This window comes from Oncorhynchus keta, chromosome 11 (assembly GCF_023373465.1).
Source record: "Oncorhynchus keta strain PuntledgeMale-10-30-2019 chromosome 11, Oket_V2, whole genome shotgun sequence".
NCBI lineage: Eukaryota > Metazoa > Chordata > Actinopteri > Salmoniformes > Salmonidae > Oncorhynchus > Oncorhynchus keta.
Genome location: NC_068431.1, coordinates 21,238,488 through 21,382,666, shown reverse-complemented (window position 1 = coordinate 21,382,666; position 144,179 = coordinate 21,238,488). Strand labels below are relative to the sequence as shown.

At 43.1% G+C, this 144,179-nt stretch overlaps 4 protein-coding genes and 1 long non-coding RNA gene across 13 annotated transcripts; 1 reads left to right on the top strand and 4 right to left on the bottom strand.

The window, feature by feature from the left end:
• Positions 1 to 28,643: 28,643 nt before the first annotated feature.
• LOC118389902 (alpha-tectorin) lies at positions 28,644 to 76,347 on the bottom strand. Of its 3 annotated transcripts, XM_035779864.2 has the most exons (25): positions 75,691 to 76,347; positions 69,192 to 69,256; positions 68,749 to 68,888; positions 68,302 to 68,589; positions 67,753 to 67,890; positions 67,301 to 67,466; positions 66,787 to 67,199; positions 66,063 to 66,633; positions 65,151 to 65,761; positions 62,709 to 63,279; positions 61,847 to 62,517; positions 48,031 to 48,715; positions 47,432 to 47,631; positions 42,494 to 42,874; positions 42,088 to 42,249; positions 41,827 to 41,951; positions 41,261 to 41,541; positions 38,156 to 38,266; positions 36,880 to 37,082; positions 34,788 to 34,951; positions 33,630 to 33,878; positions 33,300 to 33,462; positions 32,911 to 32,995; positions 32,664 to 32,783; positions 28,644 to 31,029 (listed from the first exon to the last, which is right to left on the bottom strand). In XM_035779864.2, the coding sequence occupies exons 2-25, from the start codon at positions 69,253 to 69,255 to the stop codon at positions 30,926 to 30,928; spliced, it is 6,666 nt and encodes a 2,221-aa protein (XP_035635757.1). In that variant the 5' UTR covers position 69,256; positions 75,691 to 76,347; the 3' UTR covers positions 28,644 to 30,925. The 3 variants fall into 3 exon arrangements, 2 of the variants coding, with proteins under 2 accessions (XP_035635757.1, XP_052385653.1); XM_052529693.1 differs by lacking the exon at positions 75,691 to 76,347 and having other exon boundaries at positions 69,192 to 69,397; XR_004826878.2 differs by lacking the exons at positions 28,644 to 31,029; positions 32,664 to 32,783; positions 32,911 to 32,995; ... (2 more) ...; positions 34,788 to 34,951; positions 75,691 to 76,347 and having other exon boundaries at positions 37,066 to 37,082; positions 38,156 to 38,263; positions 69,192 to 69,400.
• Positions 76,348 to 81,550: 5,203 nt separating this feature from the next.
• On the bottom strand, positions 81,551 to 117,342 carry LOC118389903 (tubulin-specific chaperone cofactor E-like protein). 6 transcript variants are annotated; one of them, XM_035779865.2, is made up of 9 exons: positions 117,114 to 117,342; positions 105,509 to 105,627; positions 105,025 to 105,174; positions 104,205 to 104,344; positions 100,521 to 100,702; positions 99,491 to 99,753; positions 93,255 to 93,381; positions 92,800 to 92,916; positions 81,551 to 83,668 (listed from the first exon to the last, which is right to left on the bottom strand). In XM_035779865.2, the coding sequence occupies exons 1-9, from the start codon at positions 117,161 to 117,163 to the stop codon at positions 83,311 to 83,313; spliced, it is 1,506 nt and encodes a 501-aa protein (XP_035635758.1). In that variant the 5' UTR covers positions 117,164 to 117,342; the 3' UTR covers positions 81,551 to 83,310. The 6 variants fall into 6 exon arrangements, with proteins under 6 accessions (XP_035635758.1, XP_035635759.1, XP_035635761.1 ...); XM_035779866.2 differs by lacking the exon at positions 117,114 to 117,342 and adding an exon at positions 108,092 to 108,362 and having other exon boundaries at positions 105,025 to 105,178; XM_035779868.2 differs by lacking the exon at positions 117,114 to 117,342 and adding an exon at positions 108,092 to 108,362.
• Positions 117,343 to 117,684: 342 nt separating this feature from the next.
• Positions 117,685 to 119,938, top strand: LOC118389905 (uncharacterized). Its single transcript, XR_004826879.2, has 2 exons — positions 117,685 to 119,353; positions 119,534 to 119,938. It is a non-coding gene; the product is annotated as an uncharacterized LOC118389905 (long non-coding RNA).
• Positions 119,939 to 124,443: 4,505 nt separating this feature from the next.
• On the bottom strand, positions 124,444 to 139,874 carry riox2 (ribosomal oxygenase 2). The gene is made up of 10 exons (XM_035779861.2): positions 139,713 to 139,874; positions 139,001 to 139,429; positions 138,332 to 138,451; positions 135,503 to 135,631; positions 130,293 to 130,396; positions 129,853 to 129,958; positions 129,339 to 129,510; positions 125,726 to 125,814; positions 125,497 to 125,646; positions 124,444 to 124,676 (listed from the first exon to the last, which is right to left on the bottom strand). Exons 2-10 carry the CDS (start codon positions 139,421 to 139,423, stop codon positions 124,518 to 124,520), a joined length of 1,452 nt encoding a protein of 483 aa, XP_035635754.1. The 5' UTR covers positions 139,424 to 139,429; positions 139,713 to 139,874; the 3' UTR covers positions 124,444 to 124,517.
• Positions 139,875 to 139,939: 65 nt separating this feature from the next.
• Positions 139,940 to 143,971, bottom strand: LOC118389901 (TIP41-like protein). Of its 2 annotated transcripts, none has more exons than XM_035779863.2 (8): positions 143,807 to 143,971; positions 143,062 to 143,189; positions 142,517 to 142,696; positions 142,241 to 142,340; positions 141,629 to 141,760; positions 141,264 to 141,359; positions 141,014 to 141,076; positions 139,940 to 140,772 (listed from the first exon to the last, which is right to left on the bottom strand). In XM_035779863.2, the coding sequence occupies exons 2-8, from the start codon at positions 143,184 to 143,186 to the stop codon at positions 140,641 to 140,643; spliced, it is 828 nt and encodes a 275-aa protein (XP_035635756.1). In that variant the 5' UTR covers positions 143,187 to 143,189; positions 143,807 to 143,971; the 3' UTR covers positions 139,940 to 140,640. The 2 variants fall into 2 exon arrangements, 1 of the variants encoding a protein (XP_035635756.1); XR_004826877.2 differs by having other exon boundaries at positions 140,689 to 140,772; positions 141,220 to 141,359.
• Positions 143,972 to 144,179: the final 208 nt, after the last annotated feature.

The window sequence follows — 144,179 nt, the reverse complement described above, 5'->3', positions numbered from 1 at the left end:
CTCTACTAAAATTCTGACATTTCACATTCTTAAAATGAAGTGGTGATCCTAACTGACCTAAGGCAGGGAATTTTTACTAGGCTTAAATGTGAGGGATTGTGAAAAACTGAGTTTAAATGTATTTGGCTAGGGCGTATGTAAACTTCAGACTTCAACTGTATGTATAAGCTGGAAGTAGAAGCCTTGTTGTTCACTAGTTTACTCCAATTAGGGGAGGGGTGGTAGGGTTAGAAAGTAATAAAATAAAATATTTTTTCAAAGACATATATATATATATATATATATGTGTGTGTATTTATATATATGTATTTATATGTGTATGTATATGTAACCAATGTGAAATGGCTAGCTAGTTAGCGGGGTGCGTGCTAATAGCGTTGCAAGCGGTGACGTCACTCGCTCTGAGACCTTGAAATAGTTGTTCCCCTTGCTCTGCAAGGACCGTGGGTTTTGTGGAGCGATGGGTAACGATGCTTCGAGGGTGGCTGTTGTCGATGTGTGCAGAGGGTCCCTGGTTCGAGCCCAGGTAGGGGCGAGGAGAGGGACGGAAGCTATACTGTTACTTATCAAATCAAATCAAATTTTATTTGTCACATACACATGGTTAGCAGATGTTAATGCGAGTGTAGCGAAATGCTTGTGCTTCTAGTTCCGACAATGCAGTAATAACCAACAAGTAATCTAACTAACAATTCCTAAACTACTGTCTTATACACAGTGTAAGGGGATAAAGAATATGTAAATAAGGATATATGAATGAGTGATGGTACAGAGCAGCATAGGAAAGATACAGTAGATGGTATCGAGTACAGTCTATACATATAAGATGAGTATGTAAACAAAGTGGCATAGTTAAAGTGGCTAGTGATACATGTATTACATAAGGATGCAGTCGATGATATAGAGTACAGTATATACGTATGCATATGAGATGAATAATGTAGGGTAAGTAACATTATATAAGGTAGCATTGTTTAAAGTGGCTAGTGATATATTTACATCATTCCCATCAATTCCCATTATTAAAGTGGCTGGAGTTGAGTCAGTGTCAGTGTGTTGGCAGCGGCCACTCAATGTTAGTGGCTGTTTAACAGTCTGATGGCCTTGAGATAGAAGCTGTGTTTCAGTCTCTCGGTCCCAGCTTTGATGCACCTGTACTGACCTCGCCTTCTGGATGATAGCGGGGTGAACAGGCAGTGGCTCGGGTGGTTGATGTCCTTGATGATCTTTATGGCCTTCCTGTAACATCGGGTGGTGTAGGTGTCCTGGAGGGCAGGTAGTTTGCCTCCGGTGATGCGTTGTGCAGACCTCACTACCCTCTGGAGAGCCTTACGGTTGAGGGCGGAGCAGTTGCCGTACCAGGCGGTGATACAGCCCGCCAGGATGCTCTCGATTGTGCATCTGTAGAAGTTTGTGAGTGCTTTTGGTGACAAGCCAAATTTCTTCAGCCTCCTGAGGTTGAAGAGGCGCTGCTGCGCCTTCTTCACGATGCTGTCTGTGTGAGTGGACCAATTCAGTTTGTCTGTGATGTGTATGCCGAGGAACTTAAAACTTGCTACCCTCTCCACTACTGTTCCATCGATCTGGATAGGGGGGGGTGTTCCCTCTGCTGTTTCCTGAAGTCCACAATCATCTCCTTAGTTTTGTTGACGTTGAGTGTGAGGTTATTTTCCTGACACCACACTCCGAGGGCCCTCACCTCCTCCCTGTAGGCCGTCTCATCGTTGTTGGTAATCAAGCCTACCACTGTTGTGTCGTCCGCAAACTTGATGATTGAGTTGGAGGCGTGCGTGGCCACGCAGTCGTGGGTGAACAGGGAGTACAGGAGAAGGCTCAGAACACACCCTTGTGGGGTCCTAGTGTTGAGGATCAGAGGGGAGGAGATGTTGTTACCTACCCTCACCACCTGGGGGCGGCCCGTCAGGAAGTCCAGTACCCAGTTGCACAGGGCGGGGTCGAGACCCAGGGTCTCGAGCTTGATGACGAGCTTGGAGGGTACTATGGTGTTGAATGCCGAGCTGTAGTCGATGAACAGCATTCTCACATAGGTATTCCTCTTGTCCAGATGGGTTAGGGCAGTGTGCAGTGTGGTTGAGATTGCATCGTCTGTGGACCTATTTGGGCGGTAAGCAAATTGGAGTGGGTCTAGGGTGTCAGGTAGGGTGGAGGTGATATGGTCCTTGACTAGTCTCGCAAAGCACTTCATGATGACGGAAGTGAGTGCTACGGGGCGGTAGTCGTTTAGCTCAGTTACCTTAGCTTTCTTGGGAACAGGAACAATGGTGGCCCTCTTGAAGCATGTGGGAACATCAGACTGGTATAGGGATTGATTGAATATGTCCGTAAACACACAGGCCAGCTGGTCTGCGCATGCTCTGAGGGCGCGGCTGGGGATGCCGTCTGGGCCTACAGCCTTGCGAGGGTTAACGCGTTTAAATGTCTTACTCACCTCGGCTGCAGTGAAGGAGAGACCGCATGTTTTATATGTACAGTACCAGTCAAAAGTTTGGACACACCTACTCATTCCTGGGTTTTTCTTTATTTTTACTATTTTCTACATTGTAGAATAATAGTGAAGACATCAAAACTATGAAATAACACATATGGAATCATGTAGTAACCAAAAAAAGTGTCAAACAAATCAAAATATATCCAAAAGTTCTTCCCGACTGTATGTAATAACACAAAAACAATTCTGGGCTAATAATGTAAGAAATAACACACTCAACAACAACAACAAATACCGCAAAATCTCCTAAGAGATAGAAGCACGGCAGCCCTATCTGTCGGCGCCATTTATTTTTGTCTTCTTATTGGTGACCTTTAGTAGTGGTTTCTTGGTAGCAATTCGACCATGAAGGCCTGATTCACGCAGTCTCATCTGAACAGTTGATTTTCAGATGTGTCTGTTACTTGAACTCCGTAAAAAAAAATATTTGGGCTGCAATTTCTGCAGCAGACGAAACTCTGGGTCTTCCTTTCCTGTGGTGGTCTTCATGAGAGCCAGTTTCATCATTGCGCTTGATGGTTTTTGCGATTATATAGACTCTGTATTTTACCAAATAGGGCTATCTTATGTATACCAGCCCTACCTTGTCACAACACAACTGATTGGTTCAAACGCATTAAGGAAAGAAATTCCACAAATTCACTTTCAACAAGGCACACCTGTTAATTGAAATGCATTTCAGATGACTACCTCATGAAGCTGGTTGAGAGAATGCTAAGAGTGTGCAAAGCTGTCATCAAGGCAAAGGGTGGCTACTTTGAAGAATCTCAAATATAAAATATATTTTGATTTGTTTAAAACTTTCATGATCCATATGTGTTATTTCATATTTTTGATGTCTTCAACATAATTTGACAATGTAAAAAATAGTAAAAATAAAGAAAAACCCTGGATTGAGTAGGTGTGTCCAAACTTTTGACTGGTACTGTACATTATCAAGCATTTCACGCATATTATCCAGATACTGACTGTTAGCACTTGGTGGTCTATAGCAGCTTCCTACAAGAATGGGCTTTAGGTGAGGCAAATGAACCTGTAGCCATATTGCTTCAACAGTATTTAACATCAGACCCACCTACCCCAGCCATCCTCAAGTACTGTGCCCTCTCTGATTTTTGGGGTGCTTGTAGCCCTTGTTAAAATGCATAATTTAGGTACATGTTTATAAACGGTTGTAAAGATCACAGAGTGGGCCTTTAACAGGTAGCTGTTCTGGTGGTACTGGTGTATATGCTACTAAATATGGTAGGGGGCCGAAGTATACCTTTGACTCAGAGAGGAAATATGAAGGGATTCTGGCCTCAATTACACCAGTAAAAGTCTTGTCAGCTGCTGCTGGCAAGCTATTAATAGTTACATAACATGAAAGGGGTTTAAAGTGCAGCGCACACACACACACACACACACACACACACACACACACACACACACACACACACACACACACACACACACACACACACACACACACACACACACACACACACACACACACGTGGTGTTAGAGCATTAAGCTCTTAACAAATGCTAATAGGGGGAAACAGTCATGGAGGCATGTGACCCATTGTGCTGGATGGACTCCACATCTGGACTGTTGCCGAGAGAGGTGGATGGACAGAGAGGGAGAGAGAGCGAGCTAGAGGGGGCGAATAAAGTAGGGAGGAAATGAATGAAAGGGAAAAGAGATGAATGAGAGTGTGGAGTGGGTGGAGAGCGACAGAGAGAGAGCAAGAGAGCGAGAGAGAGATTTAAGAGCAGTGTTTCTCAGACTGCCATGGAATAGACCCGTGTGTCCACAACAAACTCTAGGAACAAACTCGATGTCACTGGTTGCGTGCCTGCATCACTGTGTGTGTGTGTGTGTGTGTGTGTCTTTGTCCTCATAGTGCTTGTTCACCTACTAACAAGAAATGTGTGTGTGTGTGTGTGTGTGTGTGTGTGTGTGTGTGTGTGTGTGTGTGTGTGTGTGTGTGTGTGTGTGTGTGTGTGTGTGTGTGTGTGTGTGTGTGTGTGTGTGTATACACATCCAAGTGTGTTTTCGTCTCAACAATTCCATAATAAAAGTGTTTCCTGATTTCTATGAAATATGACTTTTAACTACAATATGATCGAAATAGCCAAGCAATTCTAAGAACCATATTTGTATTAGAGCATGGAGTGAGGGTGGTTGTCCTATGGTTATTTAGCATACAACCTTCCCACAATTTTCTGGGAATGCTGCAGGACAGTTGCTTGGCTTTGGAACATTTAAGGAACATTTAAGGAACTTCACAAAAAAAACTTTAACAGAACGTTTCCTAAAAGTTGAAACATGTACAAGACATGTACAAAACATTCTCCAACTTGTTTCACATTCCAACTTGTTTCACATTGGAAAAGTTCTCAAATAGTTCAGAGAACGTTTAGAAACATATCAAATAAAAATGTATTTGTCACATGCGCCAAATACAACAGGTCAAATCAAATCAAATGTATTTATATAGCCCTTCGTACATCAGCTGATATCTCAAAGTGCTGTACAGAAACCCAGCCTAAAACCCCAAACAGCAAGCAATGCAGGTAGATCTTACTGTGAAATGCTTAATTACAAGCCCTTAACCGAAAATGCAGTTTTAAGAAAAATAAGAGTTAAGGAAATATTTACTAAATAAACAAAAGTAAAAAAGAAATGAGCAAAAATAAAATAACGAGGCTATATACAGGGGGTACCGGTACCGAGTCAAACAATGTTCTTCTGTGGGAATTTCAGTAACTCAGCATGTTTCATTGTGGTTCCATTTAAAGTCATTCTGAAATTGTTCCAAGAACGTTAAGAAACAGCCTTCTTCTGTGTGAATTTCAGTACTTCCACAGAACATTCCACACAAGTTCCCATGTAGTTATATTTAATGTCATATTTTTACTACATTCTGGGAACCTTCTCAAAAATTGTGTGACTTAAGCAATGTTCTCAAAACGTTCAGAGAATGTAAGGTTTTCTTATATCAGATCTTGGCAATATTCTGGGAATGTAAAAAAACATGTAATTGTATGCATTAACATCAATAAGCTCTAAATTCCATTCTCAGAACAAGCAGAGAAATGTCCATAAAAAACAAAAGAAAACTTTAGTAATGTTCAGAAAACACTCCACCCTCTATCTTGTAAAGTGTGTTGAGGTGTGTTGGCCACACCCATTAATTGGCCACAGCTGATCTTAACGAGCGCTTGTTTCCTTTGAAATGGGGCCTGTTTGAATTAGGGGGGAACGACTACCCCCTCTCATTGAAACCACGGAAGTTCAAGGCTGACCGTGGTAATGCAGGCATTGTTAGCAGAAAACAGGATTCCCCATTATAGTGAATGGAAAAATTACGTGGGCAATGTTAGTGGAAAAAACAAAACAATTTGAAGACAATCATGGTACCAATAATTGCCTCTAATAGACCAGATGTATGTCCTTGAACCGATTCTTTTAAAATCACACACAGAAGAAGTTATAATGATAATTTACAATAGTTGCTAAAGGTAACCTGCAATGCCCCTGTTGGCCTTCAACTTGAGTTACCAGTCCTAAAAAAATGTCATACAAGTAGACCGTTGATTGGCCAGCTCAACCAATGAGCCAAAATGACATTTATTAAACAGTCTGTTTGAGGTGGGTTTTTTGAAGTCTTCCGGTCAGTTTGGGGCTAAAGTTGGGATATTATCCAAGAGTGTTTGGTAATACGATAAAATGTGACTTGCTCCATGTCGTGTTGATGCCAAGCAGTGTGTGTAAAAATAAATATATACAAAATTCTGGGGGAAAACGACCTCAATGACCAAAACCAAATTTAAACAGTGTAGACATGATGATGGACCTCCACTTGAGTCTCTTCACTCTGTCCAGCTTGCTATCAATTACAGAGAAAAAAATCGAGACAGTCAGGGTGCATTGGAAATTCCAAAAACAATGGATAGATTACTATGTTTTGCAAATTTGGACTGTGAGGAAATATAACACATTTTCAGTATGGCCCTCTGGATCTTGACACCCTTGTACTACTAGACAATTGCAAATCAATGGCTGACTAAGTAAAGTGTGGTATATATTTTTCAAGGACCTTGTGTGTGGTGTGTGCATGAAAATCAAATGTGCATTCCTACTAAGCAAACCTGTCAAATCTTAATAATAATAATATATAATATAATAATATATGCCATTTAGCAGACGCTTTTATCCAAAGCGACTTACAGTCATGTGTGCATACATTCTACGTATGGGTGGTCCCGGGAATCGAACCCACTACCCTGGCGTTACAAGCGCCATGCTCTACCAACTGTGCTACAGAAGGACCACACATCTTTGTGCTGGACAAGAAAACACACATTGCAGTTATGTGTATCACTGGCATAAAAGTTACTATGGGAGAGACAACTCAGCAAAGTGTCACCTTAACACCTCTGTTCTCTCTTGCCATTTCTTTCAAGACATCTGACTGTCTGACTGTGTAATTCCTGTGCCTTAAACTAGGACAAGTCTGGTTTTCATCTTGTAGACACACACACACACATACAGTATAAACACCACTTCCACCAAACAAACTGATCTTAAACATCAAACACAAATGCCCTGGCGAGACCTTGAAGAGATATCTTTTCAACTCCTCTTCATAAAAAGAGACATTAGCTGCAGGCATATTTTTAATTTTAATGTATTTTTTATTTCACCTTTATTTAACCAGGTAGGCTAGTTGAGAACAAGTTCTCATTTGCAATTGCGACCTGGCTAAGAATAAAGCAAAGCAGTTTGACACATACATCAACACAGATTTACACATGGAATAAACAAACATACAATCAATAATACAGTAGAAAAATCTATATACAGTGTGTGCAAATGAGGTAGGATTAGGGAGGTAAGGCAATAAATAGGCCATGGTGGTGAAGCAATTACAATATAGCAATTAAACACTGGAATGGTAGAATGTGTGGATCGGCGTGTAAAAGATCTGCCCTGCTGCTTGTACTCTGTGCTATTCCTGTGCATTTCAACAGTAACCCAGAGTCTGGCCTGTGCTGAACTGTGAAGAATACATTTGATAATAATAACAGACTACGTCCCAAATGACACCCTATTCCGTATTTAGTGCACTACTTTTGACCAGATCTCTATGGGCCCTGGTCAGAAGTAGAGCACCATCTAGGGAAGAGGTTGCCAATTGAGAAGCAGCACCACAGTTCCTCATCACAAGGTCTCTAGTCTTCTGACATCATCCCCACCACCCACACTCTACTCTCTGCTCCCAGCCTGCTGTCAATTACCCCTATTGCTACAAAGTCATCTCCCACAATACCACACTTTAAGGTGGATCATCAGCTGGTTGTGGTCCTGGGGTTCTGATTGGTTGATGAGTGTCAGGGCCTTTACTACCAACCAATAGGGTGGCTTTTGGACACCTCATGCATTTAAACTATTAAATTTGACTTTATGATATAATGTGCAACTTACAGAACGTGGCAATACATAGTCTCTGATGATCTTTCTGCTTGCATTTCTTTATGGAGAGAGCGAGTGAAAGAGAGCGAGTGAAAGAGAGAGGAGAGAAAGAGGGAAAGACAGAGAGAGAGGCGAGAGAGAGGAGAGAGAGGAGAGAAAGAGGGGAAGACAGAGAGAGAGGCGGGAGAGAGAGGCGAGAAAGAGGGGAAAGAAAGAGAGAGAAAGGCGAGAGAGAGAGGAGAGAAAGAGGGGAAGAAAGAGAGAGAGGCGAGAGAGAGAGGTGAGAAAGAGGGGAAAGACAGAGAGAGGGAGGCGAGAGAGAAAGGTGAGAGAGAGAGGAGAGAGAGAGAGGAGAGAGAGGAGAGAGAGGCGATAGAGAGAGGAGAGAGAGAGAGGAGAGAAAGAGGGGAAAGACAGAGAGAGGGAGGTGAGAGAGAGAGGTGTGAGAGAGAGAGGAGAGAAAGAGGGGAAAGACAGAGAGAGGGAGGCGAGAGAGAGAGGTGAGAGAGAGAGGAGAGAAAGAGGGGAAAGACAGAGAGAGAAGCGAGAGAGAGGAGAGAGAGGAGAGAGAAAGAGGAGAAATACAGAGAGAGAGGCGAGAGAGAGGTGAGAAAGAGGGGAAAGACAGAGAGAGGTGACAGAGAGAGGAGAGAAAGAGGGGAAAGACAGAGAGAGAGGCGAGAGAGAGAGGAGAGAGAGAGGAGAGAAAGAGGAGAAAGACAGAGAGAGAGGCGAGAGAGAGGAGAGAAAGAGGGGAAAACAGAGAGAGAGGAGAGAGAGAGGAGAGAAAGAGGGGAAAGATAGAGAGAGAGGCGAGAGAGAAAGGAGAGAAAGAGAGAGAGAGAGGTGAGAGAGAGAGGAGAGAGAGAGGAGAGAGAAAGAGGAGAAAGACAGAGAAAGAGGCGAGAGAGAGGTGAGAAAGAGGGGAAAGACAGAGAGAGGCAACAGAGAGAAGAGAGAAAGAGGGGAAAGACAGAGAGAGAGGCGAGAGAGAGGAGACAGAGAGAGGAGAGAAAGAGGAGAAAGACAGAGAGAGAGGCGAGAGAGAGGAGAGAAAGAGGGGAAAGACAGAGAGAGAGGAGAGAGAGAGGAGAGAAAGAGGGGAAAGATAGAGAGAGAGGCGAGAGAGAAAGGAGAGAAAGAGGGGAAATCACAGAGAGAGGCGAGAGAGAGAGGAGAGAAAGAGGGGAAAGAGAGAGTAGAGAAAGAGAGGAGAGAAAGAGGGGAAAGACAGAGAGAGGAGAGAGAGAGAGGAGAGAAAGAGGGAAAAGACAGAGAGAGAAGAGAGAGGGAAAAGAGGGGAAAGACAGAGAGGCGAGAGAGAGAGGAGAGAAAGAGGGGAAAGAGAGAGTAGAGAAAGAGAGGAGAGAAAGAGGGGAAAGACAGAGAGAGGTGAGAGAGAGAGGAGAGAAAGAGGGAAAAGACAGAGAGAGATGAGAGAGAGAGGAGAGAAAGAGGGGAAAGACAGAGAGAGGTGAGGGAGAGAGGAGAGAAAGAGGGGAAAGACAGAGAGAGGTGAGAGAGAGGGGAGAGAAAGGGGAAAGACAGAGAGGGGAAAGAGAGAGGAGAGAAAGAGAGGAGAGAAAGAGGGGAAAGACAGGGAGAGGTGAGAGAGCGAGGAGAGAAAGAGGGGAAAGACAGAGAGAGGTGAGAGAGAGGAGAGAAAGAGGGGAAAGACAGAGAGAGGTGAGAGAGAGAGGAGAGACAGGGGGAAAGACAGAGAGAGGAGAGAGAGAGAGGAGAGAAAGAGGGGAAAGACAGAGAGAGGAGAGAGAGAGAGGAGAGAAAGAGGGGAAAGAGAGAGGAGAGAAAGAGAGGAGAGAAAGAGGGGAAAGACAGAGAGAGGTGAGAGAGCGAGGAGAGAAAGAGGGGAAAGACAGAGAGAGGTGGGAGAGAGGAGAGAAAGAGGTGAAAGACAGAGAGAGGCAAGAGAGAGAGGAGAGAAAGAGGGGAAAGACAGAGTGAGAGGCGAGAGAGAGGAGAGAAAGAGGGGAAAGACAGAGAGAGAGGAGTGAGAGAGGAGAGAAAGAGGGGAAGACAGAGACAGAGGCGAGAGAGAAAGGAGAGAAAGAGAGGAAAGACAGAGAGAGGCGAGAGAGAGAGGAGAGAAAGAGGGGAAAGAGAGAGTAGAGAAAGAGAGGAGAGAAAGAGGGGAAAGACAGAGAGAGGTGAGAGAGAGAGGAGAGAAAGAGGGGAAAGACAGAGAGAGGAGAGAAAGAGGGGAATGACAGAGAGAGGCGAGCGAGATAGAGGAGAGAAAGAGGGGAAAAACAGAGAGGAAGGGGAGAGAGGATAAGACAGAGATAAAGAAAAGACGATATAGAAAGTGAGAGAATCAATTTCTTTCTGGTGCTTATTGAGAAAACTACCTGAAACCAAGTGGTTTATTTCATACTTGTTTCACTGAATCCCACAATATTCGAAAGGAATTCATGCAGGTAATCATGAGGTAATAAAGCTGTTACCAAATAATTTCCAAGTAAACACCAGATAAAAACAAACTGTTCCTTGTAAGAAGGAAATACATGAAAAATAAAAAGGAAAATGCTGCAAACTGCTGCTCATGCTCCCAGCTGATTTTATTATAACACTGCTGAGACCCTTAGCTTTTCATCAGGCATCCGTACCGATATAGAGGGTCGAAACCTAGGAGCATGAGTAGCAGTGTGCTGCATTTTAATTTTAATTTTTCATGAATTCACCTATAACTCCAGCACCTGCAAAAAGTACCTGGATGTGTGTATGTCCTTCAGCTTTTGTACAAGAAGGTAAGTTCATTGCATACATGCTAGATTCCATATGGACTTCACCAGTCTCTGGTCTCTCTGGGTTCTGTCAGAGGTGGACATTTACATTAAGAGCAGGTTAACGGTCACACGCATGTGTGCACACGCACACACAGGAACCATGAATGAGCCCTGCTAGTTAGACTAGAAGCAGTCATCCTAGGAGAACCCATTGGCCTTGACATCTATCTATATAGCTAGGTTTACCACAGAAAAGTGCAGAGGACAGCAGCAATTGTCCTTGATTTGTCCTTGTAAACTTAACAGCTCTATACAGACCTCCATTGAGACAGCTACAGTTTACAGCTTATAGCTGGGTGGCCTGGTCATTAAGTGTGCGCTGGGCAGAGTCCAATGCCATAGCCACGTATCTTGTAGTTTGTTGATGAAACAGGTAGGATTGGATGGATATGTGTCGTAAGTGAGAGGTCCTTGATCTCACACACACACACACACACACACACACACACACACACACACACACACACACACACACACACACACACACACACACACACACACACACACACACACACACACACACACACACACACACACACACACACACAGTACAAAACATTACACACGTGCACGTCTATGCAAACACACACACACAGTTGCACCCCTTAAAAACATTTGTCATAAGAAACTAGCTCCCTGGTATGCAGAAAATACCCGAGCTCTGAAGTAAGCTTCCAGAAAATTGGAACGGAAATGGCGCCACATCAAACTGGAAGTCTTCCGACTAGCTTGGAAAGACAGTACCGTGCAGTATCGAAGAGCCCTCACTGCTGCTCGATCGTCCTATTTTTCCAACTTAATTGAGGAAAATAAGAACAATACACAATTTATTTTGGATACTGTCGCAAAGCTAACTAAAAAGCAGCATTCCTCAAGAGAGGATGTCTTTCACTTCAGCAGTAATAAATTCATGAACTTCTTTGAGGAAAAGATCATGATCATTAGAAAGCAAATTACGGACTCCTCTTTAAATCTGCGTATTCGTCCAAAGCTCAGTTGTCTTGAGTCTGCACAACTCACTCAAGTGTTTTAGTACTATATCTCTTGACACAATGATGAAAATAATCATGGCCTCTAAACCTTCAAGCTGTATACTGGACCCTCTTCCAACTAAACAACTGAAAGAGCTGCTTCCTGTGCCGGGCCCTCCTATGTTGAACATAATAAACGTCTCTCTATCCACCGGATGTGTACCAAACTCACTAAAAGTGGCAGTAATAAAGCCTCTCTTGAAAAAGTCAAACCTTGACCCAGAAAATATAAAAAACAATCAGCCTATATCGAATCTTCCAGTCCTCTCAAAAATGTTAGAAAAAGCTGTTGTGCAGCAACTCACTGCCTTCCTGAAGACAAACAATGTATACGAAATGCTTCAGTCTGGTTTTAGACCCCATCATAGGACTGAGACTGCACTTGTGAAGGTGGTAAATTACCTTTTAGTGGCGTCAGACCGAGGCTCTGCATCTGTCCTCGTGCTCCTTGACCTTAGCGCTGCTTTTGATACCATCGATCACCACATTCTTTTGGAGAGATTGGAAACTCAAATTGTTCTAAATGGACAAGTTCTGGCCTGGTTTAGATCTTATCTGTCGGAAAGATATCAGTTTGTCTCTGTGAATGGTTTGTCCTCTGACAAATCAACTATACATTTTGGTATTCCTCAAGGTTCCGTTTTAGGACCACTATTGTTTTCATTATATATTTTACCTCTTGGGGATGTCATTCGAAAACATAATGTTAACTTTCACTGCTATGTGGATGGGACATAGCTGTACATTTCAATGAAACATGGTGGAAGCTCCAAAATTGCCCTCGCTAGAAGCCTGTGTTTCAGACATAAGGAAGTGGATGGCTGCAAACTTTCAACTTTTAAACTCGGACAAAACAGAGATGCTTGTTCTAGGTCCCAAAAAACAAAGAGATCTTCTGTTGAATCTGACAATTAATCTTGATGGTTGTACAGTCGTCTCAAATTAAACTGTGAAGGTCCTCGGCGTTACTCTGGTCCCTGATCTCTCTTTTGACGAACATATTAAGACTGTTTCAATGACAGCTTTTTCCATCTATGTAAACATTGCAAAAATCTGAAACTTTCTGTTCAAAAATGATGCAGAAAAATTAATCCATGCTTTTGTTACTTCTAGGCAATGCTCTACTTTCCGGCTACCCGGATAAAGCACTAAATACACTTCAGTTAGTGCTAAATACGGCTGCTAGAATCCTGACTAGAACCAAAAACTGTGATCATATTACTCCAGTGCTAACATCCCTACACTGGCTTCCTGTTAAGACAAGGGCTGATTTCAATGTTTTACTGCTAACCTACAAAACAGTACATGGGCTTGCTCCTACCTATCTTTCCGATTTGGTCCTGCCGTACATACCTACACGTACGCTACGGTCACAAGATGCAAGCCTCCTAATTGTCCCTATAATTTCTAAGTAAACAGCTGGAGGCAGGGCTTTCTCCTATAGAGCTCCATTTTTGTGAAATGGTCTGCCTACCCATGTGAGAGACGCAGAATCGGTCTCAACCTTTAAGTCTTTACTGAAGACTCATCTCTTCAGTGAGTCATATGATTGAGTCAAGTCTAGCCCAGGAGTGTGAAAGTGAATGGAAAGGCTCTGGAGCAACGAACAGCCCTTGCTGTCTCTGCCTGGCCAGTTCCCCTCTCTCCACTGGGATTCTCTGCCTCTAACCCTATTACAGGGGCTGAGTCACTAGCTTACTGGTGCTCTTCCATACCGTCCCTAGGAGGGGTGCGTCACTTGAGTGGGTTGAGTCACTGACGTGATCTTCCTGTCTGGGTTGGCGCCCCCCCTTGGGTTGTGTCGTGGCGGAGATCTTTGTGGGCTATACCTCGTCCTCGGGATGGTAAGTTGGTGGTTGAAGATATCCCTCTAGTGTTGTGGGGGCTGTGCTTTTGGCCCTGTCCGGAGGTATCATCGGATGGGGCCACAGTGTCTCCTGACCCCTCCTGTCTCACCCTCCAGTATTTATGCTGCAGTAGTTTGTGTTGGGTGGCTAGGGTCAGTCTGTTATATCTGGAGTATTTCTCCTGTCTTATCCGGTGTCCTGTGTGAATTTAAGTATGCTCTCTAATTCTCTCTTTCTCTCTTTCTTTCTCTCTCTCTCTTGGAGGACCTGAGCCCCAGGACCATGCCTCAGGACTACCTGGCATGATGACTCCTTGCTGTCCCCAGTCCACCTGGCCATGCTGCTGCTCCAGTTTCAACTGTTCTGCCAGCGGCTATGGAACCCTAACCTGTTCACCGCACGTGCTACCTGTCCCAGAACTGCTGTTTTCAACTCTCTAGAGACAGCAGGAGCGGTAGAGATACTCTTAATGATCGGCTATGAAAAGCCAACTGACATTTACTCCTGAGGTGCTGACTTGCTGCACCCTCGACAACTACTGTGATTTTTATTATTTGACCATGCTGGTCATTTACGAACATTTGAACATCTTGGCCATGTTCTGTTATAATCTCCACCCGGCACAGTCAGAAGAGGACTGGCCACCCCTCATAGCCTGGTTCCTCTCTAGGTTTCTTCGTACGTTTTGGCCTTTTTAGAGAGTTTTTCCTTGCCACCGTGCTTCTACACCTGCATTGCTTGCTGTTTGGGGTTTTAGGCTGGGTTTCTGTACAGCACTTTGAGATATCAGCTGATGTAAGAAGGGCTATATAAATACATTTGATTTGATTTAATTCCTCCACCAAACTTTGCAGTTGGCACAATGCATTGGGGCAGTAGTGTTCTCCTGGCATCTGCCAAACCCAGCTTTGTCAGTCAGACTGCCAGATGATGAAGTGTGATACATCACTCCAAAGAATGCGTTTCCATTGCTCCAGAGTCCAATGGCGGCAAGCTATACACCACTCCAGCCAACGCTTGGCATTGGGCATTGGGATTTTAGGCTGCTCGACCATGGAAAACCATTTCATGAAGCTCCAGACGAACAGTTCTTGTGCTGACTTTGCTTCCAGTGGCAGTTTGGAACTCGGTAGTGAGTGTTGCAATTGAGGACAGACAATTTTGAATGCGTTACACGCTTCAGAACTTGGCGGTCCTTTCTGTGAGCTTGTATGGCCAACCACTTTGCGGCTGAGCCATTGTTGCTCGTAGACGTTTCCACTTCACAATAACAGCACTTACAGTTGACCGGTGCAGCTCTAGCAGGGCAGAAATTTTAAGAACTGACTTGTTGGAAAGGTGGCATCATATGACGGTGTCACATTGAAAGTCACTGAGCTCTTCAGTAAGGTCATTCTACTGCCAATGTTTATCTATGGAGCTTGCATGGCTGTGTGCTCGATTTTATACACCTGTCAGCTACAGGTGTGGCTGAAATAGTCAAACCCACTCATTTGAAGGGGTGTCCACATACTTTATATACATAGTGTATTTCTGTAAAAAATAATGGAAACATTATTCATTTTGGTGACAATTCCATTACCTACAAAATCCTGGGTCGTATTCATGCAACGGAGAAAGAAAATGTAACGCCAATGAAAATAAGCATTTCTCATAGTCCAAGTAGTGCTCACACTTTGTTGGTTTCTTCCATTTGGTGCCTAATGAACATGACAATACTCTCAGTCCTTCTCTGTGAAGGAAAGGGAAGAGGTGCGTTGTCTTTCTGGAAATACTGGAACCTAAAGTAAAGACAGAATGTGCCTCATTGATGATAAGGTCTCTAAGAATCGTTGTAAAATCAGAAACATTACAAAAATGCAGTAAAAATCTTAATTGACAACACACGTAAGCAATAAGACTGTAATGCAAACTTGGCAATATGCATATGAGGGCATGGCTGCATGCACACACAAACACACAGAAGCACACACAGACGCACACACACAGACACACACTGTAACGGCTATTGGAAGGAGAGGACCAAGGTGCAGCATGGGATGTGTCCATATTTATTTAATTAACACTGAAATCACAAAAATAACAACGCAAACGACCGAAACAGTTCTGGCTGGTGCAGACACACAACAGAAAACAACTACCCACAACTCAAGGGCGAAACCAGGCTGCCTAAGTATGTTCTCAATCAGAGACAACGATTGACAGCTGCCTCTGATTGGGAACCATACCAGGCCAAACACATAGAAATACAAACATAGAACAAAAACATAGAATACCCACCCACATCACACCCTGACCAAACTAAAAATAGAAACATACAAAGCAATCTACGGTCAGGGCGTGACACACACACACACACACACACACACACACACACACACACACACACACACACACACACACACACACACACACACACACACACACACACACACACACACACACACACACACACACACACACACACACACACACACACACACACACACACACACACACACACACACACACACACACACACACACACACACACACACACACACACACACACACACACACACACACACACACACACACACACACACACACACACACACACACACACACACACACACACACACACACACACACACACACACACACACACACACACACACACACACACACACACACACACACACACACACACACACACACACACACACACACACACACACACACACACACACACACACACACACACACACACACACACACACACACACACACACACACACACACACACACACACACACACACACACACACACACACACACACACACACACACACACACACACACACACACACACACACACACACACACACACACACACACACACACACACACACACACACACACACACACACACACACACACACACACACACACACACACACACACACACACACACACACACACACACACACACACACACACACACACACACACACACACACACACACACACACACACACACACACACACACACACACACACACACACACACACACACACACACACACACACACACACACACACACACACACACACACACACACACACACACACACACACACACACACACACACACACACACACACACACACACACACACACACACACACACACACACACACACACACACACACACACACACACACACACACACACACACACACACACACACACACACACAATAATAGTGATGTACACACAAGCACATCTTAGTATACATTACAAGACATTCACATAATTCCAGGGAAGCCTCTGTGGGAAAAGCCCTACCTGGGAATCCTGTTGTACTTCTACTAGGTAAGGTATCATCACCCCGGAAACCAAACAAGACAGCACAACATTAGATCAGGCTAGATGACTCACATTGGCCACTAGGAAGATATGGATTAATAGTCATACATATGCTCATCTGGAATGATTACAAACAACAAACACCCAATAACAATTGATGTAGAGGGGGTAGACACACCTTATTTTGTGAATAGGGTTCTTTATAGAGTTTTTATACATTTAGGGTTTACCCACCTATTGACCCACAGTGCTCAGGGTTTATCCACCTATATTTTACGACTACATCCCCCCATATCCAAACAACCATTAATTAACTTCTCCATCAAGATAAACTCATACATTAAATTCAGCTCATAGTAGCTCAATGTCACTTGATGAAAATACAACCAGGTGGAATAGGCTAACATGTTGTTGTGAATGTCACTGTGAATGAGGCTAGTCTTCCCTTACAATAAAAAAAATGCTTTGAAACCAAGTAAACTTACCTACTTGGGACATAAAGGACACAGTGAACTCCCTCCACTTAACCCATGAAAAGGCTGTATAAAACCCTGTATAAATACAATCTACCATGACTATGGCAGAGGCTGAATGTCTACAGTCTATATTTCTCAGTCATGTTGTCATTCTGAAGTAGTGGCCCCTCCCCAGGTCACACACGCTTATGTAAGGCAAAGCCAGGCCAGAATATTCAAAACAGTGGTATATCAACAGTCAACACAAATCACTTCATATCTGAGAGAGAGAGAGAGAGAGGGTTGGGGTGAAAGAGCACACCCTGTCTCACCTAGAATGTTACATTTAAATAACATCTATCAAAGGTGATTTGAATGCAGTTCTTTAATACAGTGAGGGTTTTCTAAGTCCTCTGTATAGTAGGTAATAATGTGAATAATAATGTGGTCAGAACATTTTGTGATCAGAAATGTAATGGCAGCTTTGCATTCTGTTTTGCATATCATTCCAGTCTTTCATGGACATTTACAATTGAGGTCAGTGAGGTGAATAAAAATGTAATTTCCTCACAGTTGACTAACTATTTTCGGGAGATTCAAAATGTGGGGCCGAACAGTCATTAAAACCTGCCTAGATCCTTACAATACAGGGTTGAATCCTAACTTGAGAGACATGCGCAATTGCACATAACTCAAAGTTTGGTGGATATCATACATTGGTGTCAATGGACGTTTTGTGTGAAGGGTTGAAGTTGTTCAGCGCCCTTTAGTCTCTACTACTTTGGTACGACTCAGGGTTCTCCCCAAAGAATGTAAGATGGGAGCTGCGCCACTTTGTGGACTGGCTGCACCACTATGTAAACTATGAAATTGTACTTTATTTGTTATTATTCAAGGCCAGAAACCACACCTAATAGAGTTTTTTTTTGCTCTAGATTGCAGGAAATGGCATTTACAGGTGTTCAAAAATGCCATACTCAGCAGCACCATCTTGTTCAAATATCCTGAGGAGAACCTGCCACTGTATAAAATAATAATTTGCTGCCCTCTGCTGTACATAGGGAAGGTTGCTATCTCGTGGTGTACAGTGAGAATTGCATAAATACCTAATTATTTCAACTCAGTGTCCTTGTGTTTGCTTTCACCACCAGCCCTGTCTTGAGGGCCAAGAGGCATGGCAAGCATAGCTAACACCCTATGCCACCACGGAACATCCAAGTCGTATTGCTATCATTACCTTTATCTGTTGTGCCACTTTAAAGGCACTATGAATCAACTACAGATTGGCTCTCAGAGTATGATGTATTTACAATGCCTTCGGAAAGTATTCAGAAAAACTTTTTCCATATTTTGTTACGTATTCTGAAATGTATTAAATAAATGTTTTTCCTCATCAATCTACACACAAGACCCCATAATGACAAAGATTTTTTTTTTAAATGTTTGTAAATGTATGACTCGAAATTGAGCTCAGGTGTATCCCGTTACCATTGATCATCCTTGAGATCTACAACCTGGACTCCACTTGTGGTAAATTCAATTGATTGGACATGATTTGGAAAGGCATAAACCTATCTATATAAGTTCCCACAGTTGACAGTGCATGTCGGAGCAATGACCAAGCCATGAGGTCAAAGGAATTGTCCGTAGAGCTCCGAGACAGGAGTGTCGAGGCACAGATCTGGGGAAGGGTACCAAAAAATGTACAGTGCCTTGCGAAAGTATTCGGCCCCCTTGAACTTTGCGACCTTTTGCCACATTTCAGGCTTCAAACAAAGATATAAAACTGTATTTTTTTGTGAAGAATCAACTACAAGTGGGACACAATCATGAAGTGGAACGACATTTATTGGATATTTCAAACTTTTTTAACAAATCAAAAACTGAAAAATTGGGCGTGCAAAATTATTCAGCCCCCTTAAGTTAATACTTTGTAGCGCCACCTTTTGCTGCGATTACAGCTGTAAGTCGCTTGGAGTATGTCTCTATCAGTTTTGCACATCGAGAGACTGAATTTTTCTTTTATCAACAAAAGAAATGTACGCTCACCATGCTGCACCTTGGTCCGGTCATTTCCACGATGACAGCGATCGTGACAGAACTACCCACCACAAACAGACCAAGCGGCGTGGCCGGGAGGAGCAGACAAAATGGACATGGGAAGACAGGCTGGAAGGAAAGGGATCCTAGACATGGGAGGAGATCCTGGCTGGAAAGGATCGCCTGCCGTGGAAGCAGCGAGGAAGGCGGAGGCAGCTGGTAAAGGGGCCCAGCGTTACACAGGGTCACGGCTAGCACGGAAGCCCTAAACCAAAAAAGGTTTGGGGGGAGGGGGTGGCACACGGGGAGATTGGCGGAGTCAGGGTTTAGACCTGAGCCAACTCCCCGTGCTTACTGTGGGGAGCATGGTACTGGTCAGGCACTGTGTTATGCCACAAAGATAGATGCCCACCCGGACCCTCCCCTATAGTGTCAGGTTTGCGTCCGGGGTCCGCACCTTTGGGGGGAGGTACTTTGCCTGCTCCACACACCAGGCTTCCAGTGCATCTCCCCAGTCCGGTGAGACCTGTTCCGATTCCACGTACCAGGCCTCCAGTATGTCTCCCCAGCCTGGTAAGCCCTGTGGCAGCTCCACACACCAGGCTTCCAGTACGTCTCCTCAGTCCAGTGAGACCTGTTCCGGCTCCACGTAGGAAGCCTCCAGTGACGATCCATGGCCCGAAGCCTCCAGCGTCGATCCGCAGTCCGGAGCCTCCAGCGACGGTCCCCGGTCCGGAGCCTCCAGTGACAGTCCCAGGTTCGGAGCCTCCAGTGACGGTCTCCAGTCCGGGGACTCCAGCGACGGTCCACAGTCCGGAGCCTCCAGCGACGGTCTCCAGTCCGGGGCCTGCGGTGAGGGTCCCCAGTCCGGGGCCTCCAGCGACAGTTCCCAGTCCGAGGCCTGCGACGAGGGTCCCCAGTCCGGGGCCTGCGGCGAGGGTCCCCAGTCCGAAGCCTGCGGCGAGGGTCCCCAGTCCGGGGCCTGCGGCAAGCGTCCCCAGTCAGGGGCCTGCTGAGAGGGTCCCCATTCCGGAGTAGACAACGAGGGTCCCCGCACCAGAGGCGCCACCAAAGTGGGGGGAGCCAGAGGTGGAGCGGGGTAGGCGTCCCGCACCGGAGCCGCCACCAAGATAGATGCCCACTCGGACCCTCCCCTATAGTGTCAGGTTTGCGTCCAGAGTCCGCACCTTTTGGGGGGGGGGGGTACTGTCCAAATTAGAGCATGACAGACGTAGGTTTACCATGTTGAGAAATAAGGTGATGAAAGAAATCAGACAGGCCAAGGCAAACCTTTTTATTAACATAATTGGTTAAAAAGCAAAGGGAAATTCTAAACTGATCTGGGAGAATCTAAAAAAGTTAACAGGGAAAGACCATAGTAACACTGCAAAAAGACTAGAAATCATGTTGAATAACAATCTAACACAGGATGCAGTCGAAATAGCAATAGCCTTCAATTCCTACTTTATTGACTCTGTCAGGGTACTGACACAGAACCCCTCCACTGGTTTCTTGGGCTCAGTGCTAGTAAATTATGCTCAACCTGTCTTCATCATAGGGGAGGTTTCTGAGTCAAATGTGAACAAGGTGATAAGCTCACCAAAGAACTCTAAATCCAAAGATGTGTTTGGGCTGGACTCTACCTTTCTTAAAAACTACAAAGAGTCACTCATTGGCCCCATTACTAAGGTCACCAACACATCTATTGGTCTCGGGGTGTTTCCAAGGGTATGGAAGTCGGCCATAATAACGGCCATCTTTAAATCAGGCCGACTCTGCTGATGTGAGTAACTACAGGCTCATTAGCATACTACCTGTGGTGTCAAAGGTTGTTGAAAAGTGTGTAGCTGAACAACTGATTGCCCACCTCAACAACAGCACCTTCACATTACACTCCATGCAGTTTGGCTTCAGAGCGAAACACTCCACAGATACGGCCAACTGCTTTCTTCTGGAAAATGTGAAGTCCAAGATGGACAAAGGGGGCATTGTTGAGGCTGTGTTTCTGGACCTAAGGAAGGCTTTTGATACTGTTAACCATGAGATTCTCATCACAAAATTGTCCAAGTTCAACTTTTCCCCTGATGTCTTGAGATGGATGAAATCATACCTTGAAGGCAGAACTCAGTGTGTCAGAGTGACCAATGAGCTGTCGCCCACTCTTAGCTATGATGTGGGTGTGCCCCAAGGGTCAATACTGGGGCCCCTCCTGTTCAGCCTGTACATTAATGATCTGCCTTCTGTCTGTACTGGGTCTGAAGTTAAAATGTATGCAGATGATACAGTGATATATGTGCACGCAAAGAGCAAACAACAAGCTGCACAAGACCTCACTACTGTAATGGTCCAGGTTACAAAGTGACTCAGTGACTCGTGTTTGCATCTCAATGTGAAAAAAACTGTTTGCATGTTCTTCACAAAGAGGGCAACAGATGCTACTGAGCCAGATGTCTATGTGTCAGGGGACAAGCTCCAGGTGGTATCTGATTTTAAGTACCTTGGCATCATACTTGATTCCAACCTCTCTTTTAAAAAGCATGTGAAAAAGGTCATTCAAATAACCAAATTCAACCTAGCTAATTTCCGATTTATTCGAAATTGTTTGACTACAGAGGTAGCAAAACTGTATTTCAAATCTATGATACTCCCTCACTTAACATACTGCTTGACTAGTTGGGCCCACGCTTGCTGTACAACATTAAAACCTATTCAGTCTCTCTACAAACAGGCTCTCAAAGTGCTAGATAGGAAGTCCAATAGCCATCATCACTGTTACATCCTCAGAAAGCATGAGCTCCTGAGTTGGGAAAATCTTGTGCAATACACCGAAGCATGTATTGTATTCAAGATCCTAAATGGACTGGCTCCCCCTCCAGTCAATATTTTTGTTCAACAGAAAATCCAAACATATGGCAGCAGATCCACAAGGTCTGCCATGAGAAGTGACTGTATAGTTCCCTTAAGGAAAAGCACCTTTAGTAAATCCGTTTTCTCTGTGAGAGCTTCCCATGTCTGGAATACACTGCCATCAGACACACATAACTGCACCGCATATCACACTTTCACAAAATGCTTGAAGACATGGCTAAAGGTCAATCAGATTTGTGAACATAATCCCTAGCTGTGTGTTGGCGCTTTCCATGTTATCTGTTGTAGCTTGTGAGGTGTGGTATCATTTTAATCATTTTAGTCAATAAGATTCTTGCTACGTAAGCTTAACTTTCTGAACATTCGAGACGTGTAGTCCACTTGTCATTCCAATCTCCTTGCATTAGCGTAGCCTCTTCTGTAGCCTGTCAACTATGTGTCTGTCTATCCCTGTTCTCTCCTCTCTGCACAGACCATACAAACGCTCCACACCGCGTAGCCGCGGCCACCCTAATCTGGTGGTCCCAGCGCGCACGACCCACGTGGAGTTCCAGGTCTCCGGTGGCCTCTGGAACTGCCGATCTGCGGCCAACAAGGCAGAGTTCATCTCAGCCTATGCCTCCCTCCAGTCCCTCGACTTCTTGGCACTGACGGAAACATGGATCACCACAGATAACACTGCTACTCCTACTGCTCTCTCTTCGTCCGCCCACGTGTTCTCGCACACCCCGAGAGCTTCTGGTCAGCGGGGTGGTGGCACCGGGATCCTCATCTCTCCCAAGTGGTCATTCTCTCTTTCTCCCCTTACCCATCTGTCTATCGCCTCCTTTGAATTCCATGCTGTCACAGTTACCAGCCCTTTCAAGCTTAACATCCTTATCATTTATCGCCCTCCAGGTCCCCTCAGAGAGTTCATCAATGAGCTTGATGCCTTGATAAGCTCCTTTCCTGAGGACGGCTCACCTCTCACAGTTCTGGGCGACTTTAACCTCCCCACGTCTACCTTTGACTCATTCCTCTCTGCCTCCTTCTTTCCACTCCTCTCCTCTTTTGACCTCACCCTTTCACCTCCCCCCTACTCACAAGGCAGGCAATACGCTCAACCTCATCTTTACTAGATGCTGTTCTTCCACTAACCTCATTGCAACTCCCCTCCAAGTCTCCGACCACTACCTTGTATCCTTTGCCCTCTCGCTCTCATCCAACACTTCCCACACTGCCCCTACTCGGATGGTATCGCGCTGTCCCAACCTTCGCTCTCTCTCTCCCGCTACTCTCTCCTCTTCCATCCTATCATCTCTTCCCTCTGCTCAAACCTTCTCCAACCTATCTCCTGATTCTGCCTCCTCAACCCTCCTCTCCTCCCTTTCTGCATCCTTTTGACTCTCTATGTCCCCTATCCTCCAGGCCGGCTCGGTCCTCCCCTCCCGCTCCGTGGCTCGACGACTCATTGCGAGCTCACAGAACAGGGTTCCGGGCAGCCGAGCGGAAATGGAGGAAAACTCGCCTCCCTGCGGACCTGGCATCCTTTCACTCCCTCCTCTCTACATTTTCCTCCTCTGTCTCTGCTGCTAAAGCCACTTTCTACCACTCTAAATTCCAAGCATCTGCCTCTAACCCTAGGAAGCTCTTTGCCACCTTCTCCTCCCTCCTGAATCCTCCTCCCCCTCCCCCCCCTCCTCCCTCTCTGCATATGACTTCGTCAACCATTTTGAAAAGAAGGTCGACGACATCCGATCCTCGTTTGCTAAGTCAAACGACACCGCTGGTTCTGCTCACACTGCCCTACCCTGTGCTCTGACCTCTTTCTCCCCTCTCTCTCCAGATGAAATCTCACATCTTGTGACGGCCGGCCGCCCAACAACCTGCCCGCTTGACCCTATCCCCTCCTCTCTTCTCCAGACCATTTCCGGAGACCTTCTCCCTTACCTCACCTCGCTCATCAACTCATCCCTGACCGCTGGCTACGTCCCTTCCGTCTTCAAGAGAGCGAGAGTTGCACCCCTTCTGAAAAAACCTACACTCGATCCCTCCGATGTCAACAACTACAGACCAGTATCCCTTCTTTCTTTTCTCTCCAAAACTCTTGAGCGTGCCGTCCTTGGCCAGCTCTACCGCTATCTCTCTCAGAATGACCTTCTTGATCCAAATCAGCCTGTGCCATTAAACCCCTACAACTCATCCAGAACGCCGCAGCCCGTCTGGTGTTCAACCTTCCCAAGTTCTCTCACGTCACCCCGCTCCTCCGCTCTCTCCACTGGCTTCCAGTTGAAGCTCGCATCCGCTACAAGACCATGGTGCTTGCCTACGGAGCTGTGAGGGGAACGGCACCTCAGTACCTCCAGGCTCTGATCAGGCCCTACACCCAAACAAGGGCACTGCGTTCATCCACCTCTGGCCTGCTCGCCTCCCTACCACTGAGGAAGTACAGTTCCCGCTCAGCCCAGTCAAAACTGTTCGCTGCTCTGGCACCCCAATGGTGGAACAAACTCCCTCACGACGCCAGGACATCGGAGTCAATCACCACCTTCCGGAGACACCTGAAACCCCACCTCTTTAAGGAATACCTAGGATAGGATAAATTAATCCTTCTCACCCCCCCCCCCCTTAAAAGATTTAGATGCACTATTGTAAAGTGGCTGTTCCACTGGATGTCATAAGGTGAATGCACCAATTTGTAAGTCGCTCTGGATAAGAGCGTCTGCTAAATGACTTAAATGTAAATGTAAATTACTTACATGTAAATGTATGTGTGGAAACACTTTGTTGCTTTTATGAATTTTGTCTTTCTGCTTTTTGTTCTGTGTTGCTATGTCTGTATGCTACATCTTGCTTGTCCTATGTTGCTCTGTCTGTATGCTACATCTTGCTTGTCCTATGTTGCTCTGTCTGTATGCTACATCTTGTGTGTGCTATGTTGCTCTGCCTGTATGCTACGTCTTGCTTGTCCTATGTTGCTCTGTCTGTATGCTACATCTTGCTTGTCCTATGTTGCTCTGTCTGTATGCTATGTCTTGCTTGTCCTATGTTGCTCTGTCTGTATGCTATGTCTTGCTTGTCCTATGTTGCTATTGTCTATTTTGTCATTGTTTTTAATAACCTGCCCAGGGACTGCGGTTGAAAATTAGCCGGCTGGCTAAAACCGTCACTTTTACTGAAACGTTGATTACTGTGCACTGTCCCTGTAAAAATAAAATAAACTCAAACTCAAACTATCGATCCCTAAAGAATAAGAGCAAATCTTAGATACTAATTACTAGACTTCAGCTAGAAATTATGTAAACAAAGGAAAACCACCAAAACATCTACTCTAAGATCAATGAACGCCTGACATATTCTTTACAACAGACACTATCGGGAGCCGCCGACAGAGCTACCACCTTGAGTAACCAGAGAATCTCTGATGAACTGACTCTCCAGCAAACGGACCACAATTCCAATAGCGACAATAGGGGCGTAAATATATTGATTGCAATTATTCCCAAATGAGCGAGCGTTCATGTGCAAAGGATTAGCATTTCAATGAATATAATTATCCACTGCGTGTAGTGATCCATTTTGTCTGTCTTTCTCGCTCCACAACCCCTTTTCTTTGTATAGCAGGTCGTCATATCGGTTTAGCCCAGTAGGGGATCTCCCCTATCATTGTTAGTAACCAATATCTACTGTTTGTTATGTATTTCTGTGATTATTTAGTTAGTAAATAAATGTTTAAGGCAATTGGTGTATGGATGATTCATAGTCTAGACTGGGTTCGTACAGATAACCAACAATTTATGACGTTTGGAATGAGACTGAGGTAAAGAAGAATTCATTAATAGAAGACTGTGTGTATAAAAGAACGGATGTGTACCAAACTCACTAAAAGTGGCAGTAATAAAGCCTCTCTTGAAAAAGCCAAACGTTGACCCAGAAAATATAAAAAACTGTCGGCCTATATCGAATCTTCCATTCCTCTCAAACATTTTCGAAAAAGCTGTTGCGCAGTCTGGTTTTAGACCCCATCATAGCACTGAGACGGCATTTGTGAAGGTGGTAAATAACCTTTTAATGGCGTCAGACCGAGGCTCTGCATCTGTCCTCGTGCACCTAGACCTTAGTGCTGCTTTTGATACCATCGATCACCACATTCTTTTGGCCTGGTTTAGATCTTATCTGTCAGAAAGATATCAGTTTGTCTCTGTGAATGGTTCGTCCTCTGACAAATCAACTGTAAATTTCGGTGATACTCAAGGTTCCGTTTTAGGACCACTATTGTTTTCACTATATATTTTACCTCTTGGGGATGTCATTCGAAAACATAATGTTAACTTTCACTGCTATGTGGATGGGACATAGCTGTACATTTCAATGAAACATGGTGAAGCTCCAAAATTGCCCTCGCTAGAAGCCTGTGTTTCATACATAAGGAAGTGGATGGCTGCAAACTTTCAACTTTTAAACTCGGACAAAACAGAGATGCTTGTTCTAGGTCCCAAAAAACAAAGAGATCTTCTGTTGAATCTGACAATTCATCTTGATGGCTGTACAGTTGTCTCAAATAAAACTGTGAAGGTCCTCGGCGTTACTCTGGACCCTGATCTGTATTTTGACAAACATATCAAGGCTGTTTCAAGGACGTTTTTTTCCATCTATGTAACATTGCAAAAATCAGAAACTTTCTGTCCAAAAATGATGCAGAAAAATCAATCTATGCTTTTGTTACTTCAAGGTTAGACTACTGCAATGCTCTACTTTCCGGCTACCCGGATAAAGCACTAAATAAACTTCAGTTAGTGCTAAATACGGCTGCTAGAATCTTGACTTGAACCAAAAAATGTGATCATATTACTCCAGTGCTAGCCTCCCTACACCTGCTTCCTGTTAAGGCAAGGACTGCTTTTTTTTTAACCTACAAAGCATTACATGGGCTTGCTCCTACCTATCTTTCCGATTTGGTCCTGCCGTACATACCTACACGTACGCTATGGTCACAAGACGCAGGCCCCCTAATTGTCCCTTTTTGTTAATGCATAAATCAAAATCAACTCAAACAAACCCCTGTTGCTGTAGTTATGTAGTTGCTATAAACATAGTCTGCAGGTTGGGAAGACCGCTGGCCTAGTAGGTGCAATACATTAGAGGGGGTTAAAAAGTATTGTAATGAAACAGCAGGGAGCAGGTCTCGAAACCTCGACCTTCTGAACCCGAGGTCCGGCGCGCTATCGACTGGACCGCAAAAGCACTACTCCCTCCTTTCAAAGAGCGCAAACCCAGGGTCGTTATACTTCTCCCTCCGTTCAAAGAGCGCGTCCTCGCGCTAGCTTGCGGCTGTACGTCTTACAGGAACGCGCTCACCGGCCAAGCACACGCACTGTCGTGGATGCGAGGTCCGATCACTTCTGACACCATGCTCGTGCGCAAACACTTCTCCCTCCTTTCAAAGAGCGCAAACCCAGGGTCGTTACAGTATCTTAGCATCAGTAGTCTTGTCCACCCATGCTCTTTTACATGGAACCGGGCTTAAAGACAGTCGGTAACCAACGTTAGATTTACGCTTAGCCAGTTACATCATTGCAATGAGCTATTAGTGTACAGTAGACTACATAAAGTAGGTTCTCTCGCACCTTCGAAGTCTTCACTTTTCTGCAGTGTCCAAAAAGCAACTGTAGCTTCTGCGTCGATGTCAAACCAATATTTATTTTGCCCTTATCTATATCTGCACATTATATATAACATATTCCACCTTCCATCAAGATAGCTTTAAAGTTGCCGTATCCTTAAGCTGTGTATATTGCATGCATGTACAGTAGCTAGGTCTACTTTCGTTTTTAAAGTATTTTAGACCCGGTATCACGCGGTCGCCTTGGTGACGGGATACCCATGCAAACGCTCGTCTATAGTCCAAATTCGCGCCTATTTATTGCACAACTATACAACCCCAAATTAACAGTAAGCATGTTAACATTTGTAGCTCTTTCACATAGCCTACGTTTAGCATATTAATTAAGTGTATGGTTTTATAAAATCATTAAGGCATGAATGCATGTAGGCTTTATGTGGAACTTTTGAAGAGACAAAACAGACACAATGCTCAATTATGAGAGCTGTTCAGTTTATTCTTGAAATGTTATTATAGCTTTTCTAAAATGGGATAATTGCCTCCTCTTGCTGCCTTTTTGGTCAATTAATTGTGCAAACTCAATATTGAAATGCCAATTGAAATTCATACAATATCACAACAAAAAAGCCTGTACCAACAATATGTATACTAAACAAAAATATAAATGCAACACGAAACAATTAAAAATATTTTATTGAGTTACAGTTCATATAAGCAAATTAGTAAATTATAATAAAATCATTAGGCTTAATCTATGGATTTCGCGTGACTGGGAATACAGCTATGCAGCTGTTTGTCACAAATACCTTAATAAATAAATAAAGTAGGTGCGAGGATCAGAAAAACAGTCAGTATCTGGTGTGACCACCATTTGCCTCATGCAGCGTGAGTTGATCAGGCTGTTGATTGTGGCCTGTGGAATGGTGTCCCACTCCTCTTCAATGGCTGTGCGAAGTAGCTGGACATTGGCGTGAACTGGAACACACTGTCTTATACGTTGATCCAGAGCATCTCAAACAAGCTCAATGGGTGAAAGGTCTGGTGAGTATGCAGGCCATGGAAGAACTGGGACACTTTCAGCTTCCAGAAATTGTGTACAGATCCTTGCAACATTATCATGTTGAAACATGAGGTGATGGCAACGGATGAATGGCACAACAATGGGCCTCAGGATCTCATCACGGTATCGATCGCTGTGCATTCCAATTGCCGTTGATAAAATGTAAATTTTGTTCGTTGTCCATAGCTTATACCTGCCCATACCCTAACCCCACCATGGGGCACTCTGTTCATAACATTGACATCAGCAAACTGCTCGATCACACAACGCCATAGACGTGGTCTGCGGTTGTGAGGCCGGTTGGATGTACTGCCAAATTCTCTAAAACGACATTGGAGGCAGCTTATGGTAGAGAAATGAACATTAAATTCACTGGCAACACCTCTGTTGGACATCTACTGTACGCAGTCAGCGTGCCAATCACATGCTCCCTCAAAACTTGAGACATCTGTGACATTGTGTTGTATGAAAAAAATGCACATTTTAGAGTGGCCTTTTATTGTCCACATGTGTAATGATGTTTAATCAGCTTCTTGATATGCAACACCTGTCAGGTGGATGGATTATCTTGGCAAAGGAGGAAAGATCAGTAACAGGAATGTAAACATATTTGTGAACAACATTGGAAAGAAATAAGCTTTTTGTGCGTATGGAACATTTCTGGGATATTTTATTTCAGCTCATGAAACATGGGACCAACACTTTACAGGTTACATTTATATTTTTGTTCAGTATACATTTGTACATAATGAAAATGTTATGAGATACTCCAATATTTTCTAACATAAATGGTTATTGCTAGCTATATGGAGTGGGATGAGCTTCTTTCTGTGTCATTGTACAAAAACATTGCTTATTTCACATGCTGATAACAGTAGCCTAGGTGGGTGTATTTTGACACAGGTCACATTGCTTTTTTGGAGAACTGGTCTGGAGAACTGGACCTGCATTGGTTTTTACAAAATGTATGTTGTGCACAAAAAAAAAACATTTTGAGAAGTAATTTAACTTTCACAATATTCATTATTTTTCAATCAAATGTTTCTAGGAGTATCATTTTGAACATACAAATTATTTTAGAACTGTTTCTGATTGAGGCTGGCACATGAGTAGGCACATAGAATGGCAGTGTGACATGACCAAACCCTTTGGTAGTCAAGGCACATCTACCAGCACATTGTATGTTATTGAGACTCATTCAATATTTTCAGAGTTGGGGATAAGGGGTTGAGTGGGGAAAAATTAATCAATTCACATACACAGCCTTAGACTTTACACATAAATAATGATAATGATGATAATAATAAAATATATTTTTTAATCATTTTGGAAACCAAGCTTTGCCATCAAAGATAAATGTAGGGCAAACTATGCCCTCACCTTTCATAAAAATACGCTTTATCTAATACTAACTCACTAAGCTGTTTTTTAAATGAAATATACTGACTTTCTTGTGTCTAGCTAAAGTTTATGTGAGTAAAAATATTCTTTAGGGGGGCTTTTTTCATTGTGATCCAGGGCCTTGTGAGTTGTTGTTAATGTGATCCCGGGCCTTGTGAGTTGTTGTTGTTGTTGTGATCCAGGGCCTTGTGAGTTGTTGTTGTGATCCAGGGCCTTGTGGTTGTTGTTTTTGTGATCCAAGGCCTTGCGAGTTGTTGTTGTTGTGATCCAGGGCCTTGTTGTTGTTGTTGTGATCCAGGGCCTTGTGAGTTGTTGCTGTTGTCAAGTCCATCCAGAGGGAAGGGCTTCTTGTCTCTGTGATTGGTTGCTGTGGATGTCTCTGTGACCGTGAGCAGAAACTGTAGATGCCTGTTCTATATTTTGCTGTTATTTCGTGTTACATTGCTCTCCTCTTCTCTTTTTATCTGTCTCTCTCTCTCTAACTGTCCTCCCAGTGTTAGGAGAAGAGAAAAGTGTGTGAGTGAGCATGGAGCACGGAGACCACCGTGCTAAGGGCCAGAGGGAGAACGAGGGGTCGTAGGTCAACGCTGGAGCTGACAGCTGGATGGAGGGAATAAAAAATAAATGAAGAAGGATGTCTTATGAAGGACAGAATAAAGGGTCAGATGCAGGGGTGAAAGTAAGGCGGTCCGGTACGGCGTCGCAGCAAAATAAATAGTGGGGGTACGCCATACTGGTAAAACATGAGGCTATCACAATAACTAAAACCAAATGTCAAGAAAACTGGAGGCTATTACACCACTATTTATCATTAGGCTACCGCATGTCAGAGGCATGAAAAATGAGTGAATGGACAAGTAAACAGTTGGTATAGCCTACGCCCTAACATGCAATGTGGTTAGACGAGAACACTGAAATTTTGCCAAGGAAGAGATGAATTGCCGACACCAAGACGCACACGGACAGTAGTGGATACATAAATTCTGGCCTAATGACAAAATGTCATTACACTTTGTGGTGTTTGAGGAACAGATGTCTCTTTCCATTCACCACTGCTTGGAGGCTGGAAATATGTTTCTAGTGGATGAACGTGTATGGGTAGCCTAGTAAAGGAGCTTCTTTGAAGTGACTAAAAACATCAAGACTGGTTGTGATTATGCCACAATAAAATGTAATACATTTCAAAAGGTAAATTATAAATCTTTACGACTAGGCCCACAGAGATCCTACTGAAGTAATAGGGATTCTAAATGTAATTCTATGATTAAGCATGTGCACACATAGGAGGTCCCGTACTTTCACCCCTGGTCAGATGAGAAAGAAGAGAACCCCAGTGCCTTTGGACGTAAACATAATGTTTTGGTAGCACTTACTTTACGGTACTGAAATGACCAGGTATTACTTAAAAATAGACAGTGACATGTTAATAACACAGTACTAATGATTTACGTGCTCGTTTGTTGAGGATTGATTAAAACAAGCACAACTGGTTATCATTAGGTAACAAGTAGTTACCAATTGTGTTAAATAAGTACCAGAAAGTAACCATTGATACCACATATTTTTCCTAGTAAACACACCAAGTTAATACCAGAGGAAAAAGTACTGTAAATACTGTAAAAAAAACTCTTGTAAAATATTGAACGAGGAAGTCACATGCACACTCTTTGTGCTTGTCACACTCTACATTTACATTTGACATTTTAGTCATTTAGCAGACGCTTTTATCCACAGCAACTTACAGTAGTGAGTGCATACATTTTCATTAAAAAAATTCTCCCTATACTGGTCCCCCATGGGAATCAAACCCACAACCCTGGCTTTGCAAGTGCCATGCTCTACCAACTGAGCTACACAGGACATCCTCTACACATCACTTACTTGCAAGTACAGTACCTTCAAAATTAAGACAGAGTGTGTGCCCACAGTACAGTGCGTGGGATTAATTCCATTTAAATTCAGTCAATTATAATGGAATTGACCCCAACCTTTGTAGAGTGTATGTGCATTTTTGTTTGCACAATTCCCAAGTTATGCAGAAATCCAGATTTGGGAATTTTGGGAAAGTTACCGGAATTTTGCAACTCCAGTCACACTGTTGAGATGGGATAACATTGTTACGAAGAAGGTTAAAATTATGTGAAATAGTATTTTTTTTAAACAAAATTACAATACTTAAAAGGCACTTTATTCATAGAATGACCCATATAGCAATGTATAGGATGTGTGTTTACCTCTACAGCTCTTTCCGTCCCTCTGCAGCATCCCAGTCACACAGCTACACACAGCTCCCATGCCTTTACTGGTGCAGATCTGCTCACAGCCCCCGTTCCCCACCTCACACCAGTCCGACTCTAATATACACAAAATTGTGAATCGCACACATACTGGTATTTACACAAGTGCATGCATACACTCAGGCGACATGTCTGTATCACATACATGCACGCACACACACACTAGGGGAACACTGATCTGTACCTCTCCTTCTGATGGGTCCTACAGTGAGGATCTGCTCCTTGTGATTGCTGTAGTCCGTGTACATCCTCCTGTTGTGGGGACAGTTCTACACACACACACACACACACACACACACACACACACACACACACACACACACACACACACACACACACACACACACACACACACACACACACACACACACACACACACACACACACACACACACACACACACACACACTTGTATTAAGGTGGCATACCATAGCCATTGTAAGCTTAGCTATTCTAAGCATGCTTCAAAACATGTTAGATTTGTTATCATTTGCCGCTTATAAAAACTGGACAAAGACAAAACTGGTTCCGGATTTAATTCAGTGTTCATCACCATGTTCAGGGTTTCCTCACCACTTTGCAGGCATTGATCTCGTGGTCACACAGCGACACGTCACAGTGGAGGTGGACCTCGTCATAGTCCCCAATGAACTTGAAGACTGTGACGTGGAAGCGGCAGGTGAGGGACACCCCATTCTCAGCCATGCCTATGGTGTTATCCTTGATGTTGGGACAACTTCATAGATAAAGAAAGAGAAGTTAGTGTGGTCCTTTGTTTTCGTACAATACAACCTAACGTCTGTTCCTAACGTCTGTCCATCCGTCTGTCTGTCATTTGTGCAATTTATAGGGGATAGGGTTCTATATTGGCTGCAGACATGTGGTATGTTATTTTGAGCCTACCCTCTTTCTATGATGATGTAGCGGAGACGGTCGCTGCTGTAGCGGGACGGCGTGGCCCAGCACATATTGACGATAAGGATGAGCTGGTTCTCGTCGGCTCCCTCCACAAACACCCCCACGAAGAGGATGTCCCGCGTGCTCAGCACCACCTCGCCCTCGCGGTACGGCTGGTGGTACGACGAGTTCTTGTACAGTGCCATCTTAGTGATGAAGTTACCCTCCTGGGTGGGGAGGGTGAGGTTGATCACACTGGAGAAAGGGTTTAGGGAGAGAGAGATACAGGAAGGGGGGAGAGAAGGTGAGGGATATCATTGAGGGACCTCATCGAATAAACTCTATAACAAGTCAGGCGATGGAAAACATTGGTCTTGTGTGGAGCAGTACTTTTCTGTACACGCATGCGCGGGCTACACAGAGAAGTATCGCTTGAGATCAACGGAATGCTATAACGTTGCGGATAAAGTTGTAATGACACAATTTCATGTGTACAACATGAACATACAACGAGCATGAGAAAGTGTATCACTGGTGGGCAGGTTTCTCCAAACCAAGTTAAATCGCAAAAAAAAAAGTGTCTGGACACTTCTATAACATGCCAAATACATTTTTGGTTAAAAAAAAAGAAAAAAAGTGAACTTGTCCTTTAAAGGCCTAGTGCAGTCAAAAACTTGATTTCTAGTGTTTTATATACATTTCCACACTATGGGGTTGGAATAATACTGTGAAATTGTGAAATGGTAATGCCCTTTTAGTGTAAAAGCTGTTTAAAAAGACTGCCTGAAATTTCAGCCTGTGTGATGGAGTTTTGAGCTACCTGGTGACATCACCAGGTGGTACATTAGTTAATAGACCAATATGAAAAAAGGGATCCAAACCTCTGCCAATAACAGGTAGTTTTCAGTTTTCCCCTTCCCACTCAGACCACTCCCAGACAGTGCTAGTAAAATTCTTCCTTGAGAAATTAGTCTTTGCCAAGAAGCTATTTTAGTTTCTTTTTGACCATTTTAATTGAAAACAATCACAGTAGGGTTGCAAAATTCCGCTAACTCTCCCAAAATTCCCAGGAAGTTATGATTTGAGGATTCCAGATTTCCTGCTTAGATTAGTTTGGAAAACCTGGGAATTTGGGGAAAGTTGAGAAAAAGTAGGTCCTCTAACCTGAGCATGGGCCTAAGCACGGTCTCCAGAGATATTTTGAGGTCCAGCTCGTAGGCGCAGGAAAACTCCACGTTGATTGTCTTGTCCCTGGTAATGATGTTGCCAGTGTTGTTCACGCTCTCAATCCACACCGTGTTCTTGTACATGATGTGTGTGCTGTTGGACTGGTAGAAAATAAAAATGGCAGATATGCTGGACAATAAACATCATTACAGTAAGTATAGTATGCGTATTGACCGGGGAAGAGATTTCCTCAGTAACATGGAGCCCTACTGGCCCTTGCGATAGGAAATGACAGGTCTATCCTATTGGCTATACAGTTTCTCACCAATACAATTAAGTCCTATTGCCCCTTGGTTATGAGTCACAAGTCTAAGGCATGTGATTGGCACCAGTAGGTGGAAGTAGCACGAACCACTACTCCAGAATCAGATATTTTTCAATCCCCCTAATGACTAGTTATGATTAAAGGTAAAATAATCTAACTACAGATCTGTGGCAACCTTTACGATACAGCCACGTGGCCCCTGGTTCCAATTTGTAAGTCGCTCTGGATAAGAGCGTCTGCTAAATGACTTAAATGTAAAAAATGTAAATGTGTTGTTAATGTAGAAGGAGATCACTGATATAGGGTCAGATACACAGTTGAAGTCGGACGTTTACATACACCTTAGCCAAATACATTTGAACTTAGTTTTTCACAATTCCTGACATTTAATCAGAGTAGAAATCCCTGTCTTAGGTCAGTTAGGATCACCACTTTATTTTAAGAATGTGAAATGTCAGAATAATAGTAGAGAGAATTATTAATTTCAGCTTTTATTTCTTTCATCCCATTCCCAGTGGGTCAGAAGTTTACATACACCCAATTAGTATTTGGTAGCATTGCCTTTAAATTGTTTAACTTGGGTCAAACATTTCAGGTAGCCTTCCACAAGCTTCCCACAATAAGTTGGGTGAATTTTGTCCCATTCCTCCTGACAGAGCTGGTGAAACTGAGTAAGGTTTGTAGGCCTCCTTGCTCACGCACACTTTTTCAGTTCTGCCCACAAATTTTCTATAGGATTGAGGTCAGGGCTTTGTAATGGCCACTCCAATATCTTGACTTTGTTGTCCTTATGCCATTTTGCCACAACTTTGCTTGGGGTAATTGTTCATTTGGAGACCCATTTACGACCAAGCTTTAACAAGACTAATGTCTTGAGATGTTGCTTCAATATATCCACATAACATTCCCTCCTCTATTTTGTGAAGTGTACCAGTCCCTCCTGCAGCAAAGCACCCCCACAACAGGATGCTGCCACCCCCGTGCTTCACAGTTGGGATGCTGTTCTTCAGCTTGCAAGCCCCCCCTTTTTCCTCCAAACATAACAGTTCTATTTCTGTTTCATCGGGACAGAGGACATTTCTCCAAAAAGTACAATCTTTCTCCCCATGTGCAGTTGCAAACCGTAGTCTGGCATTTTTATGGCGGTTTTGGAGCAGTGGCTTCTTCCTTGCTGAGTGGCCTTTCAGGTTATGTCGATATAGGACTCGTTTTACTTTGGATATAGATACTTTTGTACCCGTTTCCTCCAGCATCTTCACAAGGTCCTTTGCTGTTGTTCTGGGATTGATTTGCACTTTTCGCACCAAAGTACGTTCCTCTCTAGGAGACAGAACACGTCTCCTTTCTGAGCGGTATGACAGCTGCGTGGTCCCATGGTGTTTATACTTGCGTACTATTGTTTGTACAGATGAACGTGGTACCTTCAGGCCTTTGGAAATTGCTCCCAAGGATGAACCAGACTTGTGGTCTACAATTTTTTTTGGCTGATTTCTATTGATTTTCCCATGATGTCAAGCAAAAAGGCACTGAGTTTGAAGGTAGGCCTTGAAATACATCCACAGGTACACCTCCTGTCAATCAGAAGCTTCTAAAGCAATTACATCATTTTTGGGAATTATCCAAGCTGTTTAAAGGCACAGTCAACTGAGTGTATGTACACTTAACTGTATGTACACTTCCGACTTCAACTGTATTATCACATCCCTAATGATTAAGGTCAGGTTTTAATAATTATCCATTGATCCTAGATCTGTGGTTAATTACCTGTACGATGGAGCCGCAATGGCCCTTAGTGTTGTTGATGTGAAAGGAGATGAAGTCCTCTCCCTCGATGCCGGGGCAGTGCTGGTCGTTGATCCTCACGTCCTCACGCTCGAAGCCCAGCTGGAAGAGCTTACACTTGGAGATGGACACCTCCATCTGTGCGTGTTTACACGTCACCTCTGCCTGGATGATGTCATCCTCGTCTAGTGGGAAAACACAGGGGTTGAGAATCATAAGACTATGGTAGCTAACTTGAATACATATGCTAGACTTCGGCTTGGGTCGTGTTCAAACTTGAATCAAATCAAATCGTATTTGTCACATGCGCTGAATACAACAGGTGTAGTAGACCTTACAGTGAAATGCTTACTTACAAAACCTTAACCAACAATGCAGTTATAAGAAAATACCACAAAAAATAGTAAGAGAATAACAAATAATTAAAGAGCAGCAGTAAATAGCAATAGCGGGGCTTTATACAGGGGTACTGGTACAGAGTAAATGCAACGGTGTCGAGGTAATATGTACATGTAGGTAGAGTTATTAAAGTGACTATGCACAGATAATAACAGAGAGTAGCAGCAGCGTAGAAGGGGGGTCAGGCAATGCAAATAGTCTGGGTAGACATTTGATACGATGTTCAGGAGTCTTATACCTTGGGGGTAGATGCTGTTTAGAAGCGTCTTGGACCTAGACTTGGCGCTCCGGTACCGCTTGTCGTGCGGTAGCAGAGAGAACAGTCCTAGACTAGGGTGGCTGGAGTCTGACCATTTTTAGGGCCTTCCTCTTACACCGCCTGGTATATATATATATAGAGGTCCTGGATGGCAGGAAGCTTGGCCCCGGTGATGTACTGGGCCGTATGCACTACCCTCTGTAGTGTTTTGTGGTCAGAGGCAGAGCAGTTGCCGTACCAGACAGTGATACAACACGTCAGGATGCAAGTAGTTCTGTCCTTGAGCTGTTCTTGTCTATTCATATTCTGTATTATGCAGTGTTTCATGTTTTGCATGGACCCCAGGAAGTGTAGCTGCTGCTTTCCCAACAGCTAATGGGGATCCTAATAAAATACCAAATAGTAATCCCATTTCATGCCTAATGAACACGACCAATGTATTCTTGTAAAAGATTTGATCAAAATAAGACTGAGCTGGATAAATTCATTATTAAGATTAAAAATAGAGATAAAATATATATTTATCCTGTATAGCCTAACGATTACCACCACCCCCTCGCTCATCCCCCTTCCCTGACTCCCCTCCCTCCACACACTCACCCCCAGCGTTGTTGGGCAGCTCGGGGCAGCCACACAGGTCTCCCCCGTTTTCCTGCTCACACGTGTTGTTGGTGCAGATCTCTCCTGCACAGGGGTCATAGATCCATTCTGCTAAAGACAGATCCAGGCACAATGTTAGCTGTCACACCACCTCATCCAACCTATTGTACTGACTGTTATTCTTGAAGAGCCTAATGCTATGTTTTATAAATGTAACAAACATTTTCCTGCAAACCACCCAGTCATTAACACATGCTCCACGTTCAAGTTACCTGTATATAAAGTGCCTTCAGTATTAATATCCTTTGACTTATTGCACATTTTGTTGTGTTACAGACGGAATTTAAAATAGATCAAATGTATTTTTATCTCACCCATCTAGACATAATAACCCATAATGAGAAAGTCATTTTTGGACATTTTTGCAAATGTATTGAAAAGGATATAAAGTATTAAAACCGCTTGGCTATGATGTTACAAATTGAGCTCAGGTGCATCCATTTTCCTTTGATCGTCTGGAGTATGCAAACAGTCATGTGAAAGACAGACCATAAAGGCAAAAGATTCTGTGGTCTGAGGAGACAAAAATGTTCCTTAACTTTGCACAACTCATTACCTGTCTAACAGTCTAACACCATCCCTACTGTGAAGCGTGGTGGTGGCAGCATCATGCTATGGGGATGCTTTTCAGCAGCAGGGACTGGGAGACTGGTAAGTATAGAGGGTACAATGAATGGAACCAAATACAGGCAAATCATTGATGAGATGATGATTCAGAGTGCAAATGACCTTAGACCGGGGCAAAGATTTACACTGAACAAAAAATTAAAAATATAAATCCCATGTTTCATGAGCTGAAATAAAAGATAGCAGAAATGTTCCATATGCACAAAAAAGCTTTCTCTCAAATTTTGTGCAAATATGTTTACATCCCTGTCAGTGAGCATTTCTCCTTTGCAAAGATAATCAAATCAAATCAAATTTATTTATATAGCCCTTCGTACATCAGCTGATATCTCAAAGTGCTGTACAGAAACCCAGCCTAAAACTCCAAACAGCAAGCAATGTGGGTGTAGAAGCATGGTGGCTAGGAAAAACTCCCTAGAAAGGCCAAAACCTAGGAAGAACCTAGAGAGGAACCAGGCTATGTGGGGTGGCCAGTCCTCTTCTGGCTGTGCCGGGTGGAGATTATAACAGAATCCACCCACCTGACAGGTGTGGTATATCAAGAACATGATTAAACAGCATGCTCATTACACAGGTGCACCTTGTGCTGGGGACAATAAAAGGCCAATCTAAAATGTGCAGTTTTGTCACACAACACATTCTCTGTTGCCAGAAAATCTCATGTTAATTTCTATACCATAACTTTTTAAAGAATTTGACAGTTCGTCCAATCTGCCTCACAGCCGCAGACCACTTGTATGGAGTCGTGTGGGCGAGCAATTTGCTGATGCCAATGTTGAGAACAGAGTGCTCCATGGTTCTGGTATGGGCAGGCATAAACTACAGATAATGAACACAATTGTATTTTATTGATGGCAGTTTGAATGCACAGAGATACCGTGACGAGATCCGAAGGTCCATTGTCATGCCATTCATCCTTTACCATCACCTCATGTTTCAGCATGATAATGCACGGCCCCATGTCACAAGGATCTGTATACAATTCCTGGCTGCTGAAAATTTCCCCGTTCTTCCTTGGCCTGCATACTCACCAGACATGTCATCCATTGAGCATGTTTGGGATTCTCTGGATCGACCTGTACAACAGCGTGTTTCACTGGTACAACATTACACAGGCCACAATCAACAGCCTGATCAACTCTATTCGAAGGAGATGTAAATGGTGGTCACGCTAGACTGCATGAGGTAAATGGTAGTCACGCTAGATACTGACCTGTTTTCTGATCCACGCTCCTACTTTTTTTTACAGGCACCTGGGATCAACAAATGCATATCTGTATTCCCAGTCATATGAAATCCATAGATTGGGGCCTAATGAATTAATTTCAATAGACTGATTCCCTTATATAAACTGTAACTCAGTAAAAAAAAAAAAAATTGTTCCATGTTGCATTTATATTTTTGTTTAGTATATGTTCCAACAGGACATTGACCCCAAGCATGCAGCCAAAACAGTCCTAGAGTGGCCCAGCCAAAGCCCAGACTTGAATCCCATTAAATATCCGTGGAAAGACTTGAAGATTACATTTACATTTACATTTAAGTCATTTAGCAGACACTCTTATCCAGAGCGACTTACAAATTGGTGCATTCACCTTATGACATCCAGTAGAACAGTCACTTACAATAGTGCATCTAAATCTTAAAGGGGGGGGGGGTGAGAAGGATTACTTATCCTATCCTAGGTATTCCTTAAAAAGGTGGGGTTTCAGGTGTCTCCGGAAGGTGGTGATTGACTCCGCTGTCCTGGCGTCGTGAGGGAGTTTGGCGTCGTGAGGGAGATTGCTGTTCACTTATGCTCCCCATCTAATTTAACAGAGCTTGAGAAAATCTACAAGGAAGAATGGGAGAAAATCCCTAAATCCAGATGTGCAAAGCTGATACAGACATAACCAAGACGACTCAAAGCCGTTATCGCCGCCAAAGGTGCTTCTACAAAGTATTGTCTCAGGGGTGTGAATACTTATGCAAATCAGATTTTTCTATATTTTATTTTCAATAAATTTGATAACATTTCGAAAAATATGTTTTCAATTTACTATTTGTGTAGGTGGGTGAGATTTTTTTTAAATGTAATCCATTTTTGAATTCAGGCTGTAACAACAAAATGTAGAATAAGTTATGGGGTTTGAGTAGCTTCTGAAGGCACTGTAGCTCAAGTTTGAAACAATGAGAGCCATTTCAAAATATGTTTGTGTGTTACATCGCCCATTGGTAGCATGTACAGCTTAGTAGGAACAATAATGGTCCAAGGACTTACCCCTGCAGAACTCTTGGAACTCTTAGTCTTCTAAATACAATTTTATCAAACTGCACAAATTGGTACCTATTCACCATCGTGCCTCCCTTTATACCCCTCCTCCAGAAAGCCATTCTTTCCACCATGCCCCCATGACCGTCCCCATCCCGTGCCCTTACAGCAGTTCTCCTGCGCGATCCATTTTGTTGTGAGCGTGCCCAGGGAGCGGCAGGCCTCGCCATAGGCAGCGAGCGAGCCGCACACCTGGGCCTTGCGGTGGTTGTAGCAGCCGTCCAGGTAGCAGGACTGGTAGAATGGCCTGGGGTCCAGCAGGCCGTGGCAGGGCTGGAAGAAGCCCTTCATTTGGGTGAGCTTCTGGCACCCCTCCTCGCCCTGGAGGCCAAGCACGGCCGTGTTCTCGCACGACTGGGCCAGTGCCACGTACTGGGTCTCGTCACAGCTGGGGAGAGGGTGAAAAGATGGGAGATAAGAGGTTGAGATGGGAAGATCCATCCATGCTTTTGAATGCACAAATCTGTTTAAACTAGCACCACAACATTCTCCAGAAATCCTAGAAGATTCTGGACACCGCCAAATAACCAGCAAACAAATTTAAAAACAGCTTGGAGGAAGCCACAAAATCCTAGGTGTGATAAGCGAAAACATTTTAAAAAATGTTACTGTCAATTTAACAACTGTCTATCTCTTCCATGTCACCCCTTCCCATGCCTCCTCTCCAATTCACCTGTTCTGCATGCCATTGGTCTTCCAGCTCTGGGCCAGCTCCAGGGCGCTGATGGCTGGCTTCCCGCGGGAGGTGATGTAGTCGTCAGTGGGGTCTCCGTTGAAGTTGCCACAAAGGCCACACACCTTAATAATAATAATATATAGCTCTTTTATAGCTCTCACATTTATTTTCTAAAACCTAAAGACGCTTTACAATAACCATATAATGCATTACATAAAGCTTATATAATGCTCTACAACCATAAGGAAAACAACAAACCTTGTTTTGCAGCCGCTGACCCATGGTGATACTAAGCGTGTTGAAGCGGTTGTAGCGCACCTGGATGTCCTGTGGTGTGTCGATGACCAGGAAGCCCTCCGACGTGGAGACGCGTGTCATTAAACCCGTGACGAATGGCACCGATACGGGTGTGCCGTTCACCTGGTTAGGAGGATGAGATAGCGAAGATTCATGTGCGCATTGACGTGGTGAGACTAAGTACACATAAAAAAAGAACTATACACATAACTCACCATCTAACTAGAAAACTAATACAAACACACACATTTCACATGCATTCTTTTCATAATAAACATTATAAAGTGATGCTAAAACTCATCCATCCATGTATTAATTCATCTTTTAATCTATCCACCATCCATCTCTATCCCTCTTTTCTCCTCACTTTCACAGTGCTCCCGGAAATCAGTATATTCTCCTCGTTGATATAGAGGTATGCGTGGGAGATGGTGGTGAGGTTTGGCGTGCTCCACTTGTCGAAGTTGGCGATGAGCTGGAAGGAGAGGTCAGGTAGCTTGTGGCAGTTGGTGGACAGCACGAAGGAGCAGGAGGCAGGCAGGCGCAAGGACGCCCCGTCAAAGGTCCTGAAGACACCACCGCCGGATGCCACGCAGTGCTGCGAGCGCCGGGCAAAGCAGCCACGCACACCGTGGTGCAGGGCACACTCCTCCTCGGCTTTGCAGCGGCGCGGGTCGCACTGGATGAGGTTGCGGCCAATGCACTGGCAGCGCTTGGTGCAGTCGCCATTCCAGAACAGCTGTTTGGGCTGGCGAAGAGGAACATAAGTTATGACAATACAGTGCCTTCAGAAAGTATTCATACCCCTTGAATTTTCCTAAATGTTTTGTGTTACAACCTGAATTCAAAATGGATGACTTAAATTTGTTTTTTTTATCTACACATATTACAGGATACTGACAGAGTGAAAACATGTTTTTAGAAATGTTTTGAAATGTATTGAATGTGAAATACAGAAATATCTAATTGACTTAAGTATTCACACCCCTGAGTCAATACCTTGTAGAAGCACCTTTGGCAGTGATTACAGCTGTGACTGTTTCTAGGTATGTCTCTAAGAGCTTTCCACACCTGGATTGTGCAACAGTTTCACATTATTCTTTTCAAAATTCTTCAAGCTCTGTCAAATTAGTTGTTGATCATTGCTAGACAACCATTTTCAGGTCTTGCCATAGATTTGGAAGTAGATTCAAGTCAGAACTGTAACTTGGTCATGCAGGAACATTCACAGTCTTCTTGGTAAGCAACTCCAGCATAGATTTGGTCTTGTGTTTTATGTTATTGTCCTGCTGAAAAAGGAATTAATCTCCCAGTGTCTGGTGGAGAGCAGACTGAACCAGGTTTTCGTCTAGGATTTTGACTGTGCTTAGTTCCATTCCATTTCTTTATCCTGAAAAAACTCCCCAGTCCTTAATGATAGCATACCCATAACATAGCATACCCATAACATGATGCAGCCAACACTATTCTTGAAAATATGGTGAGTGGTACTCAGTAATGCGGCAGGTAGACCTAGTGGTTAGAGCGTTGGACTAGTAACCGAAAGGTTTCAAGATCAAATCCCCAAGCTGACAAGGTAAAAATATGTCGTTCTGCCCCTGAACAAGGCAGTTAACCCACTGTTCCTTGGCCATCATTGAAAATAAGAATTTGTTCTTTAACTGACTTGCTTAGTTAAATAAAGGTAAAATAAAAAATGCTTTGTATTGGATTTTCTTCAAACATAACACTTTGTATTCAGGACAAAATGTGAATTGCTTTGCCACATTTATTTGCATTATTACTTTAGTGCCATGATGCAAACTGGATGCATGTTTTGGAAGATTTGTATTCTGTACAGCCTTCCTTATTTTCAATTAGGTTAGTATTGTGGAGTAACTACAATGTTGTTGATCCATCCTCTGTTTTCTCCTATCACAGCAATTAAACTCTGTAACTGTATTAAAGTCACCATTGGCCTCATGGAGAAATCCCTGAACGGTTTCCTTCCTCTCCGGCAACTGAGTTAGGAAGAACGCCTGTGTCTTTGTAGCGACTGGGTTTATTGATACACCATCCAAAGTGTAATTAATAACTTCACCATGCTCAAAGGGATATTCAATGTCTGCTTTTTTTTACCCATCTACCAATAGGTGCCCTTCTTTGTGAGGCATTGGAAAACCTCCCTTGTCTTGTGGTTGAATCTGTGTTTGAAATGTACTGCTAAACTGAGGGACCTTATAGATAATTGTATGTGTGGGGTACAGAGATGAGGTAGTCATTCAAAAATCATGTTAGACATTATTATTGCACACAGAGGGAGTTCATGCAAATTATTATGTGAGTTGTTAATTAAACACATTTTTACTCCTGAACTTATTTAGGCTTGCCATAACAAAGGGGTTCAATACTTATTAACTCAAGAAATTCAGCTTTTAATTTTTAACAAATGTTTAAACATTCAACTTTGACATTATGGAGTTTTACATATAGGTCAGTGACACAAAATCTAAATGTAATCCATTTTAAATTCAGGCTGTAACACAACAAAATTTGGAAAAAGTCAAGGGATGTGAATACTTTCTGAAAGCACTGTATGTGCAGTTTTAATTTTACAATATTTAAACCTCTAGGTGAGGATTTCAAAGGCTGAATACCATTCCATAATGTTCAGTTCACACAACAGACAATTAATTGCATTAAGTAGTGTCTGTGTACTCTCTCCAAACATAATTGAAATCTCAAGCTAACTACCCAGAATACTGGGAGCATTCCCAGAACATTAGCTAAGATTCCCATTAACCTCTAGTTGGGGTTTTATCTAACATTAAGATGATAACATCCCCAAAACATTAAAATAATGTTTTTGATGAAAATACAAAATAAAAATGTTTTAAATAAGATATCCTTGTAAAGTTCTCCTGACATTCACTAAAATGTTGTGCACAACATCTGTAACAACCACCACAGAACCTTCCTCCAAAGTTCTCATTAGGTTTCCAAGAAGTGTAAAAACAATGTACCAGTAACATATTCCCAGCCAACCAAAATTTGTTCTGCGAAAGTTCCCAGCAAATTTTCTCAAAGCACAAAAACTGTTTAGTCATGATGATGATCATACTGTTTTTATAAAACATTATCCTTATGTTGCAATAACATTCCCAGAACACATTTTGTCTGTTCCTTAAAAGTGCCCTGATTTTTCATTAGTTTGTGGGAAGAGTCTGTTGGGAACATTGTGGGGACATCACAAAAGATATGTTCCCAAAACACAAAAAACTGTTGAGTTGTGCAGATTATACAGGAATGGCCAACATATTTTTTTAGCCTTTTATTCACCTAGTGTTAAAAGAATGTTCCAAGACCAAATGTTTTATGTTCTTTAAAAGTTTGTAAAAAGTTTCTTTAGGTTGTGGGAACATTTTGGGGATATGACAAGAGATAGTTTTAGTGTTATGGGAATCTATCCAGATGTGCTGACATTAAAATTATGTTTGTATCAGTGTGCACAAAATACAAATATAATGTTGCAAAAATGTTAACAGAAAATGTTCTCAAAACATTTAATTAGGCTTTGGGAACAGTGTGGGTACATTATAAGAGATGTGCTTTGTTGTGGTAACGTTCCTAAAAATTAAAGCTAAGTTACAAAAGACATTCCTATAAGAATGCTGACATAACACAGAGTCTGGACCAAATAAAGACATCCTCTCTTTCAGTAGAGGATATCTGTGCCTCAACTTCACTGTTTTTTTGTTTTTAAAGAAACATGGTTCAAATATATGTGGGATTGAACCTGTAATATTAGGATCTCCAACCAGATCATTAACCCTCTTCACCACCAGTGGATGTCTTTGGCCTTGCAGGATTTTTTCAGTCCAATATGGTCTATCAGGACACAGAACACATTTTCTGACTTATTCATATGTTCCCATTCTCTTCATATGCTGTGTACTGTAACACTGCATATTATGATTTTTCTCTTTGCTATTGTATTTTTAGTTGTGTTCACAATTTTAATTGAAAACAATAACAGGAAAGTACTTAATTGTTATCCCAAAATTATTTGATATTAAGATTAAAACAGTTGCATTGGACCTTTAAATCAATAAAAGAGTATTGCATTGAACATCAATATGTTTTTATATATTTCAGAATGGCTTTTGCTTTTTATAAGAAAAGGTCAAATTATTTTCTTATTTAGTTTGATGGTTTGGAGCCTGTATTTAAGAAGCATATGAATTCACAAGAATTCAAGTTACATAAAGGAAGCTCAATCAAACTCAAATCCAATTTTATAATACTTTCAACATGTGATGGAGAAAGGGAATCATCAAATACAGTTTTACAAGTACACAGCATGTGAAGAGGATGGGGACATTTTAATAACAAACAAATGATGTTCTATGTCCTGATTAGACTGAAAGAACACTGCAATACAGATATCCCATGGTGGTGCAGAGGGACCCGATGAGTCCCACCATAATGCCAGCATGATTTAGGACTTCTAACCCCTTTTAAACTACAGACGATCGTGTGTACTACAGTTTGAGCTACAGACTGGGTTATACTATTGGATTTGTCTATTTCGTCTGCCTCCGTAGATATCAACCATTAGTCTGTGTGAATAACAGGGGCTGCTAGAGTGGTCTTTGTGATACAAGGGCAGATACCGAAGGGGCTAGGTCAGGTCTTTTATTTTACAAAAACGTCTGTCGAGTCCGAATGGTTTGAGATACAAACTATTAAAAGCTATCTAGGAAAAGCTGAGACTCTCACGAACATGTATAGAAATACAGCCGGTATGATGCATTTTGTGTCATATGATGTGGTAGTTTGTGTCATATGATGTGGTAGTTTGTGTCATATGATGTGGTAGTTTGTGTCATATGATGCAAAATGCATCATACCGGCTGTATTTCGGTATTTTGAAAGTTATGTCTTGAAAACTTGATTGCTGGCATGCAAAACATGTTGGGACTATATCAACAATGGACTAAGGAAACAAATACCAAAAGATAGTTTTGGGGTGGAATTTTTCTTTAAACATTGTATGAATCCCATCACAACTGAGCCTATTTTGTTTTTTTTGTAAACTCTCTCTTGTAATATACCCACACTGTTCCCATAACCAAATTAAATGTTCTGGGAACACTTAAAAGAAACATTCTATAAACATCCGCACAACTGGACAGTTTTTGTGTTATGAGAACATTTGCCGTGACCTAACGTATGTTCTGGGAACTTTTTGTTTGCTGGTACCATGTCAGGTGAACAGTATGTATGATTGTCTGTGGAGAGAGACTACTCTGTGTGATTGACTCACCTCATAGTACTTGCCGTCTGTGTAGCAGCCACAGTTCTGGGGCAGGATGCAGCCTTTGCCGTTGAGGACGTAGCCCTGGTCACACTGACAGCCCTCCACACAGTCCTGGGTGCACTCCCTCTGGCCTCGGGCTGGGGCACACTGCGGCTGGCACACTGACATGCAGCCAGAGTAGTGGCTGTTGGCTGGGCATGTCAGCACTAAGGAAGGAGAAAAATTAATGTCCTCAACGAAGATGTGGGTTAAGACCAAAATGGCACCCTATTCCTTATGTACAGTAGTGCACTAGACAGACATGATAAACCTTTTTTCATTTACCTGGCACTGGCACTCTGGACAGATTACAAGTCTGGGTGCATTTAGTGGATGGTAGACGCAGAATAGATATGAACAAAATATTAGTTAGCTGTTCATGTGACAATGTACGTCATTGTATAGGAGGGGTTACATAAAGCTCCTGCTTGTGATTAATCTGATATGACTGAAAACTCCATGTAACCTTTGAGAAAGTTATTATTATTATTATTATTATTATTATCTAGTAAGCTATTTCTATTGAAGTGTAGTCCCATGTGAGCCTCAATTATTATTGTGCTCACCACAGGGCGTGTCACTTCTCCAGCCTAACACGCGCACCCCCTGGGTCTGGCATGTGCTGGTGTAGATCTGCAGCCAGTTGCAAATAGTTTCTGGGGCGCCCTGGTCCAGGCACGTGTCCTGCAGACAGCTCTGGTAAAAGAACGCTGGCACCACCTTGCTGTGACAGCGTGCAAACACACCACCGCGGTCCGCGATCAGCCCGCACAGACGCACTGCCTCGGGCTCCACAAACACGTACAGCCCGTCACCCAGGTGGAATCGGATTCCTGTGTAGCCCCCGCCTTCAACATTGATGCCTCCTCCCTCAACATTTTGGGCCCCATCTTCCACGTTGGCATCCGTGACAAGGAGAGGGGCGTCGACGGCGCCGAGGCCTCTCTCGACCAATCCACAACGTGGGCACGAGTCGCCGCAGCCTACCTGGCAGAAGGTGTCCCGATCGGCCCAGGCCATGCCCCAGTCGTTGGTGGTGAAGGTGGGAGGAGAGGAGAGTGGCATGCCCTGGCACAGGCCGCAGGTTGCGTTGTAGAGGCTTCTGGGCAGCGTGAGCAGGAGCAGGGTGTTCCAGTCGAAGGCTACCTTCAGGCCAAAGTCCGTCTCCAACACCAGCTGCATGCCGAAGGTGAAGATGTGGACCTTCCCTGGTCCCAGCTTCAGAGGCAGGTATAGACGCTCCTTATTCACCTAGGAGATAACATGAGAGAGAGTCATGGCTGTGTGTCTGTGTGTGTGCAGGGACGCCGTATAGGGGGGGAAAGTTAAGATGATTCTAAGGGCCTGTGACTGACAGGGGCCCTAAAAAATTATTAGAACATGAGGTTAATAATTTAATATTGAAAAAAATGTACCTATCATCATTAATATAATATTTTATTTACAATGTACAAATAAAACTAACAGTTTATTTTTATTTTCTTGTTTTTGGCTAAAAGTAAACATCCAGAGAGCCCCTGTTTACATGAAATGGTTCTGTCCTGCCCCAAAACTGTGCGGGAAAGGTACTTGCTAGCAGTGAGTGAAGAGTATCATGTCTCGCTTCCTAAAGAAAAATCTGGCTTCCAAAAACAAACAAAAAAGACAGGAAAGAGAAAAGGGCGACAGTATGTTTATTTTTTTATTTTATTTTTACAGGGACAGTGCACATTAATCAACGTTTCAGTAAAAGTGCCGGCTTCAGCCAGCCAGCTCATTTTCAACCGCAGTCCCTGGGCAGGTTATAATGTATCACCCAATTTTTCACAAAGGAAGGTGGGTGTAGTCCGTGTGGTGGAAATTAACCTGTTTGCTTAGTCCATAGTGAAATATGCTACTTTTGCTCCCTAACATTAGTTACTTAATATTTTCACAGAAAATTCGGAGTGTTTACATATCGCTCCACTATTAATCGACATTTAAACAATGCAGGCAAACCTTCAGCAAGCTAGTCATACTAAATCAGGGATGCTGGCCTTCTAGGCAGAGTTCCTCTGTCCAGTGTCTGTGTTCTTTTGCCCATCTTAATCTTTACTTTTTATTGGCCAGTCTGAGATATGGCTTTTTCTTTGCAACTCTGCCTTGAAGGCCAGCATCCCAGAGTCGCCTCTTCACTGTAGACGTTGAGATGGGTGTTTTTTGCAGGTACTATTTAATGAAGCTGCCAGTTGAGGACTTGTGAGCCGTCTGTTTCTCAAACTAGACACTCTAATATATTTGTCCTCTTGCTCAGTTGTGCCCCGGGGCCTCCCACTCCTCTTTATATTCTGGTTAAAGCCAGTTTGCGCTGTTCTGTGAAGGGAGTAGTACACAGCATTGTACGAGATCTTCAATTTCTTGGCAATTTCTCGCATGGAATCGCCTTCAATTCTTAGAACAAGAATAGACTGACAAGTTTCAGAAGAAAGTCTTTGATCCTAGCCATTTTGAGCCTGTAATCGAACCCACAAATGCTGATGCTCCGAATACACAACTAGTCTAAAGAAGGCCAGTTTATTGCTTCTTTAATCAGCAGAACAGTTTTCAGCTGTGCTAAAATAATTGCTAAAGGGTTTTCTAATGATCAATAAGCCTTTTAAAATGATAAACTTGGATTAGCTAACACAACTTGCCATTGGAAAACAGGAGTGATGGTTGCTGATAATGGGTCTCTGTACGCCTATGTAGACTTTCCATAAAAAATGAGGCATTTCCAGCTACAATAGATATCTACAAGCACTGTATTTCTGATCAATTTGATGTTATTTTAAAGGATAATATGCTTTTCAAAAACAAGGACATTTCTAAGTGACCCCAAACTTTTCAACGGTACTGTACACACACACACAACACACGCACAGTCAAAAGTTTGGACACACTTACTCTTTCAAGGGTTTTTCTTTATTTTTACTATTTTCTACATTAACAGTGAACACATCAAAACTATGAAATAACACATATGGAATCATGTAGTAACCAAACAAGTGTTAAACAAATGAAAATATATTTCATATTTGAGATTCGTCAAATAGCCACCCTTTGCCTTGATGACAGCTTTGCACACTCTTGGCATTCTCTCAACCAGCTTCACCTTGAATGCTTTTCCAACAGTCTTGAAGGAGTTCACAAATATGCTGAGTTGGCTGCATTTGCTTCATCTGCGGTCCGACTCATCCCAAACCATCTCAATTGGGTTGAGGTCGGGGGATTGTGGAGGCCAGGACCTCTGATGCAGCACTCCATCACTCTCCTTCTTGGTCAAATAGCCTTTACACAGCCTGGAGGTGTGTTGGGTCATTGTCCTGTTGAAAAACAAATGATAGTCCCACTAAGCGCAAGCCAGATGGAATGAAGTACAGTTGAAGTTAGACGTTTACATACACCTTAGGCAAATACATTTAAAACAGATTTTTTTTTTTTTTACAATTCCTGATATTTAATCATAGCAAAATTTCCTTGTCTTAGGTCAGTTAGGATCGCCACTTTATTTTAAGAATGTGAAATGTCCGAATAATATTTATTTCAGCTTTTATTTCTTTCATCACATTCCCAGTGGATCAGAAGTGTACATGCACTCAATTAGTATTTGGTAGCATTGCCTTTAAATTGTTTAATTTGGGTCAAACTTTTTGGGTAGACTTCCACAAGCTTCCCACAATAAGTCCGGTTTGTAAGCCTCCTTGCTCGCACACGCTTTTTCAGTTCTGCCCATACATTTTCTATAGGATTGAGGTTAGGGCTTTGTGATGGCCACTCCAATACCTTGACTTTGTTGTCCTTAGGTCATTTTGCCACAACTTTGGAAATATTTGCTTGGGGTAATTGTCCATTTGGAAGAGCCATTTGCAACCAAGCTTTAACTTCCTGACGGATGTCTTGAGATGTTGCTTCTATATATCTACATCATTTTCCTTCCTCACGTTGCCATCTATATTGTGAAGTGCACCTGTCCCTCCTGCAGCAAAGCACCCCCACAACATGATGCTTCATGTTTGGGATGGTGTTCTTTGGCATTCAAGCCTCCCACTTTTTCCTCCAAACATAACGATGGTCATTACGGCCAAACAGTTCTATTTTTGTTTCATCAGACCAGAGGACATTTCTCCAAAAAGTACAATCTTTGTCCCCATGTGCAGTTGCAAACCATAGCCTGGCTTTTTGTTTATGGCTGTTTTGGAGCAGTTGCTTCTTCCTTGCTGAGCGGCCATTCAGGTTATGTCGATATAGGAGTAATTTTTATTGTGGATATAGATACTTTTGTACCTGTTTCCTAAAGCATCTTCACAAGGTCCTTTGCTGTTGTTCTGGGATTGATTCGCACTTTTCGCACCAAAGCACGTTCATCTTAGGAGACAGAACGAGTCTCCTTCCTGAGCAGTATGACGGCTGCGTGGTCCCATGTGTTAATACTTGCATACTATTGTTTGTAGAGATGAACGTGGTACCTTCAGGCGTTTGGAAATTGCTCCCAGGGATGAACCAGACATGTGGAGGTCTACAATGTCTTTTCTAAGATGTTGGCTGATTTCTTTTGGTTTTCCCATGATGTCAAGCGAAGAGGCACTGAGTTTGAAGGCAGGCCTTGAAATACATCCACAGGTACACCTCCAATTGACTCAAATGATGTCAATTAACCTATTAGGAGCATCTAAAGCCATGACATAATTTCCTGGAATTTCCCAAGCTGTTTAAAGGCACAGTCAACTTAGTGTATGTAAACTTCTGACCAATTGGAATTGTGATACAGTGAATTATAAGTGGAATAATCTGTTCGTAAACAATTGTTGGAAAAATTACTTGTGTCATGCACAAAGCAGATGTCCTAACCGGCTTGCCAAAACTATAGTTTGTTAACAAAAAATTGTGGATTGGCTGAAAAACAAGTTTTAATATTTCCAACCTAAGTGTATGTAAACTTCCGACTTCAGCTGCATCACTGCAGAATGCCCTTGGTAGCCATGCTGGTTAACATTGCCTTGAGTTTTAAATAAATCACTGATAGTGTTACCAGCAAAGCACACACACCTCCTCATCCATGCGGAGATCATCCGTTCACCAACTCTGCGTCTCACAAAGACACGGCGGTTGGAACCAAAAGTCTGAAATTTGGACACAGACCAAATGGACAGATTTCCACCGGTTTAATATTCATTGCTCAGGTTTCTTGGCCCAAGCAAGTCTCTTCTTATTATTGGTGTCCTTTAGTAGTGGGTTCTTTGCAGCAATTGAACCATGGCCTGATTCAAGCAGTCTACTCTGAACAGTTGATGTTGGGATGTGTCCGTTATTTCAACTCTGAAGCATTTATTTGGGCTGAAATTTCTGAGGCTGGTAACTCTAATGAACTTATCCTCTGCAGCAGAGGTAACTCTGGGTCTTCCTTTTCCTGTGATGATCCTCATGAGAGCCATTTTTATTTTTTACATTTTATTTCACCTTTATATAACCAGGTAGGCTAGTTGAGAACTAGTTCTCATTTACAACTGTGACCTGGCCAAAATAAAGCACAGCAGATTGACACATACAACAACAACAGAGTTACACATGAAATAAACAAACATACAGTCAATAATACAGTAGGACAATTTATATATATATTTAAAGTCTATATACAGTGTGTGCAAATTAGGTAAGATAAGGGAGGTAAGGCAATAAATAGACCATGGTGGCGAAGTAATTACAATATAGCAATTAAACACTGGAATGGTAGATCCAAGTAGTATCCAAGATAATTGTGTAGTTTAGAGTGTGTAGTCTTAGAGTGATTATCTTAATTTACCGAGGTTAGCTAGCCAGCTATTTGTCGTCCTTAACGTAGGAGACACTGCTAGCTGGCTAACAGCTAACAGCCAACAGCTAGCCAACGTCTACCGAATATAACTTCTGCACTCAACAACCCGGTCGCATTCCGCTTCGCTCCACAGGTAGTATCACATTTTCATTTCATTTCATTACAGCACAACGGTTTGATTTGCTTGATCGTAGCTAGCAACATAGCTAGCTACATAGCCGTCTTTGTATCAAAGATAATTGTGTAGTCTAGAGCGATTTTCTAGGTTAGCTAGCCAGCTATTGTCGTTCTTTTAACGCAACGTAACGTAATCAACACTGCTAGCTAGCCAGCTAGCCCCGAATAGCTGCACTGTAGAAACTATTACACTCAACGGAACGACTTGATTAGTGTAGTGTCAACAACGCAGCCACTGCCAGCTAGCCTACTTCAGCAGTACTGTATCATTTTAATCATTTTAGTCAATAAGATTCTTGCTACGTAAGCTTAACTTTCTGAACATTCGAGACGTGTAGTCCACTTGTCATTCAATCTCCTTGCATTAGCGTAGCCTCTTCTGCAGCCTGTCAACTATGTGTCTGTCTATCCCTGTTCTCTCCTCTCTGCACAGACCATACAAACGCTCCACACCGCGTGGCCGCGGCCACCTAATCTGGTGGTCCCAGCGCGCACGACCCACGTGGAGTTCCAGGTCTCAGGTAGCCTCTGGAACTGCCGATCTGCGGCCAACAAGGCAGAGTTCATCTCAGCCTATGCCTCCCTCCAGTCCCTCGACTTCTTGGCACTGACGGAAACATGGATCACCACAGATAACACTGCTACTCCTACTGCTCTCTCCTCGTCCGCCCACGTGTTCTCGCACACCCCGAGAGCTTCTGGTCAGCGGGGTGGTGGCACCGGAATCCTCATCTCTCCCAAGTGGTCATTCTCTCTTTCTCCCCTTACCCATCTGTCTATCGCCTCCTTTGAATTCCATGCTGTCACAGTTACCAGCCCTTTCAAGCTTAACATCCTTATCATTTATCGCCCTCCAGGTCCCCTCGGAGAGTTCATCAATGAGCTTGATGCCTTGATAAGCTCCTTTCCTGAGGACGGCTCACCTCTCACAGTTCTGGGCGACTTTAACCTCCCCACGTCTACCTTTGACTCATTCCTCTCTGCCTCCTTCTTTCCACTCCTCTCCTCTTTTGACCTCACCCTCTCACCTTCCCCCCTACTCACAAGGCAGGCAATACGCTCAACCTCATCTTTACTAGATGCTGTTCTTCCACTAACCTCATTGCAACTCCCCTCCAAGTCTCCGACCACTACCTTGTATCCTTTTCCCTCTCGCTCTCATCCAACACTTCCCACACTGCCCCTACTCGGATGGTATCGCGCCGTCCCAACCTTCGCTCTCTCTCCCCCGCTACTCTCTCCTGTTCCATCCTATCATCTCTTCCCTCTGCTCAAACCTTCTCCAACCTATCTCCTGATTCTGCCTCCTCAACCCTCCTCTCCTCCCTTTCTGCATCCTTTGACTCTCTATGTCCCCTATCCTCCAGGCCGGCTCGGTCCTCCCCTCCCGCTCCGTGGCTCGACGACTCATTGCGAGCTCACAGAACAGGGCTCCGGGCAGCCGAGCGGAAATGGAGGAAAACTCGCCTCCCTGCGGACCTGGCATCCTTTCACTTCCCTCCTCTCTACATTTTCCTCCTCTGTCTCTGCTGCTAAAGCCACTTTCTACCACTCTAAATTCCAAGCATCTGCCTCTAACCCTAGGAAGCTCTTTGCCACCTTCTCCTCCCTCCTGAATCCTCCTCCCCCCCCTCCTCCCTCTCTCCAGATGACTTCGTCAACCATTTTGAAAAGAAGGTCGACGACATCCGATCCTCGTTTGCTAAGTCAAACGACACCGCTGGTTCTGCTCACACTGCCCTACCCTGTGCTCTGACCTCTTTCTCCCCTCTCTCTCCAGATGAAATCTCACGTCTTGTGACGGCCGGCCGCCCAACAACCTGCCCGCTTGACCCTATCCCCTCCTCTCTTCTCCAGACCATTTCCGGAGACCTTCTCCCTTACCTCACCTCGCTCATCAACTCATCCCTGACCGCTGGCTACGTCCCTTCCGTCTTCAAGAGAGCGAGAGTTGCACCCCTTCTGAAAAAACCTACACTCGATCCCTCCGATGTCAACAACTACAGACCAGTATCCCTTCTTTCTTTTCTCTCCAAAACTCTTGAACGTGCCGTCCTTGGCCAGCTCTACCGCTATCTCTCTCAGAATGACCTTCTTGATCCAAATCAGTCAGGTTTCAAGACTAGTCATTCAACTGAGACTGCTCTTTTCTGCATCACGGAGGCGCTCCGCACTGCTAAAGCTAACTCTCTCTCCTCTGCTCTCATCCTTCTAGACCTATTGGCTGCCTTCGATACTGTGAACCATCAGATCCTCCTCTCCACCCTCTCCGAGTTGGGCATCTCCGGCGCGGCCCACGCGTGGATTGCGTCCTACCTGACAGGTCGCTCCTACCAGGTGGCGTGGCGAGAATCTGTCTCCTCACCACGCGCTCTCACCACTGGTGTCCCCCAGGGCTCTGTTCTAGGCCCTCTCCTATTCTCGCTATACACCAAGTCACTTGGCTCTGTCATAACCTCACATGGTCTCTCCTATCATTGCTATGCAGACGACACACAATTAATCTTCTCCTTTCCCCCTTCTGATGACCAGGTGGCGAATCGCATCTCTGCATGTCTGGCAGACATATCAGTGTGGATGACGGATCACCACCTCAAGCTGAACCTCGGCAAGACGGAGCTCCTCTTCCTCCCGGGGGAAGGACTGCCCGTTCCATGATCTCGCCATCACGGTTGACAACTCCATTGTGTCCTCCTCCCAGAGCGCTAAGAACCTTGGCGTGATCCTGGACAACACCCTGTCGTTCTCAACTAACATCAAGGCGGTGGCCCGTTCCTGTAGGTTCATGCTCTACAACATCCGCAGAGTACGACCCTGCCTCACACAGGAAGCGGCGCAGGTCCTAATCCAGGCACTTGTCATCTCCCGTCTGGATTACTGCAACTCGCTGTTGGCTGGGCTCCCTGCCTGTGCCATTAAACCCCTACAACTCATCCAGAACGCCGCAGCCCGTCTGGTGTTCAACCTTCCCAAGTTCTCTCACGTCACCCCGCTCCTCCGCTCTCTCCACTGGCTTCCAGTTGAAGCTCGCATCCGCTACAAGACCATGGTGCTTGCCTACGGAGCTGTGAGGGGAACGGCACCTCAGTACCTCCAGGCTCTGATCAGGCCCTACACCCAAACAAGGGCACTGCGTTCATCCACCTCTGGCCTGCTCGCCTCCCTACCACTGAGGAAGTACAGTTCCCGCTCAGCCCAGTCAAAACTGTTCGCTGCTCTGGCCCCCAATGGTGGAACAAACTCCCTCACGACGCCAGGACAGCGGAGTCAATCACCACCTTCCGGAGACACCTGAAACCCCACCTCTTTAAGGAATACCTAGGATAGGATAAGTAATCCTTCTCACCCCCCTAAAAGATTTAGATGCACTATTGTAAAGTGGCTGTTCCACTGGATGTCATAAGGTGAATGCACCAATTTGTAAGTAGCTCTGGATAAGAGCGTCTGCTAAATGACTTAAATGTAAATGTAAATGTGCAAAGGAGCAAGATAAATAAATAATTACAGTATGGGGATGCGGTAGTTGGATGGGCTGTTTACAGATGGGCTATGTACAGGTGCAGTGATATGTGAGCTGCTCTGACAGCTGGTGCTTAAAGCTGGTGAGGGAGAAATGAGTCTCCAGCTTCAGTGATTTTTGCAGTTTGTTCCAGTCATTGGCAGCAGAGAACTTGAAGGAAAGGCAGCCAAAGAGGAATTGGCTTGGGGGGTGACCAGTGAGATATACCTGCTGGAGCACGTGCTATGTGTGGGTGCTGCTATGGTGACCAGTGAGCTGAGATGAGGCGGGGCTTTACCTAGCAGAGACTTGTAGATGACCTGGAGCCAGTGGGTTTGGCGATGTGTATGAAGTGAGGGCCAGCCAACGAGAGTGTACAGGTCACAGTGGTGGGTAGTATATGGGACTTTGGTGAGAAAACAGATGGCACTGTGATAGACTGCATCCAATTTGTTGAGTAGAGTGTTGGAGGGTATTTTATAAATGACATAGCCAAAATCGAGGATCGGTAGGATGGTCAGTTTTACAAGGGTATGTTTGGCAGCAATAGGAAGATGATTCTAGATTTAATTTTGGATTGGAGATGCTTAATGTGAGTCTGGAAGGAGAGTTCACAGCCTAACCAGACACCTAGGTATTTGTAGTATTCCACATATTCTAAGTCAGAACAGTCCAGAGTAGTGATGCTGGACGGGCGGGCAGGTGCGGAAAGTGATTGGTTGAAGAGCATGCATTTAGTTTAACTTGCATTTAAGAGCAGTTGGAGGCCACAGAAGGAGAGTTGTATGGCATTGAAGCTCGTCTGGAGGTTAGTTAACAGTGTCCAAAGAAGGGCCGGGAGTAAACAGAATGGTGTCATCTGCATAGAGGTGGATCAGAGAATCACCAGCAGCAAGAGCGACATCATTGACATGTACAGAGAATAGAGTCGGCCCGAGAATTGAACCCTGTGGCACCCCCATAGAGACTGTCAGAGGTCCGGACAACAGGCCCTCCGATTTAACACACTGAACTCTATCAGAGAAGTAGTTGGTGAACCAGGCGTGGCAATCATTTGAGAAACCAAGGCTGTTGAGTCTGCCAATAAGAATGTGGTGATTGACCCCTCCTGTCTCAGCCTCCAGTATTTATGCTGCAGTAGTTTATGTGTCGGGGGGCTAGGGTCAGTTTGTTATATCTGGAGTACTTCTCCTGTCCTATTCGGTGTCCTGTGTGAATTTAAGTGTGCTCTCTCTAATTCTCTCTTTCTCTCTTTCTTTCTCTCTCTCGGAGGACCTGAGCCCTAGGACCATGCCTCAGGACTACCTGACATGATGACTCCTTGCTGTCCCCAGTCCACCTGGCCGTGCTGCTGCTCCAGTTTCAACTGTTCTGCCTTATTATTATTGGTCCATGCTGGTCATTTATGAACATTTGAACATCTTGGCCATGTTCTGTTATAATCTCCACCCGGCACAGCCAGAAGAGGACTGGCCACCCCACATAGCCTGGTTCCTCTCTAGGTTTCTTCCTAGGTTTTGGCCTTTCTAGGGAGTTTTTCCTAGCCACCGTGCTTCTACACCTGCATTGCTTGCTGTTTGGGGTTTTAGGCTGGGTTTCTGTACAGCACTTTGAGATATCAGCTGATGTACGAAGGGCTATATAAATACATTTGATTTGATTGACAGAGTCGAAAGCCTTGGCCAGGCCGATGAATACGGCTGAACAGTAATGTCTCTTATCGATGGCGGTTATGATATCGTTTTGGACCTTGAAATGGTCAGTAATCTGTTTGTTGAGTTGGCTTTCGAAGACCTTAGAAAGGCAGGGTGGGAAAGATATAGGTCTGTAGCAGTTTGGGTCTAGAGTGTCTCCCCCTTTGAATAGGGGGATGACCGCTGCAGATTTCCAATCTTTGGGAATCTCAGACGACACGAAAGAGCGGTTAAACAGGCTGGTAATAGGGGTTGCAACAATTTCGACAGAAATTTTAGAAAGAGAGAGTCCAGATTGTTTAGCCCAGCTGATTTTTAGGGGTTCAGATTTTGCAGCTCTTTCAGAACATCAGCTGTCTGGATTTGGGTGAAGGAGTAATGGGGCTTGAGCGAGTTGCTATGGGGAGTGCAGGGCTGTTAACCGGGGTATGGGTATTCTGGTTGAAATCATGGCCAGCCGTAGAAAAGTGCTTATTGATATTCTCAATTATAGTGGATTTATCGGTGGTGACAGTGTTTCCTAGCCTCAGTGCAGTGGGTAGCTGGGAGGAGGTGCTCTTATTCTCCATGGACATTACAGTGTCCCAGAACTTTTTTGAGTTTGTGCTACAGGATGCAAATTGATGGTTTTTGCGACTGCACTTGAAGAAACTTTCAAAGTTCTTGAAATTTTCCGGATTGACTGACATTCATCTCTTTAAGTAATGATGGACTGTTGTTTCTCTTAGCTTATTTAAGATGTTCTTGCCATAATATGGAAAAGATCTTTTACCAAATAGGGCTTTCTTCTGTATACCACCATTACCTTGTTGCAACACAACTGATTGTCTCAAAATGAATTAAGAAGGAAATAAATTCCACAAATTCACTTTTAATAAGGCACACCTGTTAATTTAAATGCATTCCAGGTGACTACCTCATGAAGCTGGTGGAGAGAATGCCAAGAGTGTGCAAAGTTGTCAGGGCAAACTGTCTGTGATTTATTTAGAATTCAAGGCACACTTAACCAGCATGGCTACAACACCATTCTGTAGCGATACGCCAACCAATCTTGTTTGTGCTTAATGGGACTATCTTTTATTTTTCAACAGGACAATGACCCAACACACCCAACACACCTGCAGGCTGTGTAAGGACTATTTGACCAAGAAGCAGAGTGGTGGAGTGCTGTATCAGATGACCTGGCCTCCACAATCCCCAAACCTCAACCCAATTGAGATGGTTTGGGATGAGTTGGACCGCAGAGTGAAGGAAAAGCAGCCAACAAGTGCTCAGCATATGTGGGAACTCCTTCAATACTGTTGGAAAAGCATTCCAGGTGAAGCTGGTTGAGAGAATGCCAAGAGTGTGTAAGCTGTCATCAAGCCAAATGGTGGCTATTTGTAGAATCTCAAATATAAAATATATTGTGATTTATTTAACACTTTTTTGGTTACTACATGATTCCATAGTTTTGATGTCTTCTAGTATTCTACAATGTAGAACATAGTAAAAAATAAAGAAAAACCCTGGAATGAGCCAGTGTCCAAACTGTTGACTGGTACTGTATGTTTAAAAAATTTTTAACAGGACAAATATAATGGGACACGTGCCCTTGTGCCCCCTATGATCATGATGGCTCTGTATGTCTGCTTGTTTGTATTTGTTTTTGTGTGTTGTCGTGGTAATTTCCTGTATTACTAAATGAGGAGAGTTTACAAACCACACACAAGTCAGAGTTATACTTAAACTTCATATTTTAATCATATGAGCTTAACCATAGCCCTGTGACTCTCAGATCAATTCAGTGTCTATGAATGAATTCTGAAGGTGTCAACATAATGGCAACTGAGATCTTTTATAGCAAAGATTCACCCCTCTCAACTTACATGACAAACCACAGATCTCAGGAACTCTTCACAAAGGGCCTTTTACTTAAAAAATGAGTATCCCATAGCCAGATAGCATTAGCTATAAATTATCGTTCAGTTTGGTCTCTAAAACAAGATTCTAATCTCATTCCTGGTACTTCATAGTACCAAAACATTACCTCACTATCTGGAATGCTTTTTAGGCTTTATTGGCCAAAGACATTGTAAATCTCCTCTGTCAGTGCTGTCTCATAGAGGCCCATCCTCAGTGGAACACTGAACACACAATAGTCTACATATTCTATTCTGTTGAATAAAACAACCATTCTAATGCAATACAAAGATTATACAATAATCTTACAAGCACTATAACATAATCTTGCAATTTTCCACGACATCTTCCCATCACATGGTATAACAGATACATTCACATATGAAGAATAAGTTCAATTCTGACTTCTCCCTTTCTGATATTCTGCACATTACCAGACATGTAAAAGACAAGCCTGACCTCTCCCCTCTCCCCTCTCTGGGCCCCAAGTGACTTTTCCCTAGAGAAGAAAGGAAAATACAACTGCCGACAGTATAGTCCAAAAAAAGACATCCTTAGGACAAGTATCTCACATAAGCATATTATGAAAGTAAATAAAACATTTAATTTAATGTTACCTAACTAATTCTGATTCAGCCATGACAGTGTGTGTGTGTGTGTGTTATATCTTGTGGGTGTAAGTGTGAGTGTATAGGATCAAGTGTGTGTATTGTGGTTTTTCTCAGATCTTTGGGTTGGCTTGTGAACCCTTTCCAAATGTCGCTCAGGTCAGCCGTTCCTCTGAGCCAAATCCACCCCGATAAAAGATGTTGATTGAAATAAGATCCACCCTGAGCCAATCAAAGAGGAATTCACACTTTTCTCCGTTATTCTATAGGCTTGATTAGCAAATAACTCTCCCTTACACGTCCAACCACTGCGACCTTCACAATACATCAGTCACATTGGAAGGATGAATACGCACTGAAATTAAGAAATAATAAGAACACATTTCCCCTGTCACTTTTCAGTTGGATTCTCTGAAAGGCATTGGTAAGATTATTGGCCTGTTCCCATTACTTACCACAGAGGTTTCTTCCTAATAAAGTCTAACAAGATTGACTGTGCCTCAAGAGTTTTTCACTCTACTGACTCAAACCAAACCAAGCATTACTGAGCATTTCACAAAGGACAATGTGAAATAAAAATATCAGAGCCGGGCCTCCCAGGTGGCGCAGTGGTCTAGGGCAATATCAGAGCCAGTACAGTTTGGTTCAGGAGAGGTAGTGTGAAAAGGGAGAGGTAGTGTGAAATCCACTCACCGTGATGGTGTGTTTGTAGCTCCGAGACACCTCGATCTCATAGCCGTAAACCTCCAAGATGAACCCTCTCACCCAGATGGCCTGCCCCGTGTCCCTCTCCTCGTTCTGGGCTGACAGCTTGAAGTGAGGGAAGGTGTCGCTGCTGCTCGTCCCAGGCTGGGTGGCGGGGCTCTGATCCCCATCATCCTCCCCCACCACCCTTCCGTTGCACGCCGTCGTAGCCAGCCTCAAGGTACAGCTGCTCTGTAGCTCGAAGGGCACACCACCGAACGGAAGGAAGTGGCTGTAACCGGCGGCAACACATAGCGCCTCGGTGCGCGGCTGGCAGAAATAGAGGCCCTCAAGGCCCTCCTGGCAGTACTCGCCCTCCCCACATGGTGCCAGAGTGCAGTAGACGCTGTTGTCCGAGCCGTTGCAGTAGCAGCGCTCTTTGCACTCCCAGTCGGTCCAGAAGGTTTGGTTGGTGGTCAGCTGCCGGCTGCCAAGGTCGAGGCAGCCGCAGTCACTGCGTGCCACGCACTGGCCATCGCGTAGCGCAAAGCCCTCCTCGCACTGGCAACCCTCCTGGCAGGGCAGTGGGCACGGCTCGTCGGGCTCGTCAAGGCCGGCGCAGGTCAGCTGGCACGCGCTAGTGCACTCATCGAAGTGACTGTTCTCTGGACAGGGCAAGGCTGCGGTGGGGGAGAGAGAAAGAAAGAAAGAGAAAAAAGTAGAGAGATAAAGACAGATGTCGAACAGAGACAGAAACAAGAGAAACAAAAAGAATTAGCAGATTCAATGCGTGGTTCATAAAGGAAAAATACATGGTTAGTCAATTACTCAACAACATTCCAAGGTGGTGGTGGTGAGGGGACTAACTCACGGCAATTGGTAGCACTCCTCCAGGCGGCAAGGCCCACCTGGGCGTCCTGACAGGCTGAGGCATACGCCTGCAGCGAAGAGCAGAGCGCTGAGCGGTTTCCCTCCCGCACGCACATGTTGTACAGGCAGTTCCGGAAGAAAGGCGAGGGGTTGATGGCACCGTGGCACGCCAGGAAGGAGCTGTTCCCCGGGTCGTTGATGTTGCCGCACATCCATGGGCTCTGGTAGAGCCGCAGGTCTGTGCACATGCGGTACAGGTCGTCGCAATCGCCGTTACATGTCAGGTCGTCGGCGATGGCCCGCCATCCTTCGGTAAAGAGTTCGGGGGATTCGGCCAGACGGCCGTTGGGTAGACGGAGGTCGTCGCTGGCATTTCCGTTGAAGAGGCCGCACAGGCCACAGGTGGCGTTGTGAAAGAGGGTAGAGAGGGAGATGTTGAGGAAGCCCTGGCGGGTGTAGCGGACTAGGACCAATCCGCTGGACTCCACCACGGTGGCGTTGCCCGGGGCGCGGTAGATCATCAGGGTCTCCAGAGGGTGGATATAAGGTAGTAGTACCGGCTCACCGTTCAGCTTGGAATTAGAGACATCATAACATTGTGTCACAGACTGGTAAGAGCAGGGTAGATTAATTTGAATTCAATCACTTTTTGACAGCATCCCTTTTGATTTAAACAAGATTTTCCATACATGTTTGCTCATAGAAGAAGTGGTCAGGAAGTTACTTTTTGGACCTGAATGCAAAAACCAGGAGATAAAGGTGCTCAAAGTTGAACCATTTTGCATATCCCACCATATCTTGAGACAACCATGTCTTTATCACTGGGAAAGATAAATGGTTGGGTTTGACTTAAATGTAAATGTAAATATCATTTAAAACTATTTTATAATAATTTCTTTCAAATATATATATATATATATACACACACACGGCATTATTTTACCTTAAACGTCAATTATCAAACATTTTGTAAATTCTGATTGTTTTCATATTCACGTATGTTGTAGTTTCGACCCTACTTTACATCATCTGTGGGGGTTTTTTGTGCCTGCCATTGGTTGATACAACATGCTCTTGAATACAGGGTGGGTGTCATTTTGATCATAGATTTACATTATTTTATTATTTTCATAATGTAATTCATAGATTGGACCTATCCCTTCAGACAACTGCAATTTAGCTAGTACACCATTGAAATTGAATTTACATTTTTACTTCGAATTACTACAACAAAGATGGCCGCCGAATCACCCACCGTTGAATGCCAACTTAAATGGTCATGTCTATTCTATTATCTATATTTCTATGATTTCAATAGGTTTCCTATGGAAGATTGACAGTATTATTTGAAACAAAAGATATTCCCATCCAAGTCAACATTCTCTGATGTGTGGACCTCCAACCATCTTTGTGGTACCATTTGAAAGTTGAAATGTAAATGCTTTTAAGATTTTTGTAAATGACACCCATCCTGAGCATGACACCCATATTCAAGAGCGTGTTGAGAGCAACCGATGGCGAGCACAACACAAGGTGATGATGTAAAATGAAGTGTAAGCTACAACATATGAGAATATAAAAACTCTAGTTCATGCGTTTTTAGATAATTGATGTTTAAGGTTAAAGAAAATTACAAAAAAACATGTCCAAGAAAAATGATCAAATAATTTGACAACCCTGTTTGTAAGCTTTTAAATCAATCTCAACCATTTATCTTTTCCAGTGATGACGACATGACATGGTGGGGTATAAGAAATTGGTCAACTTTGAGCACCTTTATCTCCAATATGTCCCTTTCTGAGCACTTATACCATTGGCAAATATTTATGGAAGGTTTCATTCAAATCGAGAGGGGTGTTGTCAAAAAGCGATTTAATTGAAATAGATTTACCCGGCAGCAACATTCAATTACTGTAATGTAGTGTTGGGATATACATATTCCAGCTAAATTACTTTGAGCATGAGAAAGGTATCTCATGATGACATTAGACTTTCAGGGCGAGTTTCCCAGACTCATAATTAGCCTATCCCTGGTGTAAAACTATGTCAAATGGAGTTTCTCCACTGGAAGTGATTCTTAGTCCAGAAGTAAAGGTCTGGAAAACCGACCGGCAAGATCTCTTTATCTGTCTGGAGACTCATACGTTTTTTCTCAATCATAAGACTGAGGTAGTACCAAAATAGCCTGGTCCCATACTGTATGTTTTGCATGACAATGAACAAACACAGAGACAAGTGGTCCTTCTGTGGCTCATTTGGTAGAGCATGGCGCTTGTAACGCCAGGGTAGTGGGTTCGATTCCCGGGACCACCCATACGTAGAATGTATGCACACATGACTGTAAGTCGCTTTGGATAAAAGCGTCAGCTAAATGGCATATATTATTATTATATTAAGTTGGCTAAAGCACAAACAGACTGGAGCACCAGGCTATAATACTGACCTTCACTGTGTCAAAGTCCGATCCACCCATCTGGGCCTCCAGGTTGGCCACCCTGACCACCACGGGCCTCATCCAGGCCGGACCCTTGTTCACCAACCGCCGGCCCATCTTCACCTCCACAGCCGACACGTTGGCTGGCGTCGGCCCGCACGACCTCAGCAGGTAGTAGGAGCTGTCGTCCGGAAAGAACATGGAGGCCCCGTCGAAGGAGGCCGTCACAACGTTCTGGCCCAGAGAACACACTCCCTCCCTGCGGGGGTAACAACCCAACAGGCCGACCTCCGCCACACACACCTCGCCTTCTCTACACGAGTCGTTGAAGCAGGAGACTTCGCCGTTGGGCCCACAGACACAGCGCAGGGTACACTCTCTGGCCTCACCAGTGGGGCCCGCCCAAAAAGTGTCGTTGAGGGGGTAGTAAAGGCCATCACGCTCGCAGCCGCAGTTCTGCCGCCGGACACAGCGGCTGCCACTTAGCACGTAGCCCGGGTCGCACTGGCAGCCCTCGGTGCAGGGGTGGGCACAGTACAGGTGAGCGGTGAGGTCTGAGCAAGAGGCCGGGCAGGCACTGGTGCACACCTGGTAGTGGCTGGACTCAGGGCATGTCAGGGCTGGCAGCAAATCAAAGGAGAAAGAGGATGTTATATTACAAATTATATTAATGAAACATTGTTATGCTGTTATGTGTTAAATTATTACTACTGTAAGTTGTATTATGATATTGTGGGGGCAAAGTAAGAATGAGAGATAAAGACAGCTGTTGGAGTAAGCAATATTAACCACATCTAACAGAAACTTCAAATTACATCTTTATTTTAGGGATAAGTAGCTATGAGTCCCTTTCATGTCCAAACAAAACCATTCCTACCCCGACATATGTGGGAGATACATGTGGGACAGAAGAGCACCTACCACAGAAGGTGCGTGATCTCCAGGGTCGTATGGTGACCCCCAGGGCTTGGCAGGCTAAGGCATAGGCCTGGATGGCCTGACAGAGGGTGGTAATGTTGTCCCTGTTGCTGCACATGTCGTAGACACAACTATAGACGAAGGCTGTGGGGTCCACCACTGCCCTGCAGTCCCTGAAAGGGCCGTCTGTCTTGTTGATGAGTCCACAGTAGTCCGGGCGGAAGTAGAACGCCTCGGTCAACGGGTCACAGATACTGCAGTTCTGAGCGCAGCCATCCGTGCAGCGCCAGTCAGCATCCTCTGCCCGCCAGCTGCCACCTAGCTCCACCACGCTCTCGGCCAGCGAGCCGTCGGGCAGCACAGGGTCGTCAGCAGGGTCATCGTTATAGTTACCACACAGGCCGCATGTGTTGTTGAAGTAGGAGCTAGGCAGGGAGATAGAGGCATAGTGCTGCCCGTCGTAAGACACCAGGAGGCCAAAGTCGGTCTCCAGGGCGACAGCAACACCTGACTGGTACACCCTGACCGCACCCAGCTGGAGTTGGACTGGCAGTGTCTTTACCAGCCCATCCACCTGGAAAAGAAAGAGCTAGGAGATTCAGGGCGGATTATGGAGTTTAGTACCACGTAAACACCATATTCGATAACCAATAGAGAGGTACACAGAATCTGCTGGTCTTACCTGTCAAACTACCTGATCAGACCACTTTTATGTACCTAGCCTCACCTGTACAGTGCCCTGGCTGCCCTTAGGCAGGGTGACGCGGTGGCCGTACACCTCCACAGTGACGTCCCTCAACCAGGATACGGAGGCCACGCCGCGGTTCTCGTTCTTTGCCTCCACGCTGAAGAAGGGCAGGCCGGCCACCTCCCAGCATGGCCGCGCAAGCAAATAGGAGCAGGTGCCCTGGAAGTGGTAGAGGAAGCCGTCAAAGGTATGGTAGTGTGGGTCACCGAAAACCACGCAGGTGCTGGTGCGTGTGGGCTGGCAGTAGAAGGCACCCTCCTGCTGCTCGCATGTTTCCAGCTGGCCGCATGGCGCCTCCTGGCAGAGCACCTCATTGTCCAAGTCTAGGCAGCGGCACCGCTGGGAGCACTGATCAGACAGCCAGAAGATCTCGCCGCGGCGATAGAACCGCCCTAGGAGAAGATAAGGACATTCCTAATGACTATGGGGTCTTCCCGAACCTAGATATTTGTCCAGTGTGTCAAGTATTTGTTATGTTCCACTTCATACTCACCATTGTAACTGCAGCCATTGGCTGGGTCTATCAGGGCAGTGTCTATACGGAAGACCCAGCGGCCAGGCAGATTAACATTGGTCGTCTGCTCAATTTCAACCACGTCATTGGAGCGGGACCCAGGCAGGTTGAGGAAGTGACCAATGTCTCCTCCATTAAAACCTGACTGGAAATGGGAGAGATGGGGAAAGGCAAGTGAGGAGGTTATCACTTACTTAGAGGTGGGAGGCATCAAGATTGATCTGCTGTATTTCAGCTATATCTGGGGTCTTCTGTGTTTTAGAGGTCATAGGTGGGACTTCATGATTGATCTGATATGGTTTTAGGGGAGGTATATGGGACATCATGGTTGGTTGGTTGGTTTGGTGTGTTTTAGGGGTAGTACATGGGGAAATGTGATTGGTTTGATGTGTACCGTTGGTGGTATATGTAGGTTATCATGATTGGACTACCTGTGCTGTGGTTCCACCTAAACCAGTCAGAGGGTCTCCTCCACTTGCAGTGCCTGTGCTCCAGTTGATCTCTCCATAGTTGAACATGGAAAAGCATGACAGACCATCTGATATCAATACAGCCTGAAACGTGTTAACCTATAGAGAGGTGAGAAAATGCAGACATAGTAAGTTCAATATGAGCCCAAAGAGAGAGAAAAGAAAAACCCTGAGCGAGACTAAATAAACAAACATTCACCACCTGGCAGAACGGACCTTTTAACCTAAACAATTAACCATCCATTAGACTAAACAAATACTTACCTAGAGGTTCAATGAGATTTCTATTTGAGGCAAAATTTACCTTCAGTTCTGGCTAAGGATCACAGACACACATGATTTTTAAAATTTCTTCTGGGATAAATGGTAATGTCAGTGGCCATCGTCAACTAAGGCCACATACTGTAGAACCCCAATTCAGGTACCAGCTCTTTTCCTGTGTGTGTGCCTAGAGGTGTTTTGAGTGTGGAACATAATAATCCCTGTGATTAGTGATTGTGGTTATTTTACCGGGGTGGTCTGACTGCCTCCGTAGAAGGTGACCTGGTGCCAGGTTGTGATGAAAATCCAGGTGGCTGTGAAGGTGGGCATGTTCTTGAAGTACTTGCGGATGTCTTGTGAGGCCCGCTCCAGTAACTCTGGGTCTGCGCTCTCGCGGTAGTACACGTCTCCGCGGATGCCGTTGTGCACGTCTGCCCATAGTGGGGCGATGAAGGATCTGCTGTCACTCAGGGGGAAGGCCTCGGGGGTGAACTGGCTCACCTGCACGTTGAAGGAGATCACACCGTTGTTGTTGACCTGCAGAGATTGAGAGGGAGGCACGGTCCTGATTGATGTGTTGATGAACAGATTGGTGATAAAAAGAACAATTCATCGTTAGGTGAATGATATGGTGGATTAACATTTCTCTGAGATATTTGCCATTATTGAAGGAAAGAAGGGTATAGAGGAGCTTACATAGATTGAGCGATAGGGGTTATTAAAGAAAATGAATGGCGTGAGTATAATTATTTCAGTGGAACTTCCATCATCCATCTTGGGTGTCTCCAGATCTCGGTGGACGGGCCCATAGGGGTACATGATCTCTTGAGAAAGAGCTGAAGGAAGAAGGAGGGAGACAATTGTAACAGATCTAACAAAGAAGGGAGAACAACTGGTCAAATTTTTAGATAGACTACTCATGTTATCTGAGACATTTTGGAGAATTCAATCAAGATAAGATCAATGTTGTGCTTGTTAAACCAGAAAGAAAGGGAAAACAACTTATGCCTTCTAAACATACAGAACCTTTTACTCTTTCATAACGGTCTATAAGACAGAGGTCATTGAGTAATTTGCTCTGATACCTCTATATAAGATACAGAAAACATGTGAATCAGAATGGGATCCAGGTCACTCACCTTCTCTTTGAGTAAAGAAGCTAAAGAGGTGGAACAGAATGACTGGAGTGCCTGGCCTGAGCATCCTAGATGGAGGAAAGAGAAAGAGGGGATTGAAGTAAGTCCACTGGGGACAATGAGAGTGAGAATAGTTCATTCAGGACAAAGCATTTAACGAGAGTTATTCAGGAAGGGCTTGTTGATTGAGTTTTTCGGATTCTTCCATAGCTATAGACCCCCAAAACCTCATGAACAACAGCGCCAGCAACTATAACGCTATGTCTTCTAGGAGGCTGATACCAAAGAAGGGTAAAATGACTCACAGAGACAACTTCTCATAAACAGGAGCATTTAACAAGAGCACTGGGGAGCAAGGGAGTACCGGCCAGCCGGTCGACGACGACGACACGTAACTTCTTTAAAATCAGTCTTCCATGTCTCCCTTGGGAGTACCCCTTTCTCCCCGCCGCGGCGGCCCATTACAGGAGCCCTGAAAAGGCCCCATTATGCATTCAGGAACAATGTGTCAGGATCACATTCGCCTTGCGGTCCCGTGTGAGTGGACCACGGTGGGGCTGTGCCCTCTCAAAGCCATGGACCCTGCGGCCCAACCCAAGCCTCTCCGCTCCAGAGTCTCCTTGATGGGAGCTGGGCCTGGGAGCTCATTACGTCTGTTTGGGAGCCATGTCTTGTTGGCTAAAGAGAGGGGAGCGTAAACAGTGGAGCACTAATAGCTTTAATTGAGCAGGCTTGAATTGCTAGGGTTCTTACTGTGGCCCTCTGGGGTTGCATCGGTGCCTGGCTTGGCCGGCTTCCCACTGCCAAACCAGAATGTACAGCCAAGTCCATCCAAGGGAAAATTCCTGATCTAATTCAATTCAACATTTGATTGAATGGTTGTCGTCAATTGAATGTAAAAATATCATTTAACGTTGTGTCCTCTCTGATTTGTGCCTGTAAGACGCTTGGAGAAAGTCCCAAAGGGGTTCAATGGTTACGGTATTACTTCATTACTGATTTGAAAAACCAAAACTCAAGGTACTTTTTTTGCATAGGTGTTTTTTTAATTGCCTTTGAAAGTGATCACAGAGAATAGCATGTTTTATTCATAATGGACAATGTTAATTGATATCCATGCCCATTGTTCTACATAATCGAAATTAAGCGTTTGTAAATGTAGTTTAAAAAAACTTAACTTATAAAACTAGATCTATGTAAAAAAAAAAATAATAATTTTAATGTATTAGTTCATGTGGCTCTTGACCTTTTTGCTAAGAATGAGAGACACAGTATCATATGCAACATTCTGGGCACAAACTGGTTGAACCAACATTGTTTCGAAGTAATTTTACAACATATTGTGAAGTGGAATCTATGTGGAAAATATATTGGATTTGAAAAAAGTACTCAACGTAAACTGGTGGAATTTCAACCATAGGATTATGTCATCATTCTAACCAATTTTCAACCTAGGCAAACCTTGTATAAAATATGTTGAATTTGTACCTTTGAAACAATGTCAGACCTTCAATGTTATATCCACTATCAGAAGAAAAAAAACAATCGGCGAGGCAACACATCCTACTGTAGAGTTGATCTATTTACAGCTATTTGTTTGGTTATCCATCCAGGATTTTAACCAAGCCCTGGTTTAGCTTTGTCACTACTAACAATGTGCTATTGTGAGAATGATTATTGAGAGATCTCTTAATAAATGAATATACTTCACTGTTGCTATCGAAGTCATTCCTTCTTTGATATATTGTATTTTAGTTTTAGTTTTTTGATGTCACACTTGCGCAGACCCAAGTTCCCATCGTATCCACACTCAGTGTTGTTTCTAATACTTGTAAGACTCTACCCCATATGACAAATTGTGTTTTATTTCTGTCTAAAATAATGAAGCAGTATATTCTTCCATTCTCTTAACGTTGGAGTATCATTTGACTCCCAGTATTTAAGTAATAGCATCTTCAGTTTGTCACAAAAATAATATTGTCCAACCCACTGGGTATCTCACCGCACCCCCATTTGCCATGTCTTGGAATATGCAGATGGGTGGATTAAAAGTCCATTTACATTGTCAAACTTCTGACATCCAACTTTCTAACTCTACCTTTAACTTTTGGACTTGATAGCTCTCGCAGAAGTTATGAATTATTGAGTTAGTATTAGTTTTACACTTAAGACATGACTCTGACATTGTTGTTTCTAATTAAAGCATTTGTATCTTTAAAAATTATAAACTGGTTTGGTGTGTACTCATTTTGTGAGGGCTGTGAGGTGTTTACCAGGTTTATTTGGCATAAAATAGTATGCTTTTTTTTAGTTTAACCTGAAGCTATTGGCTCTCTTCTAAAGTAAAATATCATATACAGTGGGGCAAAAAAGTATTTAGTCAGCCACCAATTGTGCAAGTTCTCCAACTTAAAAAGATGGGAGAGGCCTGTCATTTTCATCTAAGGTACACTTCAACTATGACAGACAAAATGAGAAAAACAATCCAGAAAAATCACATTGTAGGATTTTTTTATGAATTTATTTGCAAATTATGGTGGAAAATAAGTATTTGGTAGCTTGCCTCAGTATTTTGTGAAGTGCACCAGCCCCTCTTGCAGCAAAGCACCCCCACAACGTGATGCTGTCACTTACGTGCGTCACGGTTTGGATGGTGTTCTTCAGCTTGCAAGCCTCCCCATTTTTCCTCCAAACATAACAATGGTAATTATGGCCAAACAGTTCTATTTTTGTTTCATCAGACCAGAGGACATTTCTCCAAAAAGTACGATATTTGTCCCCATGTGCAGTTGCAAACAGTAGTCTGGCATTTTTATGGCGGTTTTGGAGCAGCGATATAGGACTCGTTTTACTGTGGATATAAATACTTTTGTACCTGTTTACTCCAGCATCTTTACAAGGTCCTTTGCTGTTGTTCTGGGATTGATTCGCACTTTTCGCACCAAAGTACGTTCATCTCAAGGAGACAGAACGCGTCTCCTTCCTGAGCGGTATGACGGCTGCGTGGTCCCATGGTGTTTATACTTGCGTACTATTGTTTGTACAGATGAACGTGGTAACTTCAGGTGTTTGGAAATTGCTCCCAAGGATGAACCAGACTTGTGGAGGTATACAATTGTTTTTCTGAGGTCATGGCTGATTTCTTTTCATTTTACCATGATGTCAAGCAAAAAAGGCACTGATTTTGAAGGTTGGCCTTGAAATACATCCACAGGTACACATCCAATTGACTCAAATGATGTCAATTCGCCCATCAGAAGCTTCTAAAGCCATGACATACTTTTCTGGAATATTCCAAGCTGTTTAAAGGCAGTCAACTTAGTGTATGTGAACTTCTGACCCACTGGAATTGTGATACAGTGAATTATAAGTGAAATAATCTGTCTGTAAACAATTGTTGATAAAATAACCTATGTCAAAGTAGCTGAAAAAGCATGCACAAAGGAGATGCCCTAAACGACTTGCCAAAACTATAGTTTGTTAACAAGAAATTTGTGGAGTGGTTGAAAACTAGTTTTAATGACTCCAATCCAAGTGTATGTAAACTTCCAACTTCAACTGTATTTGTATTTTGAGGCGCTATGCCTTTTTAGAGCTTCTAAGCTCTTACTCCTCCCCTAACATACCAAAAATATGTGGATTATGTCATTGTAAATGAATTGGAGAAAGACTGACAGTTAAATACTGTGGCCAGTTTGTAATACCTTGTGAATTAAATTAAATCATACCACAGCATTATTGAATGCTTGTTTTTGATTGGTTAGAATGTACATTAAAACAAGATATCGGGACAGTTGGAAAAGACATCGGGACACCTTGCAATCATGACGCAATGAGCACCTTCACATGCAGGCCGGACTTGCTTCAAAGTCACAGAAAGCTAAACCAACAACCACCCAAACCAAAATTGGATACATTGTAAATGCAGGTCCAACTAGGAAAAAACATAGCTAGCTAACTAGCATCCATTTATTTTTGCAGATACTTTTTTTTGGCGCATCTGATGACCTAACATGGTGAGTGATGAACATGAATTTCTCTGGTGCCCTACTGTCGCTTATGAAAATATCAACGGAAAAAGTATTTATACTGGTAAATTAGTGCTTTCATAATATTTTCTTATGCAAATGTGGAATAAGCACGATTTATTTGAAAAAATGTAAAATACATTTGTACCTTTATTTAACGATAAACGCCTCTGTTCTGTACATTATCTCTAAAAAATTAACTCTGCAAAGGGACTGGGCTCCACCTCATCCTGCAGCATTATTCCAAGGTAATGCACGGAATGTTGCCGTTTATCCCTTATGTATAGCGGCTGGGGGGTTCTACGTGAGAAGAGTGGGTCCATCGAGAGACTGAAGTGAGATGCATGGAGGCACCACCAGCTATCGAAGTCATTCCAAAGGGTAGGTTTAACAAAGCAAATTAAATGTTACCATACTTTATAAGTCTCAATGATATTATTTATCAGGCCTTTATAGCATTTGCAAAGTCATCAACAGCTTTCATTTCAACTGAATACAGACAATACATATAGGCCTAGAGTTTCAAGCTTTGGTTGATTTCAAATGTTATCTTCAAGTAAATCATTAAAATGTTGGATTCACATCTCCATCTCAACCAACAATGTAAGTTTAGTCCTTAAATGTAGTCCAATTCTTTCACTTAGATTTTGGTTGAGATGGAGACAGGAATCTAACATCAATGATTAATTTGTAGACAAACTTGATATTGAATTGTGTTTGGTTGTCAAGACAACCAATTACCAACATTTGAAGGAGATTCATCTTCTGCTTGGATAGTTCCATCTGTGCCACTGACTTAGTCTGGCTTTAAATCCATCTAGTCTACAAATTAATAATTGATATGTTGGATATCCTTCAAAATGTTTATATTTGGTTGCCTTGTCAACCAAACAGAAATCAATATTCAGTTAATCTACAAATTAATCATTGATGTTGGAGTCACAAAAAGTTAAGGCTAATAAACTAATGTAACAGTATTTATTCAACATTAAAACGAGTAACACATCCATGGCCACATTTTGAGTTAAGCCTACAGTAACTTCTTATGTAATCATAATCAAGATAGCATGCAGGTCGCTGGTCTGTGGAGATCTTCACAACAGCTATAATAATATGTGCAGAATATCAAACAGCTTGGATCACTTGCATTATGTACTTTTAATGCAATCTCAACTGCAATTCAGGTCATTTGGTTGTGCTATGAGATGAAGCACAGTGATCAAATATATTCCCATTTTAACTCTGTTGTGCTATTAAATGGTTGAAAGCCCAGTGATAACACAATGGGATTTCAACAAACTTCTGACAGTCTTTTTGAGTGGGTGAATAAAGGTTGAAATCTCATTGAACAACGTCTCAACCAAATATTACCCAAATGTCCATGTTGAAATGATGTGCCCAGTTATCCTCATTGTGATCTCTGGGGAATGTGATGTGAATTAAGTATGTCTCTCCCAAATCTCCACTGTCATCTCTTTAATGCGTGTACAGTATTCAGCCTGATGGTAAATTGTGTTCAGGTGTGCCAAGGTTAGTGGACCCTGGTGAGAGGGGATCATCGTTCAGTCATCGCCCTGTTGTCATGCTTTGTCAACACAGAGATTCCCACAAACCCTATTTTCACTCATTCAGTTCCCCCCACGCTATCTGACAGACATTTACTCCATAATGTTTCAACAGAACAATGGCGATAAAGCCCGGGAATGCACTCAGGGACTGCACTTTCAAAAGAAAGAGCTCTTCTGATGGTGTAAACACAACCCCTCTGGGCTCACACTCCAGTGCCCTAAACTTCTGAATGTATCAGGAGTTTACTCTAGCTACAACTAATAGAACACAAACAATTGTGGGAGTATCCAATTCATGAAATAATACAGCTAGCAGAACATTCAAATATAGCATAATTATTGCCATGTATCTGAAGACACAAGTAGATTTAGAGACTGATGGCTAATGTTACTGAAATGCTAAAACGACAGACTGATTAACTTCTCAACACACATCTTCACTAGCACATACTTGTCAAGTCAAACTATATTGCCAGATGCTCAGCAGTAGCAATGTTATAACACTGAACATATAATCTTAATACAGTATTAATTAATGAAATAAAAGCATTACATTATTCCAAGACCAAATGCCAAGGATAGCTCCGTCATCTTCCCTGTGAGACATCACCATACACATGCTCATAAAGCAATATGACGCCCTCTATACTCTCATGTCCATATTTCCTAAGAGCTGAAATGGGTGACGCTATAAAATGTCCTGATACCTTAAATGCTGTATACACCATGTCTATCAGTAACAGGGATTATCTTCAAAAAGCTATGAGATGCCAAGGATAAACAAGTATAAAACACACACCTATCCAGGAGTCAGATTCAGGTGCACCTTAACTGTCCACTTGTTGGTGAGGAACCTGCTGGAGTGAAAGAGAGATAGAGGAAGAGGTAGATAGATTGACCACTCACCTGCTTTCAGAAGATGGACATTTAGCTCCTCACCACTCTCACCAGGCTGCCTCCAGTACACAGCTGTGTTCCATCCAGCTGGGAACATCCACAGAGTTTAAAAGAAGTGAGGAGAGGACTGGAGAAAGACTGAGGGGTGGTGGTGGTTGTTGTGGTGATGGTGGTGGGAGGGGAGGGGGGGGTGGACATCCAAACAGAGGAGCACTTCTCGTCCACTTCCAGCAGGATTAACGGTACTGTAATAATGGGAGTCCCAGAAAACAGCCGAATCCTCGCCTAGGGCATCCAATGGATTTCAAAAGGAGCAGGGAGAAAGAGAATACTTGAATGAGAGGTGCAGAGAAAGTGTAAGCCCCTGCCGAAGCTCTGGAAGGAACTTTACTAAAAGAGGCAGGTGCAAACTTTACCGGGGATAGTGTTCAACTTAATCAGAAATCAGTGTTTGGGGAAAGGGGAAAGTGGGGAGGGGGACTTTGAGAGTGCAGAAAGAGGGAGAGAGAGTGTGTAGAAAGTGAGGGAGAGAGCAAATAAGAGATCCTGGAAATGAGGGAGGAAATACTACACAAGCAAAGGCAAAATATTGAAACTAGATCTTATTTCCCTCCAAGCATGGAAGGCAAAACGGTTTAAACAAATAGGAATTTGGACATAAATGTCAGCCCTTTGGATTGGGCCCTGATCCCCCCCCCGCCCCCCATCAGCCCTGTCGACAGGGTCTGTCTATGTATGGCTAAAGCTTTCTACCGGAGTGACTCAGACCCAGCCAAAGCAGCCCAGTCTCACTCTGGGTTATTTTATGGACACAAAGAGAGAGAAAGACACACATACTAAAACCTTGCTTTTTCAAGACCTTGGGTAGTTTGAGTTACAGAATTAACATGAGTCACTTAGGACACAATGTGTGCTTCTCTTTAATTAGGGACGGCCTCATTTACAGGGACACACAGCGCACCTCATTTCCATAGATCCTGGAGATCAGGCATATGGGAAATCGTAGGTGGATCCGTGCTGATAGGGTCTGGGAAGGAGAGGGGAGTCACTTGGGTCTTTGTTGTAAGGGGGACAGTGGAGGTAACTGGAGAGGTGGGAGCAGGATGTGTGAAAGGCTGCAGGACTGAGGGTCGACCCGGGGCTCCCATTGACCAGTGTAGGGGCTCTCTGTGGAGGATTCTTTTACACCTCCCATGCCTTGTTGTGTAAAAAGCACATACTCTTAACCAACCTGTGAAAGAGAGCGACACACAAAAGGGGACAAAAAACAACATGATCCCAATGGGCCTGCCGGGACCGGGATCCTCCTGTGCTAACGGTCAGTGTTTTGGGAAATGTTGAGGACAAGGAGAAGTGGGAGAAATTGAGATGGGGATGATAGGCCGGATTTTCACTTGAACCCTCTCTCTCTCGCATGGACTCACTCACACTCTCATCTGCCCAAACAAAATTCTTTAGACAACAAGGACATGATAGTGAGAGGATAATGGTCGCTCCCTCTCCATTTAGCTCACTGGGAATGGGGACAGTGTTGTATAATCAAATTGGTTGTTACATACTGAGCTCGGCTGAGGTGACACTGCATATTTGCCCCATGTAAGGTGTGCACACATCTATGCCGAAATGGAGGACAGGATGACATAGATATTTCCAGGAACATAGTCTTCCTAATGAGGTTGAACTATGACTAAATGGTCTGATTGTCGTTTCAATTGTAAAAAAGTTGAGAAAATAAAAGTCATGGTTGAAACGGACTGATCCATTTACCTCAATAAGTAAAAAAGCATTACATCAACCGTTTATGTGGGACCACAGTGACAGGTGAGAACAGAGTCGGGCATATCAAACATCAGAAGTTCTGGAGAGCCCATCAAGCATGACCAACCCTCCCAAAAAAATAATCCTGGAATGGATTCTGGGTGAGCTCAGCACAACAGTCACCCAATCCCCAGAGGGGGCCACTCCATATCAACACTATAACCTCCCCCTATGCCCAGCAGTTGGCCTTGCCCTCCTCTCCTCTTCTTTCCTCCACAATGTAGAACCTCCTTGTGGTAACCCAAATCCACCTTCCCAAAAGACTCCTTCTCCTGGGCACACAATGGGCTCCGTTCAGCCCAACCTGCCCTTGGTCCAGCTCCATAATGCAATGGGGGAGATCAGGATACCGCCTGCCCGGCCAGGTCTTAGATACGGGACAAGGGCGTGAAGAGGTAACGCAACAACTCACCCCCCACCACCTCCCAACCTCTGCGTGACCCTGCATTAGCGGGGCAGCCTCGTTTTCACAGCCTGGTAACCCTATCACTAGCCTGTTTGTCTCCAGAAGCCTAGACTTCCCTCTGTGGAGGAACTGGAACTGGTGGGCCTGGTGCTCCAGTCAGAGAAGGCCCAGGCCAAGGAGACCTCAGCTCAAACCCCTGCCTGGTGGCAGAGCTTCTGCTGGGGCTGGAAGTTGGGATTTAGAGCCGGCCGGCTGAATTGGCTGAGGGAGGTCGCGATGGCATCAGCCAAATGTGTCTCATGTGGTTCACAGTCACACCATGGCTGGAGGATGGGGAGTGAGGGGAGGTGGAGATTTCAGCACCTCCAGGCTGGATGACACCAATTAAGCCTGATTATTTTTCAGCAAAGTTGTTGCAGTGATCCAGGCGGTTGTGGGACTGGCTCCAGTTGGAAGACTTGAGCTCCGAGGTGGTGACTGCAGTAGTTGGCTTTTTCAGGTCTCCCACAAAACAGGTCAGGAAAGCAACTTCCTATCAGTCAAAACTATAAATTATGAAATGTATGACCTAAAGCCAGTGGATCATAATCAAAAACCACCCAGATTATTTGCATTGCCCCCCTCCTTTTACACCGCTGCTACTCTCTGTTGTTATCATCTATGCATAGCCACTTTAATATCTCTACCTACATGTACATATTACTTCAACCAACCAGTGCCCCCGCACATTGACTCTGTACCGGTACCCCTCCTTATATAGTTTTGCTATTGTTATTTTACTGCTGCTCTTTAACTACTTGTTACTTTTATTTCTTATTCGTATTTTTATTTAAACTGCATTGTTGGCTAAGGGCTCGTAAGTAAGCATTTCACTGTAAGGTCTAACTAAACCTGTTGTATTCGGCGCATGTGACTAATACAATTTGGTAGGTCTTGCAGACATGGCATAGTTAGAAAGACACCAGCCAACAAGAGTGCAGACATCATTTGCATCAGGAACCAGACCAATTTAAAAAGGTGCGAGGCCAACGAGAATGCACCTGAGGAAGGATTCCCATTTCGATACAAGTGAATAAGGTATGACGTGACATGATACATGTCTGTGAATATCCTCAGATGCCACAGAGTTGTCAAGTCACACCCAGACGTGTATAAACTCTATCCCACTAAATGTGGACCCATTTGGGATATGAGAAGCACCTCTGAGCCTAATCTGAAGTCCCTAATGGGTCTTGAGTTCCAGTTGACACCCTTCACCGGGATAGTGTTGCACTGAGTTGCCTTGAGAAGGGGTCTTGTGGTGGTGGACATAGCTATACCACTCATAGGCTCCGGATTAAATACATTTTGGTGGGAAATGAAGGAGGGGAGTAGAGAGGGGAATCCCCAGAAACCCAACACCTGGCACCTATGGAATGGAAACATAGCTGCAGCTAAGCTTAAACATGAATGCCGGAGAGAGAGAACCTAGGTTTGTGGAATGGACCTTATGTGTCTACCTTACCGAGCCCACAAGGCTACTGCAGCCTATGAAATGGAGCTGCATTGGCTGGACTGTACGCAGGCAGCGTTTACAAAATCGTCAGTGGAAGTGCTTACATCGTATCGTCTGAAAATTCTAGATTGGAAAGCAGCCGTGGTCATCCCCCTCTTCAGAGGGAGACACTCTAGACCCAAACTGTTAGACCTGTAATCCATCCTGCCCTGCCTTTATAAAGTCTTCAAAAGCGAAGTTAAACAGATCACCGACCGTTTTGAATCCCACCGTACCTTATCCGCTCTGCAATCCAGATTCCGAGCTGGTCACGAGTGCACCTCAGCCACGCTCAAGGTCCAAAACGATATCTTAACCGCCATTGATAAAAGACAGTACTGTGCAGCAGTCTTCATCGACCTGACCAAGGCTTCGGCTCTGTCAATCACCATATTCTTATCGGCAGACTCAACAGCCTTGGTTTCTCTAATGACTGCCTCGCCTGGTTCACCAACTACTTCTCAGATAGAGTTCAGTGAGTCAAATCGGAGGGCCTGTTGTACGGACCTCTGGCAGTCTCTATGGGGGTGCCACAGGGTTCAATTCTCGGGCAGACTCTTCTCTGTATATATCAATGATGTCACTCTTGCTGCGGGTGACTCTGGTCAATCTCTATGTAGACGACACCATTCTGTATACTTCCGTCCCTTCTTTGGACACTGTGGTAACAAACCTCCAAACGAGCTTCAATGCCATACAACTCTCCTTCCGTGGCCTCCAACTGCTCTTAAATGCTAGTAAAACTAAATGCATGCTCTTCAACCGGTCGCTGCCCACACCCGCCCGTCAGACTAGCAACTCTACTCTGGACGGTTCTGACTTGGATTATGTGGACAACTATAAATACCTAGGTGTCTGGCTAGACTGTAAACTCTCCTTCCAGAATCATATTAAGCAACTCCAATCCAAAATTAAATATAGAATTGGCTTCCTATTTCACAACAAAGCCTCCTTCATTCATGCTGCCAAACATACCCTCGTAAAACTGACCATCCTACCGATCCTCCATGATGTCATTTATAAAATAGCCTCCAACACTCTACTCAACAAATTGGATGCAGTCTATCACCGTATCATCCGTTTTGTCACCAAAGCCCCATATACTACCCACCACTGCAACCTGTACGCTCTCGTTGGCTGGTCCTCACTACATATTCGTCGCCAAACCCACAACCTCCAGGTTGCCTATAAGTCTTTGCTAGGTAAAGCTCTGCCTTATCTCAGCTCACTGGTCACCATAGCAACACCCACCCGTAGCACATGCTCCAGCAGGTATATTTCACCTGTCATCCCCAAAGTAAACCCAAAGTAAACACCTACTTTGCCTGCCTTTCCTTCAAGTTCTCTGCTGCCAATGACTGGAACGCATTGCAAAAATCACTGAAGCTGGAGACATATCTACATCATAAACAAATATGGGTTTCTGCTCTTTTGCACACCAGTATTTATACTTGCACATCCTCATCTGCACATCTATCACTGGTGTTAATTGCTCAATTGTAATTACTTTGCCACTATGGCCTATTTATTGCCTTACCTTACTTAATTTGCACACACTGTATACAGATATTCTATTGCGTTATTGACTGTACGTTTGTTTATCCCATGTGCAACTCTGTGTTGTGTCGCACTGCTTTACTTTATCTTGGTCAGGTCGCAATTGTAAATGAGAACTTGGTCTCAACTGGCCTATCTGGTTAAATAAACAACAACATTAAAACAGTCATGTGACGATATGGTCCTAAGCCTCTATGTTAGCATACAGTTAATATGAAAAAGTTAAAGAAAAATGCAATGCTTTATTCCTTAGTCCAATATTTACTTAGAAATAATATAAAACAAACAATTATATAACAATTTCCTTCTGGTTTCTTTGGCATTCATTGATACAAAGACCACTACCACAATTAGGTGGAATGTTTCCAACTATATTGAATTCCTTGAAGTACATAGATTAAGTTGCAGAAAATATCCATTGTTATCCCGTATTTCCGTTATAAAAGAAGTTCTAGGTAAATACGATCTGAAATAGGGCTGTAAAATAAAGCATTGCCAACATAAGAGAAAACCATAAAACACCACCATAAAGCAAAACATTCTCATAAAACCAGAAGTATCTAAAACATTTATTTACAGATATCAAGGTGATGGTTAAAGGTTGTAGACAGAAGTAAATTACAGTGCTACAAATAGTCAGATTTAACAGTCTGCAGGAAAGCATTGGTACATAAATTATCTACGTGTGCATTCAATTTGATTTTAGCCAAAGACAAAATAACATAACAAAATGTACTGGAGGCATTGAAGCTTTCAGAAAAAAATCTTAATCACTAAACAATAGTTATCGATCTGATCATCCTCCAATAACTTAATGTAACATCAGATAAACACATATGTACTATAGTATACACTTTTAGTGTAGGTTCCTCTAACTAGTTAAAAGTCCATGCAATCCCAAATATTAAATGGCCCACTTTTTTTTTTTTAAATCCATGGTCCCAGCCCACATACCATATATTACACACTTTACCATTACCAATCATGCAAACACAACATAAAGGATCAAGAAGCACCTGAGATTCATCTAAAATAATTCCCAAAGGACAAAAGTCATCCAGTTATTTAAACAAAGCCTAGCTGTGACAGATAGTCACGTTCATTCAGCTTTTGCAAACATACTTTTCTTACGTTTTTCCACATAATATGTCATGTAAAAAATAGGAATTTAGATTAAAAAGGGAAATGTAATTGGTAGAGTAATTGGTAAATAAACCCAGTATGTGGTTCACCTTGGTTTACTGATTTCTCCCATCTATAAGAGTAGATGCAAACTGATGCAAACAAACGCTGAGTGAAATTATCCATAGGACTGGGGAACAACATGTGATTTCCCATTGGTCATTTCTCACATCTATCCGCCAATTGGAGAAAGTCTCTGAATCTGAAGACACCTATTGGACAACATGCACCAATGGGAGAGCACAAATTCTGGGGGTGTATCATTGACCCAGGGTTGACTAAAACAATGGACACTGGTTCCAGTGGAGGTGTGAGACGGGGAGAGAGGACGAGAGAGGGAGCGATAGAGAGAGGTGAGGAAGGCCACAGCCTGTTGTGTGAACCAATTGAAATCCAAGCACAGAGGAAGTGACCGTGACACAGCGGCCGGTGTGTGGTTACCCAGTGAGGTTGGGCTGGGGTTCTCCTTCCAACACCCACTCCCCTTCACATCCCATCCCCACTCCCCTCAGCAAGGGGGTAGAGAGCTGCTCCATTCATGAGGAAACAGACAGCAAGACGACCTGAAGCAACCTGAGTGCAGTGCACCTCCCCTCCTCTTTCCGCCAGGTCACCTGTGTGAGTTGAGGTCAGTGATGTTCCGTGTGGTCTCTGTGTGTCACAAGCTCTATCATCCTCAAAGCTCAATGGAGCGTCTCTCAGTGCACCACCCTCTAATTCTGACTCAGAGGTTATCTCAGGACATCTGAAGCACGTGGTTCAAGACTGAGTGGGAGAGAGGGGGACTATGCTATTGGGTTAACATTACTTAAAAACCATAAATATTTCTGATAAAATACTCTTCTGTGCTCTCTTTTGACAGACCAAACAAATGGCAAATCGCAGTGCAACTACCCATAAATTGAGCCCTCAGTGTGATAGTGTGCATGTAGCACACATGCGTGAGTCGTGTGTGTGTGTGTGTACAGTAAGAGGCTTTGCTAATAAACATCTTTACAATCAACGTAATTTAGGAAACAGAATAAAAACAATAAAAAAAAGACTGCATAGAAAGTTGGTGGCCAGAAGCTGGTCAGTCTGTAATTAAGCCCCGAGTCCTCCACCACACACATACACACACACACACCACTTCTTAGGAGTCCGAGGAGGTGGATGAGATGGTGCGGCTCTTGGTTTTGGGCACCACCAGGATCTCATCCCCATCTTGGATCATGTACGAGTGGAGTGCCCGGCTGCTGTACTTCATCTCTTCAGGTCCCAGCGCGGAGCCCAGCTCGCGGGCGATGTAGTACAGTCGCATGCCGTTGGCTGGAAGCCCCACCAGCGCCCTGAGCTCCTTCTTGAGCTCCCCAACGGTCTGCTCCAGCCGCAGGCTCAGCGCCTCCGTCCGCTCGCCCCAGCGCACCTCCAGGGTGGCCGTGCAGGGCGGACGCAGGTCCACCTCTGCCAACGGGGCAAGCTGCCCGTACTTGGACACCAGGACGTGATACCTTTTGAGATAGGACAGGATGGATGAGAGGTTGGGATTGGTCATTTGTTCGAGAATAGTGGTGATTGGTCATTTGACAGGCAGTCTTGTACATACAGTACCTTCGGAAAGTATTCAGACCCCTAGACTTTTCCACATTTTGGTAAGTTACAACTTTATACTAAAATTGATAAAAATAAATAAAAGAATCCTCAGAAATCTACATGCAATACTCCATAATGACAAAGTGAAACATTTTTGTTGAAATGTTCGCACATGAATAAAAATAAATGAAACAGAAATACCTTATTTACATAAGTATTCAGACCCTTTGCTATGAGACTCGAAATTGAGCTCAGGTTCATCTTATTCCATTAATCATCCTTGAGATGTTTCTACAACTTCATCGGAGTCCACCTGTGGTAAATTCAATTGATTGGACATGATTTGGAAAGATACACAACTGTCTATATAAAAGGTCCCGAGCTGGCTGCCCTGTGAAACTGAGCAATCGGGGCAAAGGGCCTTGGTCAGGGAGGTGACCAAGAACCTGATGGTCACTGACAGAGCTCTAGATTTCCTTTGTGGAGATGGGAGAACCTTCGGGAAGGAAACCATCTCTGCACACCAATCAGGTCATTATGGTACAGTGGCCAGACGGAAGCGACTCCTCAGTAAAATGCAAATGACGTCCCGCTTGAAGTTTGCCAAAAGGCACCTAAAGACTCTCAGACCATGTGAAACAAGATTCCCTGGTCTGATGAAACCAAGATTGAACTATTTGGCCTGAATGCCAAGCATCACATCTGGTGGAAACCTGGCACCATCCTTACAGTGAAGCACGGTGGTGGCTTCGGGACAAGTCTCTGAATGTCCTTGAGTGGTCCAGCCAGAGCCCGGACTTGAACCAGATCGAACATCATGAAAATAGCTGTGTAGCAACGCTCCCAGTCCAACTGGCAGAGCTTGAAAGGATCTGCAGAGAAGAATGGGAGAAACTCCAAGTACAGGTGTGCCAAGCTTGTAGCGTCATACCCAAGAGGACTCGAGGCTGTAATCACTGCCAAAGGTGCTTCAACAAAGTACTGAGTAAAGGGTCTGAATCGTTATGTAAATGTGATATCAGTTTATTATTTTTAATAGATTTGCAAACATTTCTGAAAACATAATACCTCATAATGTCAAAGTGGAATTATGTGTAGGCCAATGACACAATCTCAATTGAATCCATTTTAAATTCAGGCTGTAACACAACAAAATGTGGAGAATGTCCAGGTGTGTGAATACTTTCCAAATGCCTTCAGAAAGTATTCACACCCCTGGACATTCTCCACATTTTGTTGTGTTACAGCCTGAATTTAAAATGGATTCAATTGAGATTGTGTCATTGGCCTACACATAATACCTCATAATGTCAAAGTGGAATTATGTTTTTAGAAATGTGTATAAATTAATTCAAAATGAAAAGCTGAAATGTCTTGAGTCAATAAGTATTCAACCCTTTGTTATGGCCTAAATAAGTTCAAGAGTAAAAATGTGCTTAACAAGTCACATAAGTTGCATTGACCCACTCTGTTGCAATAAGTTTTTAAGATTATTTTTTAATGTCCATCTCTAGCTGCTTGCTACTTTCAGTCTGCTACTCTGTGGCAATATACACCGCTGTCCTGGTCCAAACACCACAAAGCAAGCTAAAAAAACTATGCCCAAACAGTGGTAAGACCGAAGAACTCAAAAGCGGTGGCCTGTGACATTTGTGATGCGTTTGTTCACATAAAGTATGGAGATATCCAACCCCTTGTCATATATTGAAGCTGTAAAGTCTCAAAGTAACATTTAGCTTGTTTGCAATGTATGCTGTTTAAACGCAGCGCCAAACATTGGGATGCTGGACACAAGCAGGGATGATGAGTGCAATCTAGATGAGATAGTCAACTTATCAGTAGTGGGGACAGACAATGACATGTTTGACTGTTACAATCGGAGAGGACTTCACTTTATCCGTATGAACGCATGGAGCCTGCAATCGGAATTAAAACACCTCGCTTCTAACACCTGGGCTGCAGTAGTTGCTGTGACTGTGACATGGCTCGATGGGTCAATTGAGGACAATAACATTAAGCTAACGGGGTTATAGCATTCATAGAATTCACCGAAACGGTGGCGGTGTGTTTTTACTTGGTATTAAGTGTTTTTTAACCCTTGTTTATAACTGAAAATAGGTCTTGAAGTTGAATGGGTAGATATACTTCTTCCTAAATGTCGTCCTGTCACTGTTGGTGTCTGCTTATTGGCCTCCTAAGCAGAATAATGTCTATGATTTGATGATCAAATTGGTGTGATCAAAGTATTTGCTGATAGAGAATGTATTCTGCCTTGTGATTTTAATACAAATGTGCAGTTATCACCCAAGAACAGTACACAAGTAAATGCCCTCTATAACTTTAATCAGTTATTTGGACTGAAACAACTGATTGTTGAGCCAACCCAGGTATGTATTGACAGTCAATCAACTTTGGACTTGATTATTGTGTCAAACCAAGGGAACATATGTCAGTCAAGACTTTTAAATATTGCATTTAGTGATCATATGGTAACCAACTGTACCTGTAAGAAATCCAAAATGCTGCTTGAGCCAGGTAATAACTTCATGAAGGTACGGTCTATGAAACAATACTCAAAGGAATGTTTTGTAGAAGTACTTGGGAATTTGGATTGGGCTCATGTACTAAACTGTGATGTTGATCAAGCTTGGTATCTTTTTAAAGATCTGTTTGTCGGCACTCGACTCTCTGGCTCCGATGAAACTAATTTGAATCAAACAGTGGTCAGGGAAATGGATCACCTCCGAGATCTTAGACCTTATAAGGAAAGGGATCACTACCTGGCCAAAAGGACAAATCTACAATACGATTATGATGGTTATATTAACTATAGGAAAGATACAAAACGGATAAGTCCAAATCCCAACATTATAACAACGCTGTTAATAATGACAACTTACACATGCCTCGTAAACTGTGGAAAATGTAATAACATTGGCTCAAAAACTCCCCATTAGGTAAAATCCTGTAATATTGGCCTGGATATTGATTATGTTTTATGCTATGAACAAGGTTTTACCACTATAGCCTCATCTCTGGTTAAGAAGTTACCCACCTGCTCTGGACACTATGGCCAGTCTTTCATTAATAACTTTTACCATAGCAAAGGTATGTTTGAGCTGTGCATGGTAACAGAGGACAAAGTTTCCAATCTACTATGCTTAATGAGCACAAAACAAAGCAAATGGGCTGAATAACCTTCGTGCAAGATTCATAAAGGATAGCGCTTGTCACTGCTAAAATGATACTACATATTGTAAACCTTTCTATTAGTGCTGGTACATTTCCCAATGATCTCAAAAGTCTGGGTGGTTACGCTCCACAAGAAGAGCAGTAAGACAAATTTAGGAAAATACAGGCCTGTGTCGATCCTCAGCACCTTATCCAAAGTTGTTGAGAGAATTGTTTTTAAAAATCAACTTGAGGGATACCTTCGAGCACAAACTTCATTATGAACTCAAATCTGGCTTTACAACAGCTCATTCTACTGATACTTGCCTTGTACACCTTTTTGACCGCGTCAAGCAGGAAAGTGAGAAGAGGAACTATGCAGGTATGGTCATGTTAGACTTGCAGAAAGCATTTGACACTGTGGACCATGATATTCTCCTGATGAAACTGAAAATGCATGGGTATAAATGATGTAGCAGTGAATTGGTATAGGTCTTATCTGAACAACGGAACACAAGTATGTAATGTTGGTGATGTTCTGTTAGAGGTCAAAGAAATATCCTGTGGAATACCGCAGGGATTCATTTTAGGGCCTCTCTTATTTCTAAAATACGTTAATGATATGCCAGAAACAGTAAAGTGTAAACTACTACTTTATGCTGATGACTCAGCCATAGTGGTATCTGGGAAGGATACATTTTACATAGAGGAGAACCTGAGTAAGGAATTGCATTTTGTTAGATTGGTTGACTGACAACAAATTGTTGCTACATTTAGGAAAAACTTAATCAATTTTGGTTGGAACAAAACTTAGATTGCTTAGGGCTGACAAGATAAAAGGTAAACTGTGCAGGCCAGGATAATTAATCTAAAACAAGTGTACCTTATCATGGTCTGTCCCTACATCAATCCCTTTCTGGAGACCTGCTAAAATTATTTCTAAAATGGTGAACATTTTTTATATTTTTTATATCATAACACTAGATATTTTAACATTAAAGTTAAGAAACTGCTGGTCTCAACCTTGATTCATTTTGATTATGCCTGCTCTGCTTGGTATAGTGGGCTATGAAAAAAGTTGAAAAAGAGAATGCTGGTCATGCAAAATAATGTTATCAGGTATATGCTTAATGTCCCCTCTAGGACCCATATAGGGGTACAGGAGGTGGGCTTGTTACCTTTGAAGTGCAGAGTGGACCAACTTAAATGTAATCTTATGTTTGACATCTTAAATGATCATGCTTCAGGCTATATGAAAAACCACATTGATATGAGTCTTAACCAACACAGTCACAATACCAGCGCGAGTGTGATGTCTTGTAAAACCCCAAGAGTAAACAGTACTGCGAGGAGCACATTTTCTATACAGGCATTTGTCTATGGAATAGCCTCCCCTTGGAGATCAAGCAAAGAAAAAGTATAAGCTTTAAAAAGCAGGCAAAGGTTTTTCATTTGGACATGGTTGTCTAAGTAAGAGAAACCCCTCCACTGCCCCTTGTGCCCCCTACTGCTGGGCAGGTGGATTTATTTGAATGATAGGTATGATGTGCAGTGAAGATTGTTTTTTAAGGTTGAAATGTGAAATGAATATGGCTTATTTTTAAGGTTAGGGAAAAGTGTAGTGAATAGTGACACTTTTTAGGATATCAATATAAATGAATGTATTTATGGTAGTTTGTAATTTTGTCTAGCCTTTTATTCATTTTTTGTGTTATTGTATTTGCCAATCGAGAACCACGTTGGAAACAAGCGTTTTAATTAATAATTTTAAGTGATATCCTTGGTCCGCATTGTACATTTTGTTGTATGTCTGTTAGCCAAAATAAATTCAATTCAATCTCATCTCTGTACCCCACGCATAGACTTGTCTGTAAGGTCCCCGAGTCGAGCAGTAAATTTCAAACACAGATTCAATCACAAAGAACAGTGAGGTTTTCCATTGCCTCGCAAGGAAGGGCACCTATTGGTAGATGGGTTAAAAAAAAGCAGACATTGAAGAATATCTCTTTGAGCATGGTGAAGTTATTAATTACACTTTGGCTGGTGTATCAATGCAACCAGTCACTACAAAGATACAGACATCCTTTAATGGCTGTGATAGGCAATAACCGAGGATGGATCAGCAACATTGTTGTTACTCCACAGTACTAACCTAAATGACAGAGTGAAAAGAAGGAAGCCTGTATAGAATAAAAATATTCCAAAACATGCATCCTGTTTGCAATAAGGCACTAAAGTAAAACTTTAAAAAAATCTGGCAAAGAAATTGGCTTTAGGTCCTGAATACAAAGCTTTATGTTTGGGGCAAATCCTACAACACATCACTGAGTACCACTTCATATTTTCAAGCAGGGTGGTGGCTGTATCATGTTATGGGTATGCTTGTCATCACCAAAGATTAGAGAGTTCATTAAGATAAAAGAGACAGAATAGAGTCAAGAACATGCAAAATCTTAGAGGAAAAGTCTGCTTTCTAACAAACACTGGGAGACAAATTCACTTTTCACCAGGACAACCTAAAACACAAGGCCAAATATACACTGGAGTTGCTTATGACACTGAATGTTCCTGAGGAGCCTTGTTACGGTTTTGGCTTGAAAATGTCTGTCTAGCAATGATCAACAACCTACTTCACAGAGCTTGAAGAATTTTTAAAATAATAAATGTTCAAATATTGTACACTCCAGATGTGCAAAGCTCTTAGAGACTTACTCAGAAAGACATTCAGCTGTAATTGCTGTCATTGGTGATTCTAACATGTATTTGCTCAGGGTTGTGAATACTTATGTAAATTATATATTTCCGTATTTAATTATCAATACATTTGCAAAAGTTTATACTAACACATTTTCACTAATTGTGTGTCGAAGGGTGGGAAAAATAATCACTTTAAATAAATTCTGAATTCAGGCTGTAACAACAAAATGTGGAATAATTCAAGGGGTATGAATACTTTCTGAAAGCATTGTACATTATGGGACACAGACCATTTTAATCCCACATGTTTTGCAGACGTGATGTACACTGAGACAAACTGTTCTCTCTCAAACAAGCATATTATTTTTCAGTTTAATACAAAATGAATATACCTGAACGATAACACCAGCGAAAACATAATGAAAAGGTTTGCAGTATTTTATAGTCTAATCATTATCTAAGAAAAAAGCTTTTTCTGACACTGTGGGGGTAAGTTGGGACAAATGTGTTAGTGAATGAGTGTGTGTTTGTGTGTGCTCGCTAAGAGTGGTGTGCTCGTTTGGAAAACACAGTGAGCCCTCTACCCCTCTCTCAGCCGTGAGAAAGCCCCCACTCCCCCCTCAAGGGAACACTGAGGTCGAGATAAGGAACGATTAAATAAAATCCCAGAGAAAAAGCCTTTCTCTTTTCAAAGCTACTATACCATCTGGGCCAATCAAAGCAATTTCCTCTTCCCACCCCCAAAACCCCGCCTGGCCGGGGTTTCAGTGCGTGTGTGTGTGCCACCGTCATGGGAATTCTACTCCAAGGCCCCAGTCAGTGCACAAAGTGCCATTCTGTGAGAAGCCCATTTCTACTCTCACTTAAAGGTCTCATTTAATGTGGTAACTAACCACTCATACACCTCTGTAAATTACATTGCGAGAGATAATGGAGGTATAGTAATGCTAAATGCCATATTTAATGGTCCTGTGGTGCCTGAAAAAAAGCTGTGGCATTCATTTAATACCCGTGTTTCTATCTATACACGGCCAAAAGTATTGGGGCTAATACCTTACATCTACCCGAGATCTCTTAGGGACTTATCGTCTGGCATTTCATGCCACTCTCACTCTCTGTTCTTTAATCCTCCTCAGCTGCCTGGTTGAGAGATGACGTGCTAAAAGGTTTGTGTTACGTTGCATTTCCTCACTTCCCCGTTATGCCCTCAATCCCCTTACTCTGTCTCTTAATAATGACCCCATGCCCCATCTCTACATATCACAAGGCCCTTCCTCTTTATAACCCCCCCTTCTTTACCCAGACCCCTCTGTAGCCCCTTTCTCTCCTTACCTCAAGTGCACTCCTCTCCACACCTCTCTTGTAAACCCCTCCTCTCTCTCTCTCTCCTTACCCCAAGCCTCCCCAGTCTCTCCACTCTCGCATCGTTTCAATCTCCCCAAGCGGTTTCAGAAAGCTGCTGACGACCACCAACTAGCTCTATTTTCATGACACCTGACCATAGCACTGGTTCAAATCCAAGTGCCAATTCCGTTTATCAAACTCCAGGCGGTGCTTTGATCAGTTGACATGAAAATAAATATCTTTGGCCATGCACAACAGCGGTGGTTTTGGTGTTGAAAAACAGAAGCATATGCAGAAAAGTAGCTCATACCTACTGTAAAATATGGTGGTGGATGTTTGATGTTATGGGGATTTTATTTAAAAAAAAATGTTTTTACTTCCACTGGTCCTGGATCCCTTAAGGTCAACGGCATCATGACCTTTACTAAGTACCAGAGCATTTTAGCCAAAAACCTGGTTGCCTCTGCCATGAGACTGACACTTGGCCACAAGTTGATCTAGCAGCAAGAAAATATGCCAAAACACATCAAAATCCACAAAGAAATGGTTAATTGACCACAAAACCCACATTTTGCAATGGCCATCTCAGTCTCTGGTCTTGAACCCCATTGAAAACCTGTGGTTTGAATTGAAGAGGGCAGTCTAAGGGCAGACAAATGATATCAGGGATCTGGAAAGATTCTGTTTGGAGGAATGGTCTAAGAACCCTCCCAACGTGTTCTCCAATCTCATAAAACATTGTAGAAAAAGACTCAGTGTCGTTATCCTCGCAAGGAGAGGGTGCTACAGTATTGCAAACAGAATCTCTTTCTCTGAGCAATTGTATTAGTATAATAATATATTATTTTTAGGTGATCTGTTTATCTATAGCTATGACTAAGACGAGGCTACGGTTATTCAAAGGCAGCTGTCCGTCAAATCTGTGCAGGCTGCCGTGTTCACCAGTTGTTTAAAAGGAGAGAGAGAAATATAATTAAACAGAGGAAAAGTGAGCAAAAGAAAACCAAGAAAGCGGTTTGCGGCTTTGAAACACTTCCATTGCAGTACCCTGATTAATCTGAGACACTGTGGGGACGCTGTATTGGTTTGGAGTCATTGGTCCACTGGCAGAAACACACCTGCAAAGAAAAAGAAAACCCAAGCACCCCCCCACCAAAAAAGGCACTTTCCCCACATAATTAGGAGGACAATATTCACACAGAGCCGAGCTACAACAGGTCTGGTTACACAGGGAAATGAGTCAAGCTCTCAATCTCCCCCTTAAAGGAAAAGAAAAGAGAGTGAATGAACGAGTGAAGGAGGAGGAGGTCAAAAAAATAATCTACCTGCCACCTTGTGTATCGGTTTTCCGATCTGAGTATTCAGAGGCACAAAGAAGTCATTGAGTAGGCAGTGACTGGTGCCATTGTCTCGCAAAGGTTACTTTCCCCCAGTCAAGGAGCGCGCTTTCCCCCCGAAAAGCCTCCCATCACATTCTCCTAAGGTTAAGTGGAATGTGGCTGGCAAAAAGCGTGGGCAGATTAATTTTTATGCATGGGCCCGAAACCCCCCCCAATAAAATTCCCATCATGGGAAGTCCTGAGATGACAATATGTTACGGGACGTCAGATGTGTTAGAACACTGAGGGGACATAAGCAGAGAGGTAGGTGGTATCTGAGAGGTACTGACTCAGTGATTCCTGTCTGCTGTTGAGGTTGTTGTCTCAGAGGAATGATAGTGCTATTAAGAACAACCTCCATCTGGTTCATATCAGAAGAAAAATGTGTGCGTGTGTTTACAGTTCCTCTGACATACAGTAGCTCTACCTCAACAGAGTGTGGAGTGTGTCAACAGTACCTCTGAGGCAGCATCTCTTCAGAACAGTCCAGGTAATGTCTGATGAAGAACCTCTCAGCGTCTTCCCTCTCTCCTTCCGTCACCACACTCCCATTCAACACAGTCACAGATGGCAACCTGCAAAATGACAAAGATGAGTGTGTGTGTGAGACACATTTACACAAATCAAACAGGTGTGTATTCAATTGTGTTTGTGTGAACCTCTTCAACAGGTTGAATAACCCCCCACCTACCATTGTACTTGTACTTTTCTTGCACTAACACCTGTACTTGCCTTTTCTCACTAGTAGTGACTTTGCTGATAGCTGCTTAATTGAAGAAAATGTTTACATGCTATTGTGACATGTGGTTGCCTTTCAGAGCTACCTTAAGATGAAGCACTAACTCAATCACTCTGGATAAGACTAAAATGTAAATGTGTGTGTGTGTGTGTGTGTGTGTGTGTGTACACTCACTGTGCCACGGTGAGGCTGCGTCTCTCTTTGTTGGTGTAAGGCTGCAGTAAGGGAATCCCCATCAGCCTCGCCTCCTCCAGCTTAGGGAAGAAATTCAGCCTCTCTATGTCCTCCCATCGGTTAAGTCCTTTAGGACACACATGTGCAAACACACGCATGCATGCACACACCCAAGGATATGGAAATGATCAGCACACATTCTCTATGGAAGGCCAGGATACAGTATTGACTATGGCGTACAGAACTAGTACAATACAATACATAGTCCTCATCTATTTTCACATCAGAGAGATCAGAGGGCTCTTTCAGTGATTGAATGTGTGTTTATATTAGTTTAATTTATTTAGCCAATATAAAAAAGGGGGTAAAATGCCTTTAAAATGCCAAATGTAGTGTTAAAATACATTGGAATGTAACAGAACTCAAGCTCTTCTCAGTAGACCTACTGATTTCCAGAGGGTTCCCTGTCCTGCATGAGAAAGGTACAGAAGCAGAGGAGTAAGAACAGGAGAAAAGGGAAGGAAAACAGGAATAGTGGATGAAGAGTTATTAGGTAGAGGAAAGAGGGATTTGTGTTTATACAACGGATGGGTCTAATCCTGAATGTAGATTAAAACCGCATTCCAGAAGGTGTCTATTCCACAAGTTAACACCAGCTAAATCTGATGTTAAAATGCCCATTTACTCTGTTCTATCTCACTGAGCAATCTGTCTCATCAGCCCAGCCAGTATCTCACATTTCTTTTAGACTAACATTTCGTTGTTTTCAACAGCGGAGATTTGTATAAACCTTGCAGTCTGTCTCTCCGACATTTGCAACATTGAATTTGCATATTTGAACAATCTCCAGATGTCCCTCCATATTAATGAACATGTTGGGAGTTGGGATGAGACACAGGCAGGCAACCTTTCTCAGCCAGTCGAAATCATGAATCAGCATCATTTTTATGGATATATACAGTTGTAGCCAAAAGTTGAGAATGACACAAATATTAATTTTCACAAAGTCTGCTGCCTCAGTTTGTATGATGACAATTTGCATATATTCCAGAATGTTATGAAGAGTGATCAGATTTTACATTTACATTTAAGTCATTTAGCAGACGCTCTTATCCAGAGCGACTTACGAAATGGTGCATTCACCTTATGACATCCAGTGGAACAGCCACTTTACAATAGTGCAAACCTTTTAGGGAGAAGGATTACTTTATCCTATCCTAGGTATTCCTTAAAGAGGTGGGGTTTCAGGTGTCTCCGGAAGGTGGTGATTGACTCCGCTGTCCTGGCGTCGTGAGGGAGTTTGTTCCACCATTGGGGGCCAGAGCAGCGAACAGTTTTGACTGGGCTGAGCGGGAACTGTACTTCCTCAGTGGTAGGGAGGCGAGCAGGCCAGAGGTGGATGAACGCAGTGCCCTTGTTTGGGTGTAGGGCCTGATCAGAGCCTGGAGGTACTGAGGTGCCGTTCCCCTCACAGCTCCGTAGGCAAGCACCATGGTCTTGTAGCGGATGCGAGCTTCAACTGGAAGCCAGTGGAGAGAGCGGAGGAGCGGGGTGACGTGAGAGAACTTGGGAAGGTTGAACACCAGACGGGCTGCGGCGTTCTGGATGAGTTGTAGGGTTTAATGGCACAGGCAGGGAGCCCAGCCAACAGCGAGTTGCAGTAATCCAGACGGGAGATGACAAGTGCCTGGATTAGGACCTGCGCCGCTTCCTGTGTGAGGCAGGGTCGTACTCTGCGGATGTTGTAGAGCATGAACCTACAGGAACGGGCCACCGCCTTGATGTTAGTTGAGAACGACAGGGTGTTGTCCAGGATCACGCCAAGGTTCTTAGCGCTCTGGGAGGAGGACACAATGGAGTTGTCAACCGTGATGGCGAGATCATGGAACGGGCAGTCCTTCCCCGGGAGGAAGAGCAGCTCCGTCTTGCCGAGGTTCAGCTTGAGGTGGTGATCCGTCATCCACACTGATATGTCTGCCAGACATGCAGAGATGCGATTCGCCACCTGGTCATCAGAAGGGGGAAAGGAGAAGATTAATTGTGTGTCGTCTGCATAGCAATGATAGGAGAGACCATGTGAGGTTATGACAGAGCCAAGTGACTTGGTGTATAGCGAGAATAGGAGAGGGCCTAGAACAGAGCCCTGGGGGACACCAGTGGTGAGAGCGCGTGGTAAGGAGACAGATTCTCGCCACGCCACCTGGTAGGAGCGACCTGTCAGGTAGGACGCAATCCAAGCGTGGGCCGCGCCGGAGATGCCCAACTCGGAGAGGGTGGAGAGGAGGATCTGATGGGTCACAGTATCGAAGGCAGCCGATAGGTCTAGAAGGATGAGAGCAGAGGAGAGAGAGTTAGCTTTAGCAGTGCGGAGCGCCTCCGTGATACAGAGAAGAGCAGTCTCAGTTGAATGACTAGTCTTGAAACCTGACTGATTTGGATCAAGAAGGTCATTCTGAGAGAGATAGCGGGAGAGCTGGCCAAGGACGGCACGTTCAAGAGTTTTGGAGAGAAAAGAAAGAAGGGATACTGGTCTGTAGTTGTTGACATCGGAGGGATCGAGTGTAGGTTTTTTCAGAAGGGGTGCAACTCTCGCTCTCTTGAAGACGGAAGGGACGTAGCCAGCGGTCAGGGATGAGTTGATGAGCGAGGTGAGGTAAGGGAGAAGGTCTCCGGAAATGGTCAGATGAATTGCAATTAATTGCAATGTCCCTCTTTGCCATGCAAATGAACTGAATCCCCCCAAGTATAGTCTCCTAAAGTTGATTCAGCTGCGGGATCGGGGCACCACCAGTACAGAGCTTGCTCAGGAATGGCAGCAGGCAAGTGTGAGTGTATCTGCACGCACAGTGAGGCGAAGACGTTTGGAGGATGGCCTGGTGTCAAGAAGGGCAGCAAAGAAGCCACTTCTCTCCAGGAAAACATCAGGGACAGACTGATATTCTGCAAAAGGTACAGGGATTGGACTGCTGAGGACTGGGGTAAAGTCATTTTCTCTGATGAATCCCCTTTCTGATTTTTGGGTCATCCGGAAAAAAGCATGTCCGGGGAAGACAAGGTGAGCGCTATACCATCAGTCCTGTGTAATGCCAACAGTAAAGCATCCTGAGACCATTCATGTGTGGGGTAGCTTCTCAGCCAATGGAGTGGGCTCACTCACAATTTTGCCTAAGAACACAGCCATGAATAAAGAATGGTACCAACACATCCTCCGAGAGCAACTTCTCCCAACCATCCAGGAACAGTTTGGTGACGAACAATGCCTTTTCCAGCGTGATGGAGCACCTTGCCATAAGGCAAAAGTGATAAATAAGTGGCTCAGGGAATAAAACATTGATATTTTGGGTCCATGGCCAGGAAACTCCCCAGACCTTAATCCCATTGAGAACTTGTGGTCAATCCTCAAGAGGCAGGTGGACAAACAAAAACCCACAAATTCTGACAAACTCCAAGCATTGATTATGCAAGAATGGGCTGCCATCAGGCAGGATGTGGCCCAGAAGTTAATTGACAGCATGCCAGGGTGGATTTCAGAGGTCTTGAAAAGGGTCAACACTGCAAATAATGACTCTTTGCATCAACCTCATGTAATTGTCAATAAAAGCCTTTGACACTTCTGAAATGCTTGTAATTATACTTCAATATTCAATAGTATCATCTGAAAAAAATATCTAGACACACTGAAGCAGCAAACTTCGTGGAAATTAATATTTGTGTCATTCTCAAAACGTTTGGCCACGACTGTACAAAGAACTATCAATAGAAAACAGGTAAAACACAAAGTGCAGCTAGTTTGCAGTCTTTCCATTTTCAGTTTAAGTGGTTGTGTTAGCAGTGTTGTTGGCTAAGTCGTCTGAATAAGTGTCCGGACGAGAGAGCACATTTTTTACGCCAGACGAAATCGCTCATCATTATCTCATTGTTACCGATGTATCCAAATAAATGTCACAAGAAAACAGCTTAAACAAACGCAAATGCAGCTACTTTGCTGTTATTCTGGCTGCACTGTTTGACGTGAATGTAAGTTAGCCGTGTTTGGCTGGCTAGCAAGCAAGGGATAAGAACGTTGGTAGCCAGTATGGCAATGGAACATTTAGAATGAACGACTGGGTCGCGTCTCTGGCAACCGAACCAATAGAATGTTAGACCAGCCGGCTTGGGTAGCAACCCTAGATTTGTGTTGGGACTATATCTTGTGGAAGGATGAAATAGTATGAATAAATTAATCAAAAATATTTTAAAATATGAAACTATGTCAAATCTTTATTTGAATATGTTGGTAACCCATTGTAAAAAAGTGTTAATTTTTTTAAAATTTTTTTTTATTTCACCTTTATTTAACCAGGTAGGCTAGTTGAGAACAAGTTCTCATTTGCAACTGCGACCTGGCCAAGATAAAGCATAGCAGTGTGAACAGACAACACAGAGTTACACATGGAGTAAACAATTAGCAAGTCAATAACACAGTAGAAAAAAAAATGGGCAGTCTATATACAATGTGTGCAAAAGGCATGAGGTAGGCGAATAATACAATTTTGCAGATTAACACTGGAGTGATAAATGATCAGATGGGCATGTACAGGTAGAGATATTGGTGTGCAAAAGAGCAGAAAAGTAAATAAATAAAAACAGTATAAAAACAGTATGGGAATGAGGTAGGTGAAAAAGGGTGAGCTATTTACCTATAGACTATGTACAGCTGCAGCGATCGGTTAGCTGCTCGGATAGCTGATGTTTGAAGTTGGTGAGGGAGATAAAAGTCTCCAACTTCAGCGATTTTTACAATTCGTTCCAGTCACAGGCAGCAGAGTACTGGAACGAAAGGCGGCCAAATGAGGTGTTGGCTTTAGGGATGATCAGTGAGATACACCTGCTGGAGCGCGTGCTACGGATGGGTGTTGCCATCGTGACCAGTGAACTGAGATAAGGCGGAGCTTTACCTAGCATGGACTTGTAGATGACCTGGAGCCAGTGGGTCTGGCGACGAATATGTAGTGAGGGCCAGCCGACTAGAGCATACAAGTCGCAGTGGTGGGTGGTATAAGGTGCTTTAGTGACAAAACGGATGGCACTGTGATAGACTGCATCCAGTTTGCTGAGTAGAGTGTTGGAAGCCATTTTGTAGATGACATCGCCGAAGTCGAGGATCGGTAGGATAGTCAGTTTTACTAGGGTAAGCTTGGCAGCGTGAGTGAAGGAGGCTTTGTTGCGGAATAGAAAGCTGACTCTGGATTTGATTTTTGATTGGAGATGTTTGATGTGAGTCTGGAAGGAGAGTTTGCAGTCTAGCCAGACACCTAGGTACTTAAAGATGTCCACATATTCAAGGTTGGAACCATCCAGGGTGGTGATGCTAGTCGGGCATGCGGGTGCAGGCAGCGATCGGTTGAAAAGCATGCATTTGGTTTTACTCGCGTTTAAGAGCAGTTGGAGGCCACGGAAGGAGTGCTGTATGGCATTGAAGCTCGTTTGGAGGTTTGATAGCACAGTGTCCAATGACGGGCCGAAAGTATATAGAATGGTGTCGTCTGCGTAGAGGTGGATCAGGGAATCGCCCGCAGCAAGAGCAACATCATTGATATATACAGAGAAAAGAGTCGGCCCGAGAATTGAACCCTGTGGCACCCCCATAGAGACTGCCAGAGGACCGGACAGCATGCCCTCTGATTTGACACACTGAACTCTGTCTGCAAAGTAATTGGTGAACCAGGCAAGGCAGTCATCCGAAAAACCGAGGCTGTTGAGTCTGCCGATAAGAATTTGGTGATTGACAGAGTCGAAAGCCTTGGCGAGGTCGATGAAGACGGCTGCACAGTACTGTCTTTTATCGATGGCGGTTATGATATCATTTAGTACCTTGAGTGTGGCTGAGGTGCACCCGTGACCGGCTCGGAAACCAGATTACACAGCGGAGAAGGTACGGTGGGATTCGAGATGGTCAGTGACCTGTTTGTTGACTTGGCTTTCGAAGACCTTAGATAGACAGGGCAGGATGGATTAATGCCCTCAAAGCCGGTGTTTGGAGGACATATTGTCCCGGTTTTCCTGCCAGAGATGAAGACTTGGGCCTAACAACACACGTGCCAATATATCCTCCAAACACAGGCTTCTCGAGCATTATCACTTAAGTATGCTCCTGCTGTGTGTGTGTGCGAGCCCGTGTGTGTGTGTGTGTGTGTGTGTGTGTGTGTGTGTGTGTGTGTGTGTGTTTGCATGTGTATGAGACTCCCTTCACAAACCTGAGTTGTTGAGGTTGATGCTGCGCAGGTTAGGAAACAGGCGCTGCAGTGTGTCCTGAGGTGTGTCCTCCTCCACAGAGCCGAGTCTGTTGTTGGACAACACCAGGGTGTCCAGGCACGGGTACATCGGCCCAAACTTACGGACCTCACTCCACTCCTGTAGCTGGTTGTCTGTGATCTGGAGCAGGCGTAGGGAGGGGCAGGGGACCGGGGACTCAGCAACCTGGTCATAATCATTCAGACAAAGGAAGAGCTCCTCCAGTCTGCAGGGGGACATAGTATGAGTATCAGAGGTAGCTGGGTTGTTCCACAAAGAGTGCCTTTTGCATCCCTTTTTCACTTAAAATATCACTTTGTACACCAATATTGAATTTTAAAAGCCTGTTATGTTAAATGAAGTGCCCTTTAATATAGACCACATGGAGAATTCAATAAACAGATATCATTTGTTTTATATAAAGACTTAATAAGTGGCCAAATTCTGCATTTTGACATGTCCCACTGTCAACCCTGTGCCACTTCTAGGACGTTTCAACGCACTTAATCCCAAAATGTATCCATGTTTTACCATCATTGTAAAGCCATAGTTATTGTGTTGCTTTGATAAAGTAATTTCTGAAGATTACTATTTATTTAATGCGATTAGTGATTCATTTGTTCCTCGTTTTATGGTCAACCCTGTTACATGAACTGATCTCACATTTTAATACTGTATAACTATATCTTTTTAAATATTTTTTTTCAAAACAAACATTGAACATGTAATAGTCAAATCATAGTTTAAAAACTGGTGAGGTCAACCCTGGTACTTTATTTGGCACTTAACAGGCACGTACTAGTGCTTTTTTTGTACCTTGAGATTGAAAACGTGTTTATGAAGTTGAACATGTCCTCTTTATGACAAAGTTAAAATTAGGTGAAATTAAAAATATATTTTGGACCAAGTTACACTTCTTAAAAGGCACCGAATTGTATTCACGTGTGCCATGTCTAGTTTGTGATTCACAGTCCACTATCTGTCATGACTTACTCAGGGGTCTGGCGTGTGAGTGTGTGTACCGTGTCCCAGGTGACACGCGTGTTGATGAGGACCAGGCGGCGGACTCGGGAGAACACCTCAGCCAGGCCTGGCTCCAGTTCAATCCCACTCAGAGGGTTCATACTCAGGTTAAGGAAGTCCAGGTTGGGGATGTTAGACACAATCGTGCAGATCTGGCAACCCAAAAGACAGATTGGAGATATTATGCACAAATCACACTGTATGTCACATGCACCAAATACAACAGGTGTAGACTTTCGCTACAACGCAGAGTTAAAAAGGAAGAAGGATGAGCAAAAAAAACAATCAAATAGTAACACAAAATAACATTGGTTTTGGTTTGTTTCATTGAAAAGGGGCTGATAACATTGATTCGACCACAGAAAAAAAGTTGATAATATAGTGCAAACTAATGGGGCAAACTCAGTGAAATTCAATCTTGTGCGTCTCTGTGCAGCATGGCATTCGTTCTGCGCAGCAGTCCTGGAGGAGGTGCATGGCGGCCAGTTCTGGAGGATGTGCGTGTGCAGTTGAGGGAACATTGCATGTATGTAGGGGTAGAAGTGACTAGGCAATCAGGATAGATAATAAATAGAATAGCAGCAACATATGTGGAGTGTGAAAGTGTGTCTGTGGCATCAATATGCACTGTGCATAATATGTGTGTGTGTGTGTGTGCGCTGGAGTGTCAACGTAGCATGTGTGAATGTGAGAGTAGAGTCCAGTGAGTGTGCATAGGGGTCAATGTTAATAGTCTAGGTGGCCATTTGATTAACTGTTCAGCAGTCTTATGGCTTTGGGGTAGAAGCTGTATACTGTAGTATACACTGTAGTGTACTGTGTTAAGAATTATGTTCTGATGATTATTCCCGATTGGAAGGCCTGGGACCTTGAACCATAAACTAGGTCATGGTGTCCTTAAGCAATCAAGACATTTGAAATGTATAGTCTATTCAAACCCTAGGTCTCATCCTTGATTTAATGTTTTAGCTCCAGGCATGGAAGGGTGAAAGCGCAAAAAGATAATACACAAGTGTTTAGGTCTGCCCTGCGAACCCCTTAGAGGAAGGCATCTGTTTTCTCATTTGCATATGCCTGTCTATGTCGCTCTATTAAACCTTTGAAGCAGCAATATGTAACTTTTTGGGTGACCCACAAATGTGAGTTATAGACCTGTCATGCTCATAGAACGCAAGTAAGAAACAGTAGATTTCTTCTATGTGCGCTATTTATATGCTTCCCGTTATTACATTTAGTTTTATAATCTTTTACTTTTGTACACCAGCGGTTTTAAACACCATAGCTGAAAATACAATATTTTTGGTAATGGAAAATATATTTTACAGCGGTTTAAATGGTACAATGATTCTCCACACTATAATTGCTTGATTTGTCACAAACTGAAATGGTGGAGTGCACCTTTAAATATATAGCCTTATACTTTACATAATTTATACACACGTTGACCGATTTTGAATTCCTTTATTATTTACTAGAGTGGTTTTATTTTTTTATGATCTTTTTGGGTCTTTCTTCAAAGAAACCTCCTGAACAAATACTAATAGAGCAAAAAGTAGGTAGTATTGGGGTCTGAACGGCTAGGCTCAGCACTTCTGCTCTTTTTTTTATACGGAGCACAATATATTAGTCTACACTTGGCATGTACAGTTGAAGTCGGACGTTTACATACACTTTAGCCAAATATATTTAAACTCAGTTTAGCCAAATATATTTAAACTCAGTTTTTCACAATTCCTGACATTTAATCAGAGTAAAAATCCGTCTTGGGTCAGTTAGAATCACCACATTATTTTAAGAATGTAAAATGTCAGAATAATAGTAGAGAGAATGATTGATTTCAGCTTTTATTTCTTTCATCACATTCCCAGTGGGTCAGAAGTTCACATACACTCAATTAGTATTTGGTAGCATTGCCTTTAAATTCTTTAACTTGGGTCAAACATTTTGGGTAGCCTTCCACAAGTTGGGTGAATTTGGCCCATTCCTCCTAACAGAGCTGGTGTAACAGTCAGGTTTGTAGGTCTCCTTGCTAACAAACACTTTTTCAGTTCTGCCCACAAACTTTCTATATGATTGAGGTTAGGGCTTTGTGATGGCCACTCCAATACCTTGTTGTCCTTATGCCATTTTGCCACAACTTTGGAAGTATGCTTGGGGTCATTGTTCATTTGGAAGACGCATTTGCGACCAAACTAACTTCCTGACTGATGTCTTGAGATGTTGCTTCAATATATCCACATCAATTTCCTGTCTCATGATGCCATCTATTTTGTGAAGTGCACCTGTCCCTCCTGCTGAAAAGTACCCCCACAACATGATGCTGCCACCCCAGTGCTTCATGGTTGGGATGGCGATCTTCGGCTTGCAAGCCTCGCAGTTTTTCCTCCAAACATAACAATGGTCATTATAGCCAAACAGTTATATTTTTGTTTCATCAGACCAGAGGACATTTCTTCAAAAAGTACGATCTTTGTCCCCATGTGCAGTTGCAAACCATAGTCTGGCATTTTTATGGCGGTTTTGGAGCAATGGTTTCTTCCTTGCCGAGCAGCATTTCAGGTTGTCAATATAGGACTCATTTTATTGTGGATATAGACACTTTTGTACCCGTTTCCTCCAGCATCTTTACAAGGTCCTTTGCTGTTGTTCTGGGATTCATTTGCACTTTTCTTACCAAAAATACATTAATCTCTAGGACACACAACGCGTCTCCATCCTGAGCAGTATGACGGCTGCGTGGTCCCATGGTGTTAATACTAAAGTACTATTGTTTGTACAAATGAACGTGGTACCTTCAGGCGTCTGTAAATTGCTCCCAAGGATGAACCAGACTTGTGGAGATCTACATTTTTTTTTCTGAAGTCTTGGCTGATTTCTTTTGGTTTTCCCACAATGTCAAGCAAAGAGGCACTGAGTTTGAGTTTGAAGGTAGGCCTACACCTCCAATTTACTCAAATTATGTCAATTATCCTATCAGAAGCTTCTAAAGCCATGACATAATTTTCTGGAATTTTCCAAGCTGTTGAAAGGCACAGTCAACTTAGTGTATGTAAACTTCTGACCCACTGGAATTGTGATACAGTGAATTATAAGTGAAATAATCTATCTGTTAACAATTGTTGGAAAAAGTACTTGTGTCATACACAAAGTAGATGTCCTAACAGACTTGCCAAAACTATAGTTTGTTAACAAGTAATTTGTGGATTGATTGAAAAGCTAGTTTTAATGACTCCAACCTAAGTGTATGTAAACTTCTGACTTCAACTGTAGGTTTTGCACTCATGGGTGACAGAAATTTAAATATGGGGGATGGGAATGGGCTGACAAGGTACAAAATCTGTCGTTCTGCCCCTGAACAAGGTAGTATGGTCCATTTGCTACATGCTTCTTTAATGCTAGCCAAGAGGTGCTGGACATATAAAAAGTACAATAGTTGGTTATTTTGTAAAAAACTGTCCAGATAAAACACCTTAGATGTGTAGAAAATAAGTCAAACTTTTATCAAAAAAAGTTAACAATCTCTGAAAATTATGAAAAATGTGTAAAAGAAATGTGTTGACCATGCCTTCGTGCCAATAACAAGCTGCTTATAAATAAAATGGTGCATAACATGGTAGCAAGGGTGAGGAGGATAAGGAGAACTACAGTACCCACCTCCCCCCAGTCTTGCAGCTGGTTGTGGGACAGGTCCAGCTCCACCACATGGGCACAAAAGGTGGCCACCTCAGCCTTGTCCCCAGCTTTACTGATGCCACAGCCGTCCAGGACCAGCACACTGGGCAGGTTCAGACGATCTGGAGCGAGACAACAATCTTTCTAGTGAATAATTGTTCTTTATTTAATCAATTATTGACTGTACCGTCAATAAGAATCACATTCACATTACAGGGGACAACAACCTGGTATCACTTGTTGTCATTACTTATTTTGGCATCACTACATAGGCAGTATCCTTGGGGCGCTAAGGCATTCGAGAATGACTCATGATGTGTAGATACACTATATCCCTTATAGGGTAAGTACATGGAGTTTGCAGTATTCCTGGTTAACTAGAAGATGATAACTTGTGTGATTTCCCTGTATAACACATGCAAGTAAGCCTACATGGGGTTATTACTGCTTAATTCAGGTGTTTTTGTAAAACAGAAAGTAGGCTGTAAAGTATGGCCCTTGACTCTTCTACCTTGAGAAGTAACAACTCTTTCAGTTCATTAGAGTATAAATCACATCGCACCCACCAACTCAGTTTAGCATGTAACATAACAAATGCTACAGAGAAAAGATTAGTTTTTACTCAAAGTCAGCGCGCTAATGCGGCCTTCAAATGCTTGTCAGAACTGGAAAACTTCAAAGTTATGAAGTCATAAGTCCGACATGACTGTGTTCAGGTGGTTTTGAAGTCAGAATAATTCCTCAAACAATGAGATTTTATCTCGCAGCATAAGCTACGGATCCAAACATCTTGATTTCTGACCTTTGATGGGCGACCCCTGTGGACGAGACACTACCACGACACCCATGCCGTTCCCACGACAGTATGGGAAATTCTCTGGGTTGTACTTCTCACTGACCACCTGGACAAAGGTGCGCCCCTCCTCTTCATCAGAGGACTCCATGGCCCCAACTGTCTGATCAGAGAGAGCGAGAGGCTTACACCCAGGGGTATGGTTACAAAGTACAGTAGGACTTGTTGGGTACACCACATGTCCATGCCAATCAGACTTGGAAACACTTGGTATAGCATATAGAGGCTATAGGTCTTTACAGATAAAGCACATGGCTTTAGTTACATGCCCTTTCAACTGACTTGTCTACTGCTAGCATACATGCTAACAAGTCAAATCTTGTTCACGTACCAAAACATTGACTTAAGGTTAGCAGGGAATGTTTGAAATATTGACTCACAAATATGACTCCTCTAGGGGTAAAGTTGGTGTGGACCACAGACAGACACCTACCTCTAGGCTGTAGTATTTTGAGGAGGTTGCTGTCTCTCTCCCTCTCTGGCACCGGCCAGGCCTGGTGGATGAGGAGGCAGTGCCAGTGGCTCACGCAGCACAGGCCTGGAACACTGCGGCTTCGGGAGAGAGAGAGGGCCCAAGAAGGGGGGAGAAAAAGAAAGAGCGTGTCACATGAGCTAAAAGAGTGAGAACCCATTATCCTTCCACATTGTGACATCATCTCAATGAAGTAACCATAGATATAATGACCTTTTCAATAGAAGTAACAATTATTCACTCTACTCTGTTCTTTAACATATCCTGTTCAACTCTCGTTTGATTTAATACTAGTCTGACAGAAATCACTGATCTCTAACATTTGTGGTTCACTTAGCCTGCATAAGGTTTACGCAACAGTCTATATGTTGAGTCAAAAGAAAAGTCCATACACTCTCTCCAACTCCAACGGTCATGGAGTGCTACTGGGTACACAGGCTTTAGTGAAAGCTTACAAAGATTTCAGTTTTTAAACTGCAGTAAAAGGGCAGTAACTGCAGTCGACTGTGGTATTATGGACACAGTAATTGCAGTTACACATTCTGGATGGAGTATTTGCTGCATACTGCAGTTATACTGCATTCTGACTTCAATATTTTTTCGTAAGGGCAGCACTGTTTCAATTTAAAATAATCAACTAATGATGGTCTTCAGTCTGACTCTGAACCACAATTTGTTGAATCAAGGCCTGTTGTGTTTCTGCTGGGCTGGAACAAAAGCCTACACTCTCAGTGGCTCTCCAGGTATGAAGTTAGAGATATGTAATCCCTTTCATAAGAACACAGGTGTCTGATTCTTACAGTGCTTCCTAAATGATCAGACTTATCGGTTTCGCTATCTGATTGGGTTAAGCTCGGTCTGTCTGCAAACTGATTATTTGGCCTGGACCAATCTGAACTCACAACATACCCTTTTCACACCATCATGCTGACTCGAACCATACAGAACTAGCCTAACTCAGGTATTTTATTTTCACTTTGCCCTTTCCAGCACTATGGTGGATACATAACCAGGCCAGCGCAGTTCAGCTTGGCTCAGGAGTGTAAAGCAGCCAATAAACCAGTAGGCATATCTCAAGTGGTTCTGTTCCCAGCCCTGAGCCGTCTGAGACAACATGATGACACCATACAGACAGGGTTCTGTCAAGAACCTGTGTGAAGTCCAGTTAGAGAAGGTTTCCCATATCAGAGACCCTCTGGTTTCAATCTTCGATACACCTGGGATCAAAGACGTGACTCCTAATAGCCCAGATCAGGTGCTTCTGACGGCAAACTGGGATTAACACTGAGATAACTTTGTGTTTGAGTACGAACCCAGGAAGATTTGCCCTGATAGTCATGGGTATTTTGGGTATTTTAGCTCATTGTAAGGGCCAAGAGAGTGACAGTGGTACTACAGGTGCAACATTTGTTTATAGTTACATTTACCAAGCGATCTTGGCTGGTATTTTCAAGTATGTCCGATAAAATAGACTATAGCAATGTGATTTTTGTGGTTCTAAACCACAACCATAGCCTGCTTGCCTTGACAAGTCAGCCAGACTTGAGATATGCTCTTCAATAATAACTGGAGTTAACTCAAATTCTTTAACACGCTTGTTGACAATGTGAACACTATTCTGTAACCACTAGGCAAACTGTACACTCAAACATAGGCTACTACCTCAAAACATGAGCATATGCCATAGCATAAGGACACAACAGAAACAGGTTTTGGATGTCACGGTTACATGTGACAAAACTCAACGATAATCTCCGATGGAGGTCGTGCTCTATCACAAAAGACTACCGGTAGGGTATATGCATGTATATTTATTATTAGTTCGTATTGTTTTTCTTTTCGATAGGGTATATTAATGAAGAGCGGAGGATATGGTTGGCCTATGGGAGAAGGTGGGGGTAGGGGTCATGCGCACAGCTGCCATGACAACACCTTTGTGGCCCAACGCGTAATGGGGGGCGGGGGGCATTAGAACAAGATATAACAATTAGTTAATAATTCTTGAACGTGGCCAATGTGACTGTGACGTAATTGCAGTGGATTTCCTACATTGTTAGGAAACTTGCTATTCTACTTGAATAAACTCAAATTATTGGGGATTTTTTTTGTATGTGTATAGAAAACTTGCACGGTTCTATACGTTTATGTATCCTGAACCGGTTTTCATGCGATGCCGCAGCCAATTTTTTGAATTGAGAAAAAACATTCCCCGAAATCAGAATGATTCCAGAAAAAAAAATCGACAGTGAATAAAAACACCCAAAATGCATCAAATTTACATTGCTTTGAAACCAAGCTGTATAAATCGACAAGATCATTATATTATTATTTGATTGCGACAATGATATGTGTTTGAAGTAACAGGTTGTAGGCTACTTGTACGGTACATCCATGCTCATCTACTGTAGCTATGATTTAGGGAATATATTGTAACCTAAAACAATGGTCCTTAACAAAAATCATCGGGAAATATACCTACGCCGTCAGACCATTGACATATATATACTTCGAATACGCATTGAGAGAACATTCGATTCCACTTACCGTTCTCTGTCGTTCACTTCGAATGTTTGTTATTTTCGTTCGGTTAGGTAAGGGTCGTCACTAGTTACAACACAGCCACAAAGTCATAAACCCCGCCTATTTATACAATTTATCTTCTTAAAATATGATTTTAAGCCTAACCGTAACCTTAACCACACTGCTAACTTTATATTAAGACCAAGAAGTTATTTTACGATGTAGTTTACAGCTATGGCTGTAATATCTACTATAGTGGAAATATTAGGTGACACTCAAAGACCCACCTCCTTCGTTGAGGAAGTGACGCAATTTAAAATAACAGTCAATCAACTCTCAAAAGAAAACACTTTTTAAAAGTCCATTTTGTATATATTTTACAGATGATGACAAAACAATGTTGTGGAGAAATACTGTGCAAATGACTAAATACAATTCCCAATCGCAATTTATGAAAAAAATCCCCAGTGTTATGCAAATGAGGATATAGGACCTATGAACACACTGGAATAATGGAATAACTGTGATTCATCACACATCATGCTTATCAGGAGCAGAAAAACGAACATTTTATGACGCAATGTTTCTATATATCTAATATAAACCAGAGCCATATATAGCTTTTCATGGCTCTGAAATGAACAGTGAAAAAGCATTTCCATGTCTCGCTGTATCAGCCATAAACCTGACCTAAGTAATGTCAAAGTGTAGATATTCTCCAAAAAATAAAACTAATGTTCAGAATTCACAGACGCACAAGTAGGTCAATGTATTGAATCTGAAGAGAGACACCTTTAGTTCCCTCTACTGGAGAAAGAGGTCATTGTTCTGGCTGTGTCTCCTGTCAATAGAAATACATAGTAATGGCGTATCCCTTTTAAACTCTACCATGTTTGTCCGATCTCCTCTCTTTTATTTATTTTAGCCCCAGATTTACTAGCCGTATTTCTTTAAAAAATCGGAGAATTTAAAAGGGATACGTATTTTTGGTAAAGATATAAATATCAGTCAATTTGCAGATGATACTGCCCTTTTCCTAAAGGATAGAGTGGCTATTCCCTTGGCTATTGACAGCATCAAGACATTTTCAATGGCCTCTGAATTAACTCTCAAATTTAACAAATGTGATCTCATGCCAATTCATTGCTGTGACTCCGTCAACATTGCCTCCATACCTGAATTAACCTGTAGTTAAATATTTAGGAATTGTTATCACTAAAAACGTTTCAGATAGAGAATCTTTAAACGTCAGTAATAAAATTAATTCCATGAGAGTTTCATTAAGTCAATGGCTGCAACGTGATATCTACATTTTGGGTCGTATTCTTTTGTCCAAGACTGATGGTGTATCAATAATCATTTACCCAAGTCCCTCCCTTTACCTTTCTTCTAAAAACATCGAAAACAGTTAATTATGTTATACTTAGATTTGTTTGGAGGAATAAAACACATTATAGTTGGGAATCTCAATTCGTGAAAGACTATGACCGTGGAGGTTTACAGGCTATTGATTTTAAGTCGTTAGTGGGTGCTTTTAGAATTAAATGGTTGAAATTGTCTGTCTAATCCTACCTCTAGGTGGTATCATAGCCCTAACAGTTGGTTTTATAAACTTCGTGAATTTAAATTCCGAATGAAATGCGATTTTGACCCTCCAAAATTACCTGTGAAACTGTTTAAGTTTCACCAGCAAATTAGATTTTTCTGGTAAATGATATTCAAGCACAAAACATTGATTTGGAATAATAGAGTTATTAAAATGAATAGGAAATCCATTTTCAAATGCCTTTGGTTTGACAAGGGTATTCATTTTGTATGTGATCTGGTCGACAACACTGGGGAGTTTCTGTAGTTTTATGAATTAATTGGTACAGTTCAGGTTAATATTACTCAGAGAGAATGTATGAAGGTTTGCAAAGCAATTACACATCCTTTACTTGGACTTATTAAGAACACTGTTATATTATGAGGTTGTTCCCTCTTTTCCAAGTTTACAAATGAATGACACATTAATAAAAATCTACAATAAGTGGATACGATTGGCAGTTAATGAAGTATAAGCAAAAGGCAATAAGCAAAGGCTATATTTAATTTTCATGAATATAACATTTACCAAAAATAAGTCAAACATTCAATAGAAATTCTATGTTCTTATCTTCCAAGTTTTATACCGAAAGTTACATTATCTCTAGTAAACTGGGTTATTGGAAAGATTTTTTCTTCTTCTAACCAGTCATACATATCACTCCAGGATGTTGCTGTAAACACAAATGGTCTGTAGTTTCAAATTCTGAGACACAAAATCTGCAGTTATTGTGACCAAAATGTAATCTATGCCTAAGGAATTCTCTCGGGGGATATATATCATTAAATATTTTGAAGTGCAATTCCTTCACTTTAGGCGGTACAGGAAAAGACAAGTAATTAATACATTTCCTAATAATGGGTTTCGAATAAATTAGAGATATGGATTTTTTGCTGAATTGCATAGGAAATAAATAGTTGGTTTAATGTTGATGGATTAATTTGTTTGGCAATTTATCACTTGTGAAATCATGCCCATCAATCAGTAATGACGGCAAATGAGGGATGTCAACCATATGAGGTACTGTGTTTTTAACAATGAGAGCAAAATACTTTGGGATACTCTTGAAGAGACAACCTTGCTTTATGACATATATCCTTATAATGTTGTTCACCACTGTAGAGAAGTGTACACTTTTGTTCATAAATGTTTTAAATTCTTTGTAAGAGAGGACCTCGCACTTACAGATGACATTGATTTTGTAGAATTTCCCTGGTATCAGCCACCAGATTCTCATATTGGTAGTTTCAATGATATCCTTTTTAAAATGTATTATGATATATATTTTTTTGCCCTTTTTCTTCCCAATTGGTAGTTACAGTCTTTTCCCATCGCTGCAACTCCCGTGCGGACTCGGGAGAGGCGAAGGTCGAGAGCCATGCATCCTCCGAAACACGACCCTTCCAAGCCGCACTGCTTCTTGACACACTACTCACTTAACCCAGCCGCGCCAATGTGTCGGAGGAAACACTGTACAGTTGGCAACCGAAGCCAGCGTACATGCACCCAGCCGCCACAAGGAGTCGCTAGAGCACAATGGGACAAGGTTATTTCATGTTAATTGTATAACATTTTTGTGAATGTAGGTTCCTTCCTCTCTGTCAAACAAAAAACGGATGGAAATCCTTTGGATTACATTAAGATTACATTCCCTTCTCTGCTTCAGTTTGATCCTCCTGATGTAATGGAGGTGATGGAGATAATTGTTAACTTTAAAATATCAGCAGCAGGTCATGACAAGATTGGTTCCTCTGGGGAAATCAGTGTCTTCCTCGATTACTGAGCCTCTGAAATATATCTTCACCAAATCAATGCAAACGGGTATTGTTCCTAAATATTTGAAAATTGCCAAAGTTATTCACCTCTATAAATCTTGCGATTCCAGATCTTTTACAAATTATCGCTCAATATCTGTACTAGCATGTTTTTCTAAACTCATTTAAAAATTGGTGATTAAGAGAATATTGAAACATTTAAATCGACACTGTATTCTATATGAGCACCATTATGGTTTTCGTAAAAACTATTCCACAGATATGGCTCTTTTGCAACTTGTGGATCAAATCTTTACAGCCCTGAACAACAATGAATACCACTAGGCATCTTTTTTAGATTTAGCCAAAGCGTTGGACACGGTTGATCATGAAATATTACTTTCTACATTTTATTATTACTGTTTTCACAATTTTATATATAATTGGCTATATATTTATCTTTATGTTAGAGAACAATATGTTTATGCAAATGTTTAAATCATTTGTTTTATTTAGTATAGTAAAAGCTTCTGTCTTAAGCATCCTAAATAATGCCATAGATGCAGTTTTTGAAAAATAGTCAACTTCAAGGCAAAAAAAGGGGAAGCATAATGTAAACCTAGTATTCCAACTGATTATAAACTACTAACATGCTGACCAGACCTGACATGTAGCAAAATAAATGTAGAAATCCATGTTATTCAATTATTGCTCGCGAGTGAACCAGGGACCCTCTGCGCACATCAACAAGTCACCCACGAAGCATCGTTACCCATCGCTACACAAAAGCCGCGGCCCTTGCAGAGCGCACTATTCCACCGCTAACTAAGCTAGCCGTTTCACATCCGTTACACTCCGTTACACTCACCCCCCTTTTGACCTCCTCCTTTTCCGCAGCAACCAGTGATCCGGGTCAACAGCATCAATGTAACTCTGCACACATCAACAACAGTCACCCACGAAGCATCGCTACCCATCGCTCCACAAAAGCCGCGGCCCTTGCAGAGCAAGGGGAACTACTACTTCAAGGTCTCAGAGCAAGTGACGTCACCGATTGAAACGCTATTTAGCTCGCACCACCGCTAACTAAGCTAGCCGTTTTACATCCGTTACACCAACGAGCATCTGCGATGCCAAGAGCTAAAATAGAACTCCTTTCTATTTCTGTCGCAGATCGTGCTGAAAGTCCTGCCTCTATAGAAGCAGGTACCCACGTGCCATCTCCTCATTGATTATACCCACATGGGTGATTGAAAGACGAACTGTTTTGCTGGTTGTTGTTGTTTGAATGTTAAATGACGAGACAGAGGCATTGATGTGAGTAACCAGTCTTGTTCAGTACATCACAACCCATAACATCTTCTACATTACACCCATAACATCTTCCATTTAATAAAACAGGACAGGAGGTGTCAATTCACTAACAAAACAAACCTAGTAACAATTTCCAACATGAACAGTTTAGTATTTTTTTTCTTCTTTTTTTTTCTCAGGTAACAACAACACATTTTGATATTCTCTTCACTTTTATCTCTGTCAACAATCCATGATGGGAAACCTACAGATTAAGTATTTTTGGTGGCTGGGGCAGATGCCCGCAGCGTGAAAAGACAGGGGGCTTGTCTGCGAGGACTGCGGGTTCCCGCACAGGCATGTCACCTGAATGTCTAAGGGGAGAATTGATGGGCGAGGGAGCGGCCGACCTGTGATCCCCTGGCTCTTCGCCCAGTGCCTCAGGCCCCATGTGACTTGCTGGGGTTCTGTCTTTTGTCATGCGACCCCTTTGGCCATCAGGGTTCTGAGTAGGTGCTGGCTCAGCAATCCGAAGGTCAACCCTGTTACGACGGTACAGTGATCCATTCACTTCGACCAAGTAGGAGCGTGGTGCCACTTTCTGTACACAGGATCCGAGTCTCCAGAGGCCTGTTCCGGTCCCCTGGTAGTGGCTTCATTCGCACCGTTTCACCCACCCTGAGCTCAGTTAAGTCTTTTTCTGATTTGTCGTTGATGAACTTGGAGACCTGTCTTCTGTGACGTAGCTTCACCAGCACGTCTGTCACCACACATGGCTCCAGCAGAGTGCTGGCTACTGGCAGAGCTGCTTTTAAGCGCCGTGCCATGAGGCGCTGTGCCGGGCTGCTATCCATGCCTTCTGTCAGGGTATTGCGCCACTGCAGGATTGCTTTCCAGGCATCTTTGCCCTCTCACAGAGCCTTTTTGCAGAGGTTCTTTGCCATTTTTACTGCGGACTCCGCCTTCCCATTAGCTTTTGGGTGTCGTGGTGATGAAGTGACGTGCTCGAATTCCCATCCTGCAGCAAATTTTCGGAACTCAACTCCGGAGAATTGGGGTCCATTGTCTGAAATTACCCTAGCTGGCTGGCCATAGCGGGCAAACTGAGCCTTGCAGCATTTGATCATTGTCTCTGCTGAGAGGTCGGGGAGGAGGTCGATCTCCCAAAAGTCTGAGTAATGATCGACTACCAGCAGAAAGTCTTTGCCACTGTGCTGGAAGAGATCTAGACTTACTATCTGCCAGGGGCGCATCGGTAGCTCGTGGGACATCATCGTCTCTCTCTGCTGCTCAATGGCATATTCATTGCAGATTGTGCATTTACTGACATATTCTTTGATTTCACTCTGCATTCCTGGCCAATACAGTGTGTCACGTGCTTGTCTGTAACAGGTCTCACCTCCTATGTGACTTGAGTGCACACGCGTGCCAACATCTCAGGGCGCAGAGACCGGGGAATAACGACTCTCTGACTCTTGAATATTACTCCGTTTTGAACACTGAGCTCCTCCTTGACTGGCCAATATTCTCTGACGGCTAAAGCAGTTTCTTCCCTGCAGTCGGGCCAGCCCATCAGAATCACAGACCTCAATGCCTGGAGTTGCCCGTCCCTGTCTGCGTGCTGTCTGATTTGTATAAGGTGCTGGTCTGTAACATTGAGGTAGTCAGCCTGGTTGATGTGTTCAACATCCACTTGCTCTGTTTGTAAGCTGCACACTGCGTGTTGTTCATGCATGGAGCGTGTGTGAGTGCCTAATGCAGTAGCCCTGCTGAGCGTGTCACTCACATACATCTCTGGCCCTGGCTTATACACCACCTTGAGGTTGTAGTTTTGTAGGGCCAGTAGCATGCTCTGCAGTCGTTTTGGGGCATTCAGGAGAGGCTTGCTGAATATAGCAATAAGGGGCTTGTGATCTGTCTCTGCGGTAATATTGTCGCGCCCGTACAGGTAGTGGTGGAAGCGTTGGCATTGGCAAACACAATGCTGAGACACTCCTTCTCTATCTGGGAATAGTTCTGCTCTGTTGGGGTGAGTGCCCTAGAGGCGAATGCCACAGGCTGGCCCTCCTGCATGAGGCAACAGCCAAGCCCATACTGAATCGTGACAGGTTTTGACACATTGTAGTATCGCAGTACAGGGTGTCTGGGTGACCAGTTGTTTTATTTCCCTCACCGCTGCGTCATGTTTTGGGAGCCAATGCCAGATGGTGTCCTTGTCCATGAGCCTCCACAGTGGCTCACACACTTCAGAGTGCCGCGGTAGGAATTTGGCCAGGTAGGTGACGAATCCGACGAAGTGCTGCACTCCCTTCACGCCAGATGGGTGGGGCATTTCCAAGACAACCTTCACTTTTTCAGGATCCGCCTTCAATCCGGTGGAGGACAAGATGTGCCCATGAAAGCAGACCTCTGGCACTTTAAACTGAAGCTTTTTTTAGGCTTAGCCTTAGCTTGACCTGTCTGCATCTGACCATCAGGGCCAGCAGTTTGGCGTCATGGTCACATTCTGCCTCCTCATCACTGTCCCCACAGCCCACTACGAGGATGTCATCTGCTATGGGTTCCACGCCACTGAGTCCCATCAACAGCTCATGCTGTTTCCGCTGATACACCTCTGGAGCCACGGAGACACCAAACGGAAACTTCAACCACCTCTTCCTGCCCCAGGGTGTCCAAAAGGTGGTCATGTAGCTGCTGGGCTCGTCGGGCTTGCACTGCAGGAAGGCATCTCTGGCATCCACGAACGTGAAGACTCTGGCCTTTGGGAGCTTGTAAAGAACATCCTCCAACGTGGGCATAATGTAATGTGAACGTCGCAGAGCCCGGTTGAGGTGTTTAGGATCAATGCATATCCGTAGCCTGTCTGGTTTCTTGACGATAACCATATTACTTATCCAGTCCGTAAGCTCGGTGAAAGATATGATGTGGCCATCTGCTTCGTATTTGTCAAGCTGAGCCTTCGTAGCTGCTTTCATGGCCACTGGTACATTGCGGGGTGCACACTGGACAGGCTGGATTGCTGCGTCCAACTCAAAGTGGACTTCCCCGGGAACTGACTCAACCGGTGTGTTGAAGACATCATGGTACTTGCTTAGGAATGTCTCCTTGCTCAGGGGCCCAGCCTGGACTCCGTCTATAATGTTAAGATTAGCTGGGATGGTGAAGTTAATAAGTCCAAGGCGCTCGCATGTAGAACCTGACAGTAATGGCTGTTGACTAGCCTCAACTATTTCAAACTCAAGGGTGTATTTCTGGCTTCGTAAAACACACTCTGTTACAAACAGGCCTAAAGAGGTCATGAACTGGCCTGAATACAGTTTCAGCTTGGTGCTACTCTGTGCGAGTTTGTCTCTGGGCGCGAGCCTCCTTTTGTCTTTAAGGCTCATAAGTTGCATGTGGCCCCTGAATCTAGCTGGCATTGCTGTGGCCCAGTCAAAACTGTTCGCTGCTCTGGCCCCCCAATGGTGGAACAAACTCCCTCACGACGCCAGGACAGCGGAGTCAATCACCACCTTCCGGAGACACCTGAAACCCCACCTCTTTAAGGAATACCTAGGATAGGATAAAGTAATCCTTCTCACCCCCTTAAAAGATTTAGATGCACTATTGTAAAGTGGCTGTTCCACTGGATGTCATAAGGTGAATGCACCAATTTGTAAGTCGCTCTGGATAAGAGCGTCTGCTAAATGACTTAAATGTAAATGTAATGTAATGTTTGTTATTAAGTAGCAGAGTGACAAACCACTTTTGTCCTTTTGCCCTCACTGACCCTATGCACTCGCTAGCATATACATCCTCTGTGCTGTAGTTCCCTTCATCTGTGTTTGTTTCCATGGAGTGCACTTTACCCTCCTTTCTCTTGCTTTTTATGCAGACCCTTGCAAAGTGATTAGCTGTACCACAGGATTTGCATATTTTTCCATAGGCTGGGCAGTGTTCTTTTCCTTGTCCATGAGATATGCCACAATATCGGCATGTATTGGGGTTGTCTACTGCAGAGTTGGCTGTAGTATTAGCATTAGCTGTGGCAAAGGGGAATTTCTTTACTAGCTGCCTGAATGTAGCATTGACGTTATCCGTATGTTGCCTTTCTAGCTCCATGGACCTTATCCGTATATCAGTAAGCTCTGCTGCACGGCATGTCTCCACTGCCAAGGCCAGCTTCAGGTCACGTTCTCTCAGCAAACATCTGCGGGTGCCCTCATCAGTTATGCCAAGCACAATCTTATCTCTGATCAGTTCATCTCTTAAAGCACCATAGTCACATGTAGCTGCCTTTTCCCTTAACCTAGTGACAAAGCTGTCAATGGACTCCCCGTCCTCCTGTTTGCAACGACCGAAAACATATCGCTGATGACGTTCTTTGCTGGCATAAAGTAATGTTCAAGAGCATCAAGAATAGCTATAGCGTTACCTTGCTGAGCTGCTGTTAAGTTCAGGTTGTGTTTGTATACGTGTCGGCATTCAGTTCCCATTATAGTCCTCAAAGTGGCATCGTCATTTTCCAGAAGTCCCGTTGCTAGCGCATAGTCCTCCCATTCACTTCTAAACGTATCCCAGTTCGTGCTCCAATCCCCGCTGAGCTTCATAATGGCGGGAGGGGGAATGTTCGCTGCCATGTCTAACCGGTGCTAACAACACTGAAGCTAACTACCAAACTCACTCTAGCTGAGGCCAATTCCGGGCGAAATTTTACACAACTAAGCATTTGTTTGTAAACCAGAGCAGGTGACTCTAATTTGCGGAAAGCATGGTTAGTTATCTGACTCTGACACCATGTTTGAATGTTAAATGACGAGACAGAGGCATTGATGCGAGTAACCAGTCTTGTTCAGTACCTCACAACCCATCCGGGTATCTCAAGCACCCCGGTAAAACACAAGAGTTGCAGTAATGAACATTTACCAACAGATGGCATCACTGTGCCATCTTACACCCATAACAGCTGTGGTAATACTATGAAAGTTTAGATGCGATCACCATATAAATTCAAAGATGAAAAAGCCTAGAAGGAGGAGAGAAGATGGCCGTTATATGTGTGGATTATTGTCGGAGTAGAGGACCTTATGCATTTCAGGTAAAATAAGAACTCAATGTTTATATTCCAGGACAAATTAGCTAGCAACAGCAAGCTAGCTAAATAGGACAAATTAGCTAGCAAGTGCAAGCTAACTAGCCAAATTGCCATACATGTTTAATGCTTTTCGACCTGTCCCTAAATTAATGTCATTAGTTCAGTTTGTTTTGATATTTTAACCTGCGTGTCGTGGTCGCGTTTGGTGTAGGGCAGTGGTCACCAAACTACGGCCCGCGGGCCGGATACGGCCCGTCAGCACATTTGGCCCGGCCCTCTGAACAATACCAGAGACGCTATCGAATTTTTTTCCTATTTGGCCTCCAGAAAAAAAATCCTAGGCCCGGCCCTGTCAAAGAGAGAACGGAATAATGGCGAAAAGGTTAGGTAAGAGAAAAATTGATTCAGAATGCAGGGTATTTAACCTGCAGTGGACAAACGATTATTTTTTGTTCAATGCAAAGAAAAGGCTGTTTGTCTCATCTGTCAAGAGACGGTGGCGGTATTCAAAGAATACAATCTTCGCCGACACTATGAATCCCGTCACAAAGACAAGTACGATAGCTTGCAAGGCCAAATACGAGCAGACAAACTCTCAAAGCTAAAAAGTGGACTACTATCTCAGCAGAATACATTTGTACGCCAAGCTCAGCTGAACCAGGCATCCGTTCGGGCCAGCTTTCGGGTTGCTAAACTGATAGCAAGAAGCGGTAAGCCTTTCACTGACGGAGAGTTTGTTAAGAAACTTATGGATGCTGTCGCGGAGGAGGTGTGTCCCGAGAAGAAAGATGCATTTAATGCCGTAAGTCTGTCGGCGAGTACAATCACCAGACGCGTTGAAGAAATCAAAACAAAACGGTCCCAGAGCTGATCGACCCAGAATGGAAATGGCACCTCGCATTTTTAACAGACGTGACAGAAATACTTAACAGCCTTAACTTGCAGCTACAAGGCGAGGGGAAACTCATTTGCGACATGTATTCACACATAAAAGCATTTGAGGTGAAATTAGCGCTGCTTTTGGAACAAGTGAAAAAGCGCAACTTCGTCCATCTTCCTGCTACCCAAAACCTGTCGACAGAGAACCCAGCGGTCCCGTTCCCAGCTGAAAAGTGCGTGGAAGCACTGGAAATGCTGAAGGCGGAGTTCGGTGTGCGATTCAGTGAACTACATGTTCATGCAAAATAAATCCGTCTTTTTCAGAACCCCTTTGTTGCCGACATTGACGAAGCCCAGCCTTCATATCAGTTTGAGTTGGCTGAGTTACAGAACTGTGATGTTCTGAAAGACGCATTCAAGCCCAACAGTCTCATTGACTTCTATGCCGCCCTCCCAAACGACACATATCCAAACATCAAAAAACACGCAATGAAAATGTCCACAGTTTTTGGCAGCACGTATATCTGCGAGAAAACCTTTTCTCGCATGAAACTGCTGAAAACCCCGATGAGATCAAGATTGACAGATGAACATTTGCATCAGTGCTTGAGACTGGCTGTAACTAGAATGGAACCTGATATTCAACTTCTCACCAGCCAGATGCAGGCCCACAGTTCACACTGATGAACATACATAGATAGGTAAGCTCACTTTTCTGACTTGAATGAGTCATTCTGAGCATAAACAAATATAATCATAATAAAATCTACTGGGATAAAATCCATCTTTACAACCATACTGGTAGTGAAATGTATTGTGCTGTGTAGGTGCTGTATCACTTAGTTCAGTTTCTCAACCTGCTTCTTTTGTGGTTTTCACAGGGAAGTTGATGAGAGAGAGCTGCAAACAGCGGTGTCTACAAGCCTACTGGAACCTACAAAAGGATTATAAGGAAGGAACACAAGAACTTTAAGAGACTGCTCATATGTGTCAGAGAGATTCTGCTCTGACAACTGAGCTGAACTTTTATCTGTTAAGATTGTGCATGGCACGACAGAAAGTTAATGTTCCATGGCTTTTTTTTTCTATGAAGAACCCAGAGAGTTATTTAGTTATTATTTATTTCCTGTTTTTTCTGTGAAGAACTCAGAGAGGGTTATTTAGTTATTATTTATTTCATTAATAGTGTTATTATTTGTTTCCTGACTTTTTTTCTGTAAAGAACCTGGAAAGGGTTATTTGGTTATGTGTGGCTTTCTGGAAAACAATAAATGTTTTAAGCTCCCCTACGATCGTCACACTTTTTCTGTTACAAACTGACACCGGCCCCCCATCAGAGAAGGGAAAAGTTATGTGGCCCTCACAGGAAAAAGTTTGGGGACCCCTGGTGTAGGGGGACAAAATAAATGTGCGCACGGTTTGGGTTCCGTGTAAGGCCAACGATTTATCGCTGCGCCACGGAGTATGTATGAAAACAGCGGAGGAAAAAAACGTATATCTGAACATCCCACGCTGCTATTTATTGCTGACCAGCAGATGTCACTAATGAATATTATGAACAGATAATGATGCTCTGAGTAATGAACCGTTTTTTTCAGCAACAATTTGGTGAAAGGGCTCGGAGCTTTAAGAAAGCCTCGGTTTCCCATCAATACTAAGGGTCCGTTCATAAATGCACTCTGGCTATCTACTCCGATTTCAGAGCACTCGTCTGAGCGTGCAAGAGCGCAGAATAACTGATTAATTACAGCACGCATTGAATATGGCAGGTGTCAGTGAACGTGGCAACGGTTACAATCACCAACGCTCTAGATAACCTGAAAACAGTCTAGTTTTTTGTTTGTTTTGGTAATGGATTAATAAAGATGCATGTATTATTGTGTTGGTTAAATAAAATGTTTTGTCTCTTCTTGGCCATTTGTAGTGTGGAGATCCCAGATGGATGCCTGGTATTCTATTGTTGTGTGTGCTTCTCAAAAATCGACAGTGAGTGAACTAAAACGTGTTTACAGCACTGAGGAATGTATGCTTGCCCTGCAGGATTGTTATAGTTCAAGCTCCACTCCAGTGGTTCCCTCTCAGTCCTTACAATGCTGACAGAAGTAGGCCTAAAATCTGCCTCTGGTTGCATTGTGGTTTGAACATGGGTCACTTTTCAAGTGAGGGGGAATAGTAGCCTAGCTGGACATTCATGGCAATTGGTAGTGGATGGTTGGTTGCCCTATACTTCTGTTACTTTCAACATCTTGATGGGATATAATGGACTTCAAAAATAAACACTGTGTCCAGCATAGGTTACCTAAATGGGCTTTACATTTTTTAAATATCAAAAGTAGCCTACTTCCTATTTCATAATGAATGTCACTGTATGAGTTCAATTAGGCCTACATAGTTTCATAAGAGTTTCTATTGTAAACAAATTGAGTTACAATTGTATCCGTTTTAATTTCAAATTGCAATTTTCTTGTTGACAACGCGAAGGGGGAGTGAACGAGTGCACACTTCTGGAGAATGGTAGAGAATCGGTAGCAGCCATAATAAATTGACTCAGTGATAAGACCCTAACTCAAGTGTATACTGCTAAACATCCCGTGGTCCCCAAAGAGCCTTCCTCTGTATAGTTCTGGGCCTGTCCATGCATTACTGCCAGGGCCGGCCCGCTCATTACATAGGGTTTCCACCACTTCAGAATTTGCCAAAGCCCCGCCCCATTCAATTTCAACAGGAGCACGCAAAGAAATGGGCAGGCGATTGTGGGAAGGTGAGCTGGCGAACCCTTCTTACTGAGCAGACGTTTGCTTGAAAGTCTTCCATTCATGAAACATAGTTCCAGACAATCACAACCAAAATAGATGGAGGAAAGCCAATCCCTGCTGTGTCTGGTTTTCCAATTATATATGGTTTTGCTTTGCTAGAATACAGAGACAAAATCATAAGGTCAAAAGCATGATTGCAGAGACTGTTGGTGTTGATGGTGAGTGAAGAGAGATTTGCACGCTTGCTTGTGCTGCTATCTAGTTATGAACATCGAGCAGCCTAAACCTCAAAACTGAAATTGTGAAATGTCCCACCAAAGGATAGAAATCACCAGTAACATGCATTAAAAACATTGTAAATGATACACTAAGAATGAATTGTCCATGTAATATGCTACCAATGGTATTATGGTATCTTGATTCTCATATTATAGCTTATCGCTCTTTCATTATACTGGTGTCATGGCATTGAGTCTAGCTATTCTCTGCTTCAGATGTACAATGACAAGGGGCACATTGATCGCACATGCCCATTAGACCAGTTATGTCATCATACTGTAGGCCTATAGCTGCATTGGTGATGCATGACATTATGATAAGCTGCATAATGAGTTCACATGGCTGATATCCTGAGACAGTGACAATCAAATAAAACCAATTGGAGAGCTCACAACTGGACAAAAAGGTCATGTAATTTGAGAAAGCAACAACACAAGACATGTATTGTTGAATAAAACATTTGCTACCACAAGTGCACATACAACCTGTGGCATACAACGATGTGCCAGAAGTCTCTTGGGGCATTCACTGGGCCCTCTTCATCTGCAGACATGCTTTCACAGCTCTCCATATCCAAGGACAGACATCACAAAGAAACAGGCTTCACTTTATTACAATTAGACAGCCCTAATTTATCTCTCTGTCTGTCTTCAGTTTTCCTCTCTAGGGACTAAAACTGGAGAATATTTTAATGTTGTCATCCCACAACCCACCCTATATTATCTCTGGATAAGAGCGTCTGCTAAATGACTTAAATGTAAATGTAGTCCACCTACACCCTTTAAGACAGCTGGAGCAGGAAACCCTTTCACCCTTTTCCATTGCTGTTATCTATACTGAACAAAAATATAAACACAACATGCAACAACTTTACTTAATCAGTCAATTGAAATAAATCAATTAGGCCCTAATCTATGGTTGTGAGGCCGGTTGGACGTACTGTCAAATTCTCTAAAACAACAGAGGCAGCTTATAGTAGAGAAATTAACATTTAATTATTTGACAACATCTCTGGTGGACATTCCTGCAGTCAGCAAGCCAATTGTACGCTTCCTCAAAACTTGAGACATCTGTGGCAGTGTTGTGTGACAGAACTGCACATTTTATAGAGGCATGTTATTGTCCCCAGCACAAGGTGCACCTGTGTAATGATCCGGCTATTTAATCTGCTTTTTTAAATAAAAAATGCCACACCTGTCACGTGGATGGATGATCTTGACAAAGGAGAAAATCTCACTAACAGGGATGTAAACAAATTTGTGCACATTTTAGAGAAATAATATTTTTGTGCATATGGAATATTTCTGGAACGTTTTAATTCAGTTCATGAAACATGGTACCAACACTGCATTTATATTTTTGTTCAGTACAAATGCATTTGGAGCATACATTTTTAATTTACAACGATACATAGGCAAACGTCAAGATAACTTCATATTAGCTTGCGGACATTTCTGAACTGACCAAGGCGCACCTCCAACAACAAATAAAACCTCACATTATTTTGCCAAAAAACAAAGACGATTTAGCTCAACCAGTGGCATATGGGCTTGTTAGGTGAATAATGTTTTACTGCAATCACTGCGTCCAAAATACCAGTCGACTGCAGTTACTGCACTGTCATAACATTTTTTTGTAGGGTTCACCCCGTGGGCTAAGTAGTCATGATGGTTTCAAGTTTGTATCCATCAATGTTTTATGATCATCGCGAAAAATAAAATACATCGACATTTCCCGCTGTGTACACACATTGATTCTCGTTGCAATTAGGCCCAGGATAACTCCTGATAACGTTGTGTAGCTGCTGATATTCATCTTATAAATAGCCATTCATTAGTCACAGGAATCAGGACTAAAGCCAATGCAACGGCCTCTTTTACAAACGGTGGGCCTACCGCAGATGGGCATTCATAAAATTCTAATGCAACCAGACATGTAGCCTAAACCCTAGTGTAAGCAAGGACCGACGCAGACGTCTTTTATGCGTATTTTTTTGGTCCCATCTGGACCAGCAGGCTTTTGGTGTTTCACAAACATTATGCCTACCACATTGATGGGCATTCATAAAATTCCATTGTAGACAGACACTGTAGGCTACACCCCAGTACACACAGACCGATGCCGTTGACATATTTTTTGGTCCTGTCCAGACCGGCCTAGATTTCCACATTGGTTTTTAGTCCTGACCAAATCTGAACCAATCATAGACGTCTATGTTTGGTCTAGATTTTGTCCAGTCTGGACCAGCCTTCATATGGGCTATATACTTCCATGTTTGGTTCAGGTTTCAACTTTCATTTCGAACCTAACTTCGGGAAAAAAAATATTTTCAAACTTGCTTACTGGGACTATTCTATTTTTTTGGAAAGGGGGGCAATGTTTTTTGTCATGCCTAGGGTGGCAGAAAGGCCAGGTCTGATAACTGCTGCTCTCCTCAGAGCACATATCATCCAGCCTAAGTTCACAGATCTCTTCAACTACAGTGTACCTGTGGAACCAAGAAAGTCTGTTTGCATACAGACACTTTGCATTGGAAGGTCTGGGGGTGTTAAGAGCCTATGAGCAGACTCAGACCGAGCCAACCACATCCCCGTGTCTACTCCCCCGCTTTGCCCAAGCAATGTTGATGTATTTGATGCGTTTCCAGTCGATAAAGTGTGTTACAATATTACATTTACAGTTGTTTCAGATCTGTAAACAGACACACACACAAACCACACCGAACCCATTTCAATTAGATGAAGTAAACCGTAGAATAAAGGACTCTTGATTTATTGTGTGACCAAATGGAAAGCAGTGGTTGTTGGTGTCAGAGTATGCTGTTGGGGTATTAGCACACCTCCAGCAGGCCCTCCGACCAGAGCACCAGGGCCATCTGGACTTTGTCATTGTCCAATTGCCTTTTTAGCTGAGACACAGGGATGGGCTGTCCCGCCTGCAGCTGCCTGATGGCCGGGAGGTCTTCGAAGGGGAAGGTCATGCCGGGGGTCTAGGAGATAGGTGGAGAGATATGACAGACAGAACTTTACAGACAGTTTCAGACATGACCATGCATTTTTCCATGTGTAAACAAAATATCAGGAATTGGGCCTTATCTACAGACATATAGCTTCTGATTCGATACTTTGATGAGAGTCAATATGAATTACACAAACATCTTCATTCATAAACCATTCAAATCCTGGCTGACTGGCAGTGTATAATATACTCTAAGAATCCTATATAATATCCAAATGGTAGAGGTACTTTAACTCAAATCCTATATCTTGGCCATGTTCTGTTATAATCTCCACCCGGCACAGCCAGAAGAGGACTGGCCACCCCACATATGCTCTCTCTAATTCTCTCTTTCTTTTTCTCTCTCGGAGGACCTGAGCCCTAGGACCATGCCCCAGGACTACCTGACATGATGACTCCTTGCTGTCCCCAGTCCACCTGACCGTGCTGCTGCTCCAGTTTCAACTGTTCTGCCTTATTATTATTCGACCATGCTGGTCATTTATGAACATTTGACCATCTTGGCCATGTTCTGTTATAATCTCCACCCGGCACAGCCAGAAGAGGACTGGCCCCCCACATAGCCTGGTTCCTCTCTAGGTTTCTTCCTAGGTTTTGGCCTTTCTAGGGAGTTTTTCCTAGCCACCGTGCTTCTATACCTGCATTGCTTGCTGTTTGGGGTTTTAGACTGGGTTTCTGTACAGCACTTTGAGATCAGTTGATGTACAAAGGGCTATATAAATAAATGTGATTTGATTTGATATCCATATTGTCAACTAAGTACATTGTCTTGTCAAAATGTGCCAGGTTACCTCAGAGGGTGCATCTTCCTCCTCTTCACCACTATCATCATCATCACCACCACTATCATCATCATCATCACCACTCTGTCCCATCATATGTTTCTCCCTTCTGTTCCTCAGAGAGTGCATCACATCAACCACCAACGATACCGACCCATCCTAAACACACACAAACACACACTTTAGCCCAAGAGCAGCTAGGTAAAATATGTAAACTGTTAAAACTGAAGGCACTTACTGATGGGCTTTGACACGTCTCTAAAGACACCAGGATGTGGTCTTTAAACCTCAGACACACCGTATCTTCTAAAGCAGGCATCTTTCCAGCTGTGAAGAACACACACACAGAAATAGACAGAAGGACCTAGGCTAATACATGTACACTCATGCCCAATAAACTCCTCCTGGGAACTTCTTGTAGCTCTGCAAGGATTGGATAAGTTGTACCATATTAGTTACTTAATACTCTTGTTACTTATTATATATATATATATATATTTTTTTTTTACCTTAAATTTAACTAGGCAAGTCAGTCAAGAACAAATTCTTGGCCTCCCGGGTGGCGCAGTGGTTAAGGGTGCTGTACTGTGCCATCAAGAGTCCCTGGGTTCGAGCCCAGGCTCTGTCGCAACCGGCCGCGACCGGGAGGTCTGTGTGCGATGCACAAATGGCCTAGCGTCGTCCGGGTTAGGGAGGGCTTGGTCGGTAGGGATGTCCTTGTCTCATCGCGCACCAGCGACTCCTGTGGCGGGCCGGTTGCCAGGTGCACGCTGTACCCTCCAACACATTGGTGCGGCTGGCTTCCGGGTTGGATGCGCGCTGTGTTAAGAAGCAGTACGGCTGGTTGGGTTGTGTATCGGAGGACGCATGACTTTCAACCTTCGTCTCTCCCGAGCCCGTACGGGAGTTGTAGCAATGAGACAAGATAGAAAAGAAAAAGGGGGTAAAATTTTAAAAAGAAAAATCTTATTTTACAATGGTGGCCAAACCCTCCCTTAACCCGGACGAATCTGTGCCAATTGTGGGATTCCGACCACGGCCGGTTGTGATACAGCCTGGAATCAAACCAGGGTCGTTAGTGATGCCTCTAACACTGAGATGCTGTGCCACTCGGGAGTTGAAACTTAACACTCTTGGTTCTGAAGGAAGGTGCTAAAGTTTTGTGCTGCTTTCTTCGCCTTTGGTACCATATTACTGAGATAAATCTTTCAGATCTACAAGAGGCAGGATTTGACCATGGAATAAGTCTCCTTGCTTTATTATTTTACAGCACAAGCATTGGTTCCAAAAGGCTTGGTTTCAGCAAGATGGTGACTGGTCTTTCTATAAACTGTGATACCAGTGAGGATTTCCTACGCTGGACAACTTATTACAGCTGTTGAAAACCTCTGGGATTTTTGCACCAGGAATGGCATAAAGTCACCCAACATCAATGTGAAAGACTGGTGGAGATCATGCCAAGATGCATGAAAGCTGTGATTGGAATAACCCTGATTTACACCAAATATTGATTTTGAACTCTTCCTAAATTAAAACATTAGTATTGTGTTGTCTTGCAGTATTCGAGGTCAGACAACACTGCATCCTTCTTGTTATTATAAAACAAAAATGTTAATTTAACCCAAACACATACCTACCTATAAATAACAAAACCAGTGAAACTGATCATTTTGCAGTAGTCTTAATTTTTTCCCAAAGCCATATGTACAGTTGAAGTTGGAAGTTTACATACACCTTAGCCAAATACATTTCAACTCAGTTTTTCACAATTCCTGACATTTAATCAGAGTAAAAATTCCCTGTCATAGGTCAGTTAAGATCACCACTTTATTTTAAGAATGTGAAATGTCAGAATAATAGTAGAGAGAATTATTTATTTCAGCATTTATTTATTTCATCACATTCCCAGTGGGTCAGAAGTTTACATACACTCATGTGGCCCATATTTGGTAGCATTGCCTTTAAATTGTTTTACCTGGGTCAAACGTTTATGATAGCCTTCCTCAAGCTTCCCACATTAAGTTGGGGGAATTTTGGCCCATTTTGTTGCTTCAATATATCCACATAATTTTCCTTCCTCATGATGCAATCTATTTTGTGAATTGCACCGGTCCCTCCTGCTGCAAAGCACCCCCACAACATGATGCGGTCACCCCCGTGCTTCGCGGTTGGCATGGTGTTCTTCAGCTTGCAAATCACCCTTTTTCCTCCAAACATAATGATGGTCATTATGGCCAAACAGTTCCATTTTTGATTCATCAGACCAGAGGACATTTCCCCAAAAAGTATGATCTTTGTCCCCATGTGCAGTTGCAAACCGTAGTCTGTATATTTTATGGCGGATTTGGAGCAGTGGCTTCTTCCTTGCTGAGCGGCCTTTCAGGTTATATGTCGATATAGGACTCGTTTTACTGTGGATATAGATACTTTTGTACCTGTTTCCTCCAGCATCTTCACAGGGTCCTTTGCTGTTGTTCTGTAATTGATTCATACTTCGCACCAAAGTTCGTTCATCTCAAGGAGACAGAATGAGTCTCCTTCCTGAGCAGTATGACGGCTATGTGGTCCCATGGTGTTTATACTTGCGTACTATTGTTTGTACAGATGAACGTGGTACCTTCAGGCGTTTGGAAAATGCTCCCAAGGATGGACCAGACTTGTGGAGGTCTACATTTTTTCCCCCTGAGGTCTTAGCTGATTTATTTTAATTTTCCCACGATGTCAAGCAAAGTGGCACTGAGTTTGAAGGTAGGCCTTGAAATACATCCACAGGTACACCGCCAATTTCCAAGCTGTTTAAAGGCATAGTCAACTTTGTGTATATAAACTTCTGACCCACTGGAATTGTGATACAATGAATTATAAGTTAAATAATCTGTCTGTAAACAATTGTTGGAAAAATTACGTGTGTCAGGCACAACGTAGATGTCCTAACCGACTTCCCAAAACTATAGTTTGTTAACAAGAAATTTGTGGAGTGGTTGAAAAACAAGTTTTATTGACTCCAACCTAAATGTATGTAAACATTCGACTACCACTGTACGTACATAAATGTAAATTATTACATCTTAGTAATTTAGCACACTCTTGCTCAATGGCACAGACATATTTTTCAGTCTGCTCGGGGATTCAAACCGGCAACCTTTCGGTTATTGGCCCAATGCTCTTAACAGCAAGGCTACCTGCCGCACAATTGTATAATATTGATGTCCTTGAAAATTACAATTAAGTGTTTGAAAAAGTCCATGAACTTGACTTGCCAATGTCTGTATGAACCCTGCTTAAAGGATGTATAGTCCTAGACCTATGTTGTTGTATAGGTGGAGTTATGGATCAATTTGCATATATTCCTCAAAGTACACATGAGGAACTGCATGGAAAATAATGTTTCAAACCAGTTTGAAATGTTGAACCCAATGTCACACATTGGCCCCATTATTTATAGAATGACCCGATCCAGAACAAAGTGGCTAGCGATACTGTACCTATCCATATTCAATGCCCCAACACTATTTTCCAGACCTTACTATAAATGTTACTCTCCCTGCTTAGCTCAGATTCAGCAAGCGTCCGGACAGATGTTAACAACTATGTTAAGTCTGTCAGAAAAACGTAAGAGGCGCATTCTAAAGTATCAATGCACATCACTATTTAAATGCATATCTGTAGCCTGTACAGAAACATCACTTCTTAGTAGAAAAACACCACTGTCCATTTGTAATTTAAATGGATTCATATCTCAGAATATGGCTGTGTCCAGTTACTGTTTCACATTCTATGGGCAACACACACTGTCTGTAATAAACATTCTACTCATTGGACTTTTAAATATTATTCAGCAAGACACACACCTGATGATGAGATGTCATCTTGCTCTGGTGTGTAAGGTGGCAGTCTGTGGAGGGCAAAGTCCCTCTTCATGTCCCCGGCACGGAGTTCGTGTTCGCCCCTCTCCATCTGATCTGCCACGCTCCTCAATAATGAGGCCAACTGCCTGCTTGTGTCTGGGGCTGCGTTGGCTCCCTTGTACACACACAATGTTATAGAGCTTAATAGATAGCAGTAGGTAAGACTGAACTACGCAGATAGGACACTATTATTTTCAATAGGCATACATTGTAATTTCTATTATGAAACGAAATTTAGCAGAACATGCAACCAGTGAGAACTAAAGTTTAGACATTAAACATTCAACACATCGTTCAGTGCAAATTCCTTATTCCTCCTTTAGGTAAATCACTGAACTGTAAGTTATCACTCACATTCACCAATCTGACCATGGCAGATGAGTGTTTCTCTCAAGGAAGGACAGAAGGAAGGATGAAATGTTTAAGTGTTGGAACAGAGTACGGAAGCAGACCTCACCATCAAGATTCTCCTGGGCATGCCTACCCTCCTGGTGATGTCACTGGTCTTAAGGGAGTCATATAAGAAATTGGGGAACACGTTGGCCAGATAGTCTCCCCATGACCTGAGGTGAAATTCTTTTAAGTAACTTTACACATCAAGATTATGAATTTCCATTGTTTCAAATGAGAGAATGAAGAAGTGGTGGGGCTGAGATAGCGTTGATGTTAGAGAGGTATAGCCAGTTCGAAACCCAGGGGAAGATCTGTCAGGCTACGAGTTGGCAAATTCTGACTAAGGCCATTGATGGCTGAAACATGATATTAATAGCTGTATAAATAAAATATCAGGTTTTTAATAGTGTGCGAGCGTTGCGCGTATTACTTTTCAAGGAATGAGTTCGCAACCTGAGGGTCACTGGTATCAATTTCTTAGGGGCCACAGTGAGTCTCACGTACGTGTTCTGGTAGGTACTGAGGGTTAGGTGGGTAGAATGATCCACTCCCACGGGGGTGTCCGCCTGATGGATGGTTCCTCTGGGGAAGTAGAGCAGATCACCTGCCTATGGAAAAAAAGGTCAAACACCCCCATCACTCAATAGCTCAGGCCACAAGTCACACTACGTTGCAAAATACTCCAATGAAGCGTTTTCCAAATGTGGATCAAGACTTAAGTGCACTACTGTGGATTACTTTCGAGTTGTGGCCTTTGACTGGTCTTGCCTAGAGAGACATTGGTTTTGTTTAGTCGACAGGAAACCCCTAAAGCGTGATCACCCTGCCACTGTTTTGGTCAAATTCATAGACAAAGCTATGGATGCAAGGACTGACCGTCCATGGTATTAAAATGATTGTTAAAACTTGTTTTGAAGCTACACAGTGTTTGTTTACAATTACATTGTTTGCAAACAATGAAGTAAAACAGGCTTAAATGTTGGGTTCTGATAGTGTATGACAGTTAAACTAAGCCTCATTTATAGTTGGGCCGGGACAACATCAGTAGGGCGATACTCAATATCGATACTCAATATTGTGGCAAGGAAACAAACTTCTATGGGAAAATAGCCTTACTATTGGAAAAAACATAATGTTGTCATCCAGTCACATTTATTTATTTTCCAAGCTATAGCACACAATATTTGACATATAGCAAGTTTGTACAGGACCAAAGAGTCTATGTAGTCTGCGATACTAGTAAAGAAAATCAAATCAAATGAAATATCACATTTACATAAGTATTCAGACCCTTTACTTAGTAATTTGTTGAAGCACCTTTGGTAGCGATTACAGCCTCGAGTCTTCTTGGGTATGACGCTACAAGCTTGGCAGGCACACCAATATTTGGGGAGTTTCTCCCATTCTTCTCTGCAGATCCTCTCAAGCTGTCAGGTTGAATGGGGAGAATCGCTGCACAGATATTTTCAGGTCTCTCCAGAGATGTTCGATTTGGTTCAAGTCCAGGCTCTAGTTTGGCCACTCAAGAACATTGACTTGTCCCGAAGCCACTCCTGCATTATCTTGGCTGTGTGCTTAGGGGCGTTATCCTGTTGGAAGGTGTACCTTCGCCCCAGTCTGAGGTCCTGAGAGCCCTGGAGCAGGTTTTCATCAAGGATCTCTCTGTACTTTTCTCTGTTCATCTTTGCCTCGATCCTGACTGGGTTTCCCAGTCCCTGCCGCTGAAAAACATCCCCACAGCATGATGCTGCCACCACCATGCTTAACCGTAGGGATGGTGCCAGGTTTCCTCCAGGCGTGATGCTTGGCATTCAGGCCAAATAGTTCAATCTTGGTTTCACCAGACCAGCAAATATTTTGGTGCATTTTGGCAAACTCCAATCGAGCTGTCTTGTGCCTTTTACTGAGGAGTAGCTTTCGCCTGGCCACTCTACCACAAAGGCGGGACACATTGCAAATAGTCCGGGTAGCCATTTGATTACCTGTTCAGGAGTTATGGCTTGGGGGTATAAAAGCTGTTGAGAAGCCTTTTGGTCTTAGACTTGGTGCACTGGTACCGCTTGCCATGCGGTAGCAGAGAACAGTCTATGACTAAGGGTGGCGGAAGTCTTTGACAATTTTTTGGGCCCTCCTCTGACACCGCCTGGTGTAGAGGTCCTGGGTGGCAGGCAGTTTGGCCCCAGTTATGTACTGGGCCGTACGCACTACCCTCTGTAGTGCCTTGCGGTCGGAGGACGAGCAGTTGTCATACCAGGCAGTGATCCAACCAGTCAAGATGCTTTCGATGTTGCAGCTGTAGAACTTTTTGAGGATCTGAGGAGCCATGCCAAATCTTTTCAGTCTCCTGAGGGAAATATGTTTTGTTGTGCCCTCCTCACAACTGTCTTGGTGTGTTTGGACCATTCTAGTTTGTTGGTGATGTGGAACTTGAAGCTCTCAACCTGCTCCCCTACAGCCCCGTCGATGAGAATGGGGGCGTGCCCGGTCCTCCGTTTCCTGTAGTCCACAATCATCTCCTGTCTTGATTACGTTGAGGGACAGGTTGTTATTCTGGCAACACCCGGCCAGGTCTCTGACCGCCTCCCTATAGGCTGTCTCGTCGTTGATCAGGCCTACCACCGTTGTGTTGTCTGCACACTTAATGATGGTGTTGGAGTCGTGCCTGGCGATGCAAATCTGTGCCGACACAATCCTGCCTCTGAGCTCTACGAACCATTCCTTCGACCTCAAGAACTGGTTTTTGCTCTGACATGCACTGTCAACTGTGGGACCTTTATATAGACAGTTGTGTGCCTATCCAAATCATGCCCAATTAATTGAATTTACCACAGGTGGACTCCAATCAAGTTGTAAAAACATCAATGATGATCAATGGAAGTAGGATGCACCTGGGCTCAATTTCAAGTCTCATAGCAAAGGGTCTGAATTACTTATGTAAATAACATTCTCTAAAAATCTGTTTTCACTTTGTCATTCCGGGGTACTGTGTGAAGATTGAGGAAAACACTTAATTTAATCCATTTTAGAATAAGGCTGCAATGTAATACTATGTGGAAAAGGTCATAGGGTCTAAATACTTTCAGAAGGTACTGTAGTCGTGGCCAAAAGTTGAGAGAATGACACAAATATTAATTTTCAAAAAATCTGCTGCCTCAGTTTATATGGCAATTTTGCATATACTCCAGAATGTTATGAAGAGTGATCAGACGAATTGCAATTAATTGCAATGTCTCTCTTTGCCATGCAAATGACCTGAATCCCCAAAAAAACATTTCCACTGCATTTCAGCCCTGCCACAAAAGGACCAGGTGACATCATGTCAGTGATTCCCTCGTTAACACAGGTATGAGTGTTCATGAGGACAAGGCTGGAGATGACTCTGTCATGCTGATTGAGTTGGAATAACAGACTGGAAACTTCAAAAAGGAGGGTGGTGCTTGGAATCATTGTTTTTCCTCTGCCAACCAGTTACCTGCAAGGAAACACGTGCCGTCATAATTGCTTTGCACAAAAAGGGCTTCACAGGAAAGGATATTGCTGCCAGTAAGATTGCACCAAAATCAACCATTTATCAGATCATCAATAACTTCAAAGAGAGCGGTTCAATTGTTGTGAAAGAGGCTACAGGGTGCCCAGGAAATTCCAGCAAGAGCCAGGACCGTCTCCTAAAGTTGATTCAGCTGCAGGATCAGGGCACCACCAGCACAGAGTTTGCTCAGGAATGGCAGTAGGCAAGTGTGAGTGCATCTGCACACACAGTGAGGCGAAGACCTTTGGAGGATGGCCTGGTGTCAAGAAGGGCAGCAAAGAAGCCACTTCTCTCCAGGAAAAACATCAGGGACAGACTGATATTCTGCAAAAGGTACAGGGATTGGACTGCTGAAGACTGGGGTAAAGTCATTTTCTCTTATGAATCCCCTTTCCGATTGTTTGGGGCATCTGGAAAAAAGCTTGTCCGGAGAAGACAAGGTGAGCACTACCATCAGTCAGTCCTGTGTCATGCCAACGGAAAAGCATCCCGAGACCATTCATGTGTGGGGTTGCTCCTCAGCCAAGGGAGTGGGCTCACTCACAATTTTGCCTAAGAACACAGCCATGAATTAAGAATGGTACAAACACATCCTCCGAGCGCAACTAATTCCAACCATCCAGGCACAGTTTTGTGACTAACAATGTCTTTTCCAGCATGATGGAGCACCTTGCCATGAGGCAAAAGAGATAACTAAGTGACTTGGGGAACAAAACATTGCTATTTTGGGTCCATGACGAGGAAACTCCACTGACCTTAACTTCTTGGTGACAGGGGGCAGTATTTTCACATCCGGATGAAATGCATGCCCAAATTCAACTACCTGCTACTCATCCCCAGAAGATAAGATATGCATATTATTAGTGGATTTGGATAGAAACACTCTGAAGTTTCTACAACTGTTTTAATCATGTCTGTGAGTATAACAGAACTTATTTAGCAGGCGAAACCCCGCGGACAAACCATTCAGATTCTTGTTTTTTGAGGTCACTCTTTTCAATGGGTTTTCATTGGGAATCCAGATTTCTAAAGGGACCTTCTTGCAGTTCCTATCGCTTCCACTGGATGTCAACAGTCTTTAGAAAATGGTTAAGGTTATTCCTTTGTGTAATGAAGAAGTACGGCCATCTTGAACGAGGGTCACTTGAAGTGTACTGTTAGATAGAGGCGCGTGACCAGAAAGCTAGCTACAGTTGGTTTTCCTCCTGTATTGAACACAGATCATCTCATCTTTGATTTTAACTATTATTTACGTTAAATACCTAAAGTTGTATTATAAAAGTAGTTTGAAATGTTTTGGCAAAGTTTACAGATAACTTTTGAGATATTTTGTAGTCACGTTACGCAAGTTGGAACCGGTGTTTTTCTGGATGAAACGCGCCAAATAAATGGACATTTTGGATATATAATCGACGGAATTAAATCGAACAAAAGGACCATTTGTGATATTTATGGGACATATTGGAGTGCCAACAAAAGAAGCTCGTCAAAGGTAAGGCATGAATTATATTTTTATTTCTGTGTTTTGTGTTGCGCCTGCAGGGTTGAAATATGGTTTCTCTCTTTGTTTACGTAGGTGCTATCCTCAGATAATAGCATCATTTGCTTTCGCCGAAAAGCCTTTTTGAAATCTGACATGTTGGCTGGATTCACAACAAGTGCAGCTTTAATTTGCTATCTTGCATGTGTGATTTAATGAAAGTTAGATTTTTATAGTAATTTATTTGATTTTGGCGCTCTGCATTTTCCTTGGCTTTTGGCCAGGTGGGACGCTAGCGTCCCACATATCCCAGAGAGGTTAATCCCATTGAGAACTTGTGGTCAATCCTCAAGAGGCGGGTGGACAAACAAAAACCCACAAATTCTGCCAGGAATTGCAGAGGTCTTGAAAAAGAAGGGTCAACACTGCAAATATTGACTCTTTGCATCAAATTCATGTAATTGTCAATAAAGGCCTTTGACACTGCTTGTAATTATACTTCAGCATTCCATAGTAACATCTGACAAAAATATCTAAAGACACTGAGGCAGCAGACTTTGTGAAAATGTATATTCATGTCACTCAAAACTTTTGGCCACGACTGTATATCATTAATTTTAAAGTCCCAAAATGTATGTCGCAATTGCCCCCAATAAATGCAAACTGACACAGATTATGGGCAGCGTCACCCTGCTCCTAACGTACCTTCAGTATGATGTCGTGTGTGGGGCTGCCGATGCGCTCCTCAAGCGCCACGCAGTACTCTCTGGCCAGGGGCACCGTGGGGCTGTACAGACGCCAATGTTTCTCGCCCTCCAACTGGAGGATAAACACCTGGGGAAAGGCATACACATATTTAGCAGATGTTATCGCAGGTGCAGCAAAATACTTGTTTCTGGCCCAAACAGTTATACCGAACATTACAAAACAATACACACAAATCCCCAAAATTCTAAGAAAGAAATGTAGAAATAGCATAATGAGCCATGTCTGTGTCCAGAATATAAATATACACACTGAACAAAAATAAAAGCAACATGTAACAATTTAAAAGATTTACAGTTCATAAAGGAAATCAGTCAATTGAAATACATTCTTTAGGCCATAATCTATGGATTTCACATGACTGGGAATACAGATATGCATCTGTTGGTCACAGATACCTTAAACAAATAGTAGGGGCATGGATCAGAAAACCAGTCAGTATCTGCTGTGACCAGCATTTGCCTCATGTAGAGTGACACATCTCCTTTGCATAGAGATAATCAGACTGTTGATTGAGGGCAGTGGACTGTTGTCCCACTCCTCTTCAATGGCTGTGTGAAGTTGCTTGATATTGGCGGGAACTGGAACACGTCGTTGTACAAGTTGATCCAGAGCATGAAGAGCACGCAGATGAGCTTCCCCGGGATGGTCTGTGTTTTGTTCGACTTACTGACAAATTCTCTAAAACGACACTTCTGGTAGAGAAATTAACATTCAATTCTCTAGCAACAGCTCTGGTGGACATTCCTGCAGTCAGCATGCCAATTGCACGCTCCCTCAAAACTTGAGACATCTGTAGCATTTTGTTGTGTGACAAAACTGTACATTTTAAAGTATACTTTTATTGTCCCCAGCACAAGGTGCACCTGTTTAATCAGCTTCTTGATATGCCAGATCTGTCAAGTGGATGGATTATATTGGCAAAGGAGAAATGCTCACTAACAGGGATGTAAACACATACGCACAACATTTGAGAGAAATAAGCTTTTTGTGCATATAGAAAACTTAGGGATCTTTTATTTCAGCTCATGAAACCCAGACTTTACATGATGCCTTTATATTTTTGTTCAGTGTGTATATATTTATATATAGTGCTCAAAAAAATAAAGGGAACACTTAAAACAACACAATGTAACTCCAAGTCAATCCCACTTCTGTGAAATCAAACTGTCCACTTAGGAAGCAACACTGATTGACAGTAAATTTCACATGCTGTTGTGCAAGTGGAATAGACAACAGGTGGAAATTATAGGTAATTAGCAAGACACCCCCAATAAAGGAGTGGTTCTGCAGGTGTTGACCACAGACCACTTCTCAGTTCCTGTGCTTCCTGGCCAATGTTTTGGTCACTTTTGAATGCTGGCGGTGCTTTCACTCTAGCGGTGAGACGGAGTCTACAACCCACACAAGTGGCTCAGGTAGTGCAGCTCATCAGGATGGAACATCAATGCGAGCTGTGGCAGGAAGGTTTGCTGTGTCTGTCAGCGTAGTGTCCAGAGCATGGAGGCGCTACCAGGAGACAGGCCAGTAAAGTACAACAACCCAGCAGCAGGGCCGCTACCTCCGCCATTGTGCAAGGAGGAGCACTGCCAGAGCCCTGCAAAATGACCTCCAGCAGGCCACAAATGTGCATGTATCTGCTCAAACGGTCAGAAACAGACTCCATGAGGGTGGTATGAGGGCCCGACATCCACAGGTGGACAGTTTGATTTCACAGCAGTGTGATTGACTTGGAGTTACATTGTGTTGTTTAAGAGTTCCCTTTATTTTTTTTAAGCAGTATATATATATATATATATATATATATATATATATTGAACAAAAATATAAACGCATCATGTAAAGTTTTGGTTTCATGAACTGAAATAAAAGATCCCGAAGTTTTCTATATGCACAAAAAGCTTATTTCTCTCAAATGTTGTGCATATGTGTTTACATCCCTGTTAGTGAGCATTTCTCCTTTGCCAATATAATCCATCCACTTGACAGATCTGGCATATCAATATATATATATATATATATATATATGTGTGTATATATGTGTATATATGTGTGTATATATGTGTGTATATGTATATTGGCCATAGTGGTGTTTGGAGTGTGACTGTTTGAGGTTGTGGACAAGTGTCTTTTATACTGATAACAATTTCAAACAGGTGCCATCAATACAGGTAACAAGTGGAGGACAGAGGAGCCTCTTAAAGAAGAAGGTCTGTGAGAGCCAGAAATCTTGCTTGTTTGTAGGCGACCAAATACTTATTTTCCACCATAATTTGCAAATAAATAAATTAAAAATCCTACAATGTGATTTTCCGGGGGTTTTTTCTTCTCATTTTGTCTGTCATAGTTGAAGTGTACCTATGATGAAAATTACAGGCCTCATCTTTTTAAGTGGGAGAACTTGCACAATTGGTGGCTGACTAAATACTTTTTTGCCCCACTGTATATATATCTATCTATCTATATATATATATATATGATGGTGTATGGACAGTATATGAATAGGAAAGGTGTACAGCAGTAGATATATAGGATTACTAGAATACAGCATATACATATGAAGTGGGTAAAAGAGTATGTAAACATTTAAATATTGTCTAACCCTCAAACTATACTACAAATGTTGCAGCCAGGGTTATGTTCAGTAGGGAACACTGTAGCAAAATTATTTGAAATGTAAAGGTTTCTTATGGGTAGCTATGACATGTTCTGGTTCCCACTGAACACCACCCTGATGTGGACCATTTTGGGGCCAGTTCAGTGGTGTACCTCCACGTCGTCGTAGTGTGGGGGTAGCCCTTGGGAATCCTGTGGGGTGATGTAGACGTTGGAGCCCACAAGAGCGCCGAAGAAACACTCCAGCTTCTCCTGAATCCGCCACAACTCGTCCTGGAGACACACGGGGTTAGTTAGAGGAGAGCAGGCATCTTAGAATCTCAGAATAGAATACTATTGGGTTCAGCTCTGCACAAATATGGAATGATCAAGATGTTCAGATATCTGTGCAATAGATTTTAATTCATGTTGTGTTCAGCAACATATTCAAGGCGTTCACATTTAAAATAGGCAAATCTGAATCTGAGCTAAACAACATCTTAGCTAAAGGATATCTGTCACTACCAGTCCCTTTCTGTTACCACAGAGCCACTGCCGCAGTGCTGCATTAACTAGGACCTTCATTTTCTACAGGGATGCAGTTTTGGCAGGCCAAGATCTAATAATACCTTATTCAACTGATCAACAGTCATAATTAATACAATCAAGCTGAATCAGGTGTTTAGGTAATAATGCTAGGCTGGGACAACCTTTCCCCACATACTGTGGCCCTACAGGAGCAGAGTCATGTTCAGTAGGCACAAAACATGTTCTCCTGTTTCATACTATCACAGACCAGAACCCATGACTCGGGAGTACAAAACACATGTCCACTACTCTCACCTTAAACCTCTGAGGCTGGTGGAACTGGATGGTGGCCTTCTGGTTGAAGTCCTTTTTGAGCTGGCTGTAGTTGACACGGCCTTCCTTGTTCAACACAGTCTTGTTGCCCTGGACGCTGCGGCACACATTGAGGTCTCTGGCATACGTCAGGCCCTGGGCGCACAGCCCCTTCAGGTCTGAAAGCTGGAACAGAGACTTGTAGTAGGAGGCCAGGCCTGGGTCAGACCTCTGGAGGTGGAGGGGCTTCTTCTCCCAGTAGTCAGTGAAAAATGCCTCCTGTCCCACTGGGGAAATTAGGCTCTGGAAGACAGTGTCTGGGGTGTCGAAGCAGAAAGGAGAGGGGACGCCATTGGAGTCTGTTTTCCTATGTTTGGGAGCGACCTCTTCATCTCCGGATGCTGCTTTTCTTCCGTTCCTGGGCATCTTTAGCTGATAGAGAACGTTACATCAGTGGCATTAGATTAGAAGATAGCTACTTAGCAGTTTCAATTTTGCATTGCTATCAAGTTAAGATTAACAGTGCCCTTGGTGAAGTGCAGTTGGAATAGCCCGTTCGATAGCAAATACTTGGTGTTATGTAGCTACTGTAGCAAGCTTCAGATACAAATGTTAGCTAGCTAATAACAAAGTTTATGGGCTAACGTTAATTAACGTTAGCTAGCTTGCAAACTGTAGCTAACGTTATATAATGCTAAAACATAGCGAACGTTACCTGTTTTGCTTATGTTCCCACCTTCGGATTTAACACATATTAGCTATAAACTCTCCCTTTTCCCAAATCAGTTTGATAGCTACACGTGAGAATCGTGTTCTGTCCTGTAGCATAAAATGTCCGAAGGCAAACAAATACTTTCCATTCCGCTCTGGTGATTCATGTCTCGAGTGTGGATTATTTCCAAATTGTATTCAATACAGAAATGATACGCAACCACTACAATAAATGTTTGCATGTTAAGGCTAACGACTTTTATTAGTTGACATTTATCTTGAATACAATAAAACAAGCAGAGCAGAGCAGGTTCTGTAAGGAGACCGTTCTATTACAACAGCTAGCGAGATCAAAATCTTAGTTTGAAAAGGGGGAAAGGTAGGGAGATGTCATTAAAGTGAGATGCACAACAAGGGGCTCCTCGACTTCAGCAGTGAGCTCTCCTCTAATCAAGATCCAATGTCCAGTAAAAGATTAAACACATACAAAAAGTTAATTTATTTACACATTGGCTCTTTCAACATTTTGATAACATGAGGAATGGATCTCTATAATAGCTATCTCTGATAGCACAACATTCAAATATCAGACTACTTTATGTGGAATTCAACAAACCCATTATGTGGAGTTCTAATAGAAAAGACGCAATTATCACAATTTTCCGACCAAAATATTTACGTTTAGGAAATGTGAAATAACACTAAAAATAAGAGGCCACTTGAAAATGCCAAAATGAAGTTCTATTAACTGTTGTTTTTCCTGTGTATGGAGGGAGGCAGGTGCAGTGTTTTGGTAAAAAATAAAAAAAATAAAAATGTATTTCTTTGTAGAGCGGAGGGAGGATGAACTCTGCCTTGGTTGGCAGACGCTCATCTTAAGTCCAGGCAGGAGAGAATTTGATGTCCAATCACAGGACCCAGCCTGCTCTCCATCACTGGGGGGCCTCTGTGTCCCCTGGATGGGGGCCTGTCTCAGGGAGCTCCAACTTCTCGCACTCGGTCAACTTCAAAGTTAAGTGCTGGGCAATCTCGTTGGGGTCAGTATACAGAGCAGCAGGGACGTTCTGGAAGGCAAAGAGAGAGAAACTAAATGCCGTTGTCTTTTCTAAATATTGCCATTGACTAATTGTTCTCCATTTACAATAGTGGTATGATTGCATCAGCTGCACAGTGACATATACGCATGTAGCTGGAATGTTTTGGACAATATTTTAGTGATGTCACTGCACAATGCTGAGCTTGCTCTGACTTGCCAGCGGACTTCCGCTACACATGTACTTTTCAAACAGAGAAGAAAAATCTCACCTTCAATTCTGAAATTTTGCTTTCCCGAGTGCTAAACTCTCTGATCATGTAATTCTTTCCAGTCTGTAAAGAAAACCTCTGTAAGCGATTAGTCATTTCATAAGTAGGCATAACCATTATGTAGTTTAAGTTACATAGAAGGAAATGGACATCACTAAAGTTATCCACAGAATTTGATTCCAATCCACATCCATTCTGGTGGTTACCGTTAATCGATTGCCATTTCCCAGGAAAGCCCAGTCACACTTGCCTCGTGATAGAGCCGCGTGTCATTTATCCGGATCAGAACTCCATCCACCCGCAGGAAGAACCGCAGAAGCAGGAAGAAACTGGTGGGCATCACTCTCTGTATCACACAAAAGTGGGTACGAAGGGAGTAAGTCATTCTTCAAAATCTCCTCAGAACAAATGAATCTGTCTCTCAAAGATGCAAGCGTTTAAGAAAATCCATTAAACATAAGTACTATAGGTGAATATAAAAAGCCTTTTTTATTCCTGGTCTTACAGCCCCCGCAAGGACATGTCCTTTGGTGCTTGTCACACAGCCACAGACATCATATGGGGCGAATGTGCATCATCATAAAGTGTCAGTTCCTGTCTGAAAGTGGCACTCACTATTTTGACGCTGATCATGGACACGCCGTGGTCGTGAAGCTCGTCCTCAAACAGCAGTACGTCATCGAAGAACATGATCTGTTCTCTCGCCTTCAGCTTCTCCATGTCGATGCGCTCCAACGTTTCTGTCGCCTGATGGAATAAAGAGTGATTTATTAGTGCAAACCGTAACAAAAAAAACAAAATGTTTTGCAACTGAACATTTTTTTATTGGACACATTCAGGTAGGTAGGTCTCTCGTTGTTTCAGCATGTTTGCCTCAATTTGATTCCTAATGAAGCAAAGGGTGGCTACTTGGAAGCATCTCAAATAAAATATTTTGATTTGTTTAACTTTTTTGGTTACTACATGATACCATTTGTGTTATTTCATAGTTTTGATGTTGTCACTATTACTCTACAATGTAGAAAATAGTACAAATTAAGAAAAAACCCTGTAATGAGTAAGTGTCCAAACCTTTGACCGGTACTGTATGTCAAATATACATTTAGTCATGTATCAATGTGAGACTAAGTTCAATTTTGACTTAAATTCAAATTTGCCCCTTATTTTGTAATGTGTTTGTTTGGGATATTGTATTGTATCCACAGTGTGAACTGAAAGGCCTTTCACCCTCATCTGCTGGTCCTCTCCTAACAAAGTGCCTCTGTAGTCTGTGGTATATGTCCAGTCGTAGTGTTTCACAGCCTCTTTGGAGTGTTCAGAATCGGCCCTGGGAATACAACAGTCTCAGATCCATTCTCCATAACGGGACTGGTAATTGACTGATTAGTCAACACTTTTTATCGAAACAATTTAAATGCAATTTTTTGTTGTATTTATTTTACAAGCATATACACAATGAAGGTGGATATTGTTATCACAGTGGTATTATGATAGTGGTTGTACCTGCTCTCTTGCCATTCCTGTGCACAGGCCACTTTCACAGAGTCCTGCATGTTGTTGACCCTCTTGAGGGCATCGATGGCATTAAACTCAATGCCATAGCCGTCTGTGTGCTGAATGCGTAGAACGTTGTCCCCAAACAGCATCTCTGGGAGTGAGGGCATGTGGATCTCCTCCCCTAACCTGGGACAAAACTGTCAAGATTGAAACCTGAACAACTAACCTCAATGTAGCTAGCCAAGTACGTTGACAATATTTATTTGACCTTTATTTACCTAGGCAAGTCAGTTAAGAACAAATTCTTATTTTCAATGACGGCCTAGGAACTGTGGGTTAACTGCCTGTTCAGGGGCAGAACGACAGGTTTGTACCTTGTCAGCTCGGGGATTTGAACTTGCAACCATTTTGGTTACTAGTCTTTAAAGTAAGACCAAGTCGATAAACAAGCTCCCCAATGTAGACTAAACCTTAAGAATACTAAACAGACAACATTAAAGAAAAAGTTTTAGTCTGACACAAAAATCGGCAAAATACTTGGACCAGGTTACCGTTCAATGTCCTTAGACTTCATAATGTGGGTTTTTGCTGCAGTCACTTTCCATGGTCCGAATATGAAGTCTTGCTTACTGCTCTTAAACCCATGGGTCATCATGGCTGACAAATTGGCCAACATCAACTGCAAATACAGTCAAACACCAAGCCCATCAGAGACATAAGTAAATAAACAGTACATGCAAGTACAGAATACATTGCATATCGACCACTGCAGAACTGTAGATAGTTGAGTCCGTTCAGTCCTCAGAAATGACCAGAAATGACCTAGCAATCCAATGTCTTTATTGGCGAGTTGTAAAATTAGTTATCTAGTTAGCTAGGATATATATGGTTAGCTATAACAAGATAATTATACCCGCTGTACAGGCGTGCTAGTTAGCAAGCAACTTTGCTAGCCTACCTAACTAGCTATTGTAACATTCAACGTTATATAAAATGCGAAGCAGGTAGCTAACAAAACAGCCAAAAGTGTTTATGGAATAGGTGTCGACAATGCAATAACTAGAGTATGCATTCCACAACCTTATTTATCTCGCTAAAGTAGCTAACTGAGCCTCCGGATGTTAGTGACAAGCTGGCTGTTTCAGCATCACTTCAATCATCATCACACTAACTTGTCAGCTTAACTTCATTAGTAATGGATATACATCCAACATCAATACCCTACTGACAAGAGACTTCATGGAAATATAAATCAAAGATTCAATACAAAATAAATGTAAAAGTTAATCCACTTACTCCAGTATTTTGATTGTCAGCTAACGTCCATGAAAGAGAGAGCTTCACAAAAAGCTCCCGACGTACTTTTCATTCTATTATTATATGGTTCCGCATTCAGTAATCCTGTAAATTTGCACAAAATATACAGTGGCGCAAAAAAGTATTTAGTCAGCCACCAATTGTGCAAGTTCTCCCACTTAAAAAGATGAGAGAGGCCTGTAATTTTCATCATAGGTACACTTCACATTGTAGGATTTTTAATGAATTTATTTGCAAATTATGGTGGAAAATAAGTATTTGGTCAATTACAAACACGCAGGATTTCTGGCTCTCACAGACCTGTAACTTCTTCTTTAAGAGGCTCCTCTGTCCTCCACTCGTTACCTGTATT

Bases quoted from the DNA above. Each gene is read 5' to 3' on its own strand.
- LOC118389902 (XM_052529693.1), bottom strand. From the start codon at position 69,327: ATGAACTATTCTCACTCTCATTGTCCCCAGTGGACTTACTTCAATCCC. The intron at 63,280-65,150 runs GTCAGTATTATA...TCTAATTCCAAG, and splicing joins CGGACTTTGACACAGTGAAG to CTGAACGGTGAGCCGGTACT. The intron at 41,542-41,826 runs GTGAATTGGAGA...CCCTCTCCCCAG, and splicing joins ACCAATGGCATGCAGAACAG to CTGTGACGAGACCCAGTACG.
- LOC118389903 (XM_035779865.2), bottom strand. From the start codon at position 117,163: ATGCCGACACGTATACAAACACAACCTGAACTTAACAGCAGCTCAGCA. The intron at 100,703-104,204 runs GTGGGTACTGTA...TTGGGTTGCCAG, and splicing joins AGCTGCAAGACTGGGGGGAG to ATCTGCACGATTGTGTCTAA. The intron at 83,669-92,799 runs GTACTGTTGACA...CTATCTCAAAAG, and splicing joins GAAGAGATGCTGCCTCAGAG to GTATCACGTCCTGGTGTCCA.
- riox2 (XM_035779861.2), bottom strand. From the start codon at position 139,423: ATGCCCAGGAACGGAAGAAAAGCAGCATCCGGAGATGAAGAGGTCGCT. The intron at 135,632-138,331 runs GTACACCACTGA...GCCTTTCCCCAG, and splicing joins CACACTACGACGACGTGGAG to GTGTTTATCCTCCAGTTGGA. The intron at 129,959-130,292 runs GTACGTGAGACT...ATTTCACCTCAG, and splicing joins CTCAGTACCTACCAGAACAC to GTCATGGGGAGACTATCTGG.
- LOC118389901 (XM_035779863.2), bottom strand. From the start codon at position 143,186: ATGTTGGCCAATTTGTCAGCCATGATGACCCATGGGTTTAAGAGCAGT. The intron at 142,341-142,516 runs GTACAACCACTA...TTGTATTCCCAG, and splicing joins CAGGAATGGCAAGAGAGCAG to GGCCGATTCTGAACACTCCA. The intron at 141,360-141,628 runs GTGAGTGCCACT...TGTGTGATACAG, and splicing joins CCATGATCAGCGTCAAAATA to AGAGTGATGCCCACCAGTTT.